We start from the raw sequence: 116,040 nt of genomic DNA on the forward strand, positions 1-116,040 counted from the left end.
AAGGGCATTTTTGCGTATGCATGATTGTTTATATTAAATACATCAAGAACTGTATTAGTTTTACGATTTTATATTTTGTTTCGATTTAGATTACATGTACATTCCTTTGTGAAATATAGTATCGATATATGTAAAAATTCTATTTTTGTCGCGAATCGTATCCTTGCAATGCATGGTACTTTTATGGACCAGAGGCGCAGCGGAAAAAGAAGCAAGATGGATGCGGCGACTGGACCCAATTGTGGAGGCTAAAGATGGAAGCGGCTAGGGTTGGCAGCGCACGAAGGACAGTGATGGAAAAAGTCATAATAGTTGGAAAATTAATTTCCATATTTATTGCTTTTATTTACTGTGATGTGTGTGTGCTTGCATAGTTAAAATTTCTCACTCTAAATAACTAAGTGGAAGAGGAATTAGTAAATAAATTTCACGGTCTCCATTACTGGTTTGTAAATGATACGACAAACTTACGTGTTGGCTCTGAGTGCCTCCCTCCCCATCGGATGAGTTATCACTAGATCAAACTTCCTTAATGGATGATTATAGAAAATTATTTAGAAGTGTGTGATCTTTTCCATCTGAAGGGGCACAATCCTATTTAATGGATTAAGTATAAAGTAATGGTATACACTTAGGTACATTTAATAGTATCCTCCCCATCGGAGTCACTGCTATTATTTGTGCGACTGAAGGAAAAACCAACTATTAATTTTATTTGTCATAAAATTAGGTTGACAAGAATAAAATAATGGATAAAACCTCCTCTTACAAATGTTTGATTTTGTATACGTCCACACTATCGTGGCATGCAAAATTCACGGTGTTTGAGGTGTTGGTAAATTTAAATAGTATTGTTTGTGGAATCAATATTATTCTAAATTTAGAGTCTTGACCAAAAGTTTATTTTGTGATTCTTAGGATGACTTTCAACCCACTGGCTACTATACTGAAAGAGAGCAAACTTACTGGTCCAAACTACATAGATTGGAAAAGAAACCTGGGCATTATCCTAACTGCTGAAGGCTATAAGTTTGTACTGTTGGAGGTCTGCCCTAATGTGCCTAATAGTGATTCTAGTGAAGAGGACATTGAGTATTATAGGAAATGGGTCAAGGCAGATGAGATGACGCGGAGTTACATTTGGTTTTTATATCAAATGTGCTGCAACATCAGCATCAGACCATGCCTACTGGCCATGACATGATGAACAATCTCAAAGAACTCTTCGGACACTAGAATTGGGCTGACAGGCAAGACTGTATGATCTCTAGGTACTGAACTAAAAGCGAGAATGAAGAAGCCGAAAGGTAAGTGCTTCATTTGTAAGCAGTCTGGACATTTGTAGGCGGACAGTCCTCATAGGAAGAGAATAATATAGTTATATCTTATTCTCTAGTAGTTGGAATATGTTTAGTGGTGTTATCTATCGGTACCTGACGTGTAGGTATAATAACCACTGATTATGTCTGCAAATCATTGCAGGGGTTCCAGGAAACCTGACACCTACACGAAGGAGAAATCACTGTTTACATGGGCAATGCTACAGAAGTAGCAGCTGTTGCAGTGGGAGATTATTAGTTTTAAGAAATATCTTTATGTACTAAGTTTTAGAAAGAACTTAATTTCAGTTTCTAAATAATACTAGGATGGATATTCTGTCTATTTATGATAGTAAAGGTGTTATCAAGATAAATAGGAAAGTTATCTGTTCTGGTACGTTCGTTGGCAATTTGAATGCTTTAAATCTAATAACTCCCACGATGCAACAAATGAAAATTAATAACACATCTTCTAAATTTAATAAGAGAAAGGAACCTTCGAAAATGAATCAAACATATCTTTGGCATCTAAGACTTGGTCATATTAACTTGAGTAGGATTCAAAGGTTAATAGCCGATGGGCTTTTGGGTTTATTGATGGTGGAAAACTTTCCAACCTGCGAGTCTTGCTTGGAAGCAAAAATGACCAAGAGACCTTTTAAGGCTAAGGGGTATAGAGTCAAAGATGTGTTGAATTTTGTTCATTCTGATTTGTGTGGACCTATGACTATCCAGGCAAGAGGTGGTTTCGAATATTTTGTCTCTTTTATAGACGACTATTCGAGATATGGGTACATTTACTTGATGCGCTGCAAGTCTGAGTACTTTGATAAGTTCAAAGAATACAATGCTGATGTGGAGAAACGTCATAGTAAAAGTATCAAGATACTACGGTCTGATCGTGGTGGCGAGTACCTCTTAGAAGAGTTTAGGAATTACTTATCAGAGGTCGGGATTCAATCCCAACTGTCTACACCTGATACACCCCAACAGAATGGTGTGGCAAAACGAAAGAATAGGACTCTTATAGAAATGGTTAAATCAATGATGAGTTATTCAGAATTACCAAATTCATTTTGGGGATATGCTCTGGAAATGACAGTGTACATTCTGAACTTGGTACCTTCTAAGTTAGTACCCTCTACTCCCACAGAATTGTGGAATGAGCATAAGCCTAGTCTGAAGCATATTCGAATTTAGGGTAGTCCAGCACATGTGCTGAAGGGAGACACTGATAAGTTGGAATCACGTACAGAAGTTCGCTTGTTTGTGGATTATCCTAAAGGAACGAAAGGTGGTTTATTTTATAGTCCTAAAGATCATAAGGTCATTGTTAACACCAATGCCCGATTTTTAGAAGAGAACTATGTAATGAATCACAAGTCCATGAGTAAAATTATTTTTGAAGAAATAAGAGAAGACACATCTACTTTAGTACCAACGGTACAAGATGAGATATCACAAGAAACTACAACACGTGTCACAAATGATGCACAATTACAAGTAATGTCTCGTCGTAGTGGGAGGGTTGTTAGGCAACCTGATAGATTTTTATTTTTGGGAGAATCTTTAAACTTGATCCCTGATGAACATTAACCTGATCTCTAGACATATGATGAAACACTCCAAGATAAAGATGCAGCATCGGCCTATCTATGGACTGAAATAAGCTGCGAGATCTTGGAACATCCGTTTTAATCTTATGGATTTATTCAGTGTCCGAATGAGTCTTGTGTATACAAGAAGAGTGACGGGAACGTTGTGGTATTTCTTGTACTATAAAATATTGAAATGAAATGTTTAATTAACTTTATAATAAAACATTAAAATTAGATAAATGCTTTAAAAAGTTTTTTTTAACATTGTGGAAATCTCTCAATTTTAAATTTTTTTTTTTTTTACTAAAGGTAGAATTTTTTCCTGAACTTAGAAATTTTGCTCAATTTTTTTTACTTATTTTCAAAAATAATTTTCTTGCAAAATCCTCTAACTTAGAATTTTTTTTAAGTTTTCAAAATTATTTCCTTAAAGTTTTCTTGGAACCTCATTTTTTTTATGTGATCAAAGAGAGAGAAGGAAAAGTATAAGTTTAGGGGAGGTAGACTACAATTTTTTTCTATTTTTTTACTCTTTATTGCAAAATTAGTTATTTTATTTTTTTTGTCTATTTACCCTAACTTAACTTAAGTTGCTCACATCAAAAAGGGGGAGATTGTTGGAATCCTAGGGTTGTTTTGATGTGATCAACAAGTTAAATTAGGTCCCGTCGTGTTTTAACCTTGTATCTGAGTGTGCAGGAGCTTAGGAGCACTGGAGTCGAGCAAAAGACGCAGCTAGCAAGAAGGACGGCACGGGAGAGAGCCGATGGGCTCGGTGCGTCCGAGGGACGAGGTGCTACGGAAGAGTACGCGAGCAGACGAGAAGGAGGCGCGTGGAGTTTCCGAGAGACGAGAAGCCGGAGCGGAAGGTTGCTCGAGAAGGACGAAATTGGGTTTGGATGAGCCTTATTTTGGTTGGCTGAAATCACCCAAGCGAGTGGTCTAGGTGCCCGGAACTGAGTTTTGATCGGATTGTGGTCAAACGTGATCCGTTGCGAAGGGGATAAAATTTTATCCCCTCCCAAGCGCCTGGAACCCTTCTAGGTGCCCCGACCAAAGCTATAAATACAGCCTTGGTCAAGAAGCTTTTCAATCAATTCAAGAATCGTGTACTCAACACTTGTGTGCTTACTTTTAGTAGTTTAGCTTCTATTTGTTTGTACGTCATTGTTGTAAGAGGCTTCTCCGCCTGAAGGAGATTCTAGTGCGACTCATTCCTTGGATTAACAATCTCCCCGGTTGTAACCAAGTAAAAATCTCTTTGCCTCTTCTTTCAGTTTTATTTGTTTACTTTATTTATGCAAGTGTTATTTTGAAAGTTCGAGAATGGTAGTTTTCTTTTTGTGTCGGCTATTCAACTCTCCCCCCCCTTTCTAGGCGGCCAACATGGTCCAACAGAGCCTATCCTTTTAAATTATGGTAAAAAACATGTTAGTTTTAATTTATATAATTTTAATGCTATTTACCATAAACATAGGAGGCATGATAGAATTAATGAAAATCATGTGGTTCTTCGTGCTAAGACTACCACACCTAGGATTAGGAAGGTAAATAACTACTTGGGCAAAAACACCAAGGATAGTAAATACAAGCCCAAAAATAGAAATGCTCAAGGATTTAAAGAAAAATCCAAAACTAAGGATTTAATAATGGAAAATCAAGTCTTGAGGTCAAGGCTTGATAACATGGAAAAGACCTTGAAGAAAATCGAAAAAATTTCTTAAGGGCCAAAATAGGCATAACCTAGATTTAGGACATCAAAGGTCATCCAATGACCATAGAGGTTTGAGATACAAACCCAAGGCTGAGAAGGATGTAATATTTTATCATAGGGTTCTATATAGGTTTGGAACCAACCCTATGTCTAGGGGTCAAGTCAAGGATACAAGAGAAGTTATCCTTAGGAGTATCTTTGCAATAACAAATGTGACTAAGACTTCTAAGAAGTCTAAGAAAGTCACTAAGAAGGTCACAAGGGAAGCTATCCCTAGAGTTGACCTAGAGAAAGTAATCAAGACTTTTAAGAAGCCTAACAAGGTTACTAGGAAGGTATCTAGGGAAGTCATCTCTAGTGAATACCTAGAGCATCCAAGAAGCATAAATAGGTTTTGGGTTCCTATAAGCATTTTCTCTATCCCCTGGATAGGTTAGAGAGTGTCAACTTTATTTGGAAGAGTGGTTAATCCAACTTTAATAAAATGACACTTGGAGGCATTTTCAAGATTTTTGTTAACGTTTGAAAATGTAAAGGATTAATTGTTTACTCTTTGAAAGAGTAAAATGTGTCAAAATTTTAGGAATTTGACTTAATTTAAATTGACACATTTGAGAAAAGGATAAGAAATGTCAAGTTGGTGTTTTAGTATTTTCTTAGGAAGTTAAGGGCAAGTTATGCCTTAATTTAAAATGATTACTCCTTGAAGAGTAAAGTGTGTCAAACCTTGAGAAATTATACTTAATTTCTATTGGCACAAATTAAGAAAAGCAAAAGAAATGTCAAAATTAGGAGTTTGACATTTTCTTGAGAAAAAGTGGGCAATCTAGGATTTAAATTTAAGTTAGCTAAGGTTAAGGATACTTAGATAGATAATCTAAGTATATTTTATTTATGCTAATTTGCCATGATTGTTTCCCTATCATATGCCATGATATCATATTTTGCATTCATGCCTATTATGAAAAATATAAAAATATCATGTCATGTCATACATACATCATGTTGTTATAGTATTTTTTTAAAAAAATTATTCATTTTGATGTATGCCATAACTCATCATGCATTATTTTTAATTCCTTCCAATTAAGGACAAAAGACATTTACTAACAAGTGACATCCTAGGTGGATTGTCAAAACTTCTAAAATGCCTAGATAGAAATGCATGATCCTTATGTTAAGGTAAAACCAAACTTTACATCTCACAAAGACTATAAGATGACTTGTATGTGTTTTAGTACACGTTAAATACAAGTGAGATGTTAGGATAATGAACAAGACCGAAGATGTTGATTTAGTGCATCTTTTTTAGTTTTAGGTTCATCAAAACACATAGTTATGTGTACTTCAATCATTGAGAAAACTAATGTACAAGTCATGTGCATTGAGCCCAAAGAACATGGTTGGAAATTGGTTTTAAAAATGCTTTTAAAATGATTTTTGGAAAACTTTGTTGAAGGTTATCTTTTGATAGTAATTATCATTGAATAGTTAAGCACAAACTTGGAAGGAACATTGAAGTTTTCACAAATTTCCAATGTTGTGTAAATCTTTGAAAATAAGATGTATTCTCTTAGAAAACTAAGTTTCCATGATAGTATATGTCCTATGATCCAGGAGTAAGGTCGGGGGACCCCCCCTGGAGGGGAGTCAACGCCACGTAGAGGTCAAAAGTAACAAGGTCAGCATGAGGCTCGGCCGTTCGGAGGAGGGGTGTGTTGACCGGCCGAACGGGCCAAGCGGGATCAAAAACAACCCGACAGGGAGTCGGGTTTCCAACGCTCATGGTGAACAAGGTCGCCGGGCTGAGCGGGCAGCCCGCTCGGCCGAGACGTAAAGCACCAATACTGTGAAGGAACAGTCTCAGCCGAGCGCCCGGTCGGACAGATACCGACGTCCGGTCGGATCGATGTCTGTCGAGCGGAGGGATGCTCGGCTCGGGGAAAAAGGAGACAAGGACAAGGGGACATTGGGAGACATCTTCTGACAACCGGCATGTTCAACGGCCAAGCCATACACAGAATCTCATGACAGAAGCTTCTACCGTCCCATCAGAGAGGTGCTCGGACTGTAGCAGTATGGTGTCAGACATGTTCTCTGACAAGCCCATACTAAGGTATGGTAAAGGACACGTGTACGCCTCAGTAGGTGTGCATACGCCTCCCCACAGCTCTATATAAGAGTCCTCAGACTTCGGCGGAGGTACACGATCAAGCGATCTCACATCTTCGAAGCCACTATCATTTTCCTCTTGTCTGACTTGAGCGTTGGAGGGTCGTCGCCGGGAACCCCTTCCCGGCTCGACTTCTTTGCAGGTTCGCTAGAGATCCATACGGCCGATCAGAGATCCACGTCATCGGTTGGAAGAGCGCCACGTGCCCAGTGTCCGTCGATTCAGCGTTCGGACAGGATCAAATTGGCGCCGTTTGTGGGAACGCACCTGTATCCGAGCGGAAGAGATGGACGAAGTTCGACGACAGCACACCATGATGCTCTCCCAGGAGGAACTCGACGCTCTAATCGAGGCAAGAACAACTAAGCTTGTGGAACAACAGAAACAGAAGGCGCAAGCCGAGCTGCTTGAGCAACAAGCGACGTCAGTGTCAGGGGGCTGAGCGGAAGCACCGCCTGCCAGGGTTCCATTTCATCGGGCCCTATTCCGTACGCCTCCTGAAGTCGCAACAGTCAACCGTGATCGGGGATCTTCATCCGACGAGGCGCCCGTGCGAGACAACAGAAAAGGCAAGGCTCCCCGAACGGACGCCTCCCCCGAGCGGATCAACCGACAGTTTTCAGAGGTCATCCTGCGAGACCCTTTGCCAAAGCATTATGTGCCCCCGGCGATCGGGGAATACAACGGAACCACCGACCCGGACGACCATCTGGGTAAGTTCGACAACACAGCTACACTACATCAATACACAGATGGTGTGAAATGTCGGGTGTTCCTTACCACCCTCTCGGGATCGGCGCAACGGTGGTTTCGGAGGTTGCCGGACGGATCCATTACAAGTTTCAAGGAGTTCCGCACGACCTTCCTCCACCATTTTGCAAGCAGTCGGCATTACCAGAAGACTAGTGTCAGTCTATTCGCTATCAAACAAGAGCCCAGGGAGTCGCTCCGAGCTTATATCCAGCGGTTCAACCGGGTGGCCATGGATATTCCAACGGCCACCTAAGAAATAATGATGAATGCGTTCACGCAAGGCCTCGTGTACGGTGACTTCTTCCGCTCACTTATTCGAAAGCCGCCTTGAGACTATGATCATATGTTACACCGGGCCAATGAGTACATTAATGTGGAGGAAGCCCAGGCGGCCCGAAGGAAAGAAGCTCCAACCGAGCGGCTAGCCCCTGTCGAGCGGAAGCCGCTCACTGGCCACCAGCCACCCAGAGGACCGCGAGCTGAAGCAACCCGCCCTCAGCAACATGCAAGATCCCACGCCATCCAAGAGGTATCCGTCGAGCGGCCCAAACCAAAAAAGAAGGTATGGACCCCCATGTTTTGCTCGTTCCACCGGACCGACACGCATAGCACAAGAGATTGCCGAAGCTTTCCCCTGATTGCCCACCCCGTTCCCCGGAGTGGCCACCGTCAATCGCCATCATCCGACAGGCGACAGTGACACCGTGAAGCCGATCGACGACAGTCTCCCGAGCGGTATCATCCCCAGAGGCACGAGGACAATCCCCAGGTATCTAAGGAGAGGCCTAGGTCGTCCGTACAGGAGGAAGAAAATAGAAGCAACACGTCCCGCGGCGAAATCAACATAATCACTGGCGGGCCGACCGGAGGAGACTCCAACAGAGCAAGGAAGGCAAGTGTCAGGCAGCTCCAGATCCATGCGGTCGGCTACAGTCAGGAACGGGCGAGCGGGCCCGAAATCAGTTTCGGGCCCAGGGACCTTGAGGGAGTCGAAGTGCCACATGACGACGCCCTCCTCATCAAAGCGGTAATAGCTAATTATACTATTCACCGCAGTTTTACCGATACAGGCAGCTCGGTCAACATTATATTTAAGAAGGCTTTCGACCAACTGCAAATTGATCGAGCTGAGTTGCTGCCTATGACAACCCCCCTCTATGGGTTTACGGGCAATGAAGTTCTGCCGGTCGGACAGGTCCGACTGGCTATTTCGCTGGGAGAAGAGCCGCTCAGAAGGACGCGGACTGCCAACTTCGTCGTCGTCGATTCTCCTTCAGCATACAATGTAATCCTGGGGAGACCAGCGCTCAGTGAGTTCCGAGCGGCCGTCTCCACCTTCTACTAGAAAATTAAGCTCCCGGTTGAAGATAAAGTTGGAGAAGTGCGAGGAGACCAGCTGGCGGCTCGACGATGCTACGTCGAAATGGTCCAAGCGGAATCTAATTTCGCGCGAAAGACGTCACGGATCGAGGTGAACGCCATAACCGAAAAATCACCCTCTTTGGTTTATGAAGAAAAAGAGGAGGTTCAGATCCACCCGACCCGATCGGAGGCCACCACATTCATTGCGGCCGATTTAGAGGCAAGTCAGAAAAAGGAGGTGATCAAAAGGAAGAGGGACTTTAGCGCCGAACAAAACGCCATCATCCGAGCAGAAGTCGAAAAGCTCCTGGAGGCCGGCCATATAAGGGAGGTCCAGTTCCCGAGCTAGCTCACAAATGTAGTGCTAGTCTCCAAGCCGGGCAACAAGTGGAGGGTTTGCATCGATTTTAGGGATCTCAACAAAGCATGCCCAAAGGATTTTTACCCTCTGCCCCGGATTGATCAACTAGTGGACTCCACAGCCGGCTGCGAGCTGATATGCATGCTAAACACCTATCAGGGCTACCATCAAGTGCCGCTCGCCCGAGAAGATTAAGAGAAGGTCAGCTTCGTCACAACCGACGGCACTTACTGCTACAATGTAATACCGTTCAGATTGAAGAACGCAGGAGCAACATACCAGCGCTTGATGAACAAAGTATTCAAGGCGCAGATCGGACGCAATTTAGAAGTGTACGTGGATGATATTCTCATCAAGTCCATCCGAGCTGCTGATCTTTTTACGGACATGGAGGAGACCTTCCGAACACTGAGGAAGTATGGAGTCAAGCTGAACCCTCAGAAATGTCTGTTCGGAGCAAAAGGCGGGTGTTTCTTGGGCTACATAGTGACCGAGCGGGGCATAGAGGCAAATCCCAGCAAGGTAAAAGCGTTGCAAGATATGCCGCCCCCAAGAAATCTAAGGGAAGTACAGCATCTGACCGGTCGGATAACCGCGTTGTCAAGATTCATCGCCAAGACTGCTGACCGGAGCCTCCCTTTTTTCAAGATCTTGCGCAAAGCTACTAAGTTCCATTGGGACGAAGAATGCGATTGGGCGTTTGAAGAGCTGAAGACATACCTGAACTCTTTGCCCGTGCTAGCCAAGCCAGCTGTAGGTGAGCCGCTCTGTATTTATTTATCTTCAACCGAGCAGGCAGTGGGCTCGGCATTAGTGAGGACGAGCGGAGAAGAACAACCCGTGTACTTCTTGAGCCATATTCTAAAAGATGCTGAATCTCGTTATACTGGGCTTGAGAAGCTGGCTTTTGCTTTGGTCCTAGCTGCTCGGAGGTTGCGTCCTTATTTCCTGGCATATACGATCATCGTCCAGACGAATAACCCATTGGGAAGAGTACTGCTGAATCCAGAAGCGTCCGGACGGCTCATCAAATGGACAACGGAGTTGAGTGAATTCGACATTCAGTATCAACCCCGTTCGGCGATAAAGGCGCAGTCCTTAGCAGATTTTGTTACTGAAGTACAAAAGCACGAGCCCGAAGCTATGTGGAAAATATTTGTGGATGGATCGTCCACTCGGCTCAGGAGCGGGATTGGTGTGCTATTACTCTCCCCTAGGAGGAACGGGTGCACCTATCCGTCCGGCTGGACTACAAAGCCACAAATAATGAAGCGGAGTATGAGGCCCTCATAGCCGGCTTACAGGCAGCCCGACATGTAGGCGCCGGTCGGGTGACACTCCGTTCAAACTCCCAGCTGGCCGCTCAGCAGCTCTCAGGAACTTTTGAGATTAACAACGCTCGGCTCAAGCTCTACGCTGAGGCCTTCAAAAAGCTCAAGACCCACTTCAGAGAAGTTATTATCCAGAAGATACCCCGACCGGAGAACCAGGCAACAGATAAGTTAGCCAAGCTTGCAAGTTCACTATCACCGGTCGTCATCCAGCAGCCAATTGAGCAAGTATCTTTGGTGGCGCACATCGACCGGATGGAAGGCCTCGCATTCCCGAGCGATTGGAGGACAGCCATCACGGAGTTCCTCCGCTCGGGCGCTACACCTTCCGATCGGGAGGAAGCCCAACTATTGAGAAGGAGAGCCGGTCGGTTCACACTCGTGGGAGACCAACTCTACAAGAAGGCTTTCTCCCACCCACTTTTGAAGTGTGTGAGCTCGGAAGACGCGGAGTACATCCTCCAGGAAGTGCACCAAGGATCGTGCAGAGGACATCAGGGCAGACGATCGCTGGCCAGGAAGATCCTGCTGGTCGGATATTTCTGGCCAACCCTGCAATCAGACGCCGCTCGAACCGTCGCGACGTGCCTCTCCTGCCAGAAGTACCACAACGTCTCCCACCGACCCGCGGAGGAGATGAAGGCATCTACAGTCTCCTGTCCGTTCGATCAGTGGGGAATGGATATCGTGGGTCCGTTCCCTATGGCGACCGGTCAGCGGAAGTTTCTTCTAGTGGCGTTCGACTACTTCTCCAAATGGGTGGAGGCCGAGCCACTGGCCAAGATCACCGAGTAGATGATCAAAAAGTTTATTTGGCAGCATATAATCTGTCGGTTCGGCATTCCTCGCCGGCTCATATCTGACAACGGGCGACAGTTCGTCGGGAAGCAGCTTGAAGAATGGTGCAAAAGTTATGACATCGAACAACACTTTACTTCCGTGGCGTATCCCCAAAGCAATGGTCAAGCCGAAGTAGCCAATCGGGAGATTCTTCGCATTCTTCGGCTCGGCTCGACCATATGGGGGGAATCTGGGTGGACGAGCTGCCTGGCGTCCTATGGGCTATCCGCACGACTCCAAAGGAAGGAACGGGCATCACGCCATTCCATTTAGTGTACGGCGGCGAAGCAGTTATCCCAGTTGAAGTTGTCGTAGAGTCCGTCCGGATCCAAAACTACGATGATGACAATCCCGAGCGGAGGGAGATGGAGTTGGACTTGATCGACGAAGATCGAGCCAAGGCGTCCGTCCGGCTGATGGCGTACCGGCAGAGAATGAAGCAAAACTACAACCGGCGCATGATCCCTAGAGCATTCCAAGTCGGCGACCTAGTGTGGAAGAAAGTGAAGCCGGTCAGGGACATTGGCAAGCTGGAGGCTCCTTGGGCGGGCCCCTTCAAAGTCATCGAAAAGCTACGCTCGGGTGCCTATTATCTGGAGGATGAAGATGGACGACAACTGGACCGACCATGGAGCGCGAACCACCTCCAACCTTACCGGGCGGGGTGAAAGGTGTGCCAATGTAATGTATGTTGTATATGTTCTATTCGGCTGTATACTTGAAATGCAAGAGTAAAAAATTGGAAAACTAGCGCAAGTATAGGGCATCGTCAGCCGAATCGGAAGACCGTCGAGCTCCGACATTAAAAATCGAGAGTCGCGCCGGCGACTATAAACCCTCCGGCCGGAAGACCGTCGAGCTCCGACTTAAAAATCGAGAGTCGCGCCGGCGACTATAAACCCTCCGGCCGGAAGAACCGTCGAGCTCCGACGTTAAAAATCGAGAGTCGCGCCGGCGACTATAAACCCTCCGGCCGGAAGACCGTCGAGCTCCGACGTTAAAAATCGAGAGTCGCGCCGGCGACTATAAACCCTTCGGTCGAAAAATCGTCGAGCTCCGACGTTAAAAATTGAGAGTCACGCCGGCGACTATAAACCCTCCGGCCGGAAGACCGTCGAGCTCCGACGTTAAAAATCGAGAGTCGCGCCGACGACTATAAACCCTCCGGTCGGAAGACCGTCGAGCTCCGACGTTAAATATCGAGAGTCACGCCGGCGACTATAAACCCTCGGTAGGAAGACCGCCGAGCTCGGCGTTAAATATCGAGAGTCGGCGGCGAGTATAAACCTCCGGTGGGAAGACCGCCGAGCTCCGACGTTAAAATCGAGAGCGGCGACTATAAACCCTCGGTCGGAAGAACCGCCGACTCAGGCGTTAAAATCGAGTCGCGGCGACTATAAACCTTCGATCGGAAGACCGTCGAGCTCCGATGTTAAATATCGAGTCGCGGCCGTCGACCTCTGACGTAAGACCGTCCAGATCCGACGTTAAAAATCGAGAGTCGCGCCGGCGACTATAAACCCTCCGGCCGGAAGACCGTCGAGCTCCGACGTTAAAAATTGAGAGTCGCACATGCGAATATAAACCCTCCGGCCGGAAGACCGTCGAGCTCCGACGTTAAAATTCGAGAGTCGCACCGGCGAGAGTCGAACCGGCGACTATAAACCCTCCGGCCGGAAGAACCGTCGAACTCCGACGTTAAATATCGAGAGTCGAACCGGCGACTATAAACCCTCCGGGCGGAAGACCGTCGAGCTCTGACGTTAAATATCGAGAGTCGCACCGGCGACCATAAACCCTCCGGTCGAAAGAACCGTCGAGCTCCGATGTTAAAAATCAAGAGTCGGACCGACGACTATAAACCTCCCCCCCCGGCCGGAACGAAAGACGCTTGAAGATAAGCAGCGAGGGAAAATAGTGACAAGTTGTGTGCTACCTACGCCCGCTCGGGAGGCCTAGTTGGCCGAGTTGTTTGTCCCCGACCAATCACTCACGAGCAGGCAAAGTAAAAACGAAGTTGCACAAAGATAATTTTTTCAGGGAAATTAAAGAAATCAAGGTCGAGCGGCCGAATTGCAAAAAGAAAATTTTTTTGGGCGAACGACCGAATTACATGAAGACTTTTACTCGAGAAATTCATAAATGGTATTCGGGATGGAGGAGAGAAGCGCCACATAATCTTCGGCCGGTATAGTTGTGGAGTCGGGAAGTTGAGCCTTGGACTTCAGGGAGTCTGTTGTAGCGGTGATGGCAAGCTCAAAAGCATTATACATCCGCTCACACACATTTTCAGAAAATTCGGTAGAACGGATGTAATTCAGCCTCAAGGTGGCGACTCAGTGAGGTTCCGCCTCTTGGTATTCCTTGAAGGCGACTTGAGAAGCTTCGAGAGACTCCTGCAATGTCTTCAATTCATCTTTATGTTTAATCGCCTCGGCCGAGTGGCTTGCCTTCTCACCATCTAGCTGCTCCATCAGCTCCTTGACTCTTTGCTCCAGGCCTCGAGCCTCGACATTCTTCTTCTCCAGATCGGTGATAACCGTGTTCTTCCGCTCGGTTGCCAGGCTTATTTTACGGTCCCGTGATTTGACCTGTCGCTCGAGCTCGGCTAGGGTATGGGCCTGATCGGCCGTCTTTTTTTGCTCAGCCGCCAACAGGTCTTGGGTCTTTTTAAGCTCTTTCTGCAGCTCGGCGTATGAGGGGCCTTGAGAGCCGAGCGGGCCACCCGAAGCCTTCAACCTCTTTAGCTCCTCGTCCACCATAGCCAGACGATTGGAGACCGCGATCTCCTCCACCCATCTCTGACATACGCAAGATTGTTAGTGGCCGATTGGAAAGAATGCGTAAACGACTTCAAAAAAAACATACTTACCCGAGTGGCCTGCTGCATATGACTGTTGCCCAGATTGCTGAGTGGAATCATAGCGACGCGCGCCCGAGCGTCGGCCCACATTTCGGCTAGAGGCCCCTTCATTGTGATCATGTGCTCGGGCGCGTTTGGCCTAGCGGACTCGGGCAGCAGCTCTTCGGTGGGAAGATGCAGGGAGACCCTAATGGTGCGGTGCCGACCGGGAGTCGTCTGAGCGGAAGCTGGAGAAGGATCGGAGGCCGGCGCAGACATCTGGGACAAAATTGCCGAACGTTGAACTTGGCGAGGAGCGGGCGGAAGGACGTTGACGGGAATGACCTCGAGGGGGTCCGCGGACGCATCCAGCTGGGATGGGGTCCGATCGGACGAAATCGCCTCAACCGTTGGGGCTTTACCGCGAGAATCGGCAGTGGCCCGATCGGATGGCTACACCGCGGAAGTGGCCGATCGCAGGGGTGTCTCCGCTCGGCTCCTCTTTTGTCGAAGAGGACGCTCTTCTTCCTGAGCGGAGCCCTCCTCCCGAGCGGAAGGCCCTCGGCTGGAAGTTATGCCAACCGCCGGCTCGGGAGGGAAGCCTGTGCGGCCGACTCCCCCGCATTCGTGTCGCTCTCTCCTTCGTGTGAGCTGACCGGCTCAATGCCAAGCGCCTCCATCTCCTTGGCAGCTGCGGCCTCGAGCGCCGCCGCTTTCCTCTTCAAAATACCGGCCATCACGGACTCCATGACAATGTCCGCTGCAAAGAAAAAAAGAGAAAATCAGTTAGCAATCAAAGCGAACGCACAAGTAAAATTCTTATCGAAACCGCTCGGGAGGGGGGTCCTGATTGGACTCAGGCCAAATATGTACATCACCCCTTCAGGCAAGAACTTATTGATGTCAAACTTCAGATCGGCTAGCATGTTGGCAGCGTGAAGGTAGTTCGGTCGGGTCTTGAACCTCTTCAACTCAGGGGAGATTGGCGGTCCGACCTGCCACTGGGTTCGGAAAGTGGCCCGCTCGGGGAGACGCAGATAGAAGTAATACTCTTTCCAATATTTATTGGAAGAGGGCAGTTTATTGAAGAAAACTAAACCGGGTCGAGCCTAGAACATGTAAGTGCCCAGCTCGGATTGTTTGGGATAATAAAAATAATAAAAGACCTCCGGTCGGAGGGGAATGTTATGGATTTTGAACAAGACGACAACACCGCATAAAAGGCGGAAAGTGTTAGGGACTAGGCTTCCGAGCGGAATGGCGAAAAAATTACAAACTTCTACGATAAAGGGATGGATTGGAAAGCGCAGACCGGCTATGAACAGGTCGCGGAAAACACAGAAAGCTCCGCGCGGCGGTTTGTGTGGCCGAGAGGAGGGGGAGGGTAAGATAATTTCAAAATCAGAAGGGATGTCGAAATTGTCCATCAGAATATCGGCGTCGCGCCGATCGAAGCGCGACTCCATGGTAGTATGCCACGGGCCGAGAGCTTGGTCTTGAGGCTGAGAGGAACTAGCCATTGTCCGAGCGGGCGAAATCACAAAAGACGAAAAGAAATGCAGATGATAGAAGGAAGAGGATGACAAGCGAAACAGTGTCCAGAGGACCAAAACTCGGGAAAGAAACGCAAAGAAAACACAAGAATCAAAGATAGAAAAGAAGAACCTTACAGAGAAGGATGAAGATTGACGAGGAATATGGAATCGCCGGAAAGAGGAGAACCGAAGCCGCCGGAGCACTGAAACGCCAAAGGAAGCTTCTGGGCACGCGAGAGTAGAAATGCGGCGAAGGAAGAAGGCGAAGGCTTTATAGGGTTGAGCCCGAGCGGACTCCACCGTCGGATGCAGGTCACGACGACCGAAGCACGCATCGAGCCGTTCATTTTAAACCGTCGATGTCTCGTCGGACGCCACGCCGCCGTCGTACGATGACGGCAGCAACAGCACCACGTGGCACTCGGCCACTGGAGTGCATTTAATGAGCGCATGCTCGGCCTTAATGACGGAGATTGGCATGAATTCCGAGGAGATACGAGGGAGGGTGGCGTTGACTGAGGCCGTAGCTACCCTCACACGAGCCGAGCGGAGGATGGTTTCTTAAATGCGCTGCTCGGCACTACAGGCGTCCAGTCAGTCAGACTAATCGCCTCCTTCGACTAGACTTGAAGGGGAGGCAAGTGATCCGGGAGTAAGGTCGGGGGACCCCCATGGAGGGGAGTCAACGCCACGTAGAGGTCAAAAGTCACAAGGTCAGCATGAGGCTCGGCCGTTCGAAGGAGGGGTGCGTTGACCGGCCGAACGGGCCAAGCGGGATCAAAAACAACTCGACAGGGAGTCGGGTTTCCGACGCTCATGGTGAACAAGGTTGCCGGGTCGAGCGGGTAGCCCGCTCGGCCGAGACGTTAAGCACCAATACTGTGAAGGAACAGTCTCAGCCGAGTGCCCGGTCGGACAGATACCGACGTCCGGTCGGATCGATGTCTGTCGAGCGGAGGGACGCTCAGCTCGGGGAAAAAGGAGACAAGGACAAGGGGACATTGGGAGACATCTTCTGACAACCGGCATGTTCAACGGCCAAGCCATACGCAGAATCTCACGACAGAAGCTTCTACCATTCTATCAGAGAGGTGCTCGGACTATAACAGTATGGTGTCAGACATGTTCTCTGACAAGCCCATACTAAGGTATGATAAACGACACGTGTACGCCTCGGTAGGTGTGCATACGCCTCCCCACAGCTCTATATAAGAGCTCTCAGACTTCGGCGGAGGTACGCGATCACGCGATCTCACATCTTCGAAGCCACTATCATTTTCCTCTTGTCTGACTTGAGCGTCGAAGGGTCGTCGCCGGGAACCCCTTCCCGGCTCGACTTCTTTGCAGGTTCGCCGGAGATCCATACGGCCGGTCAGAGATCCACGCCATCGGTTGGAAGAGCGCAACGTGCCCAGTGTCCGTCGATTCAGCGTTCGGACTGGATCATCCTAAATAGTGTCTACAAGAGTTTTTATGACTTTTAGAATTTTGTAGAATTTTTAGGGCATTTCTGAAATTCAGTTGAAATTGAATTTCGAAATTTCAGGAACTCAATCGATCAGCCGATCGATTGAGCAGCGTTTCTTTGCGAGCAGAGCTTCGCTGAATCGATCAACCGATTGATTAAATATTCTTGGATCGATCAGTGGAACGATTCAGATGCAATTTCCATGAACAGAACCTCGCAGAATCGATCAATGGATCAATTGAATTAGGTTCAATAGATTGAGACCCAACCCCAATCGATTGGGAATGCTGATTTTGGTTGGGAAAGCCTGATTTCAGCGTTTTAAACCATTTTTAGTCTAGATAACCATTCCTAATCCCTTGACATACATTTGTATATATTTAGGGGAGTTTTCATGATGAAAACAAGGGGAATTGGTTAAGGAAGACTAAGTTGAAGTTTATGTTGAGGTTTGCATTCAAATTTTGATATTTGAACCTTAAAACTTAAAATTTTTGGGGTTCCTAAAGGTTTAGAAATTCCAAGTCATTGTTGGTGCAATGACAGAAGTTTGAAGCATGTCTTTAAGGGGAGTTACTCTTTAAGGACATGGAAGTTATTTTCTGAAACCTTTGAAGGTGGTTAAACTTTCGTTTAGAAAAATAATGCTCAAGGTTGAGCATTGAAAATTAATGAAGAGTGGATATATTCATTGTGAAGTTATGGATGCTCTAGGATGAGCCTCATAACATGAAGTAATGCTCAAGGGTGAGCATTTGATACAGTGAAGGGTATGTGACCTTCATTGTTGAATGATGAATGCTTAAGGATACGCATTATTGCTCAAGGGTGAACATTTGAATACGGTGAAAGGTATGAGACCTTCATTGTGGTGTTGTGAACAACGAGTGGAGTTGTGAACAACGGTGAGTAACTCTTCAGGGGGAGAGTTCTTTTTTATGTGTGCCAATAGGGGGAGAATGTAGGGTTTAAGTTAGACCATCATTACCTAAAGAGGAAGTTTGTCTTCTAGGAAAGGGGGAGAATGAAGGAAACCCTCATTCATACTTTGGCATGAAAGGAAGTTGAGACTATGAGATTATCCTAACTTAAAGGTATTGTCAAACATCAAAAAGGGAGAGATTGTTGGTGCAAAATCCCTAGGTCAAGGTTGACCTGGTTGACTAGGCTTGAGTTTACTCAAGCTTAAGTCTAGATGCTTGAGTTTCGATGTTTGACAATACGTGGAGATTGTAGGTGCAATCGTCTGATTGGGGAGATTGCTGGTGCAATCCCCTTCTGGTCAAGGTGTAACCAGTTTGGTGTGAAGAAAAGTTAAGTAGGTCAAGGCTGACCAGATACTTGACTGGGTAAGTCTTCGTGAGTGAAGCCAGGCAGGTGAAAACCCTAGTGAGTAAAGTTAAGTGAAAGTCCTGGTGAGTGAAGCCAGACAGGTAAAAACCCTGTGAGTGAAGCTAGGCAGTTGGAAAGTCTTGATGAGTGAAGCTAGGCAGGTAAAAGTCCCGGTAAGTGAAGTCGGGCAGTGGAAATACCTGGTGAGTGAAGCCAGACACGTGGAAATCCAGGTGGGTCAAGGTTGACCGAACACCTGGTGTGGGAAGTCCAAGTAGGTCAAAAGGGTTGACTGGATATTTGGCACAAGAAAATCCAGATGGGTCAAGGATGACCGGACATCTGGTGGAAGGAAGTCCAAGTGGGTCATGAAGGACCAGACACATGGCACGAGACGGTAAGTCCAAATGGGTCAAGGTTGACTAGACATTTGGCACGAGAAGAAAAGTCCAAGTGGGTCAAAGGGATTGACCGGACACTTGGTGAAAGAGTTCTAGCAGGTCAAGGTTGACCGGATGCTAGATATGATGTTTCAACAGGTCACGGTTGACCAGATGTTGGAACTGAGGACCCTATACTTGGTTTAAGCAAGTCAAAGGGAGACCAATTGATCAGCCGATCGATTGAATAGGGGTTCAATCGATCAACCGATCGATTGGGGTTGTGCTGCGACAAGTAGTGGCCCAATCGATCGACCGATCGATTGAGAGCTTATATCGCGCGCACAGAAGCGTTTCCAATCGATCAGTTGATCGATTGGGCACCTCCAATCTATCGACCGATCGATTGGGGAACTGGAAATCACGCACAGAAGCTGAATCGATCGGGCGATCGATTCAGGTGATTTCCAGAGAGTACAAAGACGCTCTGAATCGATCGACCGATTGATTCAAAGTCTCCCCAATCGATTAAGAGTCATTCAATCGATTGGGATCCCACCATTACGCAGGTTATAGTCGTTGACGAGCATTTTGCTTCGTAGTTCTTTGATTCCTCTTCATGTGATCTTCTCCACTGTTCACAGGCAGTTCTTGGAAGCTCTTGGGGACAAGTGTTGGTGCACTTTCAAGGTTTAAGAGGCAACAACAAGCAACAAGTAAGCAAGAAGAGTGAGTTTTCATTTGTATTCTTTGTATTTTTCTTCTTGCGTGTGTTGTATTTGCTGTGTGAGTGTTGTAAGGTTTCTCCGCTTTCGGTAGTTACCGTAAAGGAGTGTTTTCATAGTGAAGAAGTGATCGCGTGTGTGGATCCTTGGATTAGTTACCTCTTTTTGAGGTGGATACCAAGTAAATCCATGTATTAGCATTATAGAGTGTGTTTCTTGTTGTTTATTCCGCTGCACATCATAGAAGAAGCACATCAACAAGCGCAACAAGCTATTCACTCCCCTAACACCAAAATGACCATAACACTATTATCCAAACAATTTCATCCATTTTTATGTTTAATAATCAATTTAAAGGTCCATTTCAACCTTAACTTCCCTTGGTCTTATTGGAGTTGAGTGCCCTCTCCTTTTTTTTAAAATCCAAATATTCAATTTTTACAATCTAATTAATCTTAAAAGATAATCGATTTGATCTTATAAAATTTTCTATCGATTATTAGGATAAATAAAAAAACATAGACACTTGATATAGCAGTCCAATAAGAGACTTAACTTATAGGACTAATGCAGTGAATAGAAGACTTTTGAGTTGAGTTGGGAACTCAATTGATGAATACTAATGGTTGATTATTGTCACTATTGCAACAAACATAATATTCTGAATTCGATTGCAGTACTTGATTAATTGAGCACCAATTGATTGATAAATAATAATAATAAACTATTGAGGTAAAAAATGAGTTGAAATGAGTTACTATATAGGTAAATAGTCAAATTAGCGAAACAATTAATTGGTGGTGATAAAGAGTTGATTGATTAGTGAAAAGCAATCAAGACAACACCGCTATAAAAAAGAGTTTTATGAAAGATTTGAGTAGTAAGATCTTAGGGGATTTGAAGGAGTGTGTTGTTGCATCTTTATACCTCATGAGCCAATCCAACATTCAACAACAAGCAAAGTAAAGATTTCGTTTTAGGGGATTTGAAGGAGTGTGTTGTTGCATTTTTAGACCTCATGAGCCAATCCAACATTCAACAACAAGCAAAGTAAAGATTTCGTTTGTATTATTCATATTTGTATTTATATCTTTATTTTGGTTTGCATTACTATGTAAAAAATAAGTTGTAAATACTTTCTCTATCTATTGAAGGCTTATGACTAAAAACAAACTGGCGGAGTATTGTTAAGACTATATATATATTCCTACTCGTGTATATATATATATATTTTATTTTGATTAAAAAAATAAATAAAATATATTAATTTTGATTAAAAATAAAATAAAATATATATTTTACGATTTTATTGGATTTTATTGGTAGAGTTCAAGTATCCTAATTGGGATATAATTTTTCAGTTAATTTTTTTTTTAAGATTTTACCTCTAGGATTTAGATTTTCCAATTGGATTATAGTATTTAGTTAAAAAAAAATAAAAAATGAAATAATTTTAGGTTTTTACTGAGTATTGTAATATGTTAAGGGGATATCGTAACGTATTAGCCACTTATATAAAGAAATATTTTTTTTAATTCAAAATGTTTGTGTTTTGTTATTTTTTTTAATTTTGAATTTAAAAATAATTTTTTTTTTTTAGATTTTATTTATAGGGTTCAGATTTCCGAATTGAGTTATAATTTTTAAGTTAATTTTCTTTTTAAAGATTTTATCTTTAGGTTCAGACTTCCCAATTAGATTATAATGTTTAGTAAAAAAAAAATAAAAATAAAAATAAATTTAAGTATTTACTGAGTATTGTAATGTGTTTAGGGTATATATTTATATACTAAAATTTTATATAAGGAAATGTTATATTTTTTAAATTCAAAATATTGAAAAAAGAATAATTTAAAAAAAAATTTGATATTGTGCACGATGCGCACAGTCGCGTAGGTCACCACGCACAATATCAAAATTATATATATATATATATAATATGTTTTTGTTTCCACTATATATAGACTTGTTAAGACTAAGTCTCTAGCGATGTCAAACCCCAACAAAATAAACTATTATCCTAATAATCTCATCCATTTTTTTTAATAATCAATTTAAAGGTCCACCTCAACCTTAACTTCCTTCGGTTTTATTAGAGTTGAGTGCCCTCTCCTTTTTGTTTTTTTTTTAATCCAAATATTCAATTTTTTTAATCTAATTAATCTTAAGATAATTGATTTGATCACGAAAATTTTTCACGGACCATTAAGATAAATAAAAACATATAGACAGATTCTTACGGATAATTTAACATCACGAAATTTTTAAATTTTCTAAGTGTAATATTTCTAAGTGTAATATGCTCTGGGTAAAATTTAGACTCTTGTCTCGTCTTATTTTTTTACCATCGATGTCATCCCCTTATAGTTTAATTATTTTTGAGATGACAAACTTTATTAATAGGAGAGATTCTTTCGTAAATCTTAATATTCTCTCTTCTACGCTAAAACACTAAACATATCATAAATAAAACGTATAAATATGATAATTGAAATATAAAATTTGAGCATGGTCAAACATGTAAGTTTTTTTTTTATGATACAAAACATTTAGACATTTTTTCTTTTAAAAAATAATATGATGATTGAAACAAGCAAAATCTAGGAATATACAAATAAGCAAAATATGTTTGTGAAATAATAAATTCAAATTTGGCCTAAAAACACTTTTAAATATATCGAAATTAAAAAAATGGAAATCTCATTTCTCAATATTCAAAAATGTATTATTTTTTAAAATATGAAATTTAAAGGGAGAGTGTATTTTAACATCTTTTTCCTAAAAACTATAAAATAAACTATGAAAAATCTTAAATTTAAATAATTTTAATATAAAGTTCAAAATACTTAATTTCTTAATGTATCAAGTATCTAATTTCTTTACGACCCAATCGGAAAGTGTATTGAATTAAGGAGCGTTCAGTTGTTATCCGGTTATTTATGATTTAATTTTTAACTAGCATAATTAAAAGAGGTTGGACTTTTAGATCAGCTTCTCGATTGATCCTACGGTTGGCAGAAAACTTAATTATGTGCCAAAAATATTAAATTTGTATTATTTGCTAAATGCTGCTAAATGCACAAGTTATGATGCAATTCCTATAACCTAAATACTAATGGTTAAAATCATTCAAGAATAATATATGGCATATAAGTATATAAAAACACGCATTTATAAATTTTAGAACGAAAAATAACCAAATAATACAATATTCATCTCAAGTAAAATAAAAAAACATGTAACAAATATATTAATTTACATGATGGAGCCCATTGAATTGATAATGCTTCTCTTGTTTATTGGTGTGCCATAACCCAATCTAAAATAATGTGGCCACCTAGCTATTTTTTTTTATTTTGATAATTCATATATTTGATTGTAGGCTGAACTAATTTTAGAGATGGGCGACCTCCTTCTATTCGCCCATCGGTAAATTAAAAAACATAAATAAGTTCACATCCAACAATCAATTTTTGAGATTTTTTATCTCATAAAAAATGTTCCATAAAGTATGTAGTTGAAATTCAAACCATAGGGGGTAATGTGTTGAGTTTTAATTCAAATTATTTCTTTTATTTCTTTTTGGTAACACATATGTGTATGTATTTAGTTACACATTGCTAAGCTAAGAAGGTTAGAAGACCTTATATATGTAGCCCTTCCATCCTTGCTTAGCAAAGTTAAGGGGACCTACACACATGCGTGGGCCAAGCCCAAATTAGGTAGTTTCGGAGGGTTTGAACCGGAAATCCATAAACCAGGCGAGACGCACGTGATCATTGCGCACAAGGGTTGTGTGAGGAAGTGAAGCGACGCGACACACCTGGTTGGTTCAGTCTGAGGCTTGGTTTCGCGATCTGAGGTTGAGTCCGAGTGCGGCGTTCGTCTTGGAGTGCACCTACGGACGACGCGAGCGGTTGTCGGATCTTGGGAGAATTTTATCGGAGAGCCTCTGCACCGTGGGCGACAATAAATTCTCTAAAGACACGCTTCAACCGGAGATAACATTTTCTCGATCTTTCTTTATTTACCTGTTTACTGCATACTTGCTGTTTTGGTGCAATTATATTACTGAGTTGCTACTCTCGTTACAACAACACAATGAGGCTATGCATTTTGATACCTAAATTAGTTGAGATTAATCGAGTTGATTAAATATAAAATTTGGCAATTTGCTATCTAAAATAAGCCGAGACTAATTGAGTACTCCTCAGGGATCAAAACCTTGATTCTTACATTTGAATTTGTACAGTAGATTTTACTATAGATTAATTTTTGGTTCTTAATGATGATGTCTAAGTGTTTAAGAATCCAGTGAATTTTCATAGGATTATTTTCATTTCATCAAATTTGAAATATAAAAGTTTATATCTCAAGCTCTAATTCTTTAATGTTGACGGATCATCTTAACAATCCTTCCAAGATGATTCCATATACTCTTTACAAAAAAGAGATAAATGAGAGAAGACATTTATCCTAATATGATAACCTTTTACATGAGAACCTTAAGATTTTTATCACATTTTTATAAGCTTTTGTTCTTATCATTGTTTGTTAATTGCCATGAAAACTCATTCACTAATTCAATAAATTGATTATAAAAGCATTTTTTTTCTACTGTAGAACATCTTCCCTCATCACTTGAAGTTAGTTATTAGAATTTTTTTTGAATAGTGTGTCTCTTCTGATTCATGAGCAATTTATTTAGTTTTGTTTATTTATTTTTTTATTAATCTAAATATTTATTCTTTTGAATAGAATAACCTTCAATATAATCATAAATTTTATATTGAACATCTTTAGATGAGTTATAATAGATGACTCAGTATATTTAAATACTATATACATATACTATATTTGATGAGAAATTCAAATTCATCGAGCTCGGTTATCTTCATTCATATTTGATGATTAAAATCTCAAATTTTGATAAAATCGAGATAAATATCTTTCTTATATGTTAGTCATTATTTCAAAGGTTAATAGTTATTCGTGATTTATCTTCTTCGTGTTGACCTTAATATGAGTTAATAAAGATATTGGGGTAAACGTATTCACTTTTGTCATAATATTTGATGATTAAAATGATGAATGATATTTTGTTTATGCTATTGCTAGCACCTAGATTTTTGGAGAGGGTGACAAACGGGTCGGATCATAAAAAACTCGAATGCGCGATTCGGGTCGGATCCTCTCGTTTCTCTCGCCGTAGCTGGCGAACGTCTTCCCTCCGTCTCCCCCATCTTTGGGTGCTGGTCGCCGTGTGTCTTCGTTGTTCCCTCGGACGGAAGGCACCGCCACCGGATCAGCCTTCTCTGAACCCTATTTACTATTTATACAGTATATTCCGATCTCTGAACTCCCTCGTAGAAGGACGGGAGGGAGGTACTTGTTTTCTTCTCTTTTGCAAATCCACCTTGATCGAAGCCTTTATCATCGTGCTTGTCACATATGTTTTTCCTTTTTTTCTTCCAAACATGAAATTTCTTCTCCATTGTCACAGTGATTCCACTGTAAGAAGATGGTAGAAGCAAAACCCTATCATTTATATAGGGTTTTACGGAGGTTTTCATCTTTTATACTAAAGTCGGTGCTATCTTACTCCGTCCTCCTTGGACGTTCTTGGTATTAATGTATTTGACTTTACCATAGAACACATGTTTCTGGTTGAAATACTGAAAATTTTGGGATCGAGCGTAGCATGATTCAATGAATTTCCAGTTTCATTTTTTGCTACTAATTGAATTTTGTTGTCCATTATGCTCGATGCTCAATGGATTAGTGTGGACGAGTTCTTATCTCTAAAAATTTTAAGCATCATCTCTCTCTTATTTCTTGGTGCGGTAGAATTACGTTCTAGTGATACCAATGCTGCTGCAAAGTTAACTTTGTTATAATGCAGGTTAGTGGAGGGCTGTAAGGTTGTACACATAAAGGGGACTAGAAATGTGAGCTTTTCTTTATTCTCTTCTCATAGTGCGATGCAAACAAAATTTACATTTGATTTATCTTTCTAACACGCTTCATTCCATTATCTAGTCAGCATGTCACCTAATCTATATTCATCCATATATTAAATTCAATTTGGTCTTTTCTGTATCTTTTTAAGTCGTAGCACATAATCACACATGCACATACCATCTTACTACTTTAAGTTGGTGTCCCATATGCCATGCTGTTTACTAATTATCTAACTACATGTTCAGGGTTGACGCTAATAACAGTCTCAGAGTGCTTGTTGCAACTGATTGTCATCTTGGTTATATGGAGAAAGATGAAATTCGTAGAGTTGACTCCTTTCAGGCTTTTGAGGAGATTTGTTCTATCGCCGAGAAAAACCAGGTTGTTAATTTGGCATGTCACTACTTTGCATTAAGATTTAAAACTTTTGATGAGTATGCTTCTCTTAATATAACTGAGTCTTGCATTTGTACATCTATTAAATTATATGGGAGTGGGTACTATGAAGTGCCCGCTACTTGCTACTATCTACACCTCCATTATACATCTGATGGCAGTGCACTAACCTACTAACTGTTTCTTAGAGAACTTCTCTGTTCAAATTTTAATGAAAATATGGAATTTAGTTTTATGATTCTTTGTGATACTATAATTTGTAAACCGTTCTTTCAAATAGAAGCACTATGAAATCAATAATGTTCAGTTTTTTTGATATTCAAGATCTTTTTTTAACTATAGGTTGATTTCCTCCTCCTTGGCGGTGATTTGTTTCATGAGAATAAACCTTCAAGATCTACTTTGGTCAAGACAATTGAAATTTTGAGGAGGTACTGTCTCAATGACCGTCCAGTGCAGTTCCAAGTTGTCAGTGACCAGACAGTGAACTTCCAGAATATGTATGATGCTTGTCTTCCTAATTCATATAGCACTTATCTTTATCTTTCATTGATGCTTATCATCCTCTTTCATTTTGTTAAATTAGTAGTGCTAACATTTAAAACATTAGTAATCTTCATGTCAAAATGTCTCCTAGTTAAGTCTTAAAATGCTTCACGCTTAGGCAGCAGTTTTTTGTTTGCGTATCACCCCTTAAATCTTGAACTGGTTAGTTGGTTATATTACCATTAATTTCAGGATATTAATTTTGTTGTGTTTTCTTGCTTATGAGTTTTGAATTTTTGAACCATGAAACTTGTAAAATAAGTGAAACTAGATTTCATTACCTGGAATATCTTTTACATCCTAAAATTTATAAAATAATACATAATATAATAAATGGAGTAAGCTGATGTTGATTCATAACAAAAACTATAGTCACATATCTTTAATTGATCATAATGTACAAATTGTTATTTACATGAAGAATTTAAATTCTCAAATACTTTTGGCAATATCAAAATCACCATCACTTTGAGTCCCTGATAAGATCAACACTCTTGAAATGAGAAAGAGAAAGACGACTCTTTCACTGCATGAAAATAGTAATGATGACAAGTTTGACGTGACGAAGCTTCTAAGTATAATTGGTACTCTGCACGCTCGTTGTTTCTATTGCATGCTGTGCTTGTCAAAAGTAGGCTTTGTGTTTTTACGAGACAAGATTTATTCTATGCCATTATTGACTTTAAGCCTCAACTTCCTCCAACCTCGTACCATATAATATATATACATATACATATATGACTCCAATTCTAATGGCTTTAATTTGGTGTATTAACATATTAGTTCTGCTATCAATAAGTTGGATTTATATTTAATTTTGCTTCCTGATTCATATAAAATAATATTTATGTTGAATCGTTTTGTATCAAATCAATTATTCATAATTATTTTAAATTTCAGGCAATATGTATGCTATGTGGCCTTTTACATTTGAATTGATTCATGTTTGTATGAAATGAATTGTGAATTTTAGGATTTTGGCAACTATACATCCCTTCATAGTTGGCAAAATTGGTTGGTACCAATACAAATTGCTCGAGTTGGATAGTGTCGACAATATTCAATATTTTTTTGGTAATTAGCATATAAAAATTGAAAAGTTTAGAATTTTTTTTTGAGATTCATAGAAACTAGCTAGAAGTTATCTAACTTATTTTATAAAATTGATGAAATCCATTAAAATTTGATCAAATTAAGTGGTAAAATGGCTTCAAATTGAGTTAAAATTTAGTCAAATTGAGATGACTTTTGAAAATTTTGATTGATTGGCTTTCTCTTTGATTCCGACTTGATTCTTATAGAACTTGCTTGGGTAGAAAAAAGTTTTTTCACCCTCTTAAATTGCTTAGCCTTGTTAAATCATGTGATTCACCAAAAAATCAATGATGACTCATTCAACCTTGTTATTAGTTAGTTGCTTAGTTAGATTCAAGTTATGCATCCTTCTCTCACTCCATTGAGTGGGGTAGTCAAGGAGTGTTCATTGAGGGAGGTTATTGTGGATTAAAATTGATACTATAGATTGACAAAGGTTATTGTGGAGTGAGAGCGTTCTCAATAATTTCTTTTAATCATTAAGGATCCTAAAATTGCTTTTCCTTTAATTAAACATCGATTTAAATCTAATTAGGAATTAATTAAAATGTATAACATTGAATATTAAGGAATCACATATTGAAAAATATTAAAAGAAGCATGGTACAATGTCTTCTTTCTCTATTTCTTCTCCTTTCTCCTTTAATCTCCAATCCATCAGTGGCACCATGATCATTCTAGCCATACTGAAATTCTGACACGACTTTAGATTTTGAACCATGAAAAGAAGTATAGATTAGTAATCTATACTAAAAACAAATTTTGTTATTGGTTATAATCCATTTTAATTATTTATTAATTTTATATTACTAAATGACATTATTTGTATACGACATTATTAATAATCACATATGTATAAATAGACATCGTGCTTAAGATTTTAGAACATTATTGTAATATGATTTTTTTATTATATATATTTTTTTTCATTTTTATTTTTCCCATCGATTTTGATTCCACTGGTCATATTGATCTGATTCAATTAATACTTGAATTTTTTTAACTATTTGATTCTGGTTCTGACACTGATATTGATGTTTTCAATCTCATTTTAGCATGTTAAAGTTATTGTCATGCAATACTACTGATTGGTTGTACTTAACCTATCTTGCATAGTTTAGGGAAAAGGATATCTCATTAATAATGGTTCCTAACAATTTGCCATTAATGTGAAAAATGTGATGCTATTACTTCATATAGTTTAGTTTACATGAAGCCTGCTACCAGGAAAATGATTCGGGCGCATCATTCTTGTTGACTATTCTTATAAATGTGATGATTTGGACAACAATTTGTACGCTTCTTTGAATTTGGAAATTTAGGTGGTTATGAATGCTTGTTTGCAGCTTTGGTCATGTCAACTATGAAGATCCTCATTTCAATGTTGGGTTGCCAGTATTCACTATCCATGGGAATCATGATGATCCTGCTGGAGTGGTACAGTGAAGAACTACATTTCTAGTTCAGTTTTGTTACTATCTGTAGATTGAACATTCATGATTACGCACAATGTTGTGTCTATCCATGATTCCATGCACTCGTCTTCTTAATATTTATCTTCAAATGATTTCGAATGTGTTGGGACTTATATAGCTTAGAGTTGTTATTGTCATAAGAGAGTTCCAAGTTGCTTCTAGGAAAATAAAATTTGAACCTGTATAGTCAATTGTAGCTGGTCGTCACTTTTTTATGTTTTATCCTCGCTCTTACTTTTGTTACATAGGTAACTTTGAATAATCCTATAGGCTTTGGTAGGAATCATAAGAATTACTTGTCTGAATATAGTAGTGTTTGCCAGGATCGGCCACTATTAATTTGATGGTCAATTAATTAGTATCTTCTATGGACACTTAACTGCTGCAGCTACTTTTGATTTGATGTTTTCATTCTCTTGAACAATAGAAATTGTACTACTACACAATACCAATAACTAGATGGACTAATTGGAAAGTGGTATGAGGTTGCTTCATAACAACTCATGGTGCACGTATGCCTAGCATGTATGTGTCAATAATTCAACCCTAATACAATTATCTACATCCATTTGAGTGCATAAATCGAGGTTAAATCTGGGTTTTATTTATGCAAACTCGTATACTTGTCCATGATTCTCAGGTCATCTAGCTTGAAAGAAAGGAACATAATCTACACAAATTTTCATTTCCCTGGTTCTCTTTCTTGCATAGATGTAGATATCTATCTGAAAGATCATCTTGTGTACATAATCTTATAGAAAAATGGCTAATGTTGCAAAAATTGATTTATCATTTATGTATGGATTCCTTTGTTTTGCGAAAAACCTTTTCATCTTATTCTTTAGTGTTCTTTCTAACTTTCAAACTTCATTGTGAAAGCTTTGCTTTGAAGAGGCCAAGCAATACCTAATCTTCTAGGGATACAATCATGTTCTGAATAACTTTTGTGCCACGGCATAAAGCCTCTCTTTGCATATTGTATCAAGAATTTTAAGAGTTGTTTCAAGTTGTATGGTATTTCTTTTATAATCTTCTATTTGTAAGTTTTCTTAGGTTTGTATATTTCCTCTTCGTGTATTCCGAGTCTAGAAAACCTTATTCTTGGTGTTATATCTGTTATGAGTTTATGACAATGTTTAGAAATTATTTTGTAAATGCTTCACTTGGGAACTGAGATAAACCATATTTGCTGCATATTAAAGCCTTGTCTGGTTTGTGAAAATTTTCTAAAAATATTTCTTTGCAATTTATAGAGAATAAAAGAAAATCATAGGAAATTACAAAAAAAAGATAAATAATTATCATACTATTCACCTCCAATAAATTTGATATGTCAAAAAAAAAAAGAAGAAGAAGAAGCTAAATAACTCTCTTTTTGGATTTTAAACATACAACTCCTTAACTTTCCTCAACAATCTATGCACATCATCTGTTGTCGATAATCTTTTACAGGATAACCTTTCTGCCATTGATATCCTCTCTGCTAGCAATCTTGTGAACTATTTTGGTAAAATGGTCCTAGGCGGTTCTGGTGTTGGTGAAATAACAATTTATCCTATACTCATTAGAAAGGTGTGTATTTTTTCTTCATTTTTTTCTTTGTGGTTGGACATCTACATTGTTGGAATGTATGACTATTATCTATTTTAGGGTATCACTTCAATTGCCTTGTATGGTCTTGGAAATATTCGCGATGAACGACTCAACAGAATGTTTCAGGTATTACTCTTTGTTCTTGTTTAAATATTCAGTATTTCTTGGTGATGTATCTTACTCAGATTTTACTTCCACCTTTGGTGGTCCTATAATCTTATTTTATTTTTCAGACGCCACACGCCGTGCAGTGGATAAGGCCGGAAGCCCAAGAAGGTTTTCCTATATCAGATTGGTTTAACATACTGGTTCTTCATCAAAATAGGTTGTGCTTTCCTTTTTAAAATTTTAATCTATATAATTATATTTTTTTATGCACTTCTCTTACATTCTAATTGACAATTGCATCATATTTGACTGCCCCATCTTATTCATCATAGAGTCAAGGCAAATCCTAAGAATGCGATAAATGAACATTTCTTGCCGCGCTTTTTGGATTTTGTTGTGTGGGGGCATGAGCATGAATGCCTTGTGGATCCTCAGGTATTTCTGTATGTAAAATTTTGTCTTTATGGAGATTTAAAATAAATATTGTTTTAATTACTTCAACTTTTGCAGGAGGTACCAGGAATGGGGTTCCATATTACTCAACCAGGGTCATCTGTTGCAACATCATTGATCGATGGAGAAGCAAAACCGAAACATGTACTTCTCTTGGAGATTAAGGTATTACTACTGAAATTTTCTAATGCTTTTCTCTGTTTGCTTTAGATTAATTTATTTAGTTTTTGTCATGTTTATGATACTTATGCTTCCTTTGCATATAGGGAAGTCAGTATAGACCCACAAAAATACCTTTGAAATCAGTCAGGCCCTTTGAGTATGCTGAGGTGGTATTCTGGATATCTGAAAGTAATATAAATTATTTTTTTCTTTAATATCCTTTTAAACATCTAGGTTGTCCTTAAAGATGAGGATGGAATTGATCCCAATGATCAAGCATCTGTCCTTGAACATCTGGACAAAGTGGTAAGGACTTCTATTCCCAAAGATTCTCTTGCAGAAAAAAAATGTTGTATTAGTTGGAACATCTGGTAACTATTTGTCCTGTTTATTATCCTAATCTTAGCTCAATTGCCTTAGGTCAGAGACCTGATTGACAGAAGTACAAAATCAGCCATAAGTAGATTGGAGCTCAAGTTACCTTTGGTGAGAATTAAGGTACTCATTTTTAAACTGCACCTTCCATGAATTCAACATCACTGATTGAAAATGCAGATTAGTAATCATTGTTGTTTTCCTGTCTTGAATTTGGCCACATTGTCTTTTCTCTGTTACTCCTGAAGCTAATTAGAATTTTCTTTTGAAGATGTTTCTTTTTTTAATTTATCTTGAAATATAGCTGCTATATTCTAGAGTTCCTATAAGTGTTTCAACATGGTTTCCCCTATCCTTTCAATTTGTTTTTCTGAAGATAGATATGGTGTCTTCTACTATTACAATTGAAATTGTCTTTGTTTTGCTAAAAAAAAGAGTGCATTTCCAAATTCTTGCAGGTTGATTACTCTGGATTTTCAACAATTAATCCTCAGAGATTTGGCCAGAAATACGTTGGAAAGGTACTTTTATTTTTTTTGGAGCAAAAAATACTGAGTATAACGAGTAACCTTAATAGCCAAAACTATTTTGATATATAGGTTGCTAATCCTCAAGACATTCTCATATTCTCCAAAACTGCAAAGAAACGCCAATCCACTGAAGGTACTTATCTTTTGCAACTCGATAGTTACTTGCATTTCATTGTCTGAAATGTTGAATGCCTAAAATTTTATTTGTTTATATTAAATTCAAAATTTTACTAGTGACATAACCTTATTGATGTGGTTTAAAGTTAGAAGGGCTTTTTTAATTGGACAATTTTAAATAGGAACTTTAGATTTTACAAATTTTTAATTTTTAAGAAATTGTAAGTTTTTATTTTGCAGTGAAGACAAAATAGAGAAATTTATAATTCTATTTTAGTTGTATAAATTATTTTTGGAATTAGTTAATTGTTTACATTGAATTAATAATTAGGCAATTAAAAAGGACCTCACCCCCTGGATTTAGTTTATCTTCCAGTTTTAAAAAATTTGACTTCTCTTAGTGAGTTCGTTTCTCTGTTTGAGATAATTTTCTTTCTATGTCAAATTTTTTTATCCTTGTGCCCCATCAAGTGGTATTAGAGTTTAATATGGTTTGTATATTCGTGTTCACCATTCTCCTCTCCTTGATCGATTCCTCCTTACACTACTTTCTCTTACAACATCAAGTTCTTCCCCCTTGACGTGTAATTTAATCCCAGTTCCCCTCATCTACAAAAGATCCCCCTTTGCTCCATACATTATTGGCGATCCCAGCACCTGTCTAATAATCTTACTGCATCAAGTCTCATATTGCTAGTCAATTTGACTTGCAGATCTATTTAATCACCGCCTTCACCCTCTATGCTTCTACAACATCCACCTCTCCTACAAGTAGACCATCTTCCACCTCTCAATCTTATTGTTTGCCCCTTGAAAAAATATATCACAGATTTGCTTCATCCCTTTTGTCATTTAAGCGACAACTTAGTCTCCAGATTCTTCTGTAGTAGTCAGGCGATCTTCCCTCCGGTGGCACCAAGGTGACAACTTTTTCTAAATTTTGGATCTGGCTCATGGCTCAATCCCTTTTAGCAGGACATTGCACTTAGATTTTAGTATGCAACCGATTTGATCAATATTGGCCTGTATCGATTTCAAAATTGGACTAGGATTAAACAATCCTTCACTGCCTTTATTTTCTGAAAAATTATTTTGATTAATTAGTTGGTTAGTTTAAATTTTTATATTTAATTAATTTTCCTACAAAAGGTTTGCATATCATGGCACCTAGTTCATCATCTATCTTATTGATAAACTCATTATTTAAAATAACTTTGTTTATGGATAATTTAACCATCATTTATCATGTAAAAACAACAACAACACACAATATATATGATGAAGGTGTTACTTTATAAGAACATTATTACTTAACAATACTTTTAGAACGAGATAATGAGACAACATTATCATTATTTGAGAGATATGAGAGGAATAAATGCTAGTTGTAAAGGAAATTGAAATGTAAACTGAACCTAATTTAGTATAACTAACTTGGACATACAACCTACACATTCAATTGAAAAGTAAAAAGTTAAGCTATTTATTTTCTAGATGAACCATTAGATGTATAATTGTGAAGGCTCCAAAGGCTAGTAGCCGCTCGTGATTTACCTCCTCTGTGTTGGCGACGGGTTGACGGGGGTGCTGGGGGCGAGCGTATTCGCCTTTTGCCACCGTGAAGGCTCCAAAATCAATAGTAACTTGAGCCTAGTTTAGCATAACTAACTTAAACTGTTCAATTGAAAAGGATGGAAATAAGATATTTATCCTCTAAAAGAACCATTAGATGTGGATGATGCGGAAACAAAAATTATGAGACGTGATGCATTAGGATATATATTTTCACCTAAATTAGATAACATATGGAAGCACTAATGTTTTTCATGCATAAGTTATGTGGAGAAATCATGTGAGATCGTTGTCATCAAGAGTGGGAATTACTTGAATATTGTGTTCACCAAGGTGGTTGCTAAGATCACAAACAAGAAGCAACCAACTCAAACTTACCATAAAAGGGTTGAGCATGGTGGAAAAATTTGGAGATCAGGTCATGATGCTAGAAGCATACATTGCTGCATTCAACATAGGAATGCAAGAAAATTCTAGGTAGTAGGATGATTGAAATTGAACCAAAATCAAAGTGATCCTGAAAAAATAAATTCAGCAGATGATCCCTCTCATTGTATTTGAGATCCTAAAAGATGCTCCCTCTCCGATTAAGTGGTTTGATTGGTGTTGCTCATCGGAAATGGACATTGTGTTGAGGGGAAAATATCAAGAAAGCAAGAGAAAAGAGAGACGACACCTGAGGCTTGTAGGAAGAGAGGTGAGCACCATTGCTTGTATGGGGGTGAGGCCTGCCATGAACAGAGAAGAGGACACGAGGGAGGAAGTGAGATCGGAAACAAGAGGGAGCCACCACAAGAAGATCCACTTTTGTTAAAGGAAGTGAGTGCCATCGCTTACCGACGACTCTAATCATGCAATTCTGCATTGGAATTAGAGCAGTGTCATGAAGAGAGGCAAAGGGGGAGGGAGAATTAGGAGAGAGGGTTAGGTGGGGAGAGAAAAGGGAAAGGATTAATAATCCTAAGTAACTCAAGACCAAGGATTAAGGTGCCGTTTTGTGCCGAGCGGCACAGATGGTTTTTACTGTTCCGTCGCCCGCCCGAAACCGGCACCCGACACTCAATGATTTCGGCGCGTTATACGCGCGGGCGTGGAGCTATGCTTTCGGCGTGTGATACGCGCGTTGATGCCCGCCAGCACAAGCAACACTCGCGATCGATAAATCGCGCGACAGAAGGAACCGAATCGATTCCTTCTGTCGCGATTACAGAAGGAATCGATTCCTTCTGTAATCGATCGCGCGACAGAAGGAATCGATTCGATTCCTTCTGTTGCGCGCAAAAATCCTATAAAACGTACCAGCGAGAGCGATTAGCAGCAGCGAGGCGAGGCGAGGTGCGGCGAGCAGCGATAGTGGCGACGCGCGCAAAAACCCTATAAAACGTACCAGCGAGAGCGATTAGCAGCAGCAGCGAGGCGTGGCGTGGCGAGGCGAGGCGAGCAGCGGCGGCGGCGAGGCGAGCAGCGGCGGCGACGAGGCGAGCAGCGGCAAAGGTACGGTTTCCCCTATTCGTCCCGTCGCGTATGCATCGCAGGCGGCGTCGAAGGAGTCGTCGGACGCCTCCGGTGCTTCCGGAGGTGTCCGGCGACGCCTTCGGCACCGTCGGACCCCTGCGATCCGTCGCTGCCGAGCGGCGTGATCGCTCCCCGCGGCGTGATCGCGGCGCGTTCGCGGTGCTGTGCGGTGCGTGCGTTTAAGAAAATAAATTATAAATTAGATTTATAATAATTCCTAAGGTAGGCGTGATATTCCAAACAGGCTTTTATAAATCCTAATTAAATTTTCTCAATAAAAATTAAAATATATAAAAAATATATTTAAAAATCAAAATTTTAATTATTATTCTGAAAAATTAATTTTTAATGTTTTAAATTGTATTTAAAATTTTTAAAAAAATTATAATAAATCTGTTTAAAATTTTTAAAAAATTCTAAAAATTCAGATATATATTATAATATTTTTATTTAAAATTTAATTTGATTTTTTTTTAAAAAATAATAAAAATTCAGATTTATCATTTATATTCTAATATTCTTAAAAAATAAAAATTCTAAAAAAAACTAATAAATTAAATTTATATTTTGATATTTTTATCATTTTATATTTTTAAAATAATAATTAATTAATTAATTTGTATAATTATTATATATAAAGTAACATCTTTATGTTAATTTATATATTTATTATTGATAATATTTTTTTATCTTAGAATTAATTTAAAATTTAGATCCATGAATATTAACTTTTGTACTTTTGTAATATGTTTAGAAATATTACAAGTCTTTTATTTTAAAAATCTTGATAAAGGTATGTGTCGTGTTTATGATTCATAATAAAACACTTATAATTTTATGCAATTTTGATCATTCTAAATTTAGAAAGGTGAATTAATATTTTTAGGAGATTGTTTCAAATTTTAAAAAGTGGCTCTTTATAATTTATATATTTAATTTGTAAATTTACAATGATAAATATATTCTTAACGTTATAAAATGATGATCATTACCTGGAAATGTGTATTATTCTTAATTTTTTTATAATGCATAGGCAATGACACCCAAACAACAATCTCATGATCCAGCTTGGAGACACGCACGTCGATTAGAAAATTGATTCCATTAGCAATGTTTGCATTGCGATATGATTGGACGCGACGGCGGGGTCACACGCCTAAAACAACATCTTGCTGGTGGATATCCGGATGTTTCTAATTGTCCAAAAGTTTCTCAAGAAGTTCGTCGTGCAATGAAAGAGGAACTTGATGGCAAAAAGACATTAAAGTATAAACAACAACGAGAACGTGAACTTGTTGATAGTCGAAGCTCTAAAGAACCAATCTATGATGAAATGGAAGGTCGTGGTGAAGTTCCAAATGACGAAGACTTTTTAGCAGCTCTCAATGTCTCTCTAACTCAATATGACTATGAGCAAAATATGCGACATAGAAGTGGCTCTGCCAGTGGAAGTGGCTCAACTATTGCATCAACATTAGGAAGGAGTGCAAGTGTTCGTATTCCTTCAACATAAGGTGGTAGGTTGTTTTTTTCCTTCTATGGGACGAAGACATGCAGTCGATATTGCTGATATTGATCCACTAGCATTCCCAGACCAAGCTAGCAAACAGACTAGGATTGATGATGCATATTCAAAAGAGAAGAAGAAATCAATCGGTAAAAGTATTGCTAAATTTTTCCAATTTAATCATATTCCCCCTAATGCAGCAAACAACACATATTACCATAGCATGGTGTCCAACATCCAAAAATCTGGTCCTGGTATTCAACCTCCGACTGCATATGAAATTGTCGGTCCATATTTAGATGAACAAGTGGAGGAGATCAAGACTTGGATCCTATCATGCAAGAAACAATGGAGCTTATATGGGGTTACGTTGATGTGTGATGGCTGGACAGGACCTACACGGATGAGCATCATCAACTTTCTACTATACTGCAATAGAAAGGTGATATTTCATAAATCTATTGATGCAACTACAGAGTATCATGATGACCCTATATATTTCGTTTGATGGATAGTGTAGTTCACGAGATAGGTGCAGAACATATAGTACAGGTGATTACAGATAATGGTGCCAACTTTAAAAGGGCTGGGGAGATATTGGAGCAAAGGTATCAAATATTATTTTGGACACCATGCGCTGCACACTGTATCGATTTGATGATGGCAGATATCGGTAAACTTGATATAGTGAAGAAGGTAGTGAAAAAAGGTCAATCTTTAACAAAATTCATCTATAATCATCATTGGGTTCATGGATTAATGAGGAAATTTATTGATGGGGAGATTCTGCGACCAGGAGCGACTAGATTTGCCACTCACTTTCTATTGTTAAAATCGTTGAATCAGAAAAAAGTCGAATTAAAGGCCATGTTCTCTTATGAGGATTGGGAAGCCTCTCGATATTCTAACACGACTGAAGGTAAGGAGGTACAAAAAATTATTATGTCGGTCAGATTTTGGGACTATATCATAGATATTCTTATAGCAATAAAACCATTGTACGTTGTTCTACGTAAAGTTGATATGGACAAGAAGCCACAAATGAGCAACGTTTACCACCTAATTCATGAAGCAAAAGAGGAAATTAAGAGGCGTCTACAATCACTGACCAAGTATCAACATTACATTGATATAATCACTACAAGATGGGATGATCAAATGGGAAAACCTATTCATTTGGCCGGTACGTATTTTTTAATGATAACGAATTTTTAATATTGTTATTAATAATTATATATGTTTAATTATTATAGGCTATTATCTCAATCCGGCATATCAATATCGTTATAATCTTGGCACAAATGATGATTTATTAGTGGCCCTCAGACATGTAATATCAAGACTGCATACAAACACAGAATCAATTGCTGAGACTATTAATGAAAGTCGATTATTTCGAGAGGCATATGGTTCTTTTAGCGATCCTATTGCAGTTTCATGCAGATATAAAATGGATGCAGGTAAATATAGTAAAAATTATTACTAATTATTGTCAACAAATATAAATAATTATTTTAATTTTGTTCTTATTTGTCTTACAGCTGAGTGATGGTTATAATATGGAAGATCAGCTCCAAATTTAAAAAAGATTGCAGTACGAATTCTCTCACAGACAACGTCTTTAAGCGGTTGTGAAAGAAATTGGTCAACTTTCTCCCTCTTTCATACAAAAGTACGAAATCGTCTTTCTTATCGTCGCTTGGAGAAGATGGTCTACGTTCATTATAATATGTGTCTTCAACTAAGAGCAATAACATAAGAGAATGAAGAACAGGAGTCTGGTGATGTAGACCCATTTGATATTGGATTTGTCCAAACTGAGAATGATCCAATGATGGATTGGTGGAGCGCTGTTGAGGCTGAGAATCCATTACTTGATGAAGCAGGAGACCCACCACGACCATCTCAATTTCTTACTCAACAAATTGAAAAAATACAAGCTAGAGGAGATATCTGCGAGGAAGAAGATGATGAAGCTTTTGATCAAGAATTTCGATTTTCTGGATCTCGGTCTAGGCGTTCTCAAACATCACAAACCCAACCAAAGTCCATAGATAAAGGCAAAGGCAAAGCTCCTGTAATTTTTACTAAAAAGAAAGAAAAAGGCAAACCTCCTGCTTTTATGGGAAAGGGTCAATTTAGAATTAAAGAAAATCCACTCGATGCAATTGATGAGCAAGAGCATGATGACAGTGATGAAACATCATCACCTTCTGACACTGTAGTTCGATGAGAAGTTCGAAATGATAATGATAATGCAAGTACTCATGGAATGAATGACAATGGTGATGCAGCTTCTAGTGGTGAAAATTATGTTCCCCTACTCTAGCATCAGAGCCGTGGACATGTGAGATAGATTACACATGCAATCCAAGATGATGATCATAGTTAGAGCTATTAGGAATCAATATTGACGTCAATATATGGTTGACAGACAAAAGAAAGCTCATAATTATCAAGATATGCGGGAGAGTTTAGCTGAGATTGATTCTGGTCGAAGTTCATCACACTCGCAACCTTCTTATTATAACTCTGATGCATTATATGGTGATCCATCATACCAGAGCTCGGGGACGTATGCTTATCCTTATCCTTATCCTTATCCTTATCCTGTGCCTGTACCTGTACCCGTTCCGATTTCGGTGGTGCCAGTTCAAATCCAACATCCGATGAATCGAGACACGCTGATAAACATGTGGAGAAATCAATATCAATATTGCATGTCATGGGATGCTTATTTAATCTGGGCATTGGAGAACTATGGAGTTGACCTAAGCAGAATGTCGCAAGAACCAATGCTTTCATCTGATTCACGCCACTCTTTTGGTATTAATAAGGTAACATATTATGATGTATCAATTTTAATTCAAGTTATTCATAGATCAACTTTTTTTAAAGAAAACTATATTTAATTATTTTTTCTAACCATATTAAGTTGTTCAATAATTGAGAATTTATATAAAATTAATATACAACTTATTTTTAAATTATACACAATAAATATATTTATCTAATAATTACTATATATAAATAAAAAAAATACCGAAACAGTATCGGCACGACACGATACCGAAATTGTATCGTTCCGGTCCGGGATCGAAACCTCGGCACGGGTCGAGATTTTAAACCTTCCTCAAGACTCCATTAACCCAAGAAAAACATATAAAGGGCAGCCTGGTGCACGAAGCTCCCGCCATGCGGGGTCCGGGGAAGGATCCATTGTACGCAACCTTATCTTGCTTTTTGCAAGAGGTTGTTTCCAGGATTTGAACCCGTGACCTTTTGGCCACAAAGCAACAACTTTACCGTTGCACCAAGGCTCCCCTTCTAACCCAAGCAAAACATGACAAAATTAATTCAACCCAGATATAAACTTGGTTTAGCCCTAAACTAACCCTATGTCCAAACTGAGCCGGCCCACTTAATGGACCCCACCATACCAAAAATTAGACCTTAAATGCTGCCCCCCCAAAATAGCTTTAATAAGTTGAGGTTCAACACTAACGTAATCAAACTATTTCAAATTCAAGTCCAGCTCAAACCCAACTTATAAACAACTCGTAATCACAATTACTCTGGCCTGAAGAAACTAAGTTTAGTCTCAATAAGACAATAACAACTAACAACTATTGAACAACAATTGCACTCAATTGCTATAAATTCAGCAATTTACCTTTATTGAAATTTTAGGATCACAACACAACAATTTAGATTACCTCATATCGGCATTTGGTAACTACCAACCAATAATTAGTCACTGCCCAGAAAAACCAGGACTCTCTACTACATTAATTACTACAGATTATTCTTTTTTTCTTCTGCCGCAAACAGCATTTATCATATATATCCATAGTTCTTTTAACGGCAAGCATCAACACTCTGTTTTCTGACAACCTAGTTTATTTCCTACTTTGCCAAACATCATTTGTTTTGTATATTAATTGTTCTTTAAATAGTCAATATTTGTTTTTGAGCATATTGTAGAAAAGATTGACGAGTCCGAAAGACTTCGTCCAGAAGAACTAAATCAACAAAACATTGAGGCTCTAGTTGCTGAGAGTAATTTGGTATATTCCTGAAACTTTCCATGTTCAGGTTTTGTCCATTTATTGTTATTTCTGATGAGTACTATTTTGTTTTATAAATGGATGAAATATTTTAATAGTATTTATTTGTACACGCATAAACTGAAGAATTACAATTCAAGTTTTAGCATTATTTTCATGAGTCTCCTCTTAAGTTATTTATCTATGCTAATACCAGAGGAACTCATTGATGCTATTTAATATATGCATTCTGGTGCATTTTATTTGCACGCAATATTGCATTAATTGATAAGAGTATAGATATATGAAACTCGAAGCTTGAATTGTAGAAAAAAATTTAGACACTAAGAATTTTAAGTAGAACTAAAACTGAAAATATAAAATATAATTTCGATAATAAGAAAATAATAGAAGGTAAATTTAGAGGAATGAATACGTAAATCTTGGAAGAGTTTTGAATATTTTGAAATCTATTAATTCAACAAAGAAGAAATATTAATGAAGATAGCCTTAATAGGATAAAGAGCTGTGGTTAACTTAAAACATGGAATGAAAGGGAACTTGGTCTTGTGTGGTCACCTTGTGTCCCATAGGGTAAAAGAAAATTTTTTTGATAAGATTGTGACAATCCATAATAATTACGTGTCAAAGTTTTGGTGATGCAATCCAAAAACATTGACTTTTTTCCCTTTTCCTTTTTTTTTTCAAATAAAATAACTAGCTACATGATTCATATTTTAAACATACAATTTGTTTTTAAAATTGTATTTCACTATTTTTAGCATATTTACTTATTTAGTAGATTTTACACAATATTCTTGTGAGGTCTGACTTTATAAGGCCCATAATAGTAGGTCTCATATTATCGAATCATTCAACAATGCAGTTTTAGTTCTATAAGTCTCTCTTTTCTTTCTTATAAGATTGCCAATTAAGGCACACAAACCGATGATATTGCGCTGTGGGCAGTCAGTCCTCGCTCATCTTAATTAAATTGTATTTGAGCCTAACTTCTCTCCAAAGCTCATTTTAACTCCTCTTTTTCCATAGTTGAATCCCTTCTTAGAGTCTTCCTTTGAAGATAATGTCCTCCTGACCAGATCAAGGTGTTGAACTAACAGCACAAAACCCCCCTTGCTCACTTAATCATTAAGAAATTATGATTTTAAGTTTTAACATCATTTAACATATTGTACAGTAAGGTTCAATAAATAAACCAAGATATCAGAACTTCACTCTCTGCATAATTCAGGTGGGAAGAAACAAGCAGGAAATTACCTAACTCAACTGTGATCCTAATACTAATCCTCTAGCAAGAAGAATATTTCCAAGACCTCCAAAATTCTCCTTTACATAAACCATATCATATGAGTAATCTATTTGCCAAAACTTGATTTTCATGCAACTAAAACAAAAATCACAACATGAACTCACCGAATTGCAGTGAGGAAATGGCTAGATTGATCTCTAATTTCCTCCCTTACTAATAATCCTAAAGGTCTACACCAAGGGCTGTCTTATATGTTTAATGTGTAAAATTTCACTATTATCCAACACTATGTGGTGTAGATGAATAATATTCACAAGAAACTTATTGAGAAAGGTTAGTCCCTCTCTATGTATGATTCAATATGCAAGAAACACGAGAGTTTGAGAAAGGTTAGTCCTTATTGATAAATGCTCCCAATTCATTCCAAATTAATGACAAAGGACTTGAAAAAGGTAAAATCCCATTGGTTTGGGTGTTAGGTTGAGCATAGTGTGTTTCTTTCTTGCAGTAGGTTGTCGCCTCTTTCAACAAAGGATTGATTTTCAATTGTGTGTGTGTTGGGAGGTGGGGGCGATTTTCAGCAAATGGGTGTGGGGCTTAAGGGTTGGTGAAATGGATCAAGAATAGGGTTTGCACGAGGAGAAATGAATCTTACCGTCAACAATTAAGATACTAAGCCATGCTGATTGGCATAAATGAATTTATCATTCTACTATTGATTGGTACTAGAACTCTTTGGTGGAGAACTTAGCCGCGGTGTTATCGTGGCATTACGCTTGGCCGCAAGGTCTCTGCGAGGTGACAGTGGCCTCCCGGCAAGGCCGTCACAAGAGGCCTTGCGCAAGGCGAGGCTGCTGCGACCTTGCGGAGGCCTTGTGGTCAGGCTAGCCTTGTAAGAGGCCTCATGGTGAGGCAATCAGGCTGCAACGACTAGGCATGGCTGATGCCTTTTTTTTCATTGAGATTTTTTATTTTATTCCTTTCCCTCTTCCATAACACTAAGCAAGGAAAAATACTTGTTACAACATAGGATGTGAAGGTAAAAAATAGAATTAAATATAATATAATTTCTAATCTTATAAAATATGCTAACTACAAAAGGGTAGTCCAGTGCACGAAGCTCCCGTCAATGTGGGGTCTCGGGGAAGGATTATACATAATCTTGCTTGCATTACAAGAGGTTGGTTACACAACTCAAACCCTTGACCATAAGGTCACACGACATTAACTTTACCATTGCGCCAAGGCTCCCCTTTATAAAATATGCTACTACAATTGAACCAAATTATTCTATATATAAATTTGGTTAAATTTTAAACCAATTAAAATAAATTTCAATAAAATTCAGTTTAAACCTACTTAATCATAATTGCCATATCTACTTAGTGGACTCCACCTAATCCTAAATCAACTTTTACTCGGGAGAAAATTTGGTATTTAAAAGATTTCTTGTGTGCTAACTCTTGTGATGTCAATAAAGATCAAGAGAAATAGTGTTAGCATGTGACATGAAAACTAAAGTTCCTCAGCTTTAGTTTAAATGTAAATAAATAACTAGGGTTTGACACAACATAAAAATTTATTAAGTTAAAAAAAATTATTTATTTATTTATACTATTATAATTTATTTTATTAAAATATCATTTAAAATACATTGTCATCACACTTTTTTGATATTAGTAAAGTCACATATTATTATGTTTTTTACTAAACTTATCTTAATTATTTGCATAAATTATAATTCAAGCTACAAATATATCATTTTTAGAAAAGAGAAAGAGATATATTTAGCATTTATCTAAATTGTTCAATGTTTGAAAACCTATAAACACTCATTCATTTAAGAATTATGATATGTATACATATACAATATAATATATACATTATATCAATAAATCAAAGTTATCATCTCTTATCCTGTACCATACAATATAAAATTTAGACAACACTTTTACATATTCTCAAAATACAAAAATTATATTAATCCATAAATAATTTGAGGGTTTCAAATAAATGTAACATAATAAATGCTTAAAATTATCAAAATACATTTGAAAATGTTGAAATCGAAGATCATTCTTCATGACCACTATACATGTAAGATCTTAGACTTGATGCCTCTTCTATAAAACTTGAAATTTAAAATCAATCTTCATCACTATTATAAATACAAGTTCTTGGCTTTATGCATCTGCAATAAGATTATAATTAAGATAATTTAATTATGTGCAATAATAATAAAAATATAAAATTTAAATCTATACATTATTGAATAGTTGTTGCAAAAGATTCAATAAACACTAAACGTCTCACAAGATAATATCAAAGCTTGAACTTGAGATTCAACATCTCAAATATAACTCAATAGTGTGCATTAGGGATGGATCTAACAATTAGAGGAGGGGTGGGTTGATCCCGAGTTGTCCAAGTCCGTCGAGGATGCGGTAAAAGAGGTCCGAGTTCACTTTGCGCGAGCACATTGCCATCTCGCCTTTTCCTATATTAACCGAATTTTAAATTTTTATTGAATGTATTTTTTCATTATTTATGAAATTGATAAGTTAATTTACCGTAATGATATCTAATTCGTAGACGTTGAAAATTTGGGGTCATGGCGGAAGGCCTGGCTATGTCGACGTTAGAGAGCGTGTCACTAACGGTGAGGTAGAGGTTTCAGTCATGAGTGCGGCTCAAGGCCGTATTCGAGCGTCTCGTGTAGGACCTCAATCCACATCTGCTTGCCTTCGACGTCGACGTAACTCATAAGGGTACGTCGACACGAAGGACACGTCGATCTGGTAGTATCAGTCGAAGGCGGCCTTTGCCTTCATGAGCGAGGGCCTAAAGTGCAACAACAATAGAAAAATTCAAGTGGACAATAAGATAGTAATAATAATTTCAATTTAGCTCACTTCTTTCAAACATCAGCAACATCTCCGTTTGACAAACTAAGTACACTAGAAAAACTTACTGGAGACATTTTATACACTGAGAATAAATAGACAAAATCAAGCCATAAACCCAACAAAATCAGGTAATTAACCACACAAAACTAAGGTGGCAGCCGCTCGATGCTTTGACGGCGACTACTACAATAGCAGCAATGCGATGCTTCGGCTGTGCGGCGGCGGCCACGGCGATGCGGACGGGATGATAGAGAAGAGAAGAAAAAAAGATTAAGTCTTAGGGTTACCTGATTCACTGTTCACTTGTTCCGTCTTCAGATAGATACGCAGAGTGGCAGAGAAATACATAAACAAAACATAATACGTTAAAATTATATTTGTCCTCTTAAAAAAAAAGATTTGGGTTGGTCAATAGGGCCAGACTATAGCCCAGGATAGCCCCCATTTAAATCAGTCTATGGTGACCATTTATAATAATCAAATATTGATAATTTTTTTAAAATTAATATATTTTATTTTTAAAAAAAAAGTATCAAAATTGTATTAGCATAACATGATAATGTATCAAAACTGTATCGTTCCTGTCCTGAGTTGACTTCCACCGCAACTCCAAATTTTAACCTTCACTTACTATTGAGCTGGATCCAACACCCTTGAACTCAAACTAAATTTAGTGCCCTAAATAACTCCAGTTTAAACTTTAAATCAACCAATTTGGCCTTTTACCTATCCTAGGATTAAATTCTGGTATTGGAGAGTTTTTAACCCCAATTTAACATCTAGAAAATGCTCAAAAGAGCCCAAACTACATGAGTTTAACCAAACAAAGAATCAAATTTTATTTAATTGCTATAAAAAATTTATTATTAATAAGGAAAAATCTAGATTGTAAGGAAGGTGACTAATAAATTTTATAGTTAGATAAGTTGAGTCAATTATAGGGAATGTGTAAGGGCTAAGAAAGTGATTTGATGAATTAAAATATTACGTGTAGAGATAACCTCGCTTGAAGTTCATTGGTGGGATAAGATTCAAGTAGTTGATACCAAATAGTTTCTTGAAAATTTGGTATTAGATTTGTATTTTCCGATGTGAAGCTTGCATACATAGATATGCATGGATTGTTTAGCGCAGATATGCATTTGTGCGTCTAAGACGATATTGTAGTCTGCAATATTAATAGGGTAGATGAGTCCACATATAAGCTATGCGCGTGTGCCCAAATCAATCAGTGTTTATTTCATGTTTTGCAAAGATAAGCTATTTTCATTTATGTGAATGCTATGAATTTCAAAACTATTTATTCTCATTCCAAAGAATGCATAACCATGCTATGACAACATCACTATGCTATTAACGGTCTATTTGCTTGATAAGAAAATAAGTTGTATATGAAAAATAACATCTTTTTGGGAACCTATATTACATTTTGTTGTAAGAATGTGTTTTAAAATCTGTTGAATTTTTTTTTTTTTTGGGTGTCCCGGTGTCCCCCAACAAAAAAAAAAAAATCAATCCAGCCACTCCCCTTGCCTGCTCGGCCCCTCACTCTCTCCTAGTTTATCCAATCCTCGACTTGCTCAACTACATAACCCAACCCTTGGTTTGCTTGATCCTCTAAGATTGTTCAACCCTAAACTCAACTTGATCGACACAACCAGAGCACTTGATAGGCGGCTTGCCTTGACAGCTCACATGATCACTTGTCTGGATGATTCCCCATTTTACTTAGATTGCCTAGCTCACCCAACTTGCTTGGTTCGATCAGACCACTCGACTTGACAGGATCACCTAGTTCGATCAACTCGCCCATCACGATCAACTTGATTGACCAATCAGAGCATTTGATCAGTTTGCCATGACAGCCGAACATAATCACTTGTTTGGATTGCTAATTTGGATGCTCAGTTCACTTTTATTGTTTAGCTCACTTGACTTGCCCATTCTAATAGATCACTCAACTTGATCAGCCCGACTGAATCACCTAGCTCCATCAACTTGGCTATCACGATCACCCTGGATGCCTAGCCCGCTAGGACCAATCGGACTGACCAAACTGCTCAGCTCAATCAATCCACCTGGACCAATCGAATTGCCCTAACTTGCGTGCTTGGTCGGTTAAATCAACATTCTAAAATCGATCAACCTACATGAATGAGTGGGAAGATTGGTGAATAGAGAAAAGTTTATTGATATAGCAAACGACTTATGGATGAGGAAATTAACTTTTACCCTTTTCCAAGGGAATTCATTTTCCTCAAAATGCCTATTATCAAAAGAAAGTTTTCCTTTAACATTTTTTTTTTCTATTGACCATGATTTCTTATTGCACCAAAGATTAGAAAATTTGAAAAATATTTTCTTGAAACAAAACAGAGGAAACCTTTTTTTCTGTCCAACTTAATAGGATCCTCTCCTTTTACAAATTTTATGAGTTTTTCAAATTTTTTTACGTTCTATACATGTATAATCTTGTCACTACTCAAAAGTTTTTTCATTGAATGCACCAATCTAAATATTTATGCAATAAACGATAATATTAATTACATTCAAGAACTTGGTTACGATTCTAGTTTCTATTTGTTATTGAGGCCATTTTCGTTTCGCAACTATTTCATCCTCTGGTCTTTGGTTCAACTATCATATTGATAACCATGCTTCTAGAAGAAATATCCACATTCGACATATGCATATGCAGTCAAAATTAGATATTAAAGTTATTTTACATTGTTAAAAATGTACTAACTTATGTACAATGAAGCATATTAATTAGTTCATTCAATTCATTCTTCCACATAAAAAAACATAATGTTAATTATGAAGAACATATGAATTATTCATAAAGAATATAGAATGATATATATTAAAACTGAAATGCATTTAGTTATTATCTGTAGTGTTTATCACTTATACAATACAAGTGTTTAAGTGAACCATTATAAGTGATAAGCTACCAAATAGTGGAACTTAGGTTTTAAGTAAATTTGGTTCAAACTAAGCATATTTAAATGAGCCATGTAGTTATTTTTCTCAATGGTGTAGAGGGGTTACAAATACCATACGCTGCCTGTGCCTTCCTTTCAAAGTTTGCCTAGGTTTTTTAAAACCATGTTGACAACACAAAAAGATGTGATAGAGATGAGAGGAAACTGAAAATTCTTGTTTGTGAACGTATTTTTTTAATGCAGAAAATGGAGATACTCGCAGTCAATGATTTGGACATTGCATTGCACGACTTTGTAAACAAAGATGACAAATTGGCCTTTTACTCGTGCTTGAGGAATAATCTCGAGGAAACAAGGGTAAGAAATTTCTGAAGAGAGAATTTCCATTTTTTGTTCTGGTCTTTGAGTCTCAAAGCTTTGATAAACACGTTCAACATTTTATTTTAATAGTCTGTCTATACCACAGAACAAACTGACTGCTGAAGCTGATACATCAAAAATTGATGATGATGACCTAATAGTCAAAGTGGGAATGTGCATGCAGGCATGCCTTGGTGTTATTGTGTTTCGCCAGATGTTTAATCAACCATATAGTAGATGTGACTACCTGGTTAACATTTTTCCTACAGGAACGCGCGAAAGAGAGGTCACTTCGTCAGAAGGACAATATGACAATAACAACGGGCTCACACAACTTTCAGGTTGAATGACATGAGCTAACATAAGCATTCAGAAAAACTCAAAGCCACAAAGAATATGTTTCTTAGATATATATATAACTTAATATGAGGGTGCATCCAGGATCCCAGAAGGAAAAATGCAACTATCCCTACTAGTGCTAATTCTTTTAGTGATGAAGAGGAGACAAGGCAGATGCTCTCCATTTCAAAGTCTTCCCAAGGAAGAGGAGGGTCTACAAGGAGAGGAAGGGGAAGGGGTTCTGGTAGACTAAAGCAGATGTCACTAGATGAAACTATGAAAACCCGCCTATCTACGAGGTGATAGTTTTGAATTATCATGTTATAACCTATATGGTGACAATCTATTTGTTTTAAGTTAGATCTTGATTGCTTCTGTTTTGCTTCAGTTAATTTTCCTCTAATAATACTTAATTGTAGTAAAGGTAATTACGCTCACCCCATACTCCCCTCACAGCCCGTTCACAGGTTATGTGAAGTAGGTAAATCACGAGGTCAGCTTATAACCGACCGCTAAATGGTTAGGGGGTGGGAGGATTTTTTTTTCCTGAGGGCATGCGTCTGCTGGGAATTGATTCCCGTCTCATTGTAGCTTGTAGCAAATCTACCCCCCTTTAGCCAACTGGGCACCCCCGTGGGGACTTTGCTGATAATACTTAAGGTTATACATTAAGTGTGCTCAGATTAAGATTGTTCTGTTGGCAAAAATGGTATTGTCATGGTAACATGCTGCTTTATGATGCTCTTTATTATGTGTATGCATCACAGATATCCCAATTCTGAGCGATTAACTACTTTGATATGCATGCCAAGTATTTCTTTTTAGCTGTGCTAATGCTTTATAAGCTATTTGGTCCATATCTGGGAAATTCATACAATTGATAATTTTAGGTTGTTTATCTTGTGCTCATTGTCCTTTAATTCTGTTCTTAAAGATCAGCGTCAGCCTCCATGTCTGTGGCTACTAGAAATATTGTGGATGAAGGAATCGACTCCCCTTCAAGCGAGGAAACAGAAAGACATGAAATGAATGAAATTGTGGAGAGTTCTGTAAGCTCTCCCTTTTCCAATCTCACACAGAACAATTCCTATATGAAAGCCAGTTTCTGCCGTAGGCTGCAATTTTATTCTCTTGCTTTGCTTGTTTGAAGGAACCTGAAGAAACTAATAAAGGAAAAGGTCGGAAAAGAGCTGCTCCTAGAGGAAGGGGTAGGGATTCCGCATCATCTTCAAAGAGAGGGAGGAAACCAGACTTTAGTTCCATCCACAACATGTTCATGAACAAGGATGACGATGACGATGACGAGGATGACATCTCAAACAGACTTAAGAGGGTTCAACCACGGGTATATTTTTCAACATCTTGTTCTCAATCTTGTAAACTTTACCTGCAAACTCATGTGTTGTTCGCAAAACCTCTAGATTAGTCAGTCAAACTAGATTGCCTAGCTCCTAGTCATCTTACATACGTAATCTGTGATGTTTTCTGAATTTGTTTCTCTCAACCCTTTGGACCTTTGATATTTATTGAGGCTTCAGTGGGCATCATAGGTGATCTGTACAATTAGTGTGCTTCAGCAACCAATCTGATTTCTCAAATTCCTAGACTATTAGCGAACCTAATAAATTACTAGTTTAAGTTGGTAGATTCAAATCTTGGAGAGCTATCCTCTTGTCCCTTATCGTTTGAAGCTTGCAAAAACTCATTTACAAGATTTTAACGTCTACTGTTCATGTTTCAGGCAACCAAGAACTACGGTGCTATTAGGAAGAGACCATGAAAAGTTTTTTTGTGTGTAGCTGTGGAGATACTACTAGAGAAATGTGTTTTCATCTTGGCTTTGTTTTGCTTACAAGATTTGAAGGTCAGTAGAAAATTGTGTTTTATGATCCCCTATCATTGTGTTTGATCCTTTTCAGTTAACCATGTTTTGTCATAATTTTTCTTTTCTTATAGAATTAAATTTTTTGTGGGGTTTAAATCCCTTTGTGGCTCACATATATGGTCAAAGTTTTGGAGACGTTATCGTAATCAGAAGCGGAATTTATCTGTTTTAACCTTTAGATGGGTGGGTTTGATGTGAAACTACAAAGTTTTAATGGTATGATGAACTCCATGCATTCCTAGATGTGAAACTACTTGAACCGACTAGACAATTGGATTAGTCTGATAAGTTCATTTAGTGCTATAAATAGATAAAATATTTGTGAACAGATTTGGCACTCGATAAAAATTTATTTATACTTGTTTGATAATATATTATATACATATAAGATTTATATTTATCTCACTTAGCTATTAAGACCTTTAATTATATTTTTTAAGTTATATAATTTTATCATTAAAATATATAATTACATTTGTATTGCAATCTAATTGTTAAATGCATCTTATGCCAAGTTTTTATTAAGGAAAGTGGTCTTAATGGATTAATAGATTTAATCACGTCGCAAAAGACAATTCGCTTGCCCTCAGCGTCTCCACCAATCTGTCCTTAGGTCAACATGGAGGAGGTAAATCACGGGCGACTACTAGTTTTAGTGCAAGTGGCCAAAGTATGGGAGAAGGCATGCTCAGACGTGTCGAGTTTCGATCTTAAGACCTTATGTGGTAACATCTCATTTTTTAACCATTGTACTGTTCTGAGGGGACTTCATGGACATTGGTGTTCTGAGGGGACTTCATGGACATTGGTGAAAGGGTTTTGTCATGGTTAACCTCTTATTTTGAATGATTTTTTTTTTATATTGAAGTGTGACTTTGCCCACTTGCATTCGATGGGGTTGATCACATGAAGTTCATTTTAGACTTCATAACCCCGAGCCATTTCATAGAATCGATATTAAATATTACTTCCTCCTCGTAGGTTCTTGACTTGTCATCCTCCCAAAAGGGGCACACGACCATATAAGGGCTAAGGATGCATATCTTTTATGCTTTCTACAAATCTACTAAACTTATGCGATCCTCGCGTGTATAACAGAGCTATTACAATATCTTTTAATTATTTCTTTTATTGAATTTTTATTTGAGGCTTAATCGACAAACACTTAGAAAATAATCACCTCTAATTCCTCATGGGTACCCCACAAGTAATTATTCAACTTTGGTCAAAACTTGTCATGATCCAAACATTTAACATATATTTCACAATCACACTCTAACATAATAAAGATTGGATTTCTTATACTTTCATATATCATATGTTGTGAGAATCTTATTTTATATATTTTAGATAAAAAAATGTTACACTAGGTTTATGTGAAGCTATGAATGGAAGGGGTTCATGCACAGTATCAAACTTCTATGAACTGCAAAACTCTTACTCACTAGGATGATTTTATTTTTATTTATTTATTTTTTTTTGTGAAATTTAAATATTTCGACTTCATTAATCCTGGAGGTAGATAGTTTCCTCTTATTTATCTATCTGAGTAAATTCAGAACACAATTTAGACATACTTAAAGGTCGACTTTTAGAATAATCATCTCAATTGAGATTCAAATTTTGATTCTTTTATTTATTTATTTTGAATGTTTTATTACTGTACCACACCTATGGAAGTTCTATGACCCTTTAATTGCACCCGTAATACATTAAATTCTTGGGTGGAGCTCTAATTTTGAGCTTGTTACAAATTACAATAAATTCTTTTCATGTCACCAAAGATAAGACTATTCTCAGTTCTGCCATCTCTATCTCTAGGTGACCGTGTCTTTTAATTTGGATTGTAAATTAAACCTTCAACCAGGCCTTTTATTTTGTAAATCATTCATCTTCACTTCACCTTCTAGCTAAAACCTTGCTCTCATTGAGTTTGATCCTTTAATCCCATTAATTGGGCTATAACTCAATACAGTATCACGAGGTTAGGGAGATTGAGATGATTAAGCTTGGATGATGAACTTTATTGATCAAGTGTGGAGCCACGAGGAGGCTTGGATCCGTAGGTGATCATGAAGCTCGAATGACTTGAAGATCCTTGTATCTATTTATTGTAATCTTGGATTTGATTCTGACAATTGATCGTAATGTTAAGATTTAAGTGTAGATTCTATAAAACTTTAACTAATAGTACTAGATTCTCTAAACCCTTCTCTTCGGTTTCTTCAAAGTTGATGATCATCCATGAGTTTGAAGCTCCTCGCAGCTTCAAACTTGATCTACATTGTGTTTAAGTTACAATCTTAACACCATATACTCAAGTTCAAAGATACCTCGACTTGAGGGTGTGAAGTTCCACAAGATGATTAGATCAAGAGTGTTGGGATTGAGGGGATCTTTGTTTTTTTTTGTCCCTATTATGCATCTAGTAATTTTTTTTATCCCTAAAACCCTAACCTAAAACTGATTGTAGACATTAAAAAGAAAGAAATTATTAGGATATTAATTCCTTCTTTGTGGTTTGGTTTAACTGTAGTGTTTATATGATCTAGCAATGTGATATAAGTTTGGTATTTGTGTGCAACTCTTATCATGAGGTTATAGAGAATAAGATGATAAGCTTAGATGATGAATTTCATGGATTGAATGTAGAATCATGATAAACTTTTAATTCGTTAATGATCATCAAATTTAAAGAATCCAATCTCCTTTTATCTTATATTTATTTATTGTAATCTTAAGTTTATTTTGGGTAGAATTGATTACAATAGTAGAATTTTTAGTGAAAAATTGAACAAAAAATTATTCCATGGAACTACAAGTATTTAAACCGTTCAAATTAAACCGACACAGTTAAAAGTTAAAACCAATCACGTCTAACCCAAAGCTGATTTTAATGTGCAAAATTAGGTCTAGATTTAGAGTTATAAATATTTGTAAACCAGTTTGATGTTCAATTTTATAAGAGTTTATTTACGGATTAACAAAATCAAATGATTTATTAAATTAAACACACCAACCTGAACACATATATTTTTAATATGTTAATGTTTATAAATATTGTGAACTATGGATGAATAATATGCACAAATAAAATTTATATCACCAATAAATTTCTTATCAAATTTATAAAATAAAAATAAAAATAAATAAATAAGCCTATAGAATAAAACTCATTAATTAATTAAATAAATTGAAATATAAATTTTTTAAATAAATTTAAATGGAGAGTCTGATAATATTTAAATGAATTAAACTTAATCAAAATTTAAATAAATTTAAATTCATAAAAAAATTTAAGTTAAATAAATTTAAATAATTATGTGAACGGAAGAAGTTTGTATACCAAATAATTTATGGAGGGGATTTTCGAGGAATACTGCTTTCATATTCGCAGAGAAATATGTCACGGTCGCACGCATAAAAATACGGTCGCAGATAGGTTGGTTCGGCCATCCCGCACATTAATTGCGTCCACAGTGGCGTCCTATCGCCACCACGTACTCCTCCAACATCCCACGTGTTTGACTCTGCCCCTCCGTCACCAATCTAACTTACCCAAAATCGAACCCAACTCCCTCGTTCCCTATTCGCGTGGGCCCAGCCCTTCCCAACCCTCTCTCGTCCTTCCCACTCTTCAATTATTCTCCCCCTCCTTCTCTTCTCAGTCAGATCTCCCTCCTCCCTGGCTCCCTCCTCTTGTTTCCCTACCATTGTAATTATGCGCTTCTTCTTGTTGTTGTTCTTGTGGTTGCTCGCCCTCGCCGGGCTGGCGGTGGCGACGGAGTCTGGCAGCGCCTACGAAGTGCTCCGATCCCATGGGCTGCCCATCGGGCTCCTGCCCAAGGGCGTGCGGGACTTCGCCGTCGACGACGACGGGCGGTTCGAGGCGCAGCTGGAGGCTCCGTGCGTCGCCAAGTTCGAGAGCGAGATGCGGTACAACGCTAGCGTCGCCGGTACCATCTCGTCCGGCCAGATCGCCGGCCTCAGCGGCGTCGCCGCCCAGGACCTCTTCCTGTGGTTCCCCGTCCGCGCCATCCGCCTCGACAACCAGACCTCCGGAATCATCCACTTCGACGTCGGCGTCGTCGACAAGCGCTTCCCCCTCTCCCTCTTCGAGTCCCCTCCGGACTGCTCCCCCGACTCCTCTCAGGTCATCCTTCTTTTTTCTCTCCGCCTCTGAAATCCAATTTTGTCCAACGAGCGCGCTTCCCCTGCAGATCCAATCGGGCAAGCGAAGCTACCAACTCGAAGACCAAGACGCCTCCATCTGAAACCATCGCGGCCGGCGTTCGTCAGTAATGGTCCGGTGTAGCTTGGCTTTGGCTTGATTATATATGCCCTCTTCTTTGTTTGCAGCAAACCCATCACCTCTGCTTCAATTCGAGCTTAAACGACTGATGATTTCCCCTCTTTTCAGTAGAAGTAAGATGGTGATGATGCACTCACCCAATGTGCAGGCACAATTCGCTGAAGAACGGATTGGAGAGCATCCGTTGTTGGTAAGAGATTCCAGAGTGTTTGTCTTTCCAACCAGTGGAGTATACTACTGATGTTTATACCAGTTGCTACTTCCTAGTCGCGATCGTAACTATCGAATTTGTCGGTAGATGTAAACGGTGGATAGCCTGGGGCTTCATCCACATCAAATGTGTTCCCTATAGCTTGTTGTGTTTATGAGTGGTAAATGAATTGAGTCTTTCTGTAAATGCCGGGACCATCTGCTTGTATGTAGTCAAACTCTAGGAAATTGTTGGATCTTTGAGTAAATATATATTCTAATTGATTGCAAGAGTGACATCCTTCTCTTCCATTTTCTCTGATATCCAAAGACTTTCAGACCGATAATCTAAAGCCACCTGTGAGGACTACTTGTTCTAGTTTAACAATGCAGATTACAGGGATCAATGCGCTTGTTCTAACTGGAAATGAGACTCAGAGCTAGAGGTATACGAAGATAACAAGATTCATGAGGTATGTTGGTACAGGTATCGGCTCATCAATAATTTTTCCACAATTGCTAAGGATATCGATGTTCGTTTAGTTTCCTCACCATATTTCAGCTGATATAAATTGATTGACTTCCTATGTAGATAGCAAAATTAGAAGCACTTTCAGACACAATGCTGAGGGAATGAGTAATTGATGTAAGCTGGAAAAGCAGAACTTGTCATTGTTCATGGAGAATTGCCTCGTGAACTTGTCTAATAGTAGGCATGTGAATCTTGGGGCCTTAAGTGCTTGTCGCATTTATCTTTTTTCTGATGGTAGACTTTGCAGGACAGGAAGCTGACGTCTAGCAGCATACAGGCCATTTTTTTTTTGCACAGGCAGTTTCTGGCCAACCTGTCGCATCATGGAAGTGAAGCATTTTACCGTCTCCAACACTGTTTGACAATGCTGAAGAACAATATCTGTCCTGTCGTGCACTAGGTTCTAAATTCTCATTAATATCTGGGGATGCTAAATGTACAAAACAAAAAAAAAAAGTCACTTTATGTAAGTGGATTGTAGTTCTGAGAGTTCGTAGCATGTAGCCTTCCCAATTACAGTACTGCTGGAAGAGAAACTAAAGAGAGAGAGCCAAGCAATCTGTAGCTTTCAACTCCATTTCCAATTATACTTGACCTCTCATGAACACAGGAAGCAGAGCTTCCACCAAACTGCTGCATCAACAACTTGGGCAAGCAGCTAGTGTTGACAATATTGACTAGTTTCATTTGGGATGCAAAGTTGGGCTAAAGCATGTGATACTTGCTTTAGGGCTTAACTTTAGAATCAGTAATTCACATGTCCACTGAAACAATTTACTCATTCGAAGCTTCAAGTTTTGTTTCATCAATGAGTTGCATCTTAAAGCTTGAAGCTGAACACTAGAAGCACAATTGTGATCTTAACTTAAACAACAAAAGAGTATAGTGCATTATGATACTGGTTTCTGGAATTTCTGCTGATCAACTGATTTCCTATGGGTGGTGGCTGTCCACACCTACTATTTGCGTGTGCCCATCAAGTTCATATATCTGAATATCTATCTTGGATCGACATGGTGCTCTGAAGTCCATGGAGAACATGATGCTGCCATCTCCATGTGGGAAGATAGAGCCAGAAGAGTGGAATCTCTGGAATATGCATTCATTTCCAGACTATCATCCAAAAAGCAAGTTGTTGCCCGTCAATTCATGTCTTGCATTGGTTAGATATCGCCACCGATGCTACGAGTCCTTCACCCTCTAAAGAAGGGGACCAGCTTCTCGCAAAGTGTCCGAAACAGGTCACTGAATCGTGCTTACTTTGGTATGAAAGGAAATCGGTTTAAAAAGTATAAACAAGCATGATGCTTGAGAGTGAATGTTGAGGAATTTAAAGGTAATGGTTTGTTGCTCAAAAAGCAAGTGTTGCATAAATGAAGGCACCTCCAGTCTTTGCCTATGTGAAGAAATTAATGGTGCAAATCAAGGTATGTCTAGCTGTTGTTAAGTTTATTAATGACAGATTCCTTCCTATTTTTGTAACATTTTTTGCTACTGTTGAAGTCAGTTTGTTCAAACATACTATGCCACCTGCTGGCAAGTCCAAAAAGATGCTTCCTCATGTTTGAAGTCAGTGTCAGAGGAGGTTGAAGCCACTTGTTTTGTCCTGTGTCTTGGGCTGCTTTGTATTTACTTGTCTTCGGTCCCTGTTCAGTGCTCCTGTGCACATGCCACATTTAAAGCTCACGGCCAGATATGATATAACATTGGTTTGTAAATTCTTGTCCGGTGACTTGAATTAAATTGTGTTAGGAGTCGCTTCCTATTTGTATTCAAAATGTTTAAAGATTGAATCTTAATTTTGATAAATTATTTTTTTAATATATGATTAATGGACTATTTATTATAAGTATTTTTTAATTATCTTTTATGATCGATAGAAAATTTTTATAAAACTAAATCGATCATTATATGAGTTTTGCTCACTAAAATTAGCACGCGAGAAATAACTTTGAAAACCTTGTTTTTAAAAACATCTGAAAAATATTTATATGGATTTAAAGTGTAAAGTTTTTACCAACATTATAAATTTTGAATCAGATCATTTATGATTTGTAAATTTAAAATGCAAAGTTTTTAAGATTAGGATGAAAAATAAAAAATATAGAAAATATGAATGCAACATTAAACATATAATAAAATATGAAAAAGGAAAAACTTGAAACTTGTCTTGGTACATTGAAAATTATTTCAAAAGAAATTATTTAAATTTTAATTTACTATTTTAAATAAATTTATTATGCCCTTTAAAAATAACTAAACTATTGCATATTATGTAAAAGTGTAATAAAATAGTTCGTTTGTATGAGGGCATTTATTGTCACAAATTCTAAAAAATATTTTTAAAATTAAAAATTTCTGAATATTTACACATGTCGAAAAGGACTACAGAACCAACGAATATAAATTAATATACTCACACGGTAAACACCACATTGACAATATACTCTGATGATCAACAGATAAATTTTCTCCTTTTCATCTCTTTTCTCCTTTTTCCGACCTCTATCGGTCGCCAACATGTGGCTGGCGACTTTGCCGGCTACCAGCCGCATGCAGACGGCTATGACAGCAGTTAGCAAGGGGCCGACAACTATGCCGGCCTCTAGCAAGCCACCGCGTGGCTGTGCCGACCCAGCAAGCCACCGCGTGGCTGTGTCGGTTGCCAGCAAGATGCCGGTGGCTTTGCCGGCCGCTAGCAAGCTGCCGGCGACTTTGCCGACCACCAGCAAGCAATCCATGACTGTGCCGGCCGCAGCCGACGACTATGTCGACCGCCAGCAAGCAACCTACAGCTCTGCTTCGACCAGAAGGTTTGATCAAAATGCATGTCTAATTTTATGAGATTGTATTTTTGATGTTTGAGATTTTATTTATTGATTATCTAACAAATTATATATCTTGATTTTCTTTAGTTATTATTAAGCTTCAATAATATCATAAAAATAGAGGTTGAAATTATTTAATATTTTGTTAGATACATATAATAGAAGGTGATATTTTTTCCAACTGTATAATTGTGCCTTCTAGTTCATCCTTCATCCTTCATCCTTCAGGTGTGATTTTGAATAAGACTAGTTATCTGGTGGTAAGAACAGGGACCCCCCTCTGAGGGAAGTCAACGCCGCGTGGAAGTCAAAGGGTCAAACGGCCGACCGGAGAAGGGGAGACCGGTCGACCGAACGAGGTCTCAGCGGAATCAGAAATAACCCGACGGGAAGTTGGGTCTCCGACGCTCATAAAGAACAGGGTCACCGGGCTGATCGGGAAGCCCGCTCGGCCGAAGGCATAAAGTAGCAATACTGCGAACAGTCCACAGAGCACATGACCGGGAATCTCCCGAGCGGACCAGCACGTACGATCGGCCGGACGTGAGGTGATTGCCGACCGGCCGGATGCTCGGCATGGGATAAGAAGAGACAAGGACAAGGGAACATCTTCTGACAGCGGGTATGTTCGATGACCAGGCCATACGCAGGATCTTACGACAGAGGGTTCCGCTGTCCCATCAGAGATGTGCTTGGATTGTAGCAGTATGGTGTCAGGTAAGCTCTTCTGATAAGCCCATACTGAGATATGGTCAGAGGCCACGTATTCGCCTCGGTATGTGTGCGGGAGCCTCTCCACAGCTCTATATAAAGGGCCTTACATTTCGCCTGAGGTACGCATTCTCGCATATTCAGAGCCATTTTCTCGTCTTCCTCTTGCCTGACTTGAGCGTCGGAGGGTCATCGCCGGGAACCCCCTCCCGACCCGACTTCCTTGCAGGTTCGCCGGAGGTCCACGCAACCGGTCGCAGATCTATGTCAGCAGTTGGGAGAGCGTCACGTGCCCAGCGTCCGTTGATTCATCGTTCGGACATGATCAATTTGGCGCCGTCTGTGGGGACGCTCCTGTATCCGATCGGAAGCAATGGACGAAGCTGGACGACCACACTCGGTGATGCTCTCCACAGAGGAGCTCGACGCTCTGATCGAGACAAGAGCAGCTAAGCTTGTGGAACAAAAATAGAAGGCACAAGCCGAGCGGATGGAGCAACAAGCGACGTCCGCATCGGGAGGCCGAGCGGAAGCACCCGCTGCCACGGTTCCGTTTCATCGGGCCCTATTCCACACGCCTCCTGGAGCCGCAGCAGTCAATCGTGATCGAGGATCTTCATCAGACGAAGTGCCGATACGAGACAACAGAAAAGGCAAGGCCCCCCGAGCGGACACCTCCCCCGAGCGGATCAACCGTCAATTCTCGGAGGCCATCTTGCGGGACCCTCTGCCAAATCACTATGTGCCCCCGGCGATTGGTGAATACAATGGAACCACCGACCCGGACGATCACCTGGGTAAGTTCGACAACACAACCACCCTTCATTAATACACAGATGGAGTAAAGTGCCAAGTGTTCCTTACCACCCTCTCGGGATCGGCGCAACGGTGGTTTCGAAGGCTGCCGGACGGATCCATCACAAGTTTCAAGGACTTCCGCACGACCTTCCTCCACCATTTTGCAAGCAGTCGGCGTTATCAGAAGACTAGCGTGAGCCTATTTGCCATCAAGCAAGAACCCAAAGAGCCGCTCAGAGCTTATATCCAACGGTTCAACCGGGTGGTCATGGATATTCCAACGGCCACCTCAGAAATGATGATGAACGCGTTTACACAGGGCCTAGTGGACGGTGACTTCTTCCGTTCACTTATTCGAAAGCCGCCCCGAGACTACCATCATATGTTACACCGGGCTAATGAATATATCAATGTGGAGGAAGCCCAGGCGACCCGAAGGAAGGAAGCTCCAACCAAGCGTCCACCCCCTGCCGAGCGGAAGACGCACACTGCTCATCAGCCGCCCAGAGGACCGCGAGTTGAAGTCCGCCCCCGGCAACATACAAGATCCCACGCCATTCAAGAAGTATATGCCGAGCGGCCCAAACCGAAAAAGAAGGTATGGACCCCAATGTTTTGTTCATTCCATCGGACAGACACGCATAATACAAGAGATTGCCGGAGCCTTCCCCTGATCGCCCACCCCGTGCCCCGGGGTGGCCACCGTCGATCATCATCATCCGATAGGAGACAATGACATCATGAGGCTGATCGGCGGATACCCGACAGGCGACAGCAACAGTCTCCCGAATGGCATTACCCTCAAAGGCACGAGGACAATCCTTGGGTGTCTAGGGAGCGGCCTAGGCCGTCCACTCGGAAAGAAGAAAACAGAAGTAACACTTCCCGAGGCGAAATCAACATCATTGCTGGCGGGCCGACCGGAGGCGACTCCAACAAAGCAAGAAAGGCGAGCGTCAGGCAGCTTCAGATCCATGCGGTCGGCTGCAGCCAAGAACGGGCGAGCGGTCCCGAAATCAGTTTCGAGTCCAGGGACTTGGAAGAAGTCGAAGTGCCACATGACGACGCTCTCCTCATCAAAGCGGTAATAGCTAACTATACTATTCACCGCGTTTTCATCGATACAGGAAGCTCGGTCACTATTATATTCAAAAAGGCCTTCGACCAACTGCAAATTGATCGAGCCGAGTTGCTACCCATGACAACCCCCCTCTACGGGTTTACGGGCAATGAAGTTCTGCCGGTCGGACAGGTCCGACTGGCTATTTCGCTGGGAGAGGAGCCGCTCAGAAGGACGAGGACTGCCAACTTCGTCGTGGTCAACTCTCCTTCAGCATACAATGTCATCTTAGGGCGACCGGCGCTCAGCGAGTTCCGAGCGGCCGTCTCCACCTTCCACCAGAAAATCAAGTTCTCGGTGGAGGATAAAGTAGGAGAAGTAAGAGGAGACCAGCTGGCGGCTCGGCGATGCTACGTCGAGATGGTCCGAGCAGAAGCTAACTCCGCTCGGAAAACGCCATGGATCGAGGTGAACGCCATAACCGAAAAACCACCCTCTTTGGTTTATGAAGAAAAAGAGGAAGTGCAGATTCACCCGACCCGACCGGAAGCAACCACCTTCATCGCGACCGATCTGGAGGCAAGCCAGAAAAAGGAAGTGATCAAATGTCTCCAGAAAAACTGCGATGTCTTCGTTTGGTCGACGCATGAGCTGCCCGGAATTTCGCCAAGTATAGCGCAGCATGAGCTCCACGTCCGACCGGACGCTCAGCCGGTGAAGCAAAGGAAGAGGGACTTCAGCGCTGAACAAAATGTCATCGTCCGAGCGGAGGTTGAGAAGCTTCTGGAGGCCGGCCACATACGCGAGGTCCAGTTCCCGAGCCGGCTGGCGAACGTGGTGCTAGTCTCCAAGCCGGGCAACAAGTGGAGGGTTTGCATCGATTTCCGAGATCTCAATAAAGCATGTCCAAAGGATTTTTATCCTCTACCCCGGATCGATCAACTGGTGGACTCCACAGCCGACTGCGAGTTAATATGCATGCTCGACGCTTATCAGGGCTACTGATCCGGCGGTAAGAATGGGGGACCCACAGATGGGGTCCATGGGGTCCCGTCTGAGCGGAACCAGAGATTACCCAGCCAAAGGTTTGGGTTTCCGACGCCAAAGCAGGAGAACCGGAGCCGAGCGGAGGTGTCCGCTCAGCCGAGGACAGAGTGGCCGAGCGGAGGTGGCCGCTCGGCCGGAATCGTGGCGAGGGAACAGTGGTTAGCCTAGCGGCCTATTCGCTCGGCTCGGGATATGGTATGTCAGCAAAGGCATGATGATTAGACTGTACGCAAGATGACACAATTAAAGGCCCCACCATCACGTCACGGAGAGGTTGATACAGTAGCAGTATGGTCTTATGGATGCCCGTCTGACAGGCCCACACCTCAGTATGGTCTTATGGATGCCCGTCTGGCAGGCCCACACCTAGGCATGGTCGAAAGCATGTGATTGCTTCGATTGGCGTACCCAGGCTCCTTCGAGAGGTCTATATAAGGCCTCCACTTCTTCAACCGGAGGTACAAAAGTCTACATTTTCTAAGCCACTTTCTTATTCCTTCGCCTAACTTGAGCGTCGGAGGGCCGTCGCCGGGACACCCCCCCCCGGCTCGGTTTAGCACTCGAGGATCCAGCAGGGAGCGCCACATCCCCAGCGTCCGTTGACTCCTGGTTCGGACAGGATCAATTTGGCGCCGTCTGTGGGAACGCACTTGCATCCGAGCAGAGGCAATGGACGAGGCTGGAAGACTACATACCGTGGCACTCTCACAAGAAGAGTTTGACGCTATAGTCGAGGCGAGGGCAGCCAAGATAGTGGCGCAGCAAAAGGAGAAAGCACAGGCTGAGTGAGCGCAACAGCAAACAACCTCGGCTTCAGCAGGCCGGGCGGCGCAAGCAGACCGCCCGGACTCAGGCACTCTTCCGTACTCCCCCAGAAATCGCGCCCGCTCACGGGGAGCAAGGATCTTCATCCGATGAGCCTCCCGTTCGGGATCATAGGAAGGGCAAAGCTCCCCGAGCGAACGCACCACCCGAGCAAGTTCACCGACAGTTCTCTGAAGCCATACATCGGGATCCGTTACCAAAATACTATACACCACCGCCGATCGGAGCTTACAATGGGACGACCGACCCCGACGATCATTTGGGGAAGTTCGACAGCATCGCCACCTTGCATCAGTACTCCGATGGCGTAAAGTGCCGGGTATTTCTCACCACTCTATCGGAATCTGCACATAGGTGGTTTCGAAGGCTGCCGGACGGCTCTATCACTAGTTTCCAGGAGTTCCGAATGACATTTCTTCATCACTTTGCGAGCAGCCGACGTTATCAAAGGACAAGCGTCAGCCTGTTCACCATCAAACAAGAACCAAGAGAATCTCTCCGGGCGTATATACAGCGATTTAATCAGGTAGCGATGGACATCCCCACAGCCACCTCGGAGACAATGGTAAACGCATTCACGCAAGGCCTCGCGGAAGGGGACTTCTTCCGCGCGCTCATTCGCAAACCGCCCAGAGACTACGACCACATGCTACACCGGGCGAATGAGTATATAAATGTGGAAGAGGCGGAAGCTGCCCGACGGAAGGGAACTCATGCCGAACGTCCGGCCCAAGCCGAACGGAAGCAGCCCGCTGCCCATCAGCCACCAAGAGGACCAAGAGTTGAGGCATCCCGGGCACATCATGCGAAGTCCCCGGTGGTTCAAGAGGTAGTGCCCGAGCGGTCAAAGATGAAGAAAAAGAGGGTATGGACCCCAATGTTTTGCTCTTTCCATAATACTGACTCCCACAACACTCGCGACTGTCGGGGCCTACCTTCAATCACCCATCCCGTACGAAGGAGTGGCCCTCGTCGATCGCCTTCACCCGACCGCCGGCAGCGGCATCAAGAGTCCGGTCGGCGAACATATAGGAGATCTCCCGAACAGCGTTTCCCTCCAAGGCATGAAGATCGCTCTCGAAGGTCCAATGAGCAACCTAGGCAGTCCGCTCGGGAAGAGGAGAACATAAACAACACATCTCGGGGAGAAATCAATATTATTGCGGGTGGGCCGACCGGAGGAGATTCACACAGGGCGAGAAAGGCAAGCGCCCGGCAGCTCAGAATCCATGAGGTGGGTTGCAGCCAAGAAAAGGCGAGCGGACCCGAGATCAGTTTCGGGCCCAAGGATCTTGAGGGAGTTGAAGTGCCGCATGATGATGCCCTTATCATCAAAGCGGTGATAGCCAACTACACCATCCACCGTATCTTCATTGACACTGGCAGCTCGGTCAACATCATCTTCAGAAAGGCCTTTGATCAACTACAAATCGATCAAGCTGAGCTGCTACCCATGACAACCCCCCTCTATGGGTTTACGGGCAATGAGGTTCTTCCGGTCGGACAGGTAAGACTGGCTATCTCCTTAGGGGAAGAACCGCTCCGGAGAACGAGGACAACAAACTTTGTGGTGGTCGACTCCCCTTCATCCTACAATGTGATACTGGGGCGACCGATGTTAAGTGAATTCCAAGCTGCTGTGTCGACGTTCTACCAGAAGATCAAATTCCCGGCCGAGGACAAAATCGGTGAAGTACGAGGAGATCAGTTAGCCGCTCGGAAATGCTATGTGGAAATGGTCCGAGCCGAATCCAGCGCCGCGCGAAAGGCTCCACGGATCGAGGTACACGCCATAACCGAGAAACCTCCTGCTTTAATTTATGATGAAAAGGAGGAGGTTCAGATCCATCCGAGCCGATCGGAGGCTACAACCTTTATTGTCGCCGACCTGGAGGACGAACAGAAAGAAGAAGTGGTCAAATGTCTCCAGATGAATCATGACGTCTTCGCCTGGTCGACGCATGAGCTGCCCGGTGTCTCCCCCAGCATAGCTCAACATAAGCTTCACGTCCGGCCGGACGCTCGGCCAGTAAAACAAAGGAGAAGAGATTTCAGCACCGAGTAGAATATTATCATTCGAGCGGAGGTAGAAAGGCTCTTAGAGGCCGGCCATATACGGGAGGTTCAATTCCCAAGCTGGTTAGCAAATGTGGTGCTCGTCTCCAAGCCGGGCAACAAATGGAGGGTGTGCATCGACTTCAGAGATCTGAACAAAGCTTGCCCGAAGGATTTCTACCCTCTGCCCCGAATCGACCAGCTCGTAGATTCTACAGTCGAATGCGAGCTTATATGTATGCTGGACGCCTACCAAGGCTATCATCAAGTGCCGCTCGCCCGGAGGATCAGGAAAAAGTTAGCTTCGTTACACCGGACGGGATGTATTGCTATACGGTGATGCCGTTCGGACTGAAGAATGCCGGAGCAACATATCAGAGATTGATGAATAAGGTCTTCCGCGAGCAAATCGGACACAACCTGGAGGTCTATGTAGATGACATCCTCATCAAATCCTTCCGAGCGGCCACTTTATGCAAAGATATGGAAGAAACCTTCCGTACACTCAGAAAATATGGGGTTAAGCTAAATCCTCATAAGTGTTTGTTCGGCGCCAAAGGAGGACGTTTCTTGGGCTATATTGTGACCGAACGGGGTATTGAAGCTAATCCTAGCAAGGTGAAGGCTCTTCAGGACATGCCACCGCCCAGAAACATGAGGGAAGTACAGAGGCTGACCGGTCGGATTACAGCGCTATCACGCTTCATCTCCAAGACTGCCGACCGGAGCCTTCCGTTCTTCAAAATCCTCCGCAAAGCTAGGTCCTTTGAAGAACTGAAGACGTACTTAAATTCCCTACCTGTGCTGGCCAAGCCAGCTGTCGGCGAACCGTTGCACATTTATTTATCCTCAACCGAGCAGGCTGTGGGATCAGCGTTAGTCCGGTCGGGAGGCGAGGAGCAACCTGTATATTTCCTTAGTCATATCTTGAAAGATGTTGAAACCCGCTACACCGGACTCGAGAAGTTGGCCTTTGCTCTGATCCTTGCCGCTCGGAGACTTCGTCCTTATTTCCTGGCGCACACGATTATCGTCAAGACCAATAGCCCGTTGGGATGAGTGCTTTTAAATCCAGAAGCTTCCGGACGGCTCATCAAATGGACAACCGAGCTAAGCGAATTTGATATCCAATATAAACCCCGCTCGGCTATCAAGGCACAAGCCTTAGCCGATTTTGTGACGGAGGTGCAGGACCCGGAACCCGAAGCTGTGTGGAAAGTGTTCGTGGATGGATCGTCCACTGGACACGGGAGCGGAATTGGCATAGTTTTGCTGTCCCCACAAGGAGAGCGGATGCAGCTCTCCGTCCGGCTAGATTACCGAGCGACCAACAACGAAGCAGAATATGAAGCCCTTATTGCTGGATTGCAGGCCGCTCGGCACGTTGGAGCCGTCCGGGTCATCCTCTATTTAGATTCCCAGTTGCCTGCTCAGCAAATCTTAGGGATTTTCGAGATAAATAGTACAAGGCTCAAGCTCTACGTGGAGGCTATTGAAAAACTTAAGCTCAACTTTAGGGAGGTGATTATTCAGAAGATCCCCCGGGCGGAGAATCATATCCCGGTCGGCTCTCAGAAGCCGATCGAGCAAGTATCTTTAGTAGCACATGTCGATCGGATGGAGGGCATCACATACCCGAGCGACTGGAGGATAATTATTGTGGAGTTTTTGCGCTCGGGAGCTACCCCATCCGACCGGGAAGGAGCTCATTTACTGAAGAGAAGGGCTAGTCGGTTCACCCTCGTAGGAGATCAACTCTACAAGAAGGCCTTCTCCCGTCCGCTCCTAAAATGCGTCAGCTGGGAAGATGCCGAGTACATCCTTCGAGAAGTGCACCAAGGTTCGTGCGGTGGACATCCAGGCGGACGGTCGTTAACCAGGAAGATTTTGCTAGACGGGTATTTTTGGCCAACACTTCAAAAGGATGCTGCCCGGACCGTTGCAAATTGTCTATCCTGTCAGAAGTATCACAGCATGTCCCACCGACCGGCAGATAAGATGAAAGCATCAACTGTGGCCTGCCCGTTCGACCAATGGGGGATGGACATCGTGGGACCCTTCCCCATGGCTACCGGGCAGCGGAAGTTCTTATTGGTGGCGGTCGACTACTTCTCAAAATGGGTAGAAGCCGAGTCACTTGCAAAAATATCCGAGCAGATGGTTAAAAAGTTCATATGTTAAAATATCATCTGCCGCTTTGGCATCCCGAGACGACTCGTCTCCGACAACGGACGTCAATTCACTGGGAAGCTGCTCGGGAAGTGGTGCGAAAGTTATGGCATCGAGCAGCACTTCACATCGGTGGCATACCCCCAGAGTAACGGTCAGGTCGAGGTAACCAACCGAGAGATTCTCAGAATTTTACGGGCTCGGCTCGACCATGAAGGAGGCAGCTGCTGCCGGGCATCCTATGGGCTCTCCGCACGACACCAAAGGAGGGAACGGGCGTCACTCCATTTCACTTGGTATATAGAGGCGAAGCAGTCATCCCGATTGAAGTTGGGGTGGAGTCCGTTCGGGTACAAAATTATGATGAAGATAACGTCGAACGGAGGAGCATGGAGCTAGACTTGGTCGAAGAGGAAAGAGCTAAAGCGTCCGTCCGGCTGATGGCGTACCGGCAACGTATGAAACAGAACTACAACCGACGCGTGATCCCCAGAGCCTTTCAAGTAGGCGACCTAGTCTGGAAGAAAGTCAAGCCGGTCGGAGATGTCGGCAAGTTGGAAGCTCCCTGGGCAGGACCCTTTGAAGTGGTCGAGAAGCTCCGTTCGGGCGCTTATTACCTCAAGGATGCGGAAGGTCGGATGCTGGATCGGCCATGGAGTGCAAATCACCTTCAGCCATATAGAGCTGGGTGAGAGGTGCGCTGTTGCTCTATTTTGTGTAAATTCAAAATAGCTGTACTCCTTTTGTCGCAGGAAACAAATTATTCCCAAGGCATTCTGTGTTCATAGCCGAACGGCTGGTTATCCGAAGGCCCCCGAGCCGCTCGGCCGGGAGGTTTATATATGCAAGCTCAGTTAAAGATCGGGAGACGGTCCGGCGTCTATAAATATCCGCGCCGACGAGCTCCGTCGTTAAAGATCGAGAGCCGCGCCGACCGGCTATAAATATCCGCGCCGACGAGCTCCGTCGTTAAAGATCGAGAGCCGCGCCGACCGGCTATAAATATCCGCGCCGACGAGCTCCGTCGTTAAAGATCGAGAGCCGCGCCGACCGGCTATAAATATCCTCGCCGACGAGCTCCGTCGTTAAAGATCGAGAGCCGACCGGCTATAAATATCCGCGCCGACGAGCTCCGTCAAAGATCGAGACCCGCTATAAATATCCGCGCCGACGAGCTCCGTCGTTAAAGATCGAGAGCCGCGCCGACCGGCTATAAATATCCGCGCCGATGAGCTCCGTCGTTAAAGATCGAGAGCCGCGCCGACCGGCTATAAATATCCTCGCCGACGAGCTCCGTCGTTAAAGATCGAGAGCCGCGCCGACCGGCTATAAATATCCGCGCCGACGAGTCCCGTCGTTAAAGAAACCGGGAGCCGGTCCGGCGTCTATAAACCCTCCGGCCGGGAAACCGGGAGACGAGCCAACATCCACGTTGAGTGCCAAGGCATACAAAGCGAAGAGCCGAGCGGCTCAAGGGATATCAGCAGCAGCGATAAGGCGATGACCGCCCGCTCGGACACACAGTCCAGTCAGTCGGACTCACTGCCTCCTTCGACTAGAATTGAAGGGGAGGCAAGTGATCCGGCGATAAGAATGGGGGACCCACAGATGGGGTCCATGGGGTCCCGTCTGAGCGGAACCAGAGATTACCCAGCCAAAGGTTTGGGTTTCCGACGCCAAAGCAGGAGAACCGGAGCCGAGCGGAGGTGTCTGCTCGGCCGAGGACAGAGTGGCCGAGCGGAGGTGGCCGTTCGGCCGGAATCGTGGCGAGGGAACAGTGGTTAGCCTAGCGGCCTATTCGCTCGACTCGGGATATGATATGTCAGCAAAGGCATGATGATTAGACTGTACGCAAGATGACACAATTAAAGGCACCACCATCACGTCACGGAGAGGTTGATACAGTAGCAGTATGGTCTTATGGATGCCCGTCTGACAGGCCCACACCTCAGTATGGTCTTATGGATGCCCGTCTGGCAGGCCCACACCTAGGCATGGTCGAAAGCATGTGATTGCTTCGATTGGCGTGCCCAGGCTCCTTCGAGAGGTCTATATAAGGCCTCCACTTCTTCAACCGGAGGTACAAAAGTCTACATTTTCTAAGCCACTTTCTTATTCCTTCGCCTAACTTGAGCGTCGGAGGGCCGTCGCCGGGACACCCCCCCCAGCTCGGTGCAGGTTCGCCGGAGCACTCGAGGATCCAGCAGGGAGCGCCACATCCCCAGCGTCCGTTGACTCCTGGTTCGGACAGGATCAGCTACCATCAAGTGCCGCTCGCCCGAGAAGATCAAGAGAAGGTCAGCTTCGTTACAACAGACGACACTTACTGCTACAATGTGATGCCGTTCGGACTGAAGAACACTGGAGCAACTTACCAGCGCCTGATGAACAGAGTGTTCAAGGAGCAGATCGGACGAAATTTGGAAGTGTACGTGGATGATATTCTCATCAAATCCGTCCGAGCAGCCGATCTCTTTAAAGACATGGAGGAAACTTTCCGAACCCTGAGGAAGTATGGAGTTAAGCTGAATCCTCAGAAGTGTCTGTTCGGAGCAAAAGGCGGGCGTTTTTTGGGTTATATAGTGACCGAGCGGGGCATAGAGGTAAATCTCAGCAAGGTCAAAACGCTGCAAGATATGCCGCCCCCAAGAAATCTAAGGGAAGTACAGCGCCTGACCGGTCGGATAATTGCGTTGTCCAAATTCATCTCCAAGACCGCCGATTGGAGCCTCCAGTTTTTCAAAATCTTGCGCAAAGCTACCAAGTTTCAGTGGGATGAAGAATGCGATCGGGCGTTTGAAGAACTGAAGACATATCTGAACTCTTTGCCAGTGCTAGCCAAGCCAGCTGTAGGTGAGCCGCTCTGTATCTATTTATCTTCAACCGAGCAGGCAGTAGGCTCGGCATTAGTGAGGGCGAGCGGAGAAGAACCTGTGTATTTCTTAAGCCATATTTTAAAGGACATTGAATCTCGCTACACCGGACTCGAGAAGCTGGCTTTTGCTTTGGTCCTCGCCGCTCGGCGACTTCGTCCTTATTTCCTAGCACATACAATTATCGTCCGGACGAATAGCCCATTGGGGAGAGTGCTGCTGAACCCAGAAACGTCCGGACGGCTCATCAAGTGGACAACAGAGTTGAGCGAGTTTGATATTCAATATCAACCCTGGTCGGCGATAAAGGCGCAGTCCTTGGCAGATTTCGTCACCGAGGTGTAAAAGCCCGAGCCCGAAGCTATGTGGAAAATTTTCGTGGATGGGTCGTCCACTCGGCGCGGAAGCGGAATTGGGGTGTTATTGCTCTCTCCACAAAAAGAACGGATGCATCTATCCGTCCGGCTGGAATATAGAGCCACAAACAACGAAGCGGAGTATGAAACCCTCATAGCCGGCTTACAAGCCGCCCGACATGTGGGGGCCGGTCGGGTGACGCTGCATTCAGATTCCCAGTTGGTCACTCAACAACTCTCGGGCACTTTTGAGATTAACAACGCTCGGCTCAAACTTTACGCTGAAGCCTTCAAAAAGCTTAAGGATAACTTCAGAGAGGTCATTATCCAGAAGATACCCCGAGCGGAAAACCAGGCGGCAGATGAGTTAGCCAAACTTGCAAGTTCAATATCACCGGTCGTTATACAACAGCTAATTGAACAAGTATCCCTGGTGGCGCACGTCGACCGGATGGAGGGCCTCGAGTTTTCGAGTGATTGGAGGACATCCATCATAGAATTTCTTCGGTCGGGGGCAACACCATCCGATCGGGAAGCAGCCCAGCTATTAAGGAGGAGAGTTGGTCGGTTCACGCTCATTGGAGACCAACTCTACAAGAAGACTTTCTCCCGACCACTGTTGAAGTGTGTAAGCTCAGAGGACGCGACGTACATCATTCAAGAAGTGCATCAAGGATCGTGCGGAGGGCATCCGAGCGGACGATCGTTGGCTAAGAAGATCATGCTGGCCGGAAACTTCTGGCCAACCCTGCAAACAGACGCCGCTTGGACCGTCGCGACGTGCTTTTCCTGCCAGAAGTATCACAACTTCTCCCACCGACCGGCGGAGGAAATGAAAGCTGTTACCGTATCCTGTCCGTTCGACCAATGGGGAATGTATATCGTGGGTCCATTTCCTATGGCGACCGGTCAGCGGAAGTTTCTACTAGTGGCGGTCGACTACTTTTCCAAATGGGTGGAGGCCGAGCCACTAGCCAAGATCACCGAGCAGATGGTCAAAAAATTTATTTGGCAACATATAATCTGTCGGTTCAGCATCCCTCGCCGGCTTGTATCTGATAACGGACGACAATTCGCCAGAAAGCTGCTTGAAGACTGGTGCAAAGGCTATGGCATTGAACAACATTTTACGTCCGTGGCGTATCCCCAAAGCAACGGCCAAGCAGAAGTAACCAACAGAGAAATCCTTAGAGTTCTTCGGGCTCGACTTGACCACATGGGAGGAAGCTGGGTGGACGAGCTGCCAGGCATTTTATGGGTTATCCGCACTGTTGGTACAATGTCCCTCAGGTCAACCAAGCTGAGTCTTGGTTTGGGTTTAGATGTTTGACAATAAGATATTGATTGAAGAAGAGTCAAGTAGGTCAAGGGAGTGACCGGATACTTGACTGGGAAGTCCTAGTGAGTGAAGCTAGGCAGAAGGAAATCCTGGTGAGTGAAGCCAGGTGGAAATCCTGGTGAGTGAAGCCAGGTGAAAGTCCTAGTGAGTGAAGCTAGGCAGATGGAAAGTCCTAGTGAGTGAAGCTAGGCAGATGGAAACCCCTAGTGAGTGAAACTAGGTGAAAGTCCTGGTGAGTGAAGCCAGGCAAGGGAAAATTCAGATGGATCAAGGATGATCAGACATCTGGTGTTGGGAAGTCCAAGTAGGTCAAAGGATTGACTGGATACTTGGCATGAGGAAATCCAGATGGGTCAAGGTTGACCAGACATCTGGTGGAAGTCCAAGTAGGTCAAGGGAGTGACCGGATACTTGGCACGACAAGAAAAGTCTAAGTGGGTCAAAGGGATTGACCGGACACTTGGTGGGGAGTCCTGGCAGGTCAAGGGAGTGACCAGATGCCAGGCATAATGTTCCAACAGGTCAAGGTTGACCGGATGTTGGTTAGGGAGGTTTGAGACTTGGTTTTGGGCAAAAAAACCAAGTGCTGGATCGATCAGTGGATCGATTCAGGCTCTGGATCGATCCGTGCATCGATCCAGACCTTACCCAGCGAACAGAGAGCTTCTGGATCGATCAGTGAATCGATCCAGAGGTCCCAATCGATCAGTGGATCGATTGGGACGCGGCTGCTTCGCGCGATAAGCGCTGGATCGATCCGTGGATCGATCCAGGCGTTTTTCCAGAGCACAGAGGCGCTCTGGATCGATCCATGGATCGATCCAAAGCCTCCCCGATCGATTGGGAACATTCGAATCGATCGGGATCCGACCGTTGCGTCGGGTTTATAGCCGCAGGCGGACGTTGTCTTCGGCATCGCTTCTCCGATTCACTCCAGATCTCTCGCCAACTCCTCCACAGCGCTCTCAAAGATCAGATCGCCAGTTCTTGAAGGATCTTGGAAGCTTTCCAAGTCAAGAGGCGGATCAAAGGCAAGAAGAGAAGCTAGGGTTAGGGTTTCGGACTCATTGTAAGCTTGTACGCTTGTATTTTGTTTCCCTTTCCTTTCTTCTTGTACTGAGAGTCTTGTAGGGCTTCTCCGCCCTCGGTAGTTACCGAAAAGGAGTGTTTTCATAGTGGAGGGTGCGTGCGTGGTGTGGATCCTTGGATTAGTCACCTCTTGTGAGGTGGATACCAAGTAAACCAACCTTGTTAGCGTTGTGTGATTGTTTCTGTTATTTTCCGCTGCATATCCTTGAAGAAACAAGCCACGCCGAGCGACGAGCACGCGACGAGCTATTCACCCCCCCTCTAGCTACTTTTGGTCCTAACAAGTGGTATCAGAGCGAGGCCGCTCTTCACCGGAATCATCGCTGGAAGGGTCAAGCATAACAAGAAAAGCTAGAGGGCGAAGAAGTAAGAGCAAATTCATCAAAGTCAAAGAAATCAAAAGGCTCAACTTCAAGATGCAATTCCAAGATGGACTTGGATTTGACACAAGGGTGACTCCACCATACACTTCCACGAGCTTCGATTCTTGGAAATCAAGAATCGAAAACTTTCTTATGATGGAGATAGAGCAATGGTTTGCTCTAATGGAAGGATTTGAAGCTCCAACAAACTCCAAGGGCAAGCTTCTCAAGAAAAGCAAATGGAGCTCGGAGCAAGTCCAAAGGTGCGATGCAAATGACAAAGTGACCAAGCTTTTGGTCAATTTATTGCCAAGCACCATCCTTTGCAAAATTGGAGAATTTGAAGATGCAAAGGAATTATGGAGAAAATTGGCCAAGCTTCATGAAGAGATCCCCTCCACTGTACAAGAGCAAGAAGTATCCAGAGAGGGTGACTCTTTGGAGCAAGACCAAGAGGAGGACTCCGAGGTTGAGAGATGCTCAACCTCCGAAGAAGAGGAAATCCAAGAAGCTTCATCCTCAAGGGAATGCAACGAAGGGAACAAGGAGGGAGCATACTCCTTGTTTCATATTCAAGATGATGAAGCCTCCACCTCTAGGATTGAGGGGGAGCAATCCTTGGTGACGCCGGATCAAGAAGAAGGAGAAGCTTCTATATCCGGGTCAAGAGACAAAGGGGAGGAGGAAGATTCTACCTCCACAAGTCAAGAAAAATCAAATGGAGGAGAATCAAGGTCCGATCAAGAGGAAGCTTCTACCTCCGGATCCAAAGAAAATGCCACCCCTACAAGCAAAGGTATAAATATTTCAATTAAAAATAAAAATCATATTATATGTTTTGAGTGTAGGGAACATGTGCACTACAAAAGCAAGTGCCCTAAATTGGCCAAGAAGAAGGGCAAAGTGGCACCTAAGGGCAAGGTGAAGCCCAAGGAGACCACCCCCGGGACAAAGAAGAGCAAGAAGCACATTGTGTGCTTCTTGTGTCAACAAAAAGGGCATTACCGAAATCAATGCCCTAAGGGGAAGAAGGTGGTCAAGGCTCATGGAGGAAGCTCAAGTCAAGGGGGAGCCTCCAAGGTAAAGAAGAAGGTAACATTTATTGAGCCTACCCCTTTACATTATGGTAAAAAGCATGATAGTTCAAAATTTTATCATTTTAATGCAATTTACCATAAGAATAGAAAGCATGAGGGCTTTAAGGAAAAGCATGTGGCCCTACATGCTAAAACTACCCAACCTAAGGTTAGGAAGGTAGATGGACACTTGGGCAAGAACACTAAGGATAATAGATACATGCCCAAGAACAAAAATGCTCATGGATCAAATGAAAAATCAAATACTAAGGACTTAGTGAGAGAAAATCAAGTCTTGAGATCAAGACTTGATAAAATGGAAAAGACCCTAAAAAGGATGGAAAATATCCTATTAGGGCAAAATGAGCATAGCCTAGGTTTAGGGGTGCAAAAGTCATTCAATGGCCATAGAGGTTTGGGATACAAACCCAAAACTAAAAAGGATGTGCCAAGTTATCATAGGGTTCCGTATAGCTATGGAACAAACCCTAAATCTAGAGGTCAAGTCAAAGATACAAGGGAAGATATCCCTAGAAGTATTTTTGCAACCAAAGTGACTAAGACTTCTAAGAAGTCTAAGAAAGTCACTAACAAGGTCACAAGGGAGGCTATCCCTAGAGTTGACCTAGAAAATGTGACCAAGGCTTCTAAGAAGCCCAACAAGGTCACTAGGAAGGTATCTAGGGAAGTTATCCCTAGTGAGTACCTAGAGCATCCAAGGAGCACAAATAGGTGTTGGGTTCCTAGGAGCATCTTCTCTATCCCATAGATGGGTTGGAGAGTGTCAACTCCGATTAGAAGGGTAGTTAACCCAACTTTAAGGAAATTGACACTCAAGGAGCATTTTCAAGGTTTTTGTTAACCTTTGAAAATGAAATGGAATTATTATTTACTCCTTGAAAGAGTAAAATGTGCCTAATGGTGGAAGAATTGATTTTAATCTTAAATGGCACATATTGGGAAATTCATAAGAACTACCAAGTTGGGTTTTTGGTATGTTCTTAGGAAATTTAAGGCAATCCGGGCCTTAATTTAAAAGTGCTACTCTTGTGAAAAATGAAATATGCCAACATTTGAGGATATGCTTAATTTCAACTGGCATAAATTAATCAAGGGAATTAGAAATGCCAATTTAGGCTTTGGCATTTTCATGAAGCACTTTAGGGCAATCTAGGTTTAAGTTGTAAGTTTAGCTAAGTTTTTAAGGATACTTAGATAGTTGATCTAGGTATATTTTATTTATGTTAAATCTTGCCATGATTGTTTGCCCATCATATGCCATGACATCATGTCTATTTTTGCATTCATGTTTTATTATGAAAAATCCAAAAATACCATGTCATGCCTTTCATACATCATGTAGTTATAGGATTCTTTCTTTTGAAAGTTATTTTATTTTGATGTATGCCATAACATTATCATGCACTAGTTTAATTCCTTGTAATTAAGGACAAATGGCATTTAACAACACTTATTAACAAGTGACATCTTATGTGGATGTCTAATATCTTTAAAATGCCTAGATAGATATGCATGATCCCTAGATTAGGGCAAAACCAAAATCTACATCTCACAAAGACTATAAGGTGACTTGTATGTACTTTAGTGCACATTAGATACAAGTGAGATGTTAGGATGATGAACAAAACTCAAGATGTTGATTTAGTGCATTCTTTTGAGTTTTTAAGTTCATCAAAACACATAGTTATGTGTTTTCCCATCATTGGGAAAGCTAATGTACAAGTCATGTGCATTAAGCCCAAGGAACATGATGGGATATTGGTTTTGAAAATGTTTTAAAAATGCTGTTGGAAAACCATGGTGAAGGCTATCTTTTGATAGTAATCACCATGGAATAGTTAGACACAAACTTGAAGAAAACGCTAAAGTTTTAGCAAGTTTTCAAGTTTGTGTCAATCTTTGAAAATATGATGTAATTTCATAGAAAACTATTTTTCCATGATTAGGTATGCCCTAAATAATGTCTCCATGAAATTTCATGATTTTTGGATTTTTGTAGAATTTTCTAGGGGTTTCTGAAGTTGACTGAAATGGAACTTCAGCAACTATCAGAGCTCCGATCGATCCATGGATCGATTGGAGTGCCTGAATCGATCCGTGGATCGATTCGGAAGGCAAGTCTCCCGCGAGCAGAAGCTCGCTGGATCGATCAGCCGATCGATCCAGGGAGTCTGAATCGATCAGTGAATCGATTCAGAAAGGTTCAATCGATTGGAACCCAACTCCAATCGATCCAAGTTGCTGATTTTGGCTGGGAAGGCCTGATTTCAGCATCTTTGAACCCCTTTGAGTCTAGGTAACCATTCCAAACCCCCCAAAATACATTTGTATACATACAAGGGTGTTTTCATGTGAAAACAAGGATGGATTGGTTAAGGAAGGCTTCATTGAAGTTTAGGTTGAGGTTTGTTTCAAATTTTGAGTATTTGAACCTCAAAACTTCTAAATTTGGGTTTCCTAAAGGTTTAGGGATTCCAAGTCATTGTTGGTGCAATGACAGAAGTTACCACCATGTCTTTAGGGGGAGGGACTCTTTAAAGACATGAAAAATTATTTTTCATAAACCTTGGAAGGTGGTTAACCTTCTGTAAAGAAAATGCTCATGTATGAGTTTTTGAACTTGAAATGGGGAGTGAGTATCCTCATTATTTCAAGTGGGAACTCACGTGGTTAGAAAATGCTCAAGGTTGGGTATTTGTCTACATTGAGGGAGAAGTTAAGGATAAATGAAGGGTATGAGACCTTCATTATCGTGTTGGTCACAACAAGTGATGTTGTGAACAACGATGAGCAACTCTTCAGGGGGAGAGTCTTCAACAAATGGAGTTGTTGAAGTGTGCCCAAAATTGGAGCATAGTTTGAAGTGTGCCCAAAATTGGAGCATAGTTTGATGTGTGTCCAAAGATGGGTTGATGTGTTTTATTAGTAGGGGGTTGATGTGTGCCAATAGGGGGAGAATGAAAGGACTTGTGAATGGGAGTAAGTTAGGCTTTCATTACCTAGAGGGAGTTTGCCCTTTTAGGGGGAGAATGAAGAGTCTAACTTATGTGTTCATTACCTAGTGGCATGAAGAATGAGGCTATGGGATTAGCTTAACTTACATGTGGTATTGTAAGTGTTATTGTGGTATTGTCAAACATCAAAAAGGGGGAGATTGTTGGTGCAATGTCCCTCAGGTCAACCAAGCTGAGTCTTGGTTTGGGTTTAGATGTTTGACAATAAGATATTGATTGAAGAAGAGTCAAGTAGGTCAAGGGAGTGACCGGATACTTGACTGGGAAGTCCTAGTGAGTGAAGCTAGGCAGAAGGAAATCCTGGTGAGTGAAGCCAGGTGGAAATCCTGGTGAGTGAAGCCAGGTGAAAGTCCTAGTGAGTGAAGCTAGGCAGATGGAAAGTCCTAGTGAGTGAAGCTAGGCAGATGGAAACCCCTAGTGAGTGAAACTAGGTGAAAGTCCTGGTGAGTGAAGCCAGGCAAGGGAAAATTCAGATGGATCAAGGATGATCAGACATCTGGTGTTGGGAAGTCCAAGTAGGTCAAAGGATTGACTGGATACTTGGCATGAGGAAATCCAGATGGGTCAAGGTTGACCAGACATCTGGTGGAAGTCCAAGTAGGTCAAGGGAGTGACCGGATACTTGGCACGACAAGAAAAGTCTAAGTGGGTCAAAGGGATTGACCGGACACTTGGTGGGGAGTCCTGGCAGGTCAAGGGAGTGACCAGATGCCAGGCATAATGTTCCAACAGGTCAAGGTTGACCGGATGTTGGTTAGGGAGGTTTGAGACTTGGTTTTGGGCAAAAAAACCAAGTGCTGGATCGATTCAGGCTCTGGATCGATCCGTGCATCGATCCAGACCTTACCCAGCGAACAGAGAGCTTCTGGATCGATCAGTGAATCGATCCAGAGGTCCCAATCGATCAGTGGATCGATTGGGACGCGGCTGCTTCGCCAGGCGTTTTTCCAGAGCACAGAGGCACTCTGGATCGATCCATGGATCGATCCAAAGCCTCCCCGATCGATTGGGAACATTCGAATCGATCGGGATCCGACCGTTGCGTCGGGTTTATAGCCGCAGGCGGACGTTGTCTTCGGCATCGCTTCTCCGATTCACTCCAGATCTCTCGCCAACTCCTCCACAGCGCTCTCAAAGATCAGATCGCCAGTTCTTGAAGGATCTTGGAAGCTTTCCAAGTCAAGAGGCGGATCAAAGGCAAGAAGAGAAGCTAGGGTTAGGGTTTTCTGTACTCATTGTAAGCTTTGCGCTTGTATTTTGTTTCCCTTTCCTTTCTTCTTGTACTGAGAGTCTTGTAGGGCTTCTCCGCCCTCGGTAGTTACCGAAAAGGAGTGTTTTCATAGTGGAGGGTGCGTGCGTGGTGTGGATCCTTGGATTAGTCACCTCTTGTGAGGATACCAAGTAAACCAACCTTGTTAGCATTGTGTGATTGTTTCTGTTATTTTCCGCTGCATATCCTTGAAGAAACAAGCAACGCCGAGCAACGAGCGAACGCGACGAGCTATTCACCCCCCCTCTAGCTACTTTTGGTCCTAACACGCACGACTCCAAAAGAGGGGACGGGCGTCACGCCGTTCCATTTAGTGTACGGCGGCGAAGCGGTTATCCCGGTTGAAGTCGGCGTCGAGTCCGTCCGGATTCAGAATTATGATGATGATAACGCCGAGGAGGAACATGGAATTGGACCTGATTGATGAAGAGCGAGCCAAAGCGTCCGTCCGACTGATGGCATACCGGCAGAGGATGAAGCAAAACTACAACCGACGCGTGATCCCTAGAGCATTCCAAGTTGGCGATCTTGTCTGGAAGAAAGTAAAGTCGGTCGGCGACGTTGGCAAGCTGGAGCCTCCTTGGGCGGGCCCATTCAAAGTCATTGATAAGCTCCGCTCGGGTGCTTATTATTTGGAGGATGAAGACGGACGGCGGCTGGACCGACCATGGAGCGCGAATCATCTCCAGCCGTACCGGGTCAGATGAGAGGTGCGCTAAATGTAATTTTATATATGTTTTGGTCGTCCATGTCCTAGTAATGCAGGAAGCAAAATGATAAAAGATGGCAAATATCTTCGCCGAACGGAAGTGTTAAAATTAGCCTTAAAAGGCCGTCGAGCTCCGACGTTAAAAATCGAGAGTCGAGCCGGCGACTATAAACCCTCCGAGCGGAAGACCGTCGAGCTCCGACGTTAAAAATCGAGAGTCGAGCCTGTTGGGTTCTTCGGGCCGCGAAAACCGCTTTTCGCGTCGTGGAAACCCCGAATCACCCAAGGCCAACGGATCCGTGCAAGGAAAAAACCGAACGAAAATATGTGTACGAGTTTCAAAGACTCTAGATCTACACTAGATGAGAGTTATACCTTCAAAGCGAGCCCTTTCGCTTTCCCGCTCATCCAAGGAATTGCCGGATCTCGAGAGTGTCAAAATAGACACTCCTCTAATGATATCCACACGAACAAGGAGTGTCTCTCACACTCAAAGGATGGAGAAGAGAGCCCCAAGTGTGCTAGCACTTTCTAGAGCTCTCGGGTAGGATTTGAAAAGGGAGAAAGGAGAGAAAGGAAAGGAATCTCACATACTCCTCTAGGTGTCCTCCTTTGTGACCTTCACTTCACCCTTTTCTTTGGACCTTAACACATTCCTCTTCACCTTGCTTGAAACTCTCGGCCAAGAAGGAGGAAAGGGAGAAGAGAATGGCTAGAGGAAGGAGATGAAAATGAATGAGACCAAAATGAATGAAAATTCATTCCCATTCATTCACTTGTGTGGCCGGCCACATGAGTAACTCCTACTCATTTAATGTGGTCGGCCACATTAATGAGAATGGAGGCTTGTAACCTCCATGATGTGGCATACCATGATGATGTGGAGCATCATCATTGGTCCACATCTTGCCATCTCACTAATGATGTGGAAATTAGTCAAGTCAAACTTGACTCTTCCTCTCCCTCTCAAGTCAAGTCAAACTTGACCAAATCTCTTCCATGGTTGATCTAATCTAACCATTTGATTCAAGGCAACTTAATATAATGAATCTAATTCATTAAATTAAGTTGATTTAATGAGTCATAATCTAAATTAGACTCATTGAATACATGAATCAACTTGAGTCCAACTCAATTAGCCCAATTTGGATTACTCTTAATCCAATTTGATTCATCAAATGAATCTAATCATCTTGGTTCATCATATGAACTTAATCCAATTGGTTCATCATATGAACCCAATCTCCATCCACTTGTTCTTTGTGTGTGACCCAATAGGTTCTTGTAACGTTGGCAATGTTTCTAAATTCCTTTAGAAACATAAGCAATGAGCGGCATCTAGCAATACATCATTGCTACCCAAGTTACAAGAAATGTTGAAATCCAACATCACCTTGTGACTGCTAATTGTGACTCCTCACAATATATGACAAATGTCCTTCTATCCTAGACATCTAGATTGATCAATGTGAGGCATAGACCGTGTCATCCTCTGACCAATCTAAATCTTGAACTCCAAGTAGACTCACTCAATCAAATGAGCTCAATATCTCATATCTCATATTGACTCATTTGGGTATGGCCATACACTTCGTGGTCTTACTCTATCAAGAATATCGATGTCACTCCTGTCATATAGGAGGGATAGATCTCATCTACATCACTCACATCCCTCTGCATAATTCGTTACATACCCAGTAATCGCCTTTATAGTCCACCCAGTTACGGGTGACGTTTGACGAAACCAAAGTACATAACTCCTTATGTAGGGATCCATGGTGACTTCAGGTCTAAGGACTAATAGTCATACTAATAGCCACATGAGAAAGTATATGACACTCATATAACGATCCATGATACTTTCTCATGGCGGGTCATTCAGTATACATTCTCCAATGTATACCCATGTGTCAGCTTGATATCTCTATATCCATGACTTGTGAGATCATGTCATCGAGCTGACCTACATGCTAGTCTTATTGCATTAACATTGTCCCTGAATGTTAATACTCGACTAGGAATGATTTAGAGTAGTGTTCCCTATATCATCTCACTATCGATTCAACTAATCGATTGATATAGGTATGAACCTTCTACTCAAGGACGCTATTATACTTAGTCTATTTGACACTAATATAAATAAGTATAATAACCAAACAAATGCCTTTATTGATATACAAGAATATGATACAATGAGTCCATACAATCATCAAATGATTGGCTCTAGGGCTCTAACTAACAGAGTCGGTGACTATAAACCCTCCTAGCGGAAGACCGTCGAGCTCCGACGTTAAAAATCGAGAGTCGAGCCGGCGACTATAAACCTTACGAGCGGAAGACCGTCGAGCTCCGACGTTAAAAATCGAGAGTCGAGCCGGCGACTATAAACCCTCCGAGCGGAAGACCGTCGAGCTCCGACGTTAAAAATCGAGAGTCGAGCCGGCGACTATAAACCCTCCGAGCGGAAGACCGTCGAGCTCCGACGTTAAAAATCGAGAGTCGAGCCGGCGACTATAAACCATCCGAGCGGAAGACCGTCGAGCTCCGACGTTAAAAATCGAGAGTCGAGCCGGCAACTATAAACCCTACGAGCGGAAGACCGTCGAGCTCCGACGTTAAAAATCGAGAGTCGAGCCGGCGACTATAAACCCTCCTAGCGGAAGACCATCGAGCTCCGACGTTAAAAATCGAGAGTCGAGCCGACGACTATAAACCCTCCGAGCGGAAGACCGTCGAGCTCCGACATTAAAAATTGAGAGTCGAGCCGGCGGCTATAAACCCTCTGAGCGGAAGACCGTCGAGCTCCGACGTTAAAAATCGAGAGTCAAGCCAGCGACTATAAGCCCTCCGGCCGGACGAATGCAATAAAGAGGTAGCGAGAGTCATTTAGTCGATCAGCCGAGCGGACTAGCTATGCAAAATACTTCGTAAAAATCCCTTTCGAACGCAAGGGAGGAGGGATGAAAAGTGAATCACGGGGAAAGGAGGAAACATGAACGGAAGTTGGGTAGCCGAGTGGACATCACACATATTGACTTGCACAAAAAAAAAAAAAAAAAAAAGAGGCAAGCAAAATGATGGCATATTAGAGAAATTAAAGTCGAATGGCCGAATTACAAAAAGGATAGTTTTTGGCCGAGCGGCCGAATTACATATAAACTTCTATTCTAGATAATCGTAGAGGTCCTTCGGGATGTTGTCGAGGAGAGCCACTTGATCTGCGGCCGGGATGAGAGCGAAGTCGGGAAGAAGACCCTTGGACTTCAAATATGTCGTGGTGGCGGTCATAGCAAGGTCGAAGGCAGTGTACATCCGTTCGCAGACTTTCTCTGAAAATTCAGCCGAACGGATGTAGTTTAGCCGCAGGGCTGCGACTCGGCCAGGCTCAGCATCTTGATATTCCTTGAATGCCGCTTGGGAGGCTACGAGGGACTCCTGTAGAGTTTTCATCTCTTCCTTATGCTTATTTGCATCGGCCGAGCGACCCGCCTTCTCTCCATCAAGCTGCTCCATCAGCTCTTTCACTTTCTGCTCCAGGCCACGAGCCTCTACATTCTTCTTCTCCAGATCGGGGATAGCTGTCTTCTTCCGCTCAGTCGCCAGTCTTATCTTGTGATCCAAGGATTTATTCAGGCGATCAAGTTCGGCCAGATTATGAGCCTGGTCGGCCGTCTTCTTTCGTTTGGCCTCCAAAAGATTTTGAGTCTTTTTGAGCTCCTTCTGCAGCTCGGCATACGATGGGCCTTGGGAAGGAGCGCCGCCCAAACTCCACAGTCTTTTGAGCTCCTCGTCCACCATGGCGAGCCGATTGGAGACAGCAATCTCCTCCACCCATCTCTGGCACAAACGAAAATTATTAAGGGCCGATAGGAAAGAATGCGTAAAAAGCTAAGGAAGAAAATGCACTTACCCTAGTGGCCTGTTGCATGTGGCTATTGGCCAAGTTGCTGAGTGGGATCATCGCCACACGCGCCCAGGCGTCAGCCCACATTTCGGCTAGAGGCCCCTTTAAGGTGATCGTGTGCTCGGGCGCGGTAGGCCGATCGACTTCGGGCATTAATTCCTCGGTGGGGAGATGCAAGGAGATCCGGACGGTGCGGCGCCGATCGGGGGTCGTCTGGGCGGAAGCCGGAGAAGGATCGGAAGCTGGCGCAGAGAACTGGGACAAAATTGTTGAACGCTGGATTCGACGGGGAGCAGGCGGAAGGAAACTAACTGGAACGGCCTCAAGAGGGTCTGTCGACGCATCCAATTGTGATGGGGTCCGATCGGACGATATCGCCTCGACTGCTGGGGCTTTGCCTCGAGAATCAGCCGTGGTCCGCTCGGAAGGATGGACCACCGATGTAGCCGAGCGGAGTGGTGTCTTCGTGCGGCGCCGCTTTTGTCGGGTGGGACGCTCCTCCTCCTGAGCCGAGCCTTCATCCCGGACGGAAGGCTCTCGACTAACAGTTGTGCCAGCCGCGGGCTCCGGGAGAGAAGCCTGAGCGGTCGACTCCCCTGCATTGGTATCACTCTCTTCTTCATTAGAGCCGACCGACTGTATGCCAAGCATCTCCATCTCTTTGGTCGTAGCGGCCTCGAGCGCCGCCACCTTCCTTTTCAAAATACCAGCCATCACCGACTCCATGACAATGTTTGCTGCAAAGGAAAACAGAGAAATTCAGTTAGCAATTAAAACGAATGCACAAAGTAAAATTCTTACCGAAGCCGCTCGGAAGGGGGGTCCTGATCGGACTCAGACCGAATATATACATCACCCCTTCAGGAAGGAATTTGTTGATGTCAAACCTCAGACCGGCTAGCATGTTGGCGGCGTGAAGATAGTCTGGTCAGGTTTTGAACCTTTTGAGCTCTGGTGAGGTGGGTGGTCCGATCTGCCACTTCGTTAGGAAGGGGGCCCGCTCGGGAAGGCGAATATAAAAATAAAATTCTTTCCAATGCTTATTGGAAGAGGGTAGTTTATTGAAGAAAACTAACCAGGCCGAGCCTGGAACATGTAAGTGCCCAGCTCGGACTGTTTAGGGTAGTAGAAATAGTAGAAGATCTCCGGTCGGAGGGGAATGTTATGGATTTTGAATAGGACGACGACGCCGCATAGAAGGCGGAAAGTGTTGGGGACTAGGCTTCTGAGCGGAATGCCGAAAAAGTTGCAAACTTCAACGATGAAGGGATGAATGGGGAGTCGCAGACCGGCAGTGAACTGGTCGCGGAAAACACAAAAGGCGCCGCCCGACGGTTTGTGTGGCCGAGCGGAGGGAGTGGGTAAGATAATTTCAAGGTCAGAAGGGATGCCAAAACTATTTATCAGAATGTCGGTGTCGCGCCGATCGAAGCGCGACTCCATGGTGGTATACCATGGGCCCGAGGGCTTGGTCTTGTGGCTGGGAAGAGCTAGCCATTGTCCGAGCGGACGAAATCAAAAAAGGCGAAGGTAGAGGATAGGAGAGAGAAGATAGCAAACGAAGCGATACCCCGAGGATCGAAACTCGAGGAAGAAATGCAAAGAAAACACAAGAACCAGAGAGGGAAAGAAGGAGAACCTTACAACGAAGAGGAGGATCGAGGAAAGCGCACCGGAGATCGCCGAAAACAGGAGCAAGATCGCCGAAAATTTGGAACGCGAGAAGCAACGGTAAGCGCGCGGCAGCAGGAATGCGGCGAAGGCGGAGAAAGCGAAGGCTTTATAGGGCCGAACCCGAGCGGCCTCCACCGTCAGATTCAGGTTGCGAGAACCGAAGCACGCATCGGACCGTCCATTTCATATCGCCTTGGTCTCGTCGCATGCGACGCCGCCGCCGTACGATGACGGCAGCAATTCCACGTGGCATTCCACCACGGGAGAGCATTTAATAAGCGCCTTATCGAGGTACAGAGCGCGTGCTTGGCTTTAATGACAGAGATTGGCGTGAATTCCGAGGAGATCCGAGGGATGGTCGCGTTGACTGAGGCCGTAGTTAGCACCACATGGGCTGAACGGAGGATGGTCTCTTGGATGATCCGCTCGGCGAAACAATCGTCCAGTCAGTCGGACTAATCGCCTCCTTCGACTAGACTTGAAGGGGAGGCAAGTGATCCGGTGGTAAGAACAGGGACCCCCCTCTAAGGGAAGTCAACGTCACATGGAAGTCAAAGGGTCAAACGACCGACCGGAGAAGGGGAGACCGGTCGGCCGATCGAGGTCTCAGCGGAATCAGAAATAACCCGACGGGAAGTTGGGTCTCCGACGCTCATAAGGAACAGGGTCACCGGGCTGATCGGGAAGCCCGCTCGGCCGAAGGCATAAAGTAGCAATACTGCGAACAGTCCACAGAGCACACGACCGGGAATCTCCCGAGCGGACCAGCACGTACGACCAGCCGGACGTGAGGTGATTGCCGACCGGCCGGATGCTCGGCATGGGATAAGAAGAGACAAGGACAAGGGAACATCTTCTGACAGCGGGTATGTTCGATGACCAGGCCATACGCAGGATCTTACGACAGAGGGTTCCGCTGTCCCATCAGAGATGTGCTCGGACTGTAGCAGTATGGTGTCAGGTAAGCTCTTCTGACAAGCCCATACTGAGGTATGGTGAGAGGACACGTATTCGCCTTGGTATGTGTGCGGGAGCCTCTCCACAGCTCTATATAAAGGGCCTCACATTTCGCCTGAGGTACGCATTCTCGCATATTCAGAGCCATTTTCTCGTCTTCCTCTTGCCTGACTTGAGCGTCGGAGGGTCGTCGCCGGGAACCCCCTCCCGGCCCGACTTCCTTGCAGGTTCGCCGGAGGTCTACGCGACTGGTCGCAGATCTACGTCAGCAGTTGGGAGAGCGTCACGTGCCCAGCGTCCGTTGATTCATCATTCGGACAGGATCAACTATCTTCATGTGAACCAACACATCCTCCCTGATATGGGGGCTTCCATGATAGTTAGATGAGACTATGCAGTTGGTTGTGAATTTTAATTTTTGTTACACTAACAAGTATCAATCAGTTGCTAAACCTAAACTTTAAAATCCTTTATGGTCTCGATTATTTGATTTCATTTAATTCGTTGTCACATCTTCTAATTCAACCAAAATCCAAACTTGTTACTAATCCAACATAATATTCAACATAGTTAGCTATAAGTTGACACTATTCTCTGGAACAATTTTAGATTCAAAAGCTATCAGATTATTCTGTTGGAAGAAGGATAAGGTGAAAATAGTTTTACAAAGAGATGAAGGTGGAATGAAACGAAAGAGAGATGTGTTGGGATATGCCCGATGTGAGTGTGTGTTAGAACACGTTTCGTAAACATGCACATCGAAAAATAAAATAATAATAATTCCTAATTATTATATTACACACACCACACATATACAAGGATACAACATGTCAAACATGATTGCATAATTAAAATTTTACATGAAGTAAATTTACGCTAGCTATATCTTACGGGTAACCTGTAACGAGAAGGGCATGAACCATAGCGATGTTATTAAACCTCGCCTCTATTTGTATCCATGCTGAGCTCCTCAAGGCAACTCCTTGAGTACAAGCCTCTCATTCGAAAACTGCTAACCACGAACGAAGAAGAGAGATCAAGAGGAAGAAGAAGAGAAACACACAAGGGAGAGTTTTTCTTTCTTGTGGTGGTCACGACAACAAGAGGGGGAGAGGAGAGGGAGAGGAGAATTGGGTTTCCAAAAGCCAATCAACCAAATAATGAAACTTGTATTTAATTCTCTTCTAATTACATCTATATATAATTCTCTTTCATGAGTGGATTAGAAAGCCCAAATCCAACCCATTATCCCTTAATCTAAAATTAGCTCATTAACCCCTTGGTTTGGTTCACAATTAAACCAAGTTAGTTCATGACTAATTCATGATTAAACCAAATATGATTCAACTCTACCATAAGAGATGTAGCTCATCCGCGCTTCCATCATGACAAATATTTCCACATTTATTTTATATATGGTCCAATCAAACATTTATTTTTTGATCTAAGAATTCTATTCTTTAACTCGTTTTACGTCTTTTAGAGACTCGTTAGTGCATGTGACCCAATAGGTTCCCGGTTCATCTTGGTCGTCCATAATTAACTACTTAATTATTGAATGATCATGAGTGACACCTAGTAGTACATCATGATCCTCAATTAGGCGGAAAATCATAGTTGATCTTAGAACTAATTCTAAACCCTTCAGCAGCTACAGTGAGTCGTGTCTTGTTCCTTTCACTAATCTTATACTCACTTGGTTCAGGACATGTTCTATGTGTCTATCCCCACTAGACTGACTACGTCACACCTAGTCCAAGTAATACTTCCTCATTTTACGGATGCGAATTACTCGTACATGTGTCTAAGAGTCTCACACTACTCTTAACATGTGATGTTTTGGTCAAACACTTTGAGTAATAATCGTAACAAGTGGCCATAGGGTATACGTCTCCTTACAAGGAGCGGTGACTCCTCTATAGGCTATCTAAACATCTTCAGACATTTTGACTTATACCCAATCATCTTGAGTCCACACCTCAATGAGGTGTTTGCTTAAGATGTCAGAGTATAAGTTTCCATGATCAAGATGATTTGCATACCTCAAGTCGAAGGAAACTTACACTTGAGCTGCAGTAAGAGCTTCACAGACATATCCACATATATAGATATATAACCATATAAAGTCTTATAGCGAGTCACTCTAATGAACTAGTTACCATAACTAGCATTCACGTTTAACTCTCAACATCTCAATGTTTTCAGCCAGTGAGAAAACAGCTGCTTGGTGAACCAAGGAGTATAATCCGTGCTAGTTTTACAAAATTGATGATGTCCGAATACATCAATTTGACAACTAGGAAAATTCTAATACGTTCATAATTACACATGTAGAGATAATCACTAGTTATGATTCAATCACAATTTCTCTCATGATATGAATTGTATTATGAAAATTCAGTAAATGAGTTTAAAATAATCAAATATATAATATACACTCAAATAGTAAATCTATATTTAGTAAAAATCGTAAGGTGATTGTCTTAGGACATCCCTCAAAATCTAGCAAGATGAAGGGAAATGAAGCAAAAGAGGCACAATATTGAATATGCAACAAATTTTACAGTTGTGATAGCAAAGGGCTTATTGTCTGAAATGCATGACGAGATTGCTTCACTTACTGAGCTCATTAGTTTTGGTTGCTTGAACTACTCAAGAAACTCTTCTTTAAGTGTTCTACTACTTTGTTTGCTTTCAACGCTTCTAAGACTTCTCCGCCTACGACGAAAGGAGAATTTGAGTAGTGCTTAAGAGTTTTGGATTAACAACATTCCCGGTTGTAACCAAGTAAAAAATCGGTAGCTTCTTTTTTTTTGGGTTATTAATTCTATTTATGCAAATATATTATTATTTCAAAAGATCGAGAAAGGTTTGTTTATTTTTATTGTACAGATAATTCACCCTTTCTTGCCAGCCACACCGATCCTAACAATTGGTATCAGAGCCAGACCCTCTTCAGAAGGACTAACCGATATCCGAAGCAAAAGAAATGACCGGATCTAACATCTACCCGTCAAAATTTAAGGGAGACTTCACAACTTGGAAGAAACACATGGAGATATTCTTCAAAACCAACTTCGAAATTCTCTTAAGTATAAAATACGATTTTGTAGCACCTATGGATCATCACGGAGCCGAGAAAGAAGAATACACATGGACGAAGAAGGAGCAAGCCATCTTCGTGGCTAATGGAAAAGAAGAGTTTCATCTACTCAGCGTTCTTCCGCCCCAGGAGGTCAGCCAGATCGGAAGCTATGACTCTACCAAATATCTCTGGAAGAAATTCCTGGAGCTTCATGAAGGTACCTCGAAATCTAAACTAGCTAAGCGGGACATCCTCCGAAGCCAACTGACGAACCTCCGGATGAACAAGGGAGAGAAGGTAGCCCAAATCCATGCAAGAATCAAAGACCTGATCACCCAGCTTAACAACCTCGAAGAAAAGGTAACAAATCATGACTCCTTAAGGTACGCACTTAACTCCTTTCCGAGAACTCAAGAATGGTTAGCCTTAGTAGATGCTTACTACATCTCTAAGAACCTTGAGATATGTACTCTTGAAAGCTTATTTTCAACTTTTGAACTTTACGAGTCTCGTTGTATAGATTCTCAGGAAATAGAGAAATCAAATAGCATTGCTTTAAAAGCCAAGAAGGATGAATCAGACGCCGACAATTACTTCGACAACGATGAAACAACATACATGGTAAGGAAATTCAAGAAATTTTTTAAAACTAATAAGTTTAATCAAATGCAAGCAAAGAAAAGAAGAGCAAGGAAGGTAAGATTCTATAACTGCAATGAAGAGGGGTATATTAAGGATGACCGCCCAAAGCTGAAGAAGGAAAACAAGAAGGGACCAACCACAACAAAGCATAAAACCCTGAAAGCAATGTGGGACGAGTCGTCATCAGAATCAGATCTAGAGGAGTACGCTGGACTTGCATTGATGGCAAGCCACCAGGAGGAGAGCATAGATGAAGGGGGAGGATCCTCAGAGGAAAGTAGCAGCGAGGAGGAAGAAACAAATTTCAGAACAGATATGGTAAGTGAGGTATGCTTACTACCCCCTAACCGATTATATTCAGATATTAAATCCATGACAAGATCCCTATGTAAACCAAAAACTAAAATATTAATTTGAAAAAGGAAATCTTGGAATTAAGAACAATCCTAGCAAAAACATGCCCTTATAAATGTATAATAAATTAAAAGATGAAAATGAAAAATTGAAGGACCAAATTAAAAAATCAAGAAACTTTACATATGATAATCAAAATACCTGGAAAAGTTATAGAAACCAAAATTGGTATCTTAAATATCATAAGGGCTAAATTAAAAAAATATCATAAAAGTATGTTCTTAGAAAGTTTTTGATAAATCCGGTAAGAAGGAATCTGTTTTAGGTTCTAAAATCATGCTTAAATTAAAATTATCTTTTGATGCATGACCTGTTAAACCTAGGGCCTTTAAAAAGAAAATTAAATATTTAAATTCTTTAAAAGACTTTGTCTAGAAGTGGTTGATGCTCCAATAACCAAGAAGGTCTAGTGCCTCGCCACAGCCTAGAAGTCAATTACTGAATTGAATGTTTAATTGACTTACTGTGAAACATTTAACTAATGCTTTAAATTGCTTATCAAAATTTCTGTTAGAAAATTTTCTATGAATTAGTTATCAAAATGTAGTTTATTTTATGTGAATTTTTTTCCTAAAGTTTTTTTTTAAAAACTTGTTAATAAAATCATAGCTTTTAAAGCTTAACCTTTTTTTTTTTCTTTTAGACTCTATATTTACCTTTTCCAAAGTCATTTTTAAAAGTACTTCATTTTTAATGTGATTAAAAGGGGGAGTGGTGGAGATTAAAATCTAGGAGAGGGTAGTTAGTATATATTTTTAAATTTTTTTACCTGCAATATTTTTTCTTTCATAAATTATAACTGTTATTTTTGAGATTTACCCTAACTTAACTTGGATTTACTCACATAAAAAAGGGAGAGATTGCTAGTACCCAAGGTAATTTTGATATGATTAACCAAGTCAGGTTAGGTCCTGTTGGTATTTAACCCCTGTGTCTAAGTGTGCATGAACTTAGGAGTACAAGAAGTTGAGCAAAAAACACAGCTAGCGAGAAAGACGGCACGAAAGAGAGCCGACGGGCTCGGTGCACCTGAGGGACGAGGTGCTGTAGAAGACTACACAAATAGACGAGAAGGAGGGGCGCGGTGTTTTCGAGGGACGAGAAGCCGGAGCGGAAGATTGCTCGAAGGCTGGAAGTTGGATTCGGGTGAGTCCTATTCCGGATGGTCGAGATCACTTAAGCGAGCGGAGCCGAAGCGAAAGACCCGGACCTAAGCGAGCGGAAATAGACTAGAAGACACAGACCAAAAAGTCAACAAAGCTGACTTTTTGGTTCCGGACCCTCGGAGTTGAAAACTTAGCCAAATTCTTCATGGCGTGAGTCGTTGCGATGGAGATAAAATCTTATCCCCTTCCAGGTGCCTGGAGCCCTTCCAAGCACCCCGAATAGGGCAATAAATATAGTTCTGATCCCAGTAGTCTAGAACAATTAGTATATGAATTTTTTAAAGTGTTCTACTACTTTGTGTATTTCCAACACTTGTAAGAGGTTTCTCCGCCTATGACGAAAGGAGAATTTGAGTAGTGCTTTAGAGTCTTGAATTAACAACCTTCCAGTTGTAACCAAGTAAAAAATTGATAACCTCTTTTTTTTTTGTTTATTAATTATGTTTATACAAGTATATTATTATTTCAAAAGATTGAGAAAAAATCACCCCCTCTTGTCGGCCGCACCGATCCTAACATTGTGGCAAATTAAACTCCAATAGAATAAATCTGGTCTAAGACCAATTAAATCAACTCAAATCGTTTTCGGTTTAGATCAAACCGACTTGATTTAAATTAATTAATGATTTAATCTAAATTGGGTCTAATTTGACCAACCAAATAATTGAGATAATTTATTCTTTTATATATATATTGGCGATGTCTTTGGGAAAGCACCTGAATCCGAGTAGAGACGATGGAAGAAGCTGGATGCCAACTCATGGTGACGCTCTCCCCCCAAGAATTAGACGCGCTCATCCAAGCACGGGCAGCCAAGATAGTCGAGCAGCAATAAAAGGCGCAAGCCGATCGATTAGCGCAACAGGCAACGTCGGCATCAGGCGGTCGGGCGGCACCAGACGACCGGCCGGAGCAGCTCTCAATATGGGGCCAGAACAAAGGTCCGATCGGCACGCAGGTGGAAGCTCCGCCCGCCCCGATACCGTTTCATCGGGCTTTATTCCAAACGCCGTCAGAAATCGCTCAGGCCAACCTCGACCGAGGATCTTCGTCAGACGAAGCCCTCGCGCGGGACAACCGAAAAGGGAAGGCGCCACGGACAGACTCGTCTCCCGAGCGGATCAATAGACAGTTCTCTAAGGCACTGAGAACTGTCTATTGATCCGCTACCAAGGCATTACGCGCCCCCGGCGATTGGGGAATACAATGGGACCACTGACCTGGACGACCATCTGGGTAAGTTCGACAACACCGCCACTTTACATCAATATATAGATGGGGTGAAGTGCCGAGTGTTCCTCACCACCCTTTCGGGGCCGGCACAACGGTGGTTCCGGAGACTGTCGAACGGATCAATAACAAGCTTCAAAGAGTTCTGCACGGCCTTTCTCCACCACTTCGCAAGCAGCAGACGCTATCAGAAAACCAGCGTCAGTCTATTCACCATCAAGCAAGGACTGAGGGAGTCGCTCCGAGCTTACATCCAACGCTTCAACCAGGTGGCCATGGACATCCCCACGGTCACCTCGGAAACTATGATGAACGCGTTCTCACAGGGGCTTGTGGACGGTGAGTTCTTCCGATCGCTTATCCGAAAACCGCCTCGCAGCAACAACCACATGTTGAACAAGGCCAACGAGTACATCAACGTAGAGGAAGCTCAGATGGCGAGGAAAAAGGAAGCACCTCCCAAGCCACCAGCTCATGCCGAGCAGAAGCCGCCTTCCAATTATCAACCACCGAGAGGACCCCGCGCAGAAGCCCCCCGGCCTCATCAGCAGGCAAGATCGCACGCCGTTCAACAAGTAGCGGTCGATCGGTCTAAACTGAAAGGGAAGGTATGGACTCCCATGTTTTGTTCACTCCATCAGTCAGCAACTCACAACACCCGCAACTGTCGAAGCCTTCCCCTAATCGCTCATCCTACGCCGAGAAGCTATCGTCGTCGATCACCTTCGCCAAGCAGACGACGTCAACACCAAAGTCCTGGTCGACATTCAGAAAGAAGATCTCCTGAGTGGCAACATAACCAGCAGCACAGGGCCATTCCTCGGGCATCGCATGAGCGACCCCGACCATCCGCTCGAGAGGAGGAGAACAGAGGAAATGCGTCGAGGGGTGAAATCAACATCATCCCTGGAGGGCTGACCGAAGGCGACTCCAACAGGGCAAGGAAGGCGCACGCCAGGCAGCTGACGATCCATGCGGTTGGCTGCAGCCAGGAGCAGGCGAACGGGCCCGAGATCAGCTTTGGGCCTAGGGACCTTAAGGGAGTCGAAGTCCCGCATGATGACACCCTTATCATCCGAGCGGTAATAGCTAACTATACCATTCACTGCATCTTTATTGATACAGGCAGCTCGGTCAACATAATCTTCCGGAAGGCCTTCGACCAATTGCAAATTGATTGAGCCGAGTTGTTGCCGATGACAACTCCCCTCTACGGGTTCACCGGTAACGAAGTTCTGCCAGTCGGACAGGTCTGACTGGCTATCTCGCTGGGGGAGGAGCCACTCAGAAGAACGTGGACCGCCAAGTTCATCGTGGTCGACGCTCCCTCCGCGTACAATGTTATGCTGGGGCGACCGGCTCTCAACGAGTTCCGAGCGGTCGTCTCCACCTTCTGCCAGAAGATCAAGTTCCCAGTGGAAGACCAAGTTGGAGAGGTCCGAGGAGATCAGCTTGCCGCTCGGCGATGCTATGTAGAGATGGTCTGAGCCGAGGCTAAATTTGCTCGGAAAGTGCTACGAGTCGAGGTAAACGCTATAACCGAAAAGCCACCTGCTCTAGTTTACGAAGAAAAGGAGGAGGTACGGATCCACCCTGTCCGACCGGAGGCCATGACATTCATAGCGTATGACCTGGAAGCGAGCCAGAAAGAGAAGCTGATCGGATGCCTTCAGAAGAATTGCGACGTTTTCGCTTGGTCAACCCACGAGCTGCCAGGAGTCTCGCCGAGCATAGCGCAACACGGGCTTCACGTCCGACCGGATGCTCGGCCGGTAAAGCAAAGGAAGATGGACTTTAGTGCTGAACAGAATATCATCATCTGAGTATAGGTGGAGAAGCTCTTGGAGGCCGGCCACATAAGGGAGGTGTAGTTCCTGAGCTGGCTCGCAAACGTGGAGCTGGTCTCCAAATCAGGCAACAAATGGAGAGTCTGCATTGACTTCCGGGATCTGAACAAGGCCTGCCTAAAGGATTTCTACCCTCTGTCCCGGATCGATCAACTAGTAGACTCCACAGCCGGGTGCGAGCTAATATGCATGTTGGATGCTTATCAGGGCTACCATCAAGTGCGGCTCGCCCGAGCAGACCAAGAGAAGGTCAGTTTCGTCACTGCAGACGGCACTTACTGTTACAACGTAATGCCGTTCGGACTCAAGAACGCTGGGGCTACCTACCAACGACTGATGAACAAAGTATTCCGGGAGCAGATCTGACGCAACTTGGAAGTATATGTAGATGATATACTTATCAAATCCTTCCGAGCGGCAGACCTTTATGCGGATTTGGAAGAGACTTTCCAGACACTAAGGAGATATGGGGTTAAGCTGAACCCCCAGAAGTGCTTGTTCGGAGCAAAAGGCGGACGTTTCTTGGGCTATATTGTGACCGAGCGGGGCATAGAGGCGAACCCCAGCAAGGTGAAAGCATTGCAAGATATGTCTCCTCCTAGAAATCTACGAGAAGTACATCGCCTCACCGGTCGGATAACGGCGCTATCACAATTCATCTCCCGAACGGCCGACCGAAGCCTCCCTTTCTTCAAGATTCTGCGCAAAGCTACCAAGTTTCAATGGGACGAGGAATGCGATCGGGCGTTCGAGGAGCTGAAGACTTATCTCAATTCTTTGCCCGTGCTGGCCAAACCGGTTGTAGGAGAGCCGCTCCGTATTTACTTGTCTTCGACCGAGCATGCTGTGGGCTCGGCATTAGTGAGGCCGAACAGCGAAGAGCAGCCCATGTACTTCTTAAGTCACATTCTAAAGGATGCTGAATCTCGCTACACCGGTCTCGAGAAACTGGCTTTTGCCTTGATCCTCGTCGCTCGGAGATTGCGCACTTATTTTTTGGCGCATACAATCATCGTGATGACGAACAGCCCGCTGGGAAGGGTGCTCCTGAATCCAGAAGCGTCCGGGCGGCTCATCAAGTGGACAACGAAGTTGAGTGAGTTCAACATTCAGTATCAACCCCGCTCGGCGATTAAGACGCAGTCCTTGGCAGATTTTGTGACCGAAGTGCAAAATCCCGAGCCCGAAGCTATGTGGAAAGTATTTGTGGACGGATCGTCCACTCGGCTCAGAAGCGGAATTGACATCCTGTTACTTTCCCCTCAAGAAGAGCGGATGCGCCTATCCGTCAGGCTGGACTACCGAGCAACCAATAATGAAGCGGAGTATGAGGTCCTCATTGCCGGCCTGCAGGCCGCGCGACACATGGGAGCAACCAGGTGACACTATTCTCAGACTCCCAGTTGGCTGCTCAGCAACTCTCAGGGTCCTTCGAGATTAACAGTGAGAGGTGTTGGTGCAACCTTAGGTCAAGGTTGACCTGGGTGACCCGACTCGAGTTGACCTGACTCGAGGTATATTTTGATGTTTGACAAGAATAGAGAAGTTGTATTTTGATGTTTGACAGGAATAGGAACTTGGGGGATTGTGGGTGCAACCTTTGGTCAAGGTTGATCTGGTTGACCCGACTTGAGTTGACCTGATTTGGGAAAAGTTCAAGTATGGAGACTTGGCACGGAAAAGTCCAAGCAGGGAGCTTGGCACGGGAAAAGTCCAAGTATGGAGACTTGGCACGGAAAAGTCCAAGCAGGGAGCTTGGCACGGGAAAAGTCCAAGCAGGGAGCTTGGCACGGGAAAAGTCCAAGTATGGAGACTTGACACGTAAAAGTCCAAGCAGGGAGCTTGGCACGGGAAAAGTCCAGGCAGGGAGCTTGGCACGGGGAAAAGTCCAAGTATGGAAGCTTGGCATGGGAGGTCGGAGAGGGCTCGGTAACTTGTTCTCGGAACTGGATGGAGTCGGAGAGGGCTCGGTAGCTCGTTCTCCGGACTAGGTCAGAGAGGGCTCGGTAGCTCGTTCTCTGGACTGGATGGAGTCAGAGAGGGCTCGGTAGCTCGTTCTCCGGACTAGGTCAGAGAGGGCTCGGTAGCTCGTTCTCTGGACTGGACGTGGAAGTCAGAGAGGGCTCGGTAGCTCGTTCTCCAGACTAGGTCAGAGAGGGCTCGGTAGCTCGTTCTCTAGATCAGGAAGGCTTTAGGTTTAAGGTTGGGAAATTGGGTCAGTCTGCTGACCGATCCAGTGATACTATGGGTATCTGGATCGGTCTGCTGACCGATCCTGTGAAACACTGGGTCATCTGATCGATCTGGTGACCGATCAGTAACCACACAGAAACTTTCTGTGAGTTATCTGATCGGTCTGGTGACCGATCAGTAAGAAGGCTGATCGGTCCACAGACCGATCAGGGATCGCAACCAACTCTCTGTGAGAGTTGGGATCGGTCTGGGGACCGATCAGCGTAGGGCCTGATCGGTCCCCTGACCGATCAGATCCACCCTGGACCGATCAGGGTGGAGCCTGATCGGTCCAGGTCTAGCCATTGAGTCACAATGGCTAGATTTCTTCTTTGTCTTCTTCGCAGGTTGATTTAAGGTGGAGGACCTCTACTGTTGGGACTTCTTCTTGCTTCTTCTTCCTCCTTGCGATCTGAGCTTTGCTGAGCTCTCCATTACTGAAGCTTCGTGTGAGCTTCCCTCGGCTGGGTCTCCAACTGAACAGTTGCTGCTGTGGTTGGCATTCGTGAAGTTGCAGCTTCATCAACAGTCGACGAGAAGGCAAGCAAACTAGTGTTTTTACATTCATATTGTTCTTGGCTTCTTGTTGTATTTCTTGTACTCTGATCTTGCTGTTGCAAGAGATTGTGGCGAGGTTTCTCCACCCAGAAGGAGTTTTTATTAGCCGATTTTCTGGGGTCTCATCCACCGACGGATTGATAGGATTCGTCCACCTTACGGACACGCCGAGGAGTAGGAGTATCATCTCCGAACCTCGTTATATCGTCGCGTTTGAGGTTTGATATTCTCCCGTTTCATTTCTATCTTTTATTTCCGCTGCGCTAACTCAAATTGTAGGAAGAAACGAGAATTTGTGGTCGGCTATTCACACCCCCCTCTCTAGCCGCTATCCGAAGGTCCTAACAAGAGGCTCAGGCTCTACGCGGAGGCCTTTGAAAAGCTCAGGGCCAACTTCGTCGAAGTTGTCATACAGAAGATCCCCCGAGCCGAGAACTAGTCTGCGGATGAGCTAGCCAAGCTCGCCAGTTCGATATCGCCGGTCGTCATCCAGCAACCAATCGAGCAAGTGTCCTTGGTGGCGCACATTGATCGAATGGAGGGTCTCACATTCCCGAGCGATTGGAGGACATCCATAATAGAATTTTTGCGATCGGAGGTCACGCCGTCCGATCGGGAGGAAGCCCAGCTATTGAGGAGGAGAGTCGGCCGGTTCACGCTCATCGGGGATCAACTTTATAAGAAGGCATTCTCCCGGCCGCTACTAAAGTGCGTCAGCTCGGAGGACGCAGAGTACATTCTCCAAGAGGTACACCAAGGATCTTGCGGAGGTCATCCGGGCGGCCGGTCTTTGGCTAGAAAGATCCTGCTGGCCGGATACTTCTGGCCAACTCTACAGGAAGACGCCGCTCGGACCGTCGCTACCTGTCTTTCTTGTCAGAGGTACCACAACTTCTCCCATAGGCCTACGAAGGAAATGAAGACGTCCACAGTATCCTGCTCGTTCGACCAATGGGGCATGTATATCGTAGGGTCTTTTCCCATAGCGACCGGTCAGCAGAAGTTTTTATTGGTGGCGGTCGACTATTTCTCCAAGTGGGTCGAAGCTAAACCACTGGCCAAAATAACCGAGCAGATGGTCAAAAAGTTCATCTGGCAGCATATAATCTGTCGGTTCGGCATCCCTCGTTGGCTCATTTCGGATAACGGGCGGCAATTCGTTGGTCAGGAGCTCGGAGAATGGTCAAAGGATACGGCATTGAACAACATTTCACTTCCGTGGCGTATCCTCAAAGCAATGGTCAAGCCGAAGTAGCCAATCGGGAGATTCTGCAAATACTTCGGGTTCAGCTCGATCACATGGGAGGAAGCTGGGTCGACGAGTTGCCGGGCGTACTATGGGCCATTCGCACAACCCCAAAGGAGGGAACGGGGGTAACCCCATTTCACTTGGTGTACGGAGGCGAGGCGGTCGTCCTAGTTGAGGTCAGAGTGAAGTCCGATCGGATCCAAAGCTACGATGGGGATAATGCCGAGCGAAGGCAACTGGAGTTGGACCTGGTGGACGAAGCAAGAGCTAAAGCAGCCGTCCGGCTGATGGCATACAGGCAGAGAATGAAGCAGAATTATAACAGGCGTGTAATTCCCGGAGCATTCCAGGTCGGTGATCTTGTATGGAAGAAGGTGAAGCCGGTCGGTGATGTGACCAAGATGGCAGCTCCCTGGGCGGGGCCCTTCAAAGTCATCGAGAAGCTTCGATCGGGCGCATATTACCTGGAAGATGAGGACGGACGGCAGCTAGATCGACCGTGGAGCGCAAACCACCTCCAGCCGTACCGTGCTGGATAAAAGGTGCACCAGTGTAATTCATTTCATGTATGTTCCGTTCGTCTGTATCCTTTGGCTGCAGGATTGAAGATAAGAAAAATTGTGAAGAGTCTGAGCATTATTCGCCGAACGACAAACTACATGAAGACCGTCGAGCGGCGACGTTAAACTCTAGAGTCGAACCGGCGACTATAAAAACCCCGGCTTGAAGACCGTCGAGCGGCGACGTTAAACTATAGAGTCAAACCAGCAACTATAAATCCCCTGGTTGAAGACCGTCGAGCGACGACGTTAAACTCTAGAGTCAGACCGGCGACTATAAAAACCACGGCTTGAAAACCATCGAGCGACGACGTTAAACTCTAGAGTCGAATCGGCGACTATAAAAACCCCGGCTTGAAGACCGTCGAGCGGCGACATTAAACTCTAGAGTTGGACCGGCGACTATAAAAACCCCGGCTTGAAGACCGTCGAGCGGCGACGTTAAACTCTAGAGTCGAATCGGCGACTATAAAAACCCCGGCTTGAAGATAGTCGAGCGGCGACGTTAAACCCCCATCTTGAAGACAGCAGACGACGCCTCTAGAGTCGGACCGGTGACTATAAAAACCCCGGCTTGAAGACCGTCGAGCGGTGACATTAAACTCTAGAGTCGGACCGGCGACTATAAAAATCCCGGCTTGAAGACCGTCGAGCGGCGACGTTAAACTCTAGAGTCGAACCGGCGACTATAAAAACCCCGGCTTGAAGACCGTCGAGCGGCGACGTTAAACTCTAGAGTCGAACCGGCGACTATAAATCCCCCGGTTGAAGACCGTCGAACGACGACGTTAAACTCTAGAGTCGAACCAGCGAGTATAAAAACCCCGGCTTGAAGACCGTCGAGCGGCGACGTTAAACTCTAGAGTCGAATCGGCAACTATAAAAACCCCAGCTTGAAGACCGTCGAGCGGCGACGTTAAACTCTAGAGTCGAACCGGCGACTATAAACCCCCTGGCCTGAAGACCGTCGAGCGGAGATGTTAAACTCTAGAGTCGAATCGGCGACTATCAATTCCCCGGTTGAAGACCGTCGAGCGGCGACGTTAAACTCAAGAGTCGAACCGGCGATTATAAATCCCCCGGTTGAAGACCGTCGAGCGGCGACGTTAAACCCTAGAGTCGAACCGGCGACTATAAACCCCCCGGCCTGAAGACCGTTGATCAGCGACGTTAAATTCTAGGGTCGAAGCGGCGACCATAAATATCCCTCTCGGAAGACCATCGAGCGGCGACGTTAAACTCTAGAGTCGGACTGGAGACTATAAACCCCTGGCTTGAAAATCGTCGAGCGGCGACGTTAAATCCCTGAATTAAAACCAGCAACTATAAACGCGCCGGTCCGAAGAATACCGAAGGCAGCTTGGAAAGAATGCGATAAAAAAGTAACGTCAACAGAAGCGGAGTTTCATTGACCCATCGTCAAGAAATACGCAGATAAGTAAGTTAAAAGTCAAATTGAAAGACGATAATGTTAACTCGCCGAACGGTGAGCATACAGACAAAACTTCAATACATAGGCAGAGACAAGTAAAAGACGCTCCTCAGTCTAGTGGATCAAAGATGGGCTCGGGAATGATCTCTAAAAGGTCGGCCATGTCTTTGGGAGGTATCAAGGCTGTCTCCAGGAGATGGCCCTTAGCTTTCAGATAAATCGTTGTCGCCCGAATGGCTTCTTCGAAGGATATAACTAGCCGATCGCTAAACTTTTCGCCGAATTCGTCCGAGCGGAGATAGTTTTTCTTCATCACCTCGAAGCGGCTTGATTCACCATCTTGATATTCTTTTAGCGCGGCTCGGGAAGTGTCAAGAGCGTCTTGGAGATCTTTCTTGTCTAGTTGCAGTCTAGCTTCAGAGGCCGATCGGCCCGCCTGCTCAACAGAAAGAAGATCGACAAACTCCTTGACACGCTGCTCCAGCGCTCGGGCTTGCACATTCTTGGCCTCTAAATCGGAGATGGCTGTGTTTTTTCTATTGGTCGCCAGCTTCATCTCCCGGTCGTGAGACTTGACCTGGGTTTCAAGGCTGGCTACCCTGGTCTCCAAGCCAGAGGACTTGTGCCGTTCGGCCGCCAATAACTTCTCCGATTTGCTCAGCTCGGCTCGAAGCGCGGCATATGAGGGCCCCTGAGCTGGTGCCCCTCCGGAAATTTGAAGCCTTTTTAATTCTTCCTCCAGTGCAGCCAAGCGGTGGCTAACCGCGATGTTCTCTACCCAAGTCTACGCACAAAGAAAATAATATCACGGACCAAGTCAAATAAGGACGTATGGTGTTGAGAAACATACCCCGGTAACTTGCTGCAAATGGCTGTCGCCGAGCTGACCGGGAGTCATCTTGGCGACATGGGCTCTCGCGTCCTCCCATATCCTGGCAAGAGGTCCGCGGATAGTAATCTGATGCTTGGGGGCGACTGGCCGATCAGCCGCCAGAAGAAATTCTTCCGTGGGGAGGTGGAGGATGACCTTAACCACTCGACGGCCGCTCGGATCAGATTGAGCCGAAGTTGCGCGCCCGGATGACTCGCCGAGCGAGGCAGATACTATACCAGACCGCCTGAGCCGAACGGGAGCTTTTGGCTGAGAACTTACAGGCGGCGCCCCAAGGGAAGCCATCGGCAGATTGAGCTGGGAAGGAGTTCGGTCCGAAGAAAGGGCCTCGACTGGAGCAGGGGCCGGGGTGATTGCTACAGCAGGGGCATCGGTCGACTCAGTCACTGGCTCCACAGATGTGGCTGACTGGGTGTGGAGGTCCGTCCGGCGTCGTTTGTGTATTATCAGTGGGGAGTCCTCGGTCGATTGCCCCGCTTCTTCCGAGACCGGTTGTCCGGCGGATGAGATAGCATCACCGACCGGTGCTGTTGCAGAAGTCCGAGCGGTCGACTCTCCAACCGCAGGTGAAGCTTCTGCACTTTCTCCTTCGTGTGAGCCGACCGGTTCAATACCCAGATCGGCCATCTCCTTCGCGGCTGCCGCCTCCACCTCGACAGCTTTCAACTTTAGTCGATCGGCAACCTTGGCACGCCACATGATGTCAGCTGCATAAAAGAAAAATAAATCAGTTAGACCAAAAGGAAGGGGGACAAGGAGAATGCTTACCCATGCTGCTCGGAAGCTTCGTTCTGATCGGGCTCAGTCCGAATATATATAGTACCCCCTCGTAGAGCAGCTTGTTGATGTTGAATCTCTGCCCGACTAGCAAATTGGTTGCGTGAAGGTAGTCTGGCTGGCTCTTATATTTACCGAGATCCGGGGGGCTCGGCACAGAAGTTTGCCATTTAGTGCGAAAAGACGGCCGCTCGGGAAAACGAAGATAAAAATAGTTTTCCTTCCAATGCTTATTCGAGGTCGGCATCTTGTCGAAGAAGACTAGACCGATCCGCGATTGGAAGAGAAAGATTCCCCACTCGGACTGCTTGGGGTAGTAGAAGTAGTGGAAGGTCTTAGGGATTAAGGGGATGCCGTGCAGCCTAAAGAGGACAACCACCCCACACAGCAGCCTAAAGGAGTTAGGGATGAATTGGCCGAGCGGAAGGCGGAAATAGTTACACACCTCAAGGATGAACGGGTGAATTGGGAAGCGTAGACCAGCCACAAATTGATCTCAGAAAAAACAAACAGTGCCGGTCGGAGAGTCGTGTGGCCGATCGGAAGGTGTAGCTAATATCAGTTCGTGGTTAGAGGAAAGTTCAAAGGTTCGGGTAAGGTTCAACTCATCCCTCTCATCGAATCGGCTCTCGGTGGTGGTATACCAGAGGCTGGGGGCGAGGTCGGAGTGATGAGAAGAACTGGCCATTATCGAAGACAAAGAACGACACAGAGGAAACCGAAGTTTGACAAGCAAGATGGTCGGAACAGTGGCTAAATGAGCACGAAAACAGCGAGAAGTGCAAAGAAAAGCACGAAGGAATTGAAAGGAAAAGGGCGAAAGGGCCTTACAAAGGATAGGATCGAAGGAGGCGGTGATGGATTACCAGAAAGCGAAGCAGCGAGCTCGTCGAAGCGTTGGACGAGAAGAAGTAGAAGCTTTCGGATGCGCACGCGAGATCGTGAAGCGGCCGAAGAGGAAAGATGCTTATAAACATTGGGCTCAATCAACCGGCGCCGTCCGATCCAGGTTACGGGATCCAAGAAGGGGATCTGACCGTCAAATTCGAAAAAGCCGAAAGTCACATTAGACCTGACGGCTCGAGTGAACGGTGACGAATGCGCGACCACGTGGCGCTCGCTCACAGGTCGCATTTAATGAGCGCCATCATGCGAGCGTGGCCGCGTGCTCAGCATTAATGACGGTGATTTACAGAAATGCCGAGGAGTTTTCTAGGGATAACCAGCATGACCGATGCCGGAACGGCAGGACAACGGCAGGCAAATGAAACTATCCAAGTACCAATCGGGGACACGCCGAGTGGCGTTACCTACTTGCATAGTCCCTGGTCGGCCGGACACTAATCTTGGTGGATGAGCGGCAGACACGCCAACCAGACGCTGTCCAGTCAGTTGGACTTAGCGCCTCCTTCGACTAGACTTGAGGGGGAGGCATGTGATCCAGTGGTAAGGACGGGGGACCCTCATTGGCGGGAGGTTAACGACATGTGGAGGTCAACGGTCAAGAAGGTCAACCCCAAGGTCGTGCCGAGCGGATTAGCGGGTCGACCGAGCATCCAGCCGACCGGACATCCGACCAGGGGTCTCCCGGACCGGACGAAAGACACCCCGACCAGGGGTCGGGTTTCCGATGCTCAAGTAGAGTCTATGGGACGAGCGGAACGCTCGGCCGAGCCGCATGACAATAAGGCGCAATTCCATCCGAGCACAGGAGCAGGGCTTCACCGCCCAGGCCAGGGTAGGCGCATTCCCGGAGACCATGAGCGCCGAGCGGCTAGTCCGCTCGGCCCGGGAGCAGGTGAAAACGCTAGGAGACAAAAAGGACAGCTGGTAACTTCATCCTCGAGACACCTGCCGCCGACAAACAGCATAGTCGGCGGCCAGAGCGGACAGAGTATCGTACGGTGCAAGTTTCCACCGTCACAACCGGGATATGCTCAGACGATTGCGGAATGGCGTCAGACATGCTTTTCTAACACAATCCTACTGAGGTATGTTTGGTAAAGTGTGCATGCATCGAGAAGTGTGCCCGCGCCTCCCCGGGGTCCTATATAAGGACCCCCAGATTTCGACGGAGGTGTGCAATCTTGATCACTGTAGCTACAGTAGTGTTACTTTGCTCTTCTTCTTCGCTGCTTGACTTGAGCGTCGGAGGGTCGTCGTCGGGAAACCCCTCCCGGCTCGGCTTCTTTGCAGGTTCGCCGGAGATCCACATCATCAGCCGAAAACAACGAAGAGCGCCACGTCCCCAGTGTCCATCGACTCAGCGCACCTTACGATCCGGTAGTAAGGAGGGGGGACCCCCCTTTTAAGCAGAGTCAATGCCACGTGGAGGTTGAAAGGTAAAAGTTCAACCATGGGTTTGTCTGAGCGGATAAAGATTGAGGCGACCGGCCGAACGTTCTGAACGGAAGTAAAGACACCCTGGCGGGGAGTCGGGGTTTCGACGCTCATGTTGAACAGGGTTGTATGGCCGAGCGGGTAACCCGCTCAACCGAAGGCTTAAAGTAATACCGCGAACAGTCTCCACAGAGCACACAACCGGGAATCTCCCGAGCGGACGTGAGGGGATTGCCGACCGACCGGACGCTCGGAATGAGGTAAGAAGAGACAAAAGGACAAGGGAACATCTTCTGACAGTAGGTATGTTCAACGATCAGGCCATACGCAGGATCTTACGATAGAGGGTTCCACTGTCCCATCAGAGATGTGCTCGGACTGTAGCAGTATGGTGTCAGGTAAGCTCTTCTGACAAGCCCATACTGAGGTATGGTTAGTGGACACGTATTCGCCTCGGTATATGTGCGTGAGCCTCTTCAGAGCTCTATATAAGGAGCCTCACACTTCGCCGGAGGTACGCATTCTCCCGTATTCGAAGCCACTTCTGCATTTCCTCTTGCCTGACTTGAGCGTCGGAGGGTCGTCGCCGGGAACCCCTTCCCGGCCCTACTTCTTTGCAGGTTCGCCGGAGGTCCACACGACTGGTCGGAGGTGTACGTCAGCCCTTCGGAGAGCGCCTCGTACCCAGCGTCTGTTGATTCAGCGTTCGGACAGGATCAAATTGGCGCCGTCTGTGGGAACGCACCTGCATCCAAGAGGAAGCAATGGACGAAGCTAGACGACCGCATACGGTGATGCTCTCCACGGAGGAGCTCGACGCTCTGATCGAGACAAGAGCGGCTAAGCTTGTGGAACAAAAACAGAAGGCGCAAGCCGAGCGTTCCGAGCAATAAGCGACGTCAACGTCAGGAGGTCGAGAGGCATCAAAGTTCCGACCAGAGAATATCTCAACATGGGGCCGAGATAAAGATCCGGTCGGCATTCAAGGGGAAAGAGGATGGCCGAGCGAACCACCTCCAGCCGTACCGAGCTGGGTGAAAGGTGCACCGATGTAATTCATTTTATGTATGTCTTGGTCGCCTGTGTCCTTTTAATGCAGGAAGCAAAGTGATAAAACACATTTTGGAATTATTGGCCGAACGACCGACTGCACGAAGACCACGTGCCGCTCGGACCGTGTTGAAATTAGCCTTAAAGGCCGTCGAGCTCCGACGTTAAAAATCGAGAGTCGAGCCGGCGACTATAAACCATCCGAGCGGAAGACCGTCAAGCTCCGACGTAAAAAATCGAGAGTCGAGCCGGTGACTATAAACCATCCGAGCGAAAGACCGTCGAGCTCCGACGTTAAATATCGAGAGTCGAGCCGGCGACTATAAACCCTCTGAGCGGAAGGTCGTCGAGCTCCGACGTTAAATATCGGGAGTCGAGCCGGCGACTATAAACCCTCTGAGCGGAAGACCGTCGAGCTCCGACGTTAAAAATCGAGAGTCGTGCCGGCGACTATAAATCATCCGAGCGGAAGACCGTCGAGCTCCGATGTTAAAAATCGAGAGTCGAGCCGACGACTATAAACCATCCGAGCGGAAGACCGTCGAGCTCCGACGTTAAAACCGAGAGTCGTGCCGGCAACTATAAACCATCCGAGCGGAAGACCGTCGAGCTCCGACGTTAAAAATCGAGAGTCGTGTCGGCGACTATAAACCATCCGAGTGGAAGATCGTCGAGCTCGGACGTTAAAAATCGAGAGTCGAGCCGACGACTATAAACCATCCGAGCGGAAGACCGTCGAACTCCGACGTTAAAAATCGAGAGTCGAGTCGGCGACTATAAACCCTCCGAGCGGAAGACCGTCGAGCTCCAACGTTAAAAATCGAGAGTCGTGTCGGCGACTATTAACCATCCGAGCGGCAGACCGTCGAGCTCCGACGTTAAAAATCAAGAGTCGAGCCGGCGACTATAAACCCTCTGAGTGGAAGACCGTCGAGCTCCGACGTTAAAAATCGAGAGTCGTGCCGGCGACTATAAGTCCTCCGAGCGGAAGACCGTCGAGCTCCGACGTTAAAAATTGAGAGTCGTACCGGTGACTATAAACCCTCCGAGCGGAAGACCGTCGAGCTCCGACGTTAAAAATTGAGAGTCGTACCGGTGACTATAAACCCTCCGAGCGGAAGACCGTCGAGCTCCGACGTTAAAAATCGAGAGTCGTGCCGGTGACTATAAACCCTCCGAGCGGAAGACCGTTGAGCTCTGACGTTAAAAATCGAGAGTCGAGTCGGCGACTATAAACCCTCCGAGCGGAAGACCGTCGAGCTCCGACGTTAAAAATCGAGAGTCGAGCCGGCGACTATAAACCCTCCGGCCGGACGAATGCAATAAAGAGGTTTCGCTGGTGAGTCGTTTAGTCGATCGACCAAGTACCCAAAAGTACTTCGTCAACGTCCAGCGAACAACCTATTTTGTCGAGACATGATATATTAAGCCGAGTGGAAAAGCTACGCAAAATACTTCGTAAAAATCCCTTTCGAACACAAGAGAGGTGTGATAAGAGGCGAGTGAACGGCATGCGTATTGATTAGCAAAAGAAAAAGCAAGTAAAGGATAGCATTAAAGAAATTAAGGCCGAGTGGCTAGATTACAAAAAGGGATAGTTTTTTGGCCGAGCGGCCGAATAACAGGCAAACTTCTATTCTAAATACTCATAGAGATCCTTCGGGATGTTGTTGAGGAGTGTTGCCTGGTTTTGAGCGGGGATAACGGCGGAATCGGGAAGTTGCCCTTTGGACTTCAAATATTCTGTCGTGGCATTCATGGCAAGTTCAAAGGCCATGTACATCCGCTCGCAAACTTTCTCCGAAAATTCGGCCGAACAGATGTAATTCTGTCTTAGGGTAGTGACCCGACTTGGCTCGGCCTCTTGATATTCTTTAAGTGTCGCTCGGGAAGCATCGGCGGCTGCCTGGTGTTCTTGTAAAATAGCCTCGAGTTTCGTCACCTCATCTGAGCGGGCAGTCTTCTCGTTGGCCAGTTGATCCATCAGCTCTTTAACTTTTTGCTCCAGCCCCCGAGCCTCTACGTTCTTCTTCTCCAGATCGGAGATAGCCGTTTTCTTCCGCTCGGTGGCCAGGCTTATCTTGCGATCCAGTGATTTGTTCAGGCGATCAAGTTCGGCTAGATTGTGCGTCTGGTCAGCCGTTTTCTTCCGCTCGACCTCCAGTAAATCTTCGGTCTTTTTGAGCTCTTTTTGCAGCTCAGCGTATGATGGACCTTGTGAGCCGGAAGGGCCACCCGGAGCCGAGAGCTGTGAAAAATAGAGCTGTGTCCCCAGTGTCCATCAGCCGATCCACTGTGAAAAATACAATCCACATCATCAGTCGAAAATAGTAAAGAGCGTCACGTCTCCAGTATCTATCGATTAAGCGCTCCGATAGAATTATATATATATATATATATATATATATATATATATATATATATATATATATATATATATATATATTAAACATGCCAGCTTAAAAACAAATGCATGAAAATATAAATTTTTTTACTACTGTATTCGAAACGAAGAGGTTTCCTTTTTTGATTTCCTAAAATCAAACTTTTTCCTCAAATCACTGTACTTTGTATTTCACTGTAGCACATGCTTTTTCACCGCTTTCTCCCGCCTCACGTTGCACATATCACGTCGCTGTCTCCACGCAATCGCAACAGACACGATCGCCCATCACAAAGGCCACTGACGCATAATCGGCCTTTGACGCATCGTGCCCTGGACATTGACACATCGCTGGTCATTGCGGGAGGTTATTTTATTTTTTTGTTGGAGCTCTTCAGCGTGCCTCGATCATTGACGCATCGTATACCTTCACCAGCTCCAGCTCCGGAATGCTGTCGTCGGCATACCTCTACGACGCGAGCCTAGCACTGGTGGAAATCATGACGCTATCATGATTTCCTAGCTAGACAAAGCACGCTGCTCTGCAGTGGCACTGTCGTCGGTGAGTCACTCTGCGACCCTATCACTGGTCTACCTACGACTCTCCCATAGACCGGTCTACCTACGACTCTCCCATAGACATTCTTTTGCCATAATGCGATCTCCAGCACTCCACTGACGCGACACATAGTCATCGATCTCGGGAACACAGGGATATGCCGACTTGGGTTTGAGAGGATTTTTTATGCATTTAAAACTAACACAAGCTATGATACCATTAAATGAAATTAAAGCGAAAAACTGTAAACACTTAACGATTTTCTGTACATCTGCAATCAGTGACGACAGGATTTGTTATCGGAAGAACGATCACATAATCAAAAAACTCTTCGCAATTCTACGAACCAAATTCCACAGGCTTGGATATTCCTCTTGTTCTTCCACACCTCCTCAATGAAAGACTTGAACGCTTTATATAATGGGAATACCAAAGGATATATTAGTAAATTCTCTCATAAAAATATGGACATCGTTCATATTTATATAAGGGTTGATGTAGTTAATTTATATAAGGGTGTTGTTGTCAATAGACCCGAGATCAATTTTTAGTGGATGTGAAATATTTCGTTGGTTGTTTCAAATTCTTCTTACATTATGGCAAAAGATGAATACGCTCGCCCCCAACGCCCGCCAACCCGTCCCAAGGCCAACATGGAGGAGATAAATCACGGGCGACTACTAGTCTTTGGATGATGACTAGCACATAAGAGAGATATTTATCTCGGTTTTGTCGAGATTCGAACCCCAGATCTCGTTGTGACAATACCTCATGCACTAGCCACTAGACCCATCCGAGGGGACACCAAATTCTTCTTACATTGTGGCAAAAGATGAATACGCTCGCCCCCAGCATCCCGGCCAACCCGTTTTAAGGCCAATACGAAAAAAGTAAATCACGGGGACGCCAAATTCTTCTTACATGCTTGTTATTGTTGGATGAAGTGTTGTGATTTATCTTCCTCCCAAATCTTGAAGAACTGAGATGATGATTTCACCGTTGGTGTGGATGATGGGCAGAACCCTAGCGTCTCCAATATGTCCCTTGGGATTCACCCCTTGCCCCTATTTAATGTGTGCTGCAAAATTTTTTAGGCGAAAAATTCTATCCCTACTCCGGTGGGTATGGATACCGTTTATTTAGGAAAAATAGTCGAACTCTTGTTTAGGAATAACTTTTCTCCCCTCTTAGGTGGGACCGAGATATGGTCTCAACTCACGGTTGGGCCCAGTATGAGCAGAGACTGGACCTCGCCTCTGGCTATACTCAAATTGAGTAGCAAGTCTACTATTCACTAACCCATGTAGGACGTCCATGGCCGAGACCCTTTTCGCTAAGACCTCTATGGCAAGAGGTGGTATATCGAAGTTTTATGAAATTTGTATGGTATATTATATTGAAATATTTGATATATAAAAAAATTATAACGATACGATATTAAAATTTTAGTATATTAAATTTTTAGCATGATTAAATTTCATACAATTTAAAATAAAATTTCGATATTAATATAATATACCAAAAATTTCAAGAGAAATATTATGTAAAAATATTATACTGAAATTTTAATATACAATTAAATCAATATAATTCAATATATTTCAATACGACATATATAATATACTAAAAATTTTAATATTTTTTCCCATCATCCCTATTTATATTCGAGAATTTTATGGTTGAGACCTACTAAATCCTCAACTGTTGCCAGTAGTCTTACTTCTTTGCGTGACATCGTTGTCACCCCCAAAGTCACTAGCCCCTCTTCGAGTCAAGTCAATGTGTCAGTCGAGCGAAACTTGAGCCAAACCCTACTTAGGCGGTAAGTTTTAACACAACCACCTTTAATTTTTATTCTTGCTTGAGGGGCGATGTCATTAGCATCGTTACCATGCCGCCACGATCTTCTTGATCTTGGAGAATCATGCTTGGTTGATTATCGAGGCACATGTGCACGTGCCCTAATTATTACTCCTCGAGAGTTTCACCTATCGGACGGCTAACCCTCTTCCCCTATATGTAAAATACAGGGTTAAATGTCCTTTTGAGACGGTCTAGTAACTAGCATATAAAGTGTTGTCATTATGAGATTTGAGGTTCAAATCTAGATAAAATTGAGATAAATATTTTTTTTATGTGCTAATCATTATTCTAAAAATTAATATCTACCTATAATTTATCTCTTTCATATTAATCTTAAAATGAATTAACAAAAATACTAGGATTAACATATTCACTTTAGGCAACTCAGACGTCATACTTCCTTTCTTGTCTACCGACTCTTCGCTAACGCTTTCACTCGCTTGTAGGGGCATCCGCATCGACACATTATTTGATAATTAATAACACCAAATAATGTGTGTTCACAATCACCGATATGGGTGCATACATTAATAATTTAGCTGATATGAAAATCCATAAATTTAATACTATTAATTTGTTAATATGGGCTGATGTGGAAGTAGGCGCATGCAACACGCGCCTTGGGTGAGTGTGAGGTGGGACACAAAGCTGATATGAAAATCCATAAATTTAAGAGCATCTTCAATACAGCTTTTTTTACATATTTGTAAAATTGAAAAACTTAAAAAAAAAAAAAAAACTCTAATAAATGGAGACATAAGTTTTGAGATTTTTATTTTAAGAGCAAGTTTGATATTTCAAATCTACTTTTTTTCTTTTAAAGATGGAGCCATTAATCATTGAAAAATTAATATTGCATGTTTGATTTTTTTTAAACCATTAAATATTTTATTTAATAGTTAAATTATACACTTTTCTTTTGAAAATAAATATATTTGTTAAGTTAAAAAAAATACAAATGACTATAATTAAATTAAAATTCATAAGTTAATTAAATATTAAATAAAAATTATAAATTAAATTAAATTAAAATTCATAAGTTTATTAATTTATTAATTAAAAATTACAAATAAATTAATTTAAAGATGAGAATTAAATAAAATATTAAGTAAAAATTATATATAGATATTAAATGAAAAAATAAAAATAAAGATGTATGATTTGTAATGTAGGATCTATAAAAAAAGTTGTATGGAGATTTTTTGATTGTGAAAAGAATAGTAGGTTTTTTTATTTTTGATGTGATATTGATGTGTTATATTGAAAATTAAAAAAAAAATTTAAGAAGAGATTTAATTATTGGAGATGTTCTAATACTGTTAATTTGTTAATATGGGCTGATGTGGCAGTAGGCGCATGCAACACACGCGCCTTGGGTGAGTGTGAGGTGGGACACAGTTGTGTCCCACCACACATTCTGTGTCCCACCACACATTCCCCTAATTAAACTTAAAAAACTGTGCCTATTTAATTTATTTTTTTAATTATGAAAAGAATAGTTCATTTTATTAAAAAAATAAAAAATTTCAATGGCTATTTCATTTAATTAAAAATAATTTTTACCAAATTCAAATTTAAATAAAATTATTATTTATTTTATATAATATTAATTTTTAAAATAAAAATAAAAAAAATTTATTTAATATAAAATAAAAATAAAAAGACGGTGGACTATGAAATCCATAAATAATGAGTATTACATTAAATAAATGTGATTGTATATTAATAATAAAAAAATATTAATATAATGAATATATGACACGCGGATCCTACCTTACTTAATTAAGGGGTGGAAAGTGTAATACTGATATCCTAAGTTCCTCTTGTTAATTCTTTCTTTCTTTAATATTGCTCTCATTATGCGTCCAACAAGGTTTTGAGATGAAGGTCGTAGGGGTGCTTCTAGTTCTTCGAGAGAGGAACTCAGTAAGAGTGAACCTTCTTCTTTCCTTGGTTTGATGTCATCTCGATCAAGAACATTGAGATTGAAACTTCCGCCCTTCAATCAGGTTATGGAATACCTGATGATTTTTGTGTCATCATACCATATTCTTCTATCGCACCCCTACTAAGGGCATCTTCAATGTCAGAATTTTAACAAGTCTGTAAAACAAAAAAGTTTTAATCCTTATGAAGATAGATTTGAGGTTTTTAGTTCAAGCGCAGATGTGAAAAATCAAATATGTTTTGTTTGTTTTGAATATGGAGCCAATGATTCATGTCGCATGTTTGACTATTTTAAAATAAATTTAAAATAAATTATTATTATTTTATGGATTAATTTAGTAATGAAATTAATTTTATAAAGTATTTAATTATATTGTTTTATTTTAGGTTAGTAATAATTCTTTTCTTATATATAAATATAAATTTTCAATAAAATTGTTAGTAAATTATTATTTTAAAAATAAAGTTAAAAAATATACAAATGATTATAATTAAATTAAAATTTATAAGTTAATTAAATATTAAATAAAAATTATAAATTTAATTAAATTAAAAATCACAAGTTAATTAATATATTAATTATAAATTATAAATAAATTAAATTAAAGCATATAATTAATTAAAATATTAAATAAATATTCACTACATAAAAATAATAATAAATAGAGAGATATGTGATTTGTGCCTATAAAAAAAAGAAAAATGATATGCTCAAGGAAAAAAATTGAAAAATTTAAAGATAGACACATAAAGTGATGGAGCCCACAAAAAGAAATGGTGGGCCATAGTTTTATGTGTCTATCCTTGACATTTTATTTGAGTTTTTTTCCTTGAACATATCATTGTTCTAAAAAAAAAAAAGTTGTATTGAAGTTTTTTTTTTTATTTTTTAGCATGGAGAGAATAGTATGTGTTTATATGGGTAATGTGGTGTTGATGTGACATAATAAAAATTTCAAAATTCTCATGTAGATGATTGGAGATGCTCTAACTATGTCACCTTGTTTCACGATCAAAACGAAGAGGGCTCGTTTCCTCGTTCCTAATTTTTTCTAGGAGGTCATGATCTATTTTGAGATTTCACTCGGCCAGTTAGCCCGTACCCTTGACAGCAAGACCTCCTGTCTCCTCCTCCCCTTCTTATAAACACTGGAAGAAGAAGCTCTACTTCTTTGTCCTCCCGTCTATTCCTTTCACCTTTCCTACCTCTTGGCAGTAAGACATCGAGGTCTTTGTTCTTTATTTTGATTATGATATATTTGTTGGTATCCCAAGATAATTTTGATATAATTAAACAAGTTAAGTTAGATCCTCTTGTATTTAACCCTATGTATAAGTATGTAGGAACTTAGGAGCACAGAAAGTCGAACAAAACATGCAGCTAGCGAGAAGGACGACACGAGAGAGAGCCGACGAGCTCGATACGTTTGAGGGACGAGGTGTTGCGGAAGAATACACCAGCGGACGAGAAGAGAGCGTGCGGTGTTTCCGAGGGATAAGAAATCGGAGCGGAAGATTTCTCGAGGAGTAAAAGACGCAGCTGTCCGAGGGACGAAAAACTATGGAAGAGTACGCTGGCGGATGAGAAGCAAGCACGCGGCGATTCCGAGGGACGAGAAGCCGGAGCGGAAGCTTACTCGAGGAGAATGCCGAAAGTTGGGTTCGGGTGAGCCCTATTTCGGATGGCCGAAAACACCCAAGCGAGCGAAGCTGGAGCGGAAGACCCGGACTGAGGTGAGCAAAATCGGAGCGGAAGACATGAACGAACAAAATCAACTGTGTTGAGTTTCTTGGTACGGGCGCCCGGACTAGGTCGGGGCACCCGAACTTAGTCGGGGCACCCAGAACCAGTCTGGGGCGCCTGGAGCAGTCCGGGGCGCTCGGAACCATTCCGGATGCCCGGAACCCGATTTTTTCCAGATCGACGTGTCGTTTGATCGTTGCGTCGGGGATAGATTTCTATCTCATTCCAAGCCCCTGGAACGCTTTCAGGTGCCCCGAGTAGGGCTATATAAGCAGCCCTGCTCCCAGAAGCTAATAACAACGAAAAATAGTGAAACAACACTTGTAGACACTTTCTGTTTTAACTTTCTATTTTTTTACCGTCATTGCTGTAAAGAGGCTTCTTCGCTTGAAGGAGAAATTAGTGCACTTTACTTCCTTCGATTAACTATCTCTTCGGTTGTAACCAAGTAAATTCTCGGTGCCTTTGTCCTTTAGTTTATTATTCATTCTATATTTATGCAAGTGTCATTTTAAGTTATAAGTTCGAAAAAGGTTTGTTTGCTTGATTTGTGCAGGGTTATTCACCCCTCTCTAGCCGACCGCCAAGGGTCCCAACAAGTGGTATCAGAGCCAAAACGCTTCAGGAGGACTAACCGCTGAACGAAGCACACGAGATGGCCAGACCGAGCATCTACCCACCGAAGTTCGAGGGGGAGTTTGCGAGCTGGAAAAAGAGAATGGAGGCATTTTTCAAAATAAATTTTGATTTATTGTTAATAATGGAATTTGGTTTTGAAGCACCCCAGAGCAAGGAAAAGTATCAATGGACGAAGAAGGAACAAGCCGACTTCGTGGCAAACGACAAAGCAGAATTTCATCTGCTGAGTGTTCTACCGCCACAAGAAGTCAATCGGATCGGAGCTTACGAGTCTGTAAAGGAGCTCTGGGAAAAATTCTTGAAACTTCACGAAGGAACCTCGAAGGTGAAACTTGCGAGACGGGACTTACTTCGCAATCAGCTCACCAACCTTCGATTTGAAGAAGAAGAAACCATTGCACACCTTCACTCGAGGATTAAGAAGCTCATCACCGGACTTTCGAATCTCGGAGAAAAGTAAGCAACCGAGATTCACTAAGGTACACTCTTAATGCATTCCCTAGAAATACGAAATGGGCATCATTAGTAGATGTCTACTATATCTCTAAGGATTTAGAATTTATTACCTTAGAAGAGTTATTTTCAACTTTTGAAGTCCATGAATCGAGATATGCAGATACAAAGGAGCCGAATCACAACATTGCCTTTAAGGCAACGATGGATGAACAAGATTCAGAATCCTCTCTTGATGACAACGAAATATTAATGATGGTAAGACAATTTAAAAAATTATTTAAATCTAGAAAAACTAACTATCTGCAGGGTAGAAAGAAAAAACAATCAGATGCTACCACTGCAATGAAGAAGGGCACGTTAAAGACAACTGCCTTAAGTTAAAGATCAAGGACAAAGGAAAGAACAAGAAGTCTGTCCAATCTAACAAGTACAAGATGCTAAAGGCGACGTGGGACGAAACGTCGTCCGAATTAGAGATTGAGACTTTCTCCGGACTTGTGTTAATGACAAGCCATCAAGAAAACGAAACCGAAGTAAGCTCATCCGAAATGAGCATCGAAAGCATCGATGAAGGGGGAGCTACATCAGATGAAAGCAACAGTTCAAGGGGAGCTATGGATGATGGGATCGACAAGGTAAGTTAAGTACGATCTCTGCCTCCCGACAAATTATTCAAATTTATTAAATTTTTGTCAAAGGATTGCTGTAAGTTAGAAAAAGAAAACCAAGAGTTAAAATTAATTCTAGCTAAATCTTGTCCATTAGAAGAATTTGATAAAATAAAATTGGAAAATGATAATCTGAAACAGAAATAGCATACTTGAAAAATCGTGAATGCTCACATAATCAAAACATTAGGAAATATAATAACTTAAACTAGTATTTTAATTACCACAAGGGATAAATTAGGAAAATT

At 42.8% G+C, this 116,040-nt stretch overlaps 3 protein-coding genes across 14 annotated transcripts; all 3 read left to right on the forward strand.

Moving 5' to 3' along the window:
- Positions 1-24,922: 24,922 nt before the first annotated feature.
- On the forward strand, positions 24,923-57,392 carry LOC122046431 (double-strand break repair protein MRE11-like). Of its 9 annotated transcripts, none has more exons than XM_042607132.1 (24): positions 24,923-25,118; positions 25,636-25,681; positions 25,940-26,075; positions 26,433-26,590; positions 29,078-29,168; positions 30,659-30,778; positions 30,857-30,925; positions 31,033-31,124; positions 31,240-31,342; positions 31,418-31,525; positions 31,627-31,689; positions 31,757-31,828; positions 31,943-32,020; positions 32,356-32,418; positions 32,497-32,560; positions 41,123-41,205; positions 48,549-48,662; positions 48,772-48,849; positions 48,935-49,006; positions 49,107-49,303; positions 49,939-50,053; positions 50,155-50,349; positions 50,746-50,868; positions 55,784-57,392. In XM_042607132.1, coding segments are annotated over exons 2-23 (2,112 nt in total). In that variant the 5' UTR covers positions 24,923-25,118; positions 25,636-25,679; the 3' UTR covers positions 50,785-50,868; positions 55,784-57,392. The 9 variants fall into 9 exon arrangements, with proteins under 9 accessions (XP_042463066.1, XP_042463063.1, XP_042463060.1 ...); XM_042607129.1 differs by lacking the exons at positions 24,923-25,118; positions 25,636-25,681 and having other exon boundaries at positions 25,932-26,075; positions 55,784-55,863; positions 55,983-56,036; positions 56,161-57,392; XM_042607126.1 differs by lacking the exons at positions 24,923-25,118; positions 25,636-25,681 and having other exon boundaries at positions 25,932-26,075; positions 55,784-56,099; positions 56,170-57,392.
- Positions 36,778-38,635, forward strand: LOC122046433. The gene is made up of 2 exons (XM_042607133.1): positions 36,778-38,321; positions 38,392-38,635. The coding sequence occupies exons 1-2, from the start codon at positions 37,646-37,648 to the stop codon at positions 38,622-38,624; spliced, it is 909 nt and encodes a 302-aa protein (XP_042463067.1). The 5' UTR covers positions 36,778-37,645; the 3' UTR covers positions 38,625-38,635.
- LOC122046434 lies at positions 54,553-55,687 on the forward strand. 4 transcript variants are annotated; one of them, XM_042607135.1, is made up of 3 exons: positions 54,553-55,042; positions 55,110-55,193; positions 55,310-55,687. In XM_042607135.1, exons 1-2 carry the CDS (start codon positions 54,611-54,613, stop codon positions 55,161-55,163), a joined length of 486 nt encoding a protein of 161 aa, XP_042463069.1. In that variant the 5' UTR covers positions 54,553-54,610; the 3' UTR covers positions 55,164-55,193; positions 55,310-55,687. The 4 variants fall into 4 exon arrangements, with proteins under 4 accessions (XP_042463069.1, XP_042463070.1, XP_042463071.1 ...); XM_042607136.1 differs by having other exon boundaries at positions 55,313-55,687; XM_042607137.1 differs by having other exon boundaries at positions 55,350-55,687.
- Positions 57,393-116,040: the final 58,648 nt, after the last annotated feature.

Source organism: Zingiber officinale, chromosome 2B (genome assembly GCF_018446385.1).
Source record: "Zingiber officinale cultivar Zhangliang chromosome 2B, Zo_v1.1, whole genome shotgun sequence".
Taxonomy (NCBI): domain Eukaryota; kingdom Viridiplantae; phylum Streptophyta; class Magnoliopsida; order Zingiberales; family Zingiberaceae; genus Zingiber; species Zingiber officinale.

Excerpts from the sequence above, each read along its gene's own strand:
- LOC122046431 (XM_042607123.1), top strand. The coding sequence starts at position 25,932 with ATGTTCAGGGTTGACGCTAATAACAGTCTCAGAGTGCTTGTTGCAACT. Across the intron at positions 26,076-26,432 it reads CTATCGCCGAGAAAAACCAG|GTTGATTTCCTCCTCCTTGG; the intron begins GTTGTTAATTTG and ends TTTTAACTATAG. Across the intron at positions 50,350-50,745 it reads TTAAGAGGGTTCAACCACGG|GCAACCAAGAACTACGGTGC; the intron begins GTATATTTTTCA and ends TTCATGTTTCAG.
- LOC122046433 (XM_042607133.1), top strand. The coding sequence starts at position 37,646 with ATGGATAGTGTAGTTCACGAGATAGGTGCAGAACATATAGTACAGGTG. Across the intron at positions 38,322-38,391 it reads AAAACCTATTCATTTGGCCG|GCTATTATCTCAATCCGGCA; the intron begins GTACGTATTTTT and ends TAATTATTATAG.
- LOC122046434 (XM_042607134.1), top strand. The coding sequence starts at position 54,611 with ATGCGCTTCTTCTTGTTGTTGTTCTTGTGGTTGCTCGCCCTCGCCGGG. Across the intron at positions 55,043-55,109 it reads GCTCCCCCGACTCCTCTCAG|ATCCAATCGGGCAAGCGAAG; the intron begins GTCATCCTTCTT and ends CTTCCCCTGCAG.